The sequence below is a fragment of the Macrosteles quadrilineatus genome, unplaced genomic scaffold (assembly GCF_028750875.1).
Source record: "Macrosteles quadrilineatus isolate MER2022 unplaced genomic scaffold, UCM_ALF_1.0 Scaffold_7__1_contigs__length_78375512, whole genome shotgun sequence".
Classification (NCBI taxonomy): Eukaryota; Metazoa; Arthropoda; class Insecta; order Hemiptera; family Cicadellidae; genus Macrosteles; species Macrosteles quadrilineatus.
This window is the reverse complement of record NW_026542600.1, coordinates 35,459,336-35,571,389: the sequence shown is the minus strand read 5'-3', so window position 1 is coordinate 35,571,389 and position 112,054 is coordinate 35,459,336. Positions and strand designations below refer to the sequence as shown.

Below are 112,054 nucleotides of genomic sequence, written 5' to 3'. Positions count from 1 at the left end.
TTTTAGGGCCATGACTAAAAGACTCTTTTAAATAATTCAAGTAGCCTATACTAAAAATGGCATGTATATTAAAGTTGTCTTAAAATCACTCCAAAAATAATTCCTTTTTTCCAAACAGTTAAACAAAATGTTTAGACTATCTTATAAAAGTAAACTTTTAACATACCGGATGTCCGCCCAAGTAGCACACATTGTTATGGTTGGCCCAACGTTGGGAAATGGTCCATGGGATCATAAGAATTGGTTGGTCGTGTCTCTGTTGGATTGGTTATGGGATCTATAGTAAATTGGATCTATAATAAATTGGATCTATAATAAATGTAGTCAGATGATATGATGGTTGTGATAATAGATACAGTGGGGAACACCTGCTTAATATAGAACAATTATAATAATGCAATTTTTTTTAAATTAATATACTTTAACTTGTTTTAGTTAATTTTTAATATTTGAACAATTTAAGGGAACATATTAATTAATGTTATTATAATAACATTAATCTAAACGTAGTCTATATTAATTAGTCCTAACTTATGTATAACGGTATAACTATCGTTGTTTATACTTGTGTAAACGTAAACCATCTTGCTTTGATGTAAATGGTAGCTGTTTGCTGTTGAAATAGATAAAATAAAGCCTGCCTAACATGTAACTTATATTTAATTATTGTATAAGTTACTGTAGTCAACTCAGGCCTACTGATAATCTCCATTGACTTGTTGGATCCATAAATAAAAACTAATTTTAACATTGAAACCAAGATTTGTCCGATGCAAACTATGACGGTGCTGATTCATAATTAACTAATGGCTAAGTTAGGTTAATAAAATGTACTTAGGCCTTAAGCCCCGTTCTCACGGGGCAAGTTTACAAGGTACACGCCGGTATTTTTACTCGCAGCTAGTAAAATAGCTCAGTGTGAACGACGTACTCGCTCAAAAGCTGCTTGTACAAAAGCTCTGAAAAAAGTTGACGCTACCGCTACTTTACACGCCAACTCGCCAGCTTTTGAACGAGTAGGCGTGTAAAGTAGCCCAGTGTGAACACAGTTGCTTGTGCTTGTGCGCATGTTATTCAAAGATGTCGGAAGATTTCGTTCAAGCTAGCTACTGAGCGAGTGCAAAAAGCATCGTGTGAACGACTACAAGCGCATTCACCGACTCGCCGGCGTCTTTCTACACGTCTGCGAGTTGGCGAGTGGACAAGCTCCGTGTGAACGAATACACGCACACTCGCCAACTCGCTGGCTTCTTACACGCTGGCGAGTAGCTTGTAAACTCGCACCGTGTGAACGAGGCTTAACCCCCAAACAAAAATTTGCCTAAGTTGACTTTACAACGGCTGCACTTTAGTTTACAACAACAAACAGTCTTTGAATTAAGTCAGCAGAACCAGAAGGCACTCCAATCCATTTTCGACTTCCACTACTCCAACAACTCCAGTCTCCAGTCCCTGTTGTCACAGCAAAGCCGTGACCGATAGTCAAATACCGATACGAACTCCAGAACTAAACTAAACTAAACTAAACTCCAGATCGAAACACTAGCTATCGATCATATGAACGATGACGTCATACCTGCTCTGCTCTGTATGATATTTCGCTCACCTATATCTAGTGCGGCCTTTGGCTCTCTCAACTTAGGGTGGCGAGGACTATAGCCATCGTCCTCAGTTTCTAAAAGAAAAATAAACTGAAACTAGTAGTGTAAATAAAAATATATATATCGTAGTCTTCGTACTGTAGGCCTACCCACAATCATAATGTATAAAACGTATCGTGTCTCGTGCTGATAACATAATTTCATCACGATAAAAAACTATAATCACTTATTTTCACTTCTGTAACGTAATACAAAGATACTGCCATTATAATTTACTAGAAAATGTACACTGAAGAAACCTCATACACCGGATCATCTGGAGTAATTCTTCACTGGCTTAAATGTCAATGTCATTAAAAATCCTGAACAGATAGTCGTTTGAGCAATTGATTGAACCCCTTTGTACCATTCGGTTGAACAAGAACACTTGTCAATTTTATCGGTTTTTTCCTTTTGACTCAAGCTATTGATAAGAGGTGATGTATATGTAAAACTTATCAGTATTTGATAACCTGTGGCGGCGGTGGCGGCGGCAGCAGTTTAATAACAATACAAATTTGACACTCCTGCCAAAATGTTTCCTTTGTTTTTTGCAATGTTTATACATTTCTAAACTTTATTAGTAAGTAAATTTAGTAAAGAAATAGCCTTCCACCATAAACTTAATCAGTATAAAGGTTATAGTAATATCTCAAATGCTTTATACTGATAGTGTTATGTAGCAATAGTCCTCCAAGCGTAAGTTCAAGCATAGAATATTTCATCTATGGTTCAAGTCTCAATGGAAAGCTTTACCTATATGCAGACGACACAGCTCTTCTTTCCCAATGAAACAGCTGAATGTGTTCTGCTAATCTTTAAGAGTTGGTTTGATCAGAACAGGCTAACTATTGTTAGAGAGGATAAATTTGTATTCTTGTTATATCGTTAATGCCCCAATCTATAGGCATCAAGCGTCTATGTAACTTGTATAACTTCTTCTTCTTCTTCCAAGAATAAAAGTCTTATCTATCCTATGTCCGGAGTCGGTTGGTATGTAATGTTCTCGTTCTCACTTCTTGTGTGTGTTGTGTCATCTGCCCCCAGTACACTCTCGCCGAGGCAAGGCGAGCGTTGGCGAGTGCGAGAGTGTACTCGGTGCGCTCGTCTTCACTCGCCTTGACTCGGGTCGCCTCGCCTCGCCTAGCCTCGTGCTCGCCGGCGCTCCATCTGGAGTCGGTTTTTTGACACGAGTCAAAGGACCCGAGACTGCACGAGTGGCGAGCGCTACTTCCACATCGAAGTTTGCCTCCAATTCGACTGCGAGACAAAGCGAGTGTGTACACGCAGTACACTCTCGCCGAGACAAGGCGAGCGTTGGCGAGTGCGAGAGTGTACTCGGTGCGCTCGTCTTGTCTTGCCTTGACTCGGGTCGCCTCGCCTCGCCTCGCCTCGTGCTCGCCGACGCTCCATCTGGAGTCGGTTTTTTGACACGAGTCAAAGGACCCGAGACTGAGCGAGTGGCGAGCGCGAGGCACCCCAGTTCACTCTCGCCTTGTCTCGTGGTTAGTTCAGCTGTGCGTTGTTAGTTTGTGGGTGCATCTTGTGTTAAAGTAAACATGGATTGGTCAAATAACACAGTTCTTGACCTTTTAGAAGCCTACCATGGTGAGTCGTTATTGTGGGACCCACCACACCTACACCACAAGGACAAACGTAAACTAACAGATGCTTGGTGCCGTTAGAGCGTAAAACTCAACCGTCCAGTAACCGAATTGAAGAAAAAGTACGCCTAAACATAATTAAAATAAGCATATGCACAAAACAAGGTTAATGTTGCTACTTCCACATAGAAGTTTGCCTCCATTTCGACTGCGAGAGTGTGCACGGTTACTTCGCATAAGCTCTCGCCCGAATTACTCGGCGAGTGCCTCGGCGAGGCGCCTCGGCGAGAGTGTACTGGGGGCAAAGATTAAAAGACAATAAAACGTTTCATATCCACACCATTGCGTGATATTTAATAACCCTAACAACTATTTATTCCAATAAAACTAAATACATGACTATCCCTTTAAAGGACCAGCAGTGATCCATCAAAATGTACAGTTGAGAATGCACACTGTTGTGGTGGTATTGTAGCATGTGTGATGTGTGAGTCGATTGAGTGTGTGACTACTTTTGAATATTTGGGTGCAGTATATTTGATCACCATCTGAAATGGTTTGCTCATGATAACAAAACGTTACCGAAGTTGAGAAAATGTACCTAAGTATTCTTGTTACTGAGTAGAGTTTAAACAGTTAGATTGTTTACACAGTGTTTACTGTACAAACATTCAATCAGTTCTCCAATTCAGCATTAGCTTAGGGAGGTGCATATAGTAAAATTTTACAACCCCTTATTGTTGTTCAATTATCAATATTACAAGTAGCCCTCCTTACTCCACACATATTCCTCAGATATCCTTTTTGATGAATTATTTAATCAATTATTTGTGAGATTACTTATACATTTTCACAAATTAGGCTAATCTTTTCTAACAATAATCATAACTACTTCACCCAATATACTCTCCACACTGGTATTGCCATGCCCAGATTGAATGAAACTATAATCACTACTTCTTGCACTTTTTACATTGCTAATTCCATACATCCAAAATTACCTGATATGCTAAAAATTCCATTCTTGATTAGCTTTTGGCTCTTCTCAAATGACTGGTTTATTATCATTATCCAATACTATTACTGTAATACCCTACTTAATTGCACAGTATTAATCGAAATAAGACATAATTCAATAAGAGAATAACTTTTCTCTTTAATAAAAACACACTCTTTTGGTAGTTTTGTCAAAGGTTAAGTGTTTTGTTATTAAAAAATTGATACTTTTGCAAAATCAATGTGTTTGCGTCGTTTCCCGATATTTTACCTGCATAACATTTAAATTCACCGACAATTTTGCAATATAAATTTGTTGATTGATATAGACAATATCGATACTTAAAATATATAGTGTTAAAACTAAAAATGTTTGTTTTTTATTCAGGAAAATAACAACTAATATTAAAAATTACATTACATTATATTAAAAATATCAAACAAAATTGATTGTATCACTGACAAATGTCGATAGTTCTCCAGCAATATATTTTTGACATCGGTGTTTAGGGCCAATTATATTATCTAACGAGAAGCTTTTTTTATGCATTATTCATATGGCATATATAATTTTTACAATGAATTAATGCATAATAAATGTTATTTAATATGCTATATAGCAGTTTAGATGTGATAAATACACCGTGTCCCAAAAAGAATGGATCAAATCTACAGCTTAATTTACGTGTTACCAAGGGTCCTAGAAAAGTCAAGTATGACTAATTTTAAAGCTGATATCTTAGAGTTTCTTTCGGTTCCCTTCAACAGAAATCAGCTGTTCCATTGTTGTAGGCTGTTTAACATTTTAAAACATTGTAAGTTGTAATAAATAGAGTTGCAGTTGAAAGCACGGTGTATTGGATGATTTATAAAGATAACATCTGTGGTGTGATTTTTTAGGTCTTTGGTTTTGTGAAAGATCAAGTGTGTCTATTGCTCATTTATCTCAATTATAGATCAATTTAAAGCAAAGATAAGGGAAACCTTTGGAAAAATTACGCCACAATGTGCAGTAAGATCTGGAACATGGACTTGATTTCTTTGACTAAATAGCGGAGAACATGTATAGATTAGGCAGTGAAACAATGGTAGGAAAAACTTATGAAGCTAAGGAAAAAAGTGTATATAAAGTTATCTTTTTATCTTTAATAATAAAGTATTTATGCAAGTTTACTTTTGATCCATTCTTTTTGGGACACTCGGTATACTGTCTAAATACAACTAGTGAAATTTCCAAACTGTGTGAAATTTCTAAACACCTTCAATCGAAAAACACACTCGATTGTGTGCAAATGTGGACATGTGTAGTGGCTTTTCATTACCTGTGGACATGGAAGACTCTTGAATTAACTGTGAGAACGTCTACACAATTTTCATGATTTATTTTTACTACATTTAGACCATAACCAAGGAGTGTTCTTTCATTGACTAAGGTTTCCTTGTCTGTGGTTCTTACATTCATCTTCAATTTGAGGTTAGAAAGGTGATGTTTTCAGTCACGTGCCTTGATGTCCATATAGTTTGGTTAAAACCCCACTTCCACACAAGTACAGGTATACATGGTATGTGTGTGTGTGCGTACTCATGTAGCACAGATGGTTGGGCCAACGTTGGTAAATTGTGGAGCCACACAGTTGGCCAACGGTAGAAATGTCACCTCTTTAAACTGTTTTCCAACCAACCATTGTCCAACAATGGCCCAACCATCCAAAAATACTGATGGCCAACTAACCATAACACAACTGATATCCAACAAACCGTTTTATTTCAAACAAAATAATAAAGATTTAGTATGAAAAGCATAATTATTATTTGAGTAAATTGATTAAATAGTTCATAAAAACAAATTTTGAAAAAAAGCTAGAACAAAATTTTTTGGCCCAGGTGGGTTTCGAACCCGGTTCCTTCAACTTATGAGCCTCTTACCTTACCACTGAGCTATCTGTGATTGTTGATATAGAGAGTTTTCAAGTGGTGAAAGAGTAGCCGACTTAAAATGGTCGCAATACTTAAAACATTTTTGATACTACACAGTATAATATGATTCTGTTAATCTGTTAAGGCATCTTAAGTAGTTATTATATATATATATTTTTTTGGGGGGAGGGGAGGAGTTAGAGAGGATACTGGTATTTGAATATAGATTATTTAATTACCGTTAGATTATTAATGCTATTATAATTGACTGTTGTATGATTAATTATTCTTTCCCCTTAAATTGTTGCAAATAAGTTAAAGAATATTAATTAAAAAAAGTTTGCATTATTATAATTATGTTGTGAAAGCTAGATCCAGAGAATGAAAGTCGTGTAAACTCAACTATGGACCATCGTTGGTCCGACAAAAGTATCTTTTGTTGGTCCAACGGAGTGAAAAACGGTTGGCTTGATGTATGATACCCAGCAATGCATGTTAATGTATTTCATTAACAATGAACCAATGTTGGTCCACAGTTGTAAATATTGGTTGGCCTAACTATGAGATATACAGTTGGACAACGGTTGGTTGGTTGTGGAAGCTCCAACCAACCATCGACCAACACTCCCAGTACACTCTCGCCGAGGCAAGGCGAGCGTTGGCGAGTGCGAGAGTGTACTCGGTTCGCTCGTCTTCTCTCGCCTTGACTCGGGTCGCCTCGCCTCGCCTAGCCTCGCGCTCGCCGGCGCTCCGTCTGGAGTCGGTACGAGTCAAAGGACACGAGACTGCACGAGAGCCGAGCACTACTTCCACATCGAAGTTTGCCTCCATTTCGACTGCGAGACAAAGCGAGAGTGTACACGGCTACCTCGCATAAGCTCTCGCCCGAATTTCTCTGCGAGCGTTTCGGCGAGGCGCCTCGGCGAGCGTCTCGGCGAGAGTGTACTGGGGGCATGGCCAACGTTGGCCCAACCATCTGTGCTACATGGGTAGCCTATTTGAGAGCGCCAGACCTTCTGTTGTCATTTTCGATAGCACCAATGAATACAAACCACTATTATGACTAAAGTGGCTTGTATTCATTGATAGCACTCATCTGATTCGGTGCTGTAGCCCGTTGTATATGGCGTTTAGTACCGAATTTTTGTTTCAAATATCTTAAATATTACTGGTGTACCATATTAAGATAATAGGCCTAGTTTGTTTTTGTCGTGAAGTTTTGGTCTACCATTCCTTTTATGGGTAGCTAATAGGCTTATTTATAAGACCTAAAATATGGCAAAATATTTGTTTTAAAGTCTTCAGTCCTATAATTATAGTTTGTAAATTGTTGTTAATGATGAGACTCGGTCCCTCCTTGCACTCAAGTTTTGCTCTGTAGGGACCTGATTTCACAACATTTTTAGTATAGGTACATACATATTTATGCAATATTTATATTTCTGGAATACAGTAAATTGATTTGATTAGTATTACCTCAGAGTAATAAAACAACCTCAGAGTAATAAAACAAAAGTTTTGTTTTATTACTCTGAGGTATTACTAAAGAGCTTATGGCATACAAATGAATAACTCGGAATTTAAAACATAGAAGGTACAACACAAATTATATTTAACTTATTAGAGATCCAGATACACAACTTGAGTAGCAGATATTGCACCACAGAATGCCAGAAAAGCAGCGACAGCAGCAACAGCTGTTGTAGTTCCTGCCCAACTGACCACACTACCCATGCAGATGGACAAAGAGAACTGGGCGAGGAAGACCATGGAACTGACAATAGCGACATCGGTACCAAGCCCTCGAACTTGGCTAGCCACCACTCCGTCCCCACTAGAGTTTACCTCAAACTGTACAAAGAAAACAAATAAAAATAGTACCGGTATATGGACGCTAAAATTGAAAATTCTTATACCACAGTATTGCCTCGTAAGTGCAGAAATTTACAAGATTTTCTTCATTTCCTTAACTATTAGGCAAAGTCTGCCAAGATTAAGAGCGAGATGTTTATGATTGCAAAATAAGCCATAAAAATGGAAATAACATATGCTAACTGTATTAATTAAACTAAATAATTTAAGCTCTAATCTGGAAAAGGATCACAATAATAACTTATCTTACTTATCAATAATTTGTTTGACAACATTAAGATGTAACTCTAAGATAAAGCACTCACAGTGTTTTGTTCGTGGTAGTTTGCTATCAAAAGATAGGGCATGGTAAAGAGAGTCGAGTACATTACTCCAGCCGTCCAGGAAAACACAATAACTCCTATCTTGTGTTTCAATGCTGCCATCAAGAACATGCCAAGAGAATAGAACAGGAGCCCACCGACATACACTTTTTTAGCTCTGTAGAAAACAAGTTCTAAAATGTAAGTTCTGTTTGGTTAGTACTAAAATCTTTCATATTTAAATTCTTATTATCACAACCCCAATCAATTATCTTTAAGAGCGAAATTTTGTTCAGTTTCAAAAGTATTGCGCCATTATTAGTACTGCATATTTTAAGTAGTGCATTGTACTAAAATTATAATACATATTTATGTGAGACTCTGGCGACACACATATTGACTGAAAAATGTTATATTTCCTATTCCTGTTTTATTTTTTCTCTGCATTTTCATCAAGGAGAAAATTCTTTTCGTCTTTTCCATGGAGATTGGTCCTGGGCGTTATCAGGATGAACCCCATCTGGGGCCCTATTTTTGAAATGGTTGACTGTTGAGTTGAGTGTTGAGTCATTCTATTTCCAATCGTTTCGTATTTTTGAAACGATTGACGGTCGACTTATCAAACCAAAACTACTCACCACCTACTGAGCTGTTGAGTGGACGGTTGACTGCACTTTCTTCTTCCTCTTTCGGTAAAAAAATGCTCTTTTTGAGTCGATGCCATATTGTTGTTGCTTTAATTTATTAATTGCGATTTAGAGGTTATGTATTTGTTGTCAATGTCTTAGCACCCAATACTTTATGCGATTGTTTTCTGTAGAATAATTGCATTTTAATTTTATTTACTGTGTCAATACTAGACTATTTAATCAAGGGTTATATCCTTGTTGGTATGTTTGAATTATACTAGGCATACTAATTGAACTTATTGTAAGATAATTATTGTTATTAGACCTATGATTTAAGGCATTAAAGATTGTGGTAGAGAGAACCAATATCATAGTTTGTTTCAATACCATTCACCTAATAAAGGGATCAAATTAATTTAAGTTACGATATGCTTTCAGTGCAATGGCAAATAGCCGCTTTAACCTAAATAAAAACACAATTAAAAATAACATGAAACAAAACGATGAAGGAAAGTAAAATAGGGTGATGTGTTCTGAAATAGAGACGAAGAAAGCAAATAATAATTTATTTAGGATATGCCTAAACTTATAATGAGCTACGACCTAAAACGAACATCCATAGTAAATTTTACTTTTAATACTTAAGTTTATACAAGTTAAGGTACTTTTGCAATCACTAAGATTAAGCAAGACATAACGTCAATCTCTCAAGAACGGAGTTGACAGTTTACCTCAGTGTCTCGAAATATGGTAGATTGAGATTAGCTGATACAGATTTTAGAGTAAGAAGAGGTTAAATTGAAGATCGCAAGAACTCTGCATTGTGATTGGTTCAAAATGACGTCATCTGAATTTCGTGCGGTCGTATGCCCTACATTTCCAAAACGAGGCACTCAACTATATAGTGATTCCCAACTCACTTCCAAACTGTTGGATTTCAAAAATACCAAATCCTGTTGTTGGTTGAGTTGAGTGCTGACGATTGACTCAACTGCCATTTCAAAAATAGGGCCCCAGGATGGGGGGTTTGATGGTCGAAAGTAAAAAAGTTATTCAACTCAGCTGAATTTTAATTTTCTTTTAGGCTCATTTTATTATTTTCTTTGATCTGTACTCAATCATATGTTCTCAAAATTCAACTATTTGTAAACAGTTCATATTTATTTGTTTTGTTCATCTTTACATTTTTCATTCTCTTTGCTTGAAAACGTTTGTATTAAACGAAAATTTGGAATGTTTCATGTTTCATTAATCATAAACTCTATCAAGATCTCCTCAAGAATATATATATAGGTACATATATATAAATAATACTATTTTTTATTTGTTGTATTTTGTATGTTATGTTATGTGTTTTGAGTGGTAAAAAGTGATTTCTGAATCACTCTAACTAAGCTCGTGATCAGGAGCAGGCATATATTTATAGAGCTCCATTACTGTGACTTTAACTTGCACCATTTACTGATCTTGCACCACTTAGGCATTAGTGAGTATGTTTTAGAATTATTAGTAGTTTTTTGGACTGTAATAATGATTTCGTGTAAGCTGGATGAAAAATGCTGTATAATGCTTAATTTTGCATAAACTTACTTGTATTGTCTGATTAGCTTTTCAATTATGGAAGAATAGCATGCACAGGACAAAGAATACATAGACATTCCCCAACATCCAAATCGGACACCTTCCTCATATAATTCCCTCAGCTCTGTGCCCTCTGGTGCCTGTAAAAAAAAAACAACACACACATTGGAAATGTAGATCTTTAAAGGGACCAGAACCAGAACCAACACACAGAAAGTCTTTACCCAAGAAGTTACATCCCACTGTGAATATGATCCATTCTTAACATGTCCATAAGAAATTATAAATAATCCTACCACTGTATCCCTCTACTAACTGTTGTAAAAACACTCTTACTGATAACTTATCAGTAAAAAGCTATTTGGAAAGTATTTGGAAAAGCTTGAATTCTTTATTTTCAAAACAGACTCATGTGTAGACTTGTTATTGTATAATTAATTTAAGAAGTCCACATTGACCATGGCCTCCTCTGATTTTGTCAAATGTACAATATTTATACATCGAGCTTTAACATTATAATATGCAGCTGAGCAACGATGTAAAGAACAACTGGATTGCGCTCTAAATGGCCTGCGGTCGTTGTTTTCGGTCTTGCTCCCCCCACTGGACTGGCAGAAGCCGACGCAGCCCATACACTCGTAAAACGTAAATTTTTAGTTGCTGCTCTGTTCAAATATATAGGGATAAAATATTTCTAACGCATGTCAAACTATTTTTACGATTCAAAACTTTATTTCTGTTAAGTTTATATCTGATAGTTTCTTGCAGAAAATAACCCATTTGAACTCTTTAAAACTGCACATTCACTAAACCCGTTTTTAGACAACTGATATTCCTCGTTCCAAATTGTACATGGTAAAATAATAAGTTTGCAAAGAAATGATAGAAAGTATAATATTTGTAATTTCAAAACCTATGTTATGAAACGAAAACATATTTCATATTAGCGATCCATGAGTTATTTGTATCGTCGTAGCTGACTTGTTAGTGCTTGCCTATAGTTTTGCTGTGTTATAGAAAATATAAAAAAGTAGGTAATGTTTAAATGATATCCACAAATAGTTGTTAACTGAATATTTATTTTAGTTACCTTGGGATCTCCATTGAAGACAGCTTCTCCTACAAAGTCAGTGAAATAAAGAGAGTAGCAGACATGGGCCATCCAGCAGAACAAGTTGGTTAGGCATAGGATTCTCATGGACCATGGCATCACGATTATTGACATTAGGTACTGTCGGAATGAAGGAGTCGCAACCTAGAAACACTCTCAACTTAGCATTCGACAATCATAAAACCTATAAGCTTTTCTTTCATGTTACAAATACATAAAACAATGCGATATTATAGTTTCTCTAAACTATTACATGATAACTAAGTCTACGTTAGCTTTTCCACGACTATAGCTATGGTTGAACTGAAGCATACATGATTAAAAAGGACCCAAAAATTAAACTTTATAAATTTCAAGAATATTCATTCTTACAATCCCTGTGTCTCTCACAGTTCAAACCAGTGTATGAAACTCACTTAGCTTAGAAGAGCAAGATCCGAGCTGGTTTTCAAACTTGTATTCATTTCAAACTTTGTAGGCCTATTTAATGCTAATTATACAAAAAAATACCACATTACTTGGTATAACCAACCATAAGTATTAATTGAGAACTAATATTCACTATTCACTAATCGGAGTTTGATAGTTTCTAATAAAAACAGGTGTTTAGGATAAAATATAAAAAAAAGGTCAAATATAAGTTTGTCAGTCAAACCCTTCTCAATTTGAACTTACCCTAGGCCGCCTTAGCTATGCCAACACCAACTAACTAGCTAAGGGGATAACTACTAACAATCACTTTTCCATTAGTGCGTAGTTGGATATAGTTATTTGTGTAACTAGTGGGCAAAGTGGCACTTTGCTGCACACGAGAGCAATGTTAAAGCACGAGCCGAAGGCGAGTGCGGAATGATCTCGAGTGCAGCAAAGGCCTTTTGCACTCGTGTAACACATTATAATTTTCCTACAGTCACTATAAAGCATATAAATAATTAGTCTTTCAAACACTATACAACACGTTTTTAGGTTCAGCTGGCAACACAAATAGGTGCCCTAGAGAAAGTAGTACCCGATCCGTATCACTCCGCTATTTTTCCTCGGCAAGAAATGTGCTCCGCGTTTTGAGAATATAGTTCCGTATGTTTTTGTAATTTGGAGTGGTTTCCGCGCCTAAAAATAATGCTTTAAAGGTATTTTCTTGTTTATTAAGATCGTAGGAATGTTTTAAAAACGTTTAAAAGAAAAGTTCAGAAAGTTCAGAAATACCTAAACTATAAACACAAAATGACAGGTTAAATCGTAGTTATAATAGTCAATCAGCTGCTCATAGTATTATTATCTTTAAGTGTTGCCAACCTATTTCCAAGCGTACACGGATTACGTGCATAATAGAACCACGCTGTTTTGTGTTGTTTCGTTGGAATCCTGATGTGCGGCAAAGTATAAACCGTACGACAAAGTATAAACCGTACGGCAAAGTATAAATATGCAGCAATTAGCAGCTTTCTGTATTATAAACAGTACAAGGAAGCCAACTTTGTCGGGTGACTGTAGGAAAAAATACATGTTGCACTTAGCAGCGAAATACACATAGGTCACAACATATATGATACACAACTGAGGTACTTGAAAAATTGATTATTAGTGTGTTAGTGGTGTTCTTGAAACTTGGTCCACAAATAATTTATTTCTATGTATATTCTGTTAAAAACCTCTTCTACTCCTAGTGGCTCAAGCGGTTTTATCCCTTCAATGCTGCTGACATGCCCATTAGAAACGTCTTCTTCCTCTTGCTGTTGAATCCCATTAAACTGAGTTTCCTTAAAAGAAAACATACAATGAACATAACAATTGGGGCAGTATTCCCATACTGTGTCATATATGATAAATAATTTACAAATTCAATTTTGATGACATGTTAAGTGTAGTCCTACGATGGAATTACTCTAATCAGTGCCGGATTTACCACTAGGCCCAGCCAAGGGCTGCAAGCAAATGGGGGCCACAGAATTCTTTACGAAAGAATTGTTAAACAAATCGGGTTAAAAAACTTAAATTTTAAAGTTAATAATTTGCCGCATTAAATTTTGATTTTCTAAATTAATAAATTGCCGTGATTATAGGTGACGATAACATAGTCCTCATGATACCGTGAGATGTCCACAATAATTTCGTCGTAGGTTATTTTGCCCTAGGGCCGCCACAAATCAAGCATTGACTCTATTGTTTTCAATCACTATCAGCCTGCAGTTAATTGAAATCAAGCAAATAAGTGCTGCCGACACCGTAAAGCTACGCGCGCACTACGGCGGCACGGCACGGACGGGCGGTACGGCAGCACGGACGGCATTTTTAAGAGGGGGTGCGCGCACTAGGGCGGCACGGCACGGACGGACGGGACGGGACATCCGCAATTTAGGACAGTTGACAGTCTGCGAGCTAAAATTTGTGAGTAAAGATGGATGTAGATAAAGTGGTGATAGTAGGTTTAATTTTAGCAGAGGAAGAGGTGACAAGAAGGTCCAAGCAAAGATTTTAGATACACCACATAAACAGGAAAAGACTAAGTTTTGGAGAGTTCAACACCTTGTTTCCTGATCTTGTAGAAGGATTATGTGTAAAACCATGTATGTTTTATCTATGGTAAAACTTACCTGATTGTTTCATAATAGATCATATTTCTGCCCATATACTGTCACGCCGGACGTTATTAAAATATTCCGGATGTCGCATGTTGTACAGTTTGGGGTTTTTCTCAACGAGAAAAATCAACTTACTAACATCTATGTTTACAACACACGAAAACACTGCTACTTTGACAGAGATCAGTTGAGAATGGTGGATGTCCCGTGCCGCCCGCCCGGTCGGTGTGCAGTGCTCCCGGTCGGTACGGGCGGTACGGGCGTCACGGCAGCTCGGAAATGTCCTGGAGTTCTGTCTCCCGGACTTTTTAACAAACGGCGGAAGCTGCCAAACGTCCGTTGCCGGCCGTACCGCCGTAGTGGGCGCACTCATATGACATTCAATGTTATTAACTTTTAAAAATTGCCGTGCCGCCCGCCCGTCCGTGCCGTGCCGCCGTAGTGCGCGCGCAGCTTAACGGCAGATATTTATCCTGAAATTTTTAAAACGCGTGATTATTAATAATTTAGTACAAAAATGTAGATGATTTGAATGAGAAAATAACAATTTAGGGGTAGAACTATGCTTTTCAAGACTTCTTGAATAAATTATGGAAAAATATTATTAATTAAATTTACAGAAGACTCTAAACTAAAATGAAGAAGAAAACATGGAGGTGGTAAGATGATTGTCAGCCACGTTCTCATTTTTCAGGGATATTTCGGGTGTATGAAAAATCTATAGCTTAGCCACTCCTATAACCTTAATAGGGGATATTGAGTCTCAAAGGCTTCAAAGTTAGGTTTTGTGAAAGAAGTTCCAATGCAGGTCAAATATTTTTTAAATTTATTCCCTGTAACATAAAATTTACAATTAGTGGATAAAAAATGATTCCCTGTAATCATTTTACTATCCACTTTATAACTCATTTTATAACTCTTTGTATTATTAATTTTGTTACTCAATTTATTAACATAGTCAATGATAGTTTGAATAATGATTAAAAGCTATTTTACCTCTCACCAAAGTATTTTTATTATTTAACACGATCCCGGTTACGCCCCCGGTCTCCGAAATCTAATCGTGACAATACCCAGTAACTGTGTACCAAGTTTTAAAGCTCCTATCTTTATTATTTTTTTAAATATTTTACCGTCCCGGGAATTTTTTCGACACTGTATATGAATAAAGATTATAAATGCAAATATAGCCCTGGACATAAGAATCCGATTTTGGACAGAATACAGTGGATTGGGTTCCAAGGAACCCCACTAGCTTATGGTTTTATAACTACTTATTACCTCTTGATTCGGATCTGAAGGGTCTTGAGTCGACCCATATTTTGACTTTTTGCCTTGGAGTGGTTGAGATTCTACGTCCAAAGCATTTACACTCTGCTTTGTTGCTGTCTGAAAAAAGAATGCATAAAAGACTGTGCTGGATCCCTGGAAGTACCGCTTATATTTAAACAGCATCTATTATGTTAACTAAGTGGCTTAATGAAGGCTCGTTTACAAAACATATATTATGATTTTGAGAAGATATTATTTTCATTTTATAATATTTATATATAAATAACTACTTTTTGGATTAGATAGGTACCACTTATGGATCAGTATCGTACGTGTGATTGTGATGAAAAAATCTCAAAACCAGCCATATGAATAGACATTAAGGACCAATTAAAGCATAGAAAAGACTATGTACAATATTATTGAGAAAATTATCTGTAAGAGAATATTCTATACATTTAATACCAGTACTTGTAACTATGCCTAGAACAATATGGGAATTTAAATTTGTATACAATTCAATTAAACTATTTGAAAGTTAAGTTATGTAATTAATCATATTGAGTCAAACTGAACTAATTTTAAGCTCGTAGGAACCTGTTCCATTGGATATACCGTTGATGGAAATGAGTGTTTGTTGAGAGCTGTTACTTTCAAAGTAAAGTCTACTGTAAATATCGTTGTAGGGTTGAAAGAGCAAGTGATAGAATGACTCATTAATTAAGATAATTTAGGAATAATAATATTAATAAATAATTTACCAGAAAGTCTTCATTTTCCACTAGGTCGAGAGGGATCTCCTTGAAAGACGTCACTGTGTAAGCAACGCACACAATGAAAATGTACGTAATTAAAGTAAAAACTGCTCTCACATGCCCCCCAAGCATTTCTCCTGCAAATAAAAATACATTTCATAGATTAAAATAAACTGTACGAATCCATTACTCAAATTTATTTTCAAAAGTTTGCACCTTGAATCATTGAAATTTGATTGTTTCATGGCTTTTACTTTGTCAATTGTTAGTATTATAAATTGAAATAATTATGAGTTAGATACACACAGTACCTAATCTGTAAATTACATATGGATTAAAAATAATGATTTAAAGCCAGTTTTAAATTGTTAACTATAAAATAAAAATGTAGGTGTGGCATTAGATATACATTTATGTTGATTTCAAATTAATAAATACCTTTACGTATATATATATATATATATATATATATATAATATAGTGACACCTATATCATTCAAATGAATATTATGTACAACGTGGTGGGTGGTAAAAAAACTGGTTTCATTAATTCAACAATTAAAACTTTTCATTACTGTAAATGATTTATTACACAACAATTAATTCGTCTACTATAAAATCGGTTATAAAGCTGTAATAAGAAACAAGGTTTTGAATTTTAGTGGCCTTTATGAAAAGTCATTGTTTTCTCATTAATTTATTGTTTTGGTCTAATAATGTTCCAGCCCACCAGGTAATATCAGTTGCGGTCAGGTATTTAGAAACAACAATCCAGTTATCTTCCATTTGTAACCATGGTAACCGAGATGTCACACCTTCAATACTGCCATCTTCAACTTCAACTCATGTTTGTATTTTACTAAATCAGACACGTTAAAGCCTGTACAGTTCACCTTACAATCAAGTTATGGAATATGTGGGGACTGCCTTTTTTTATCAAGTACAATTATGTGTTATCATATAATTATATTTAAAAAATGGATATGATAGGTATAAAATCAATAATCAGTTATATTTAAGTGTAGTTGTCCAGTCTATACCCAAAATAAATTCGTAGATAGGAAACTTTATATTACTGACCTATGAATGTATCATCCCAATTAATGCCACCTAATCCGTATCCCATGAATCCTCCCAAGCCTGCCATGATTGTGAACGTGCTCAATCCTCTAGCATGGTCCTCTGGCAAACAGACAAAATGATGTAATACTGTAGTACCTCAAAATATTGAAAATTAATACACGGATTATATGGTGATTTTTAAAGTGTAACGAATAGCTCGTATGCATAACTAAATTTACTGTGTTCTTCTTATGTTCAATTAATCTTGTTTTAAAGAAGTTTCAAGACAAGTTAAATAATATAGTATTAAATGGTAGACTTCTGAGGAAGTTGGAATTTTTTGGCACGCATTCACGTAAACATTTTACTTATACTTATGTAAAAACTGTCTATTTAAGTAAAAAAACTTCCAATATATTTTCCAAATGTGTTAAAATACATAAAATGTACATTAAATGGGTTGTCTAGCCCAGAAATTTTCTGGGCTAGATAACCTATCCACCAAGTTTAAATTGACAGTAATGCCATGGTTTGAGAAATATTTGTTAATAATATTAATGTAAAACCTTTCAGGTAAACAGGCTCAAAACATAGAATATTTTGTATGATAATTTATCAGGTTTAACGGCTTAAGTAATTGAGCTCTTGAAAATTGTAATAATGTGAACTTTGTAAACATATTTATATTTTAATTAAATTCGAATATTTAATTCATACTCAATATCTTGTAAACATTTTTATTAGGCCCATCTCAAACCTTTCTATTAATACGAAGTAAATTAAAGACAAGGGACTAGTAGAATGTAGTGGTATTCTACCCCCGGAAATTTACCCCCATGAAACAACGCCTACTTCAATTTGACGTCACGAGATGTATAAATGGTCGAGAAACAGCCCGTGACTGGATATTTACCACCAATATATGAATCATCATTTAACTATTTGCTTATAAAGTGATTTGCCACACCACGGAATTTTACCCCCAGAAATCTACCCCCCGTGGTCAAATGAGACAAGCCCGACACCGGAATTCTATCCCCGGAAATCTACTTCTCGTGGTTGGCTACGCTACGTATCGGCCAAGATTCATTGTTGTAGTTGATTTTATTAATTGGTTTATAGTACAGGTAAAATAATACAAAAACACTCCATATAAACAACAAAATTTGTACATTCATGAAATTTCACCTGCGAGTTACTAATAATATGAGAAATCAAGATCCGATGAGTCCCCAAAATTTTGGGCGTCCTAAGGCCCTTTTTGGGGCCCTTTTTGTTCCGAAGGGCCCTTGTTCCTGAATAATTTTGTTTTTACGTTTAAGGTCAAGTGAGGTGTGGTTTTCGATGGTTTTTGTTATTTTGAATCGATTGGGACTAGTGTTAAGTGTATTAAACCACTCCATACAGGGTGTTTTGAAATATTATTACTTTTTACGATATTTAAACATTTATTCATAAAATTAGTTACCTCCATGCTCTATATGAAAGGGCATTATTGAAAATAACTGTAATTCTTTACTATATAAGAGGGAAGGATCACAAGGAGTAAGAGAACATATTAAATACCCCCATCACAGCATACCTGCAGACTAAGCGAATTTTCATTTGCCCGATTTTCAATTAAATCTTAAATAGCATCGAGTTTAATGAATACTTAGGTTTGCTGCTACAAGGAGGCTAATAAAGTGTGTTTATAGTAAAATATTAATATCCTAGTATAAAACAAATAAATTTGTTAAGTTTTATTAAGACATATCTAAAAACAAACAAACAAAATCATTTTACACTATTCTCCTTAAAATAACATGGAATTTTAAATTTACAATTTTTAAACTTTATTCGTAACTAATACACTTACAAAACACGTTAAAATTCAAAAATTATTTGTTTTCCTTAAGCTCTTTAAAATGCTCTAGGGAAAAAATGGGAAACTTTGTCTTTTGAGGGTCAAAGATTACAAATTTTTACCACGTAAAACCCTGTTCCATGGACCGATTATGCCGGTTTGAACCAAAATTACTCTAGTTATCATGTTTACGGACACGTATATAACATGGATATATTATATTATACATATGTATATATTATATAAACACATATATAATATTTTGAGTGGATGGTGCTTTAGGCTTCTGGGGGCATCGAAATGAAAACGTAAATCGGTTTCGGGTCTATGTTCTACCATAAGACCTTCGGTAATAGCTTATCTCCTATATGGGATGTTCGCTAAAAGGGGACGGATTAAGTTTTACACTATAACATAATAACATAGGTTACTAAGCAAAAATTTCAACTTTTAAGGTGGTGGGAATAATCTTTCAACGTGTTTTTTATGCAAATCTATTAAGACCAATTTCAAATTGATATGTATTTTTCTTAGGTAGCTATTTCAGATATTTTTTTCACATTTATTAAAAATTAAAACAATTGTATTTGTATAAAACCTTACATTACATATTAAAATGAAGTACTTAAACTAAAACTATTTTTCTACAATTTCCATAGTATCTCTCTTTACAATTCCATAATCACAATAATTATGCTCAGACGACTCATTAACAATTTTTTATTCTTAGCAACTTGTCCATATTTACTGATTTTGTCCAAGTTGGTGTTCAAGCAGGATTCCCCTTTACAAACCTAAAACCTTGCATATTGCAGAACAGGCAACACCAATCTTAAAACACGAACAATGTGGTGCAAAAACACCTTTCATACATACTGACGTTTGCAACTTGTATATTAAGTTCCTCAAACTTATTTTCAATCAATACAAGTACGGTTATCTTTCGTGGTTATGATGACCAGGACAGCACTAAGACATCAGAGCAGCATTGTCGGTACAAGCATTTTTGTCCTGAACAAAAGAGACGAGGTTTATGGGGTAAAAATTGGATTTTCTTATTTACTTTACCCTCAAAACGAAAAGTTTCCCAATTTTTCTCTAGAACATTTTAAATTGCTTAGAAACAAATAATTTAGTATATTAACGTGTTTTTGTATGGTTATTAGTTACGGATAAAAATACTAAAATTGTAAATTTAAAATTCCCATGTTATTCTTATGTAGAATAGTGTAAAATGATTTTGTTTGTTTGTAATATATATATTTTGATCAAACTTGTCAAATTTATTTGTTTTATACAAGGCTATTAATATTTTACTATAAACACACTTTACTAGCCTCCTTGTAGCAGCAAACCTAGGTCATCGTTAAACGAAATGCTATTTTAGATTTAATTGAAAATCAAGTAAGTAAAACGAAAATTCGCTAGGTCTGCAGGTTTGCTGAGACGGGGGTATTTAATATTTTCTCTTACTCCTTGTGATCCTTTCCCCTTACGTGGTAAAGAATGACAATTATTTTCAATAATCCCCTTTTATATAGAGCATGGAGGTCACTAATTTTATTACTTTATGAATAAATGTTTAAATATCGTAAAAAGTAATAATATTTCGAAACACCCTGTATGGAGTGGTTTAGTACACTTAAAACTAGTCCCAATCGATTTGAAATAACTAAAACCATCGAAAACCACACCTCACTCGTCCTTAAGCGTAAAAACAAAATTATTCAGGAACAAGGGCCCTTCGGAACAAAAAGGGCCCCAAAAAGGGCCTTAGGACGCCCAAAATTTTGGGGACTCATCGGATCTTGATTTCTCATATTATTAGTAACTCACAGGTGAAATTTCATGAATGTACAAATTTTGTTGTTTATAAAACCCTATTTTACCTGTACTATTATATAAATCAAGGGCTCTTCAGTTAATCTTCTAATATGCCGTATTAGGTTAGGTAAGGTAAGGTTACGAAATAATAAAATCAACTACAACAATGAATCTTGGACGATACGTAGGGTAGCCGATCACGGGGGGTAGATTTCCGGGGGTAGAATTCCGGTGTCAGGTTTATTAGGATTTTGATTAATTACAACTGTTAAGCAAACCGTGAAATGTGAGTCGATTGAAATAAATAACAATTTATCCATCCTAAAAGTTCATGGCCGAAAATCTACCCCCAGACCCGTGACGTCAAAATGACGTAGAAGTTTTTCATGGTTCTTGGTATTTTAAACTGCATATGTAAAGAAATTGTGCTCGTAAACGTCTGTCAGTATTATTGTATTATGCTTTTTTAAGCTTGACTTAAGTTGTTATGAAAAACAAGTTATTGTAGTGAAAACCGCTACAAATAAGACGAGTTTGTTGAATGTAATTATTATTTATGTTCATTTTATAAGTTGTTAACTGTATTTTGCTTTGGTTACAAACATCAATTCTGACAGTTTTTATCTGTATACTATATCATATGAGATTAACTGTGATAGGATTAGATTAACCTGCAACACAGACGTCCAAAAGATAAGATCTTGCGGGACTTTGACAAGCGTCAGCATCAAAGTCCAGGAGCACAGTTCCTAGGACGGTGAAGAAGATGCCCCAGGGATGAGGGTAGTCGGCATCAGAAACGTTGGATACAAAGTGCTTCCCGTCGAAGTTAGTTGTCTGGTTGCGAGGAAGATCTATAGAAGGGTAGAAATCTCCAAGGGCATGACCCATACGCTCTCCATTTGGCACCAGGATGAGGCCTGTTATACTTGTAGGATTAATTGTGAAACTTTACTAAAACTAACGTGATATCTATATATACAATTAGTGGATTAACTTAAGAAATTACACTTTATGTTTGATATTTCCAAGTTAAACAGTTATTCAAGTGTAGTATATGTGCGTACGTGGATTTGGTTTCTTTTTTCATGCCCCACCTTCACATTCCAGAATGCTAGGCTCTACCCATTACTTAAGACTAGGCATAAAGGGTTGCGGCGTCATCACATAGACCAAAACCATTGGTAATCGACGGAACTTGAACCCAGCAACGAAACGCCGCACTCTACGACTAGACTAGATCACTCCGCTTCAAACAGCGGGTGCAATTAGGAAGGAAAAATGATCATGAAAGTACAATTAAAATCACTACTGTAAACCTCAGTCACATTCTGAAAGCGGTTAATTACAAGCGGTGTTCTAAGATCAATAATTTGTGCTGCTTTCTATTTACCAGCCAAACAAAGGCTGTAACAAACTGTTTCTTTTGCTTATTTAGTTTATCTTTATATTAGAGTGTTCAATTTAGGTTAAGTTACTTTTAATTGTATATATGGATAACTTTACACGTTGAACAGGCTACAAATTTGAAAATCCACAGGTACAACAAACACATAATGTAAAAAACACCCATAGTCGCACTCTAATCCGACTAATCAGAACAAAAATGTGAAGCATTTATAATAAAGTAGTTTTTGTTAGTTATTTTATTTGCAAAACCATTTAAAACTAACCCTGTTTTTACGTTACTTGAATATATAAAATCTAATAAATTTAGTATATAGAAAAATGGTTAATTAATTATAAATTAAATAAATTGTATTTTTCAGCTCTGAATTTGAACTGATATTCATCAATCACCATGTACTGATGGAAACAAAAGAAAACTAAATAAGGCGTAAGTGATTATTTTTCTGATTAGGTTGTTCCGCCATTTTGTTCTGATTTATTATAATTAAATTACACTCGGAGGTTTTTTACAATATGTATTTTTTATATAACTGTAAGGTTTAAAGTTTAGTACTCGATATGTATGGTAAATTCAAAAATGGCAACCAATTTATCGGACATCCTATATTCCGTACCTATGAGAACTCCTAGAGCCAACAGTACGATAAAGGGTCTCCGTCGACCACAAGGAAGGCGGCAGCGGTCACTCATTGCTCCGAGGATAGGGTTGAGGAAGAAGCCAACAAGTGGGGAGAGTGCCCAGACCATGGTCATCCGTTGGTGATCCACACCGATTTTCAGGAGGGTGGGCGACACAAATGCTGTTTCCGCTGCATATGAGAATTCAATTCCCATAACTGCCGCAGACACACGTACAAGTTCACCCCTTGTCTTGCGCCTAGAACGTAACATTAAGAACCATTATGAACAATATTATTTTCATGTAAGTTTTCGTGAAGATAAAATCGCATTTATCAACTAATCACGTAGTGTTCTAAAGCATCCCCGTCATTTTACCATTGGTTGTCATGGCATTTGCGGTTGTAAATACACTGAATGCTGGATTAAGATTTTAAACAGCTCGTTTTAGGAAATTTAAAAACAGAAAATGAAAACAACACTACCTAACCATTACCACCACCTTTTTGGTTGATTTTTAACTTACCGATTACCACAACTAAAATAATAATCTTAATATACAACAGTTGCCCAAACTTGGTTATACTAATTATGTTGTAAGCAAAATAAAGATCTGATTTCCCAAACACTTTTCTAACTTGTTCAGAATAACTTCATGATGACCATTAACTGATGATCACGTTTGTTGACATCCCAATATTTAATGTCAATTTGTATGCCAACTTTTGGATTTCCAGTATCAATGTTTATGGCAGTGGCTATTTATGACAGTATCAATTTTTGTAGATTGCATATCTAGTCAAATTACCAATATTAATTGCAGCCATTGTGGAAGTGACTATTATATTCTTTAAATTTCAATGTAAATACTTATTTTTATATTTAAATATTTTAAAATTTATATTGTCCGTTTTTAATGTTTGATTCGCGATTTTGTTAAACATTTCTGCTATTTGCATGCGATTTTTTAGGGTTGATCAATATTTTATGTACGTAAGGAGTTAGATTAATATTGTTCTGAACCTTGTATAGGCTAATTGTAAAATGTGGAATGCTGCGAAGATAATAAATTAAATGGAATCACCACCTTGAAAGTTCGTTTGGATGTTTAAAAAAATGTCATATTGCCGTGACATATTGAGAAGAGAAATGTTCCGAATTATATTTCACCCAGCAATGTTTTCCACTACAGTTGCCATATAATTTCATCATGGCGTTCGGGTACAGATGCTCCTCACAAAAGCACCTTAACCACAACCCCAACGTAGCCTAACGAATGAAATAAACTTCATGCACTTGACGATTGTATATGATGTAAAAGGTTGCATCGATTATCGGAAGATGTTATGTTCCAAATAGTTTAAGTAACAATAATTTAATAATTTGTAAATGATGTAGGCCTACTACGCCGTCACTTCCAGGCAAACAATTGTCATTGAATTCAAGTTGACAATGCTCGCAATTATTGCGTTCATTTGAATTAGTTTTACCTCTTCACTTGCCTGATGTGAACACTGAAAGCAGGGAAATCATTACAGTTGGTTACAGCAATCAGACATTTTCATTTTTAGTGTATTTTCTATATAGCCCACAGGCTGATTAAGAAGAATATATTAAAACTTTTTAATAAGGTTGAAATTTTATAAATTTAAATTAAAAATCAAAAGTAGTATACAAGATATAAAATAATACAAATACAATCATAACTATTTACAAAATGCATGTAAATATTTTAGTTTATCTAAACAACAGTATCATTATTTTATTGAGAAAGTGTTCCAACAACCCTAGACTAACTCAATACTAATAAAAAAACTAGTTACAACGCTTTCTTAAGCCAAACATTTCACTAATAAGCTTATCAGTGTACTTAGATTTAATCCATCAGGTACTAACCTCAAATGGATATACATTGTTAAAACAAGAATATTCTGTGTATCTAAACCACTATAAACAACAGAGCTAACACAAAATGGTCTAACATCGCGCAAAAACTAAGCATACGCCGTGGATAATATCTATATATGGAGAACGATTGTGGCCAATGCTAAGTCTACGGTCCAAATAAAAAACAACTACTGTGACTTCCTCTCGCTGCGTAGCAGATAATTGTCCTGGTTGCGACGAGATTTTCTGCACTGGAAAAATAAATATTAAAAGTGCAGTCAGTCGCAACCGTTTGCCGGGGATAGCTCAGCCTACAATGGCTGGGTAAAGTTCCAGGGTCTGCGATAAGGTCAGGGAAACCACTAGGCCAAAAGCCGGGTCTAACCGGTATAGGACTGGCTCATACACGGGCACTGTGAACAAGTCAAAAACAAGTCACCACAACAAACGTGCAATAATCACTACCAGGCCTACGCCGATTCTCCACACTCCTAGGGGGTCGTTGCTGACTACGCAACTCGGGCTTCGTCCTAACTATCCAATAGTTAAGCCCAGAGTGCCTAAAACACGGTGAGTTACACGACGACTTGCCAATAAAAACCACAACGCGTGTTATCACCAGGCGGGGTCTACTAGGCCACTATAATCCAATACGCAACTCTAATGCCCAAGCTAAGAATCAAACAGTTCACTCAATAATCGTACCACATAATAATATACAAGTACACTATAGGTAGAGTGACTACACCACTAGTAGCTGGTCTCAATAAATACCAAGCAAAACTAAATGGCAATTGCACCATTAAAATATTGAGCTACTTAGTAGCAGATAAATAAATATTAACTACGTTCCAAACACTAGATAAATATATTATCTGATAGCCGGTACTCCGCTATCCAAGCTACCGAGATAACGTGTTGGACTACCAAACAAGCTGTTCAGGTTAAATTAAAATAATCAAATGATTAATCAATACCAACCCTACTGCTACTACCACTACTGCTACTATATCAACGTTATATTGCTTAGCCGGGCTTCTGTTAATAGGCTAATAATAATAGCTACTAGCCTACTGGCCTCGTGCTTCCAACTACGCACGCTAAATCGTGCAGCCTAGGTTTGTCGGGCCTCAGAGTTATAAGTAATATAACTAACTCTTGGTACAACGCAAAATAATAACTACTACAGTCAATAAATTATATTATTTGCGCTCTAGCACCTGCCCAGAACCGTCAGGAATATACTTTAATATTATTCCTGACTAATATAAATCCTAACTACCGTCAGGCTTTGGCCAGCACGGTTACAACTCTATCTCTCGCAATCGAATCAGAGATGAATGTTTTAGTAACCACTTTCAACTCTTAAACCAAAAAGTAAGGAACGTCGTCCACTCACCGATAGTGGGTCTGTACCCAACTTACACCAACACTCGGCGCGATCACACCACCAACGTTCTCCGACACCACTGTCCACCAGTCTCACCAGTAACACCAACGTACTCCAGTTCCAGTACACCCGTCGTCTCACCAGACACACACTCGCTCTTCACTGCACGGGATCCACCACTAGAATGTCTGTCCTAGGCTATCCTGAGAAACTAGGATATCCCAGGCTTATCGGCACTGATAAGCCGGGTCAAAGGGCGCTCGCTAGCCTCGCTGCCGCCGCTCGCTCACCTCAACAATCGGTGCGCGGCCAAATAGCAAAAATATACCCCCCTAGGGAAAATAGCTCGTTACACCCCCCACTTACATCGGGATGAAAAAAAAAGAAAACGGCCAAAAGAAAAAAAAAATCTTTGAACTCCGGCCAAAACAAAATACTCCGGCTCTTAACCCAATGATTCCTCTTTTACCACGGGTCTCAAAGCAAAACAACAACAAAACTACTTTATTAAACAAAACATCAAAAGAATAGCAAGCACAGCTATCTAACTAACCACCTCCATGCATAACCAAAAATAACTAAGCATCGGTTCTTTCATGGTAGGTCTTAAGGTCTTTAACATGGACGACATGGGTCTCTCTCCTACCCTCGTCCTTTACCTCATACATATTAGGGGCCACTCGCTTGACTACGGTACAAGGACCCTGAAACTTAGGGGCCAGTTTGCCCACTATAGCTTCAGCCGCTGAGGACAAGACATGTAGTCTTCTCATGACTTGATCACCTCGATGGTATTGCACCTCACGTCGCCTAAGATTATAATATTTAGACTGACGCTGGAAAGCCCTCCTCAAGTTCTGTCGACAACTATCGTACAACCTCTTAAACGCCCGCTCCCGGTCACTATATAGCTCGTCCACGGTTCTCTCACGGTCATCTCCAGGCTCCGGTCCCGTGGTCAGAGACGACCCGATTGCCCTAGGTAGCCTGAGATCCCTCCCAAAACATAGTTTGGCAGGTGAAAACCCAGTGGAGTCGTGAACGGCGGTGTTCATCGCGTACTGGAACTCGGCAATGAGTGCATCCCAAGTACGATGATTATCCTGAACAAACTGGGCTATCATAGTTTTGATAACCCGGTTTGGCCGTTCAACCGGATTGGACTGCGGGCTGTAAGGGGCAGTCTGACGGAACTCGATTCCCCACTCTTTCGTCAGGTCTCGGAACACCTTAGAGACGAACTGGGTTCCATTGTCACTCATAAGAATCACAGGGGCGCCAAAACGCAGCAATAGCCCGTCCTTGAATGCACTAGCTACAGCCTTGGCCGTAGCTGACCGTAGGGGTCTTATTTCAACCCACTTGCTAAACAGGTCCTGGAAAACTGCAAGAAAACGATGCCCACCTTTGGATCTGGGGAATGGACCCATCAAGTCGACCGACACCGAATGCCAAGGCCCTTGAGGGTTTCGAAAATACATTTGTCCCGCCGGTTTCTGCTGCAATACCTTAAACTCCTGGCACGTGGCACAGGACCTAACGTATTCTTTCACGGCACGACGCCAACCCGGCCAGAAATAGTTTTCCCCAACCCGGGCAATTGTTTTCTTAACTCCCAGGTGGCCCGCCATAGGAGAGTCATGGTTCTCTACCAACACATCCTTAACCTTAGATGGTGGTACACAAGTCCTCCATACCACTCCGCCTTCATCATTCTTATCTTTCCCAAGACGCCTGTATAACTCCCCATCCCTAATACAATAACTCGGGACACGTCTGGGATTGGACGACACACACTCTTTAGTGCGCTGGTACCATGTGCCATCTTCTGGCTGCATACCCTCGGTCTCTAATGCAGCCTCTCGTGGGTCTCCTCCCATCACAGCTACGTCAGCCGGGGTATCGTCATCTTCATCACCCACGGGCTGACGGGAGAGAGCATCTGCAACACGATTCAACGTACCCTTACGGTACCGGATCTCGAAATCATGCTGTTGCAACTCCATAACCCAACGAGCAAGCCGACCGGACGGTTCCTGCAGCTTCATCAACCATCTTAATGCCACATGGTCCGTTATGGCCACGAAGCGATAACCCTCCAGATATGGTCGGAACTTCCGCACCGCCCAGACCAGAGCCAAACACTCCTTCTCGGTAGTCGTATATTTCCGCTCTTGGTCTGTTAATAGACGGCTCGCGTATGCAACTACGGCCTCTTTACCGGCCTGGTCTTGCGTCAAAGCCGCACCAAGGCCATCGTTTGAGGCATCTACTTGCAGCACAAACGTCTTCGAAAAATCCGGGCATGCCAAAACTGGTGTTGAGCTCAGGCGGTTCTTCATTGCTTCGAAAGCAATGTCCTGATCTGAGCCCCACTGCCATTTCTCCCCCTTCTTTAATAACTTGGTCAAAGGCCTGACCAACGACGCAAATCCGTCAACAAATCTCCTGTACCAGCTGGCCAGCCCAAGAAAACTTCGAAGATTCCTCACGCTTCGCGGTGTAGGAAAGTCATTGATTGCCCTGACCTTCTCTGGATCGGTCGCGATTCCAGCATCACTGACTACGTGACCCAGGTATTTTAACCGGGTCTTACAAAAATGACACTTGTCAGGATTCAGGCGCAATCCCGCCCCTCTCAATCTGGCGAAGACGGTCCTCAACAATTCCAGATGTTTCTCAAAAGTTTCAGAAACCAAGACCAAGTCATCCAGATACGCAAACGCCGATGGTTCTAGGTCCGGGCCGATCACCTTGTCCAGCAAACGCTGAAACGTGGCCCCCGCCGAATGCAAACCAAAAGGCATCACTTTAAACTGAAATAAGCCAATCCCGGGCACCGTGAAGGCGGTAACCGGGCGACTCCGTTCATTGAGAGGCACCTGCCAATAGCCACGGTACAAATCGAGAGTACTTATGTACCGGGCCCGCCGAAGCTTTTCTAAAATGGCGTTTATCCTCGGCAGGGGGTAAGCGTCCGGCACGCTGGCCTCATTAACCTTTCGCAAATCAAGGCACATCCTAAATTTGCCCGAGGCCTTTTTTACCAGCACGATCGGTGAGCTCCATGGAGACGAAGAAGGTTCTATAATCCCATCCTTCAACATAACATCCACCTCCCCATTAACCACAGCTTGCATAGCTGGATTTCTCGGGTAATGCCTCTGCTTAACCGGAACCACTCCCTCTTTCAGCCTAATAACGTGCTCCAAGAGATGGGTCCTCCCGGGCACATCGTCAAATTTTGACAGCTCTTCCTTCAAGAATATCGCCAACGACTGGCTTTGGGTTTCCGTCAACGGCTTTATCACTCCTTCGCCCTTGACTTCATCACAAGCGGGATCATAATCCACGCCACTACCAGCCAACGAAGTGTCAGATACTTCGGCTTCAGGAATAAGACGGGGATCTCCATCGTCAGGGCCTCTGGGGTCTTGGTCACTAATTTCGACCGTATCTAGGCAGCCCACTTGACCAGACCAGTCCTCACCCACGCCCATTCTTATCACCTCCGTCACGACCGTCACAAGTCCGAGATGTTGTATGACATCCATACCCAAAATCATATCCGTGGTAAGAGTGGGAACGTACAAGGCGTCTCCAACCCACCGTCTGCCCGCAGCCTCCCCTGCCAATCGGAACGAATACTCGGCCTTAGACCGCGACCCATCTGCCATCCTCAGAGGAGAGGGTTTCTTAAAAGGTTCTACCCCCTGGCGTTGAAGATGATCGGCGACTTCTCGCCCAACCAGGTTAACTACGGACCCAGTGTCCAATAACGCCTTAAAAACGCTGCCCATCAGCACAACTTCAACAAAGGGCCTTGTCTCCGAAACCAGCCGGTTCTCGTCTACTCCACCAACCAGGCTGTTTAGTTTTCCGAGCCACTCGGACCACTCTTCTGAGGTCGTTCGTTTTGGGTGGCCTTGCCCAGCTGACCTCCTGATGTCTGAGCTGGCCTGCCGTTTCCCGCCCGACATCCACACTGACTCACCGTCAAACCAGGTTTGCCACACCCATAACAGGAGACGGTCCTTGGTTTACCACATTCTCGGGCAAAGTGACCAGTCTCCTGGCACCTAAAACATTTCACCGTCCCCTTTGGACCCTCAGGCGCTCTAGCTGCTGTCACGGGCCGTTGCCCGTGGACCCGATCCGACTTCAAAGCTACCCGCCCACGCGACTCGGCTTCCGGAGATGGTCTCTCGAAACTCCGCTTCTCGACGGCGGCAGTTTCGGCGCGCTTCTCCACCTTCTTTTTGGGTGTGTAGGCGGTTTCCAAAACCAGCGCTACGTTCGGAGAAGGAGGAGGTCTAAAGGCCGCCTTCTCTCTCAGATAGGCCTCGTAGTCTTCGGCCAACTCAACTATCTCGGCCAGATTGCGGAAGTCCCGCCGTCGCACCATGAGTTTGTACTCAGGTCGCATGTTGTTGTAGATCAAGTCCAATCTACCATGCTCTGACAACGTACCGCTACGCCTAAGCAAGGTACTTATGGCAACAACGTAGTCCCGGAAGTGCTCGCCTTCACCCTGTGTCCTTTTCCGGATCTCCTCATCCAAGTTCCTCCAATATCCTGGTGGGAAGAACTGGATTTCAAACTGACGCCGGAATGCTTCGAATGAATACAGGAGCTCCTTGCAATTCCTGTACCATAGAAGCGCTGAGCCTTGCAACAGCTCCGGCAGCGCTCTGAGCAGGTCCTCTGATGTTATAGAGTACGAGACCATCAGCTCTTCAAGGCGCTCTAGGAACGACACAGGGTCTCGTCGGCCATCAAACCTTAAACCCCACTTCCGTACCGTGTTGCATACTTTGGAGCAATCCTTTGGCTCCACCCTGCTGGCCTCATTTGAGAGCATATCCGAGCCTCGTGGCAGCTCCAAGCTAGAAGGACGGGCTGGTCTCTCAGAACTATCATTGGGCCGCTGCCATCCCTCGGGTCTACTAGGTAACCCAAAGGTAGGCATTGGAGCAGCCACAACATGGGACGTAGGGTTGGCGGGTCTTTCGAACCCATAGCCGACCCCATTACTCGGCGAGCCTCTCGCCTGTCGCACCACCGATGCCAGATGTTCTCTAAGAGTCCGGGTATCAGTCTCCAAAGACAACCCAAGGATCTCTTTAACCACCTCTAACTCCCTGCTAAGTCCCACTATCTCTGCTTGATTCGATTCCGCATTACCCAGTACCTGAGGTACGGTTCTCGGGGGGTCAGGAAGCTCCACAGTTGTAGTAGCCGGCGGTACATATGTCGGTGCAGCAGCCCCAGCCGTACACAGCCTATCATCGCTGTACCGACGGGCATTCCGCTGCTTCCAAAACGACGAGAATCGCTGCCGTAATTCCGCAGAAGTACCAGTGGTCACCAAACCATACTGGTCCATCGTTCTCATGAGCTCACCTTTCGAGAGGTCATAGATCCAACCCACGCGACTGTCCCGGGGCTGCGACCCCAAGGACATAGTCGCTGGCGCGGAATAGGTCAACGAAGTTGTCACCGTCGTAGCCACTACCGAGGAAATTGTCGGCCAAACGGGCGAAGACGCCGGCCACAATGACGATGTCGTCATCACCGACAGTTCGGAGCTAACCCCAGAACTAGTCGTAGCAATAGCAGACGTAATAGGTGTACCGCCCAGCACAGACGTCGTATTCGTAGTCACAACCATATTTAAAATTCAAATCCCACGACAAATCCGCAAAAATAAGAGCGAAACCAATAAAAATATATTTAAAACACCGTTATAATAAATCAAACCAATTATAGGTGTGAAAGTCAAACCACAAAAACACAATAAGGGTTCTCACTCAAATAATATTCAAGACTAAAGCTCAATTAATTAGCAAAATTATATTTACCAACTAATATCTATGGATACAACCACTAAATAAATTAGGGTTCACAACACACCACTCTGTAACAGAAAACAGGTTAGGCCTACCCAACCGACTATAAAATCACAGCAGGTCTGCCTAAAACTCTGCTCAACAGCTCAGGTCCGCAGCCAATCTGCACAAGTCCGCAGCAAATCTGCACAAATAAAATTATTTTGTTCGGGCGCCGTTAATACGTCAGCAACTCAGCACCACTGCCAACCTCAGTCCCTGTTCGCAGGCGCCATCTTGCGACGAGATTTTCTGCACTGGAAAAATAAATATTAAAAGTGCAGTCAGTCGCAACCGTTTGCCGGGGATAGCTCAGCCTACAATGGCTGGGTAAAGTTCCAGGGTCTGCGATAAGGTCAGGGAAACCACTAGGCCAAAAGCCGGGTCTAACCGGTATAGGACTGGCTCATACACGGGCACTGTGAACAAGTCAAAAACAAGTCACCACAACAAACGTGCAATAATCACTACCAGGCCTACGCCGATTCTCCACACTCCTAGGGGGTCGTTGCTGACTACGCAACTCGGGCTTCGTCCTAACTATCCAATAGTTAAGCCCAGAGTGCCTAAAACACGGTGAGTTACACGACGACTTGCCAATAAAAACCACAACGCGTGTTATCACCAGGCGGGGTCTACTAGGCCACTATAATCCAATACGCAACTCTAATGCCCAAGCTAAGAATCAAACAGTTCACTCAATAATCGTACCACATAATAATATACAAGTACACTATAGGTAGAGTGACTACACCACTAGTAGCTGGTCTCAATAAATACCAAGCAAAACTAAATGGCAATTGCACCATTAAAATATTGAGCTACTTAGTAGCAGATAAATAAATATTAACTACGTTCCAAACACTAGATAAATATATTATCTGATAGCCGGTACTCCGCTATCCAAGCTACCGAGATAACGTGTTGGACTACCAAACAAGCTGTTCAGGTTAAATTAAAATAATCAAATGATTAATCAATACCAACCCTACTGCTACTACCACTACTGCTACTATATCAACGTTATATTGCTTAGCCGGGCTTCTGTTAATAGGCTAATAATAATAGCTACTAGCCTACTGGCCTCGTGCTTCCAACTACGCACGCTAAATCGTGCAGCCTAGGTTTGTCGGGCCTCAGAGTTATAAGTAATATAACTAACTCTTGGTACAACGCAAAATAATAACTACTACAGTCAATAAATTATATTATTTGCGCTCTAGCACCTGCCCAGAACCGTCAGGAATATACTTTAATATTATTCCTGACTAATATAAATCCTAACTACCGTCAGGCTTTGGCCAGCACGGTTACAACTCTATCTCTCGCAATCGAATCAGAGATGAATGTTTTAGTAACCACTTTCAACTCTTAAACCAAAAAGTAAGGAACGTCGTCCACTCACCGATAGTGGGTCTGTACCCAACTTACACCAACACTCGGCGCGATCACACCACCAACGTTCTCCGACACCACTGTCCACCAGTCTCACCAGTAACACCAACGTACTCCAGTTCCAGTACACCCGTCGTCTCACCAGACACACACTCGCTCTTCACTGCACGGGATCCACCACTAGAATGTCTGTCCTAGGCTATCCTGAGAAACTAGGATATCCCAGGCTTATCGGCACTGATAAGCCGGGTCAAAGGGCGCTCGCTAGCCTCGCTGCCGCCGCTCGCTCACCTCAACAATCGGTGCGCGGCCAAATAGCAAAAATATACCCCCCTAGGGAAAATAGCTCGTTACATGGTTGTCCGTACCGACCAGTGTTTTACATAAGGGCCATTCTGAAATTAAGTGTAATAATTTTCCCCTCAATGTTTTCCACAAAAAATTGATTTATTTAAACTTGATATTTTGTTATAAATGAGCAAGAGTGTATTTAAGAGATACTAATGTTATTTCATTAAAATAGTTTTACGTTTGAGAAAAGTCTGCAAAGTACCCGAAATGTAATGGACGATGGAATGTCCCCACCCATGTTTTTTACAACACTGACAAGTGATTTATGAAAAAAATGATTGAATTATATAACAAATTCTCAATATTAGTAAAAAATATAACCTAGACTTAACACTATATCAACCATTTTTACAAAAATAACTAGTTTGATTTAAAGACAAAAGTTATCCACGGGGTTGGATGTAACCTTCATGGACCATATATAAAAGTTCTAAAAATTCTAACTGACATAGATTAGAGAAATAATTTTTAAACCAAACACACCAAAATTAAAGGTTAATATTATTACACATATTTCATCTAAGATTTCATATCATATTGATCTAAGTGAAAATGTAATCAATGGACAGTATACCTTGGGGACCAATCTTCTATATCCATGGTCCTTTATTCACTGTTGTTATGCGACTGGTCAGGGACCAGATTGTTAAGTAGTATTATTCCCAACCTGTTTCGTCGCAGTGCATGGATAACGCTATATCAAAACATACGTCCGTGCTAGCTCTGTTGCGAAAACTGGCTCAGACAAACAATTAAATATTTTTGAAAAATTAATGCTTTATTAGTTCGATCAACATATTTCAGGTGAATTCCACAGGGTTTTAAATAAAGTATGCTCACATACAATGGTAATGTAGTGGAACTGAATAAAAATATTTATGGCTTTAAAGAAAACATAAAAAAAGTAATAAATAAAGGGTGTTTTTCTAACGCAGCCCAAATTACATGTACTCACAGATTCACTGTTGAGGAAAAACAAAACCGCTCATATGATGACATCCTTCATTTACTTCATTGCCGATCTTCTGATATGCATTTTAGAATTGTTGTCTACACGATTTATTGTTGGTAAGAATTTGTTATGAAAAAGATGCAATACTTTTTTCCTTAAAACACAACCCATAGTTAAGATTGGTAATGCGTCTATATGGAAAAAATAAGTAGGCCTATTGTAGTAACGATCTTTACAGTTAATGCATATTAGCTGATCGGCAATTAAGCAAAGGAATTAGGGATATTAACATATTAACTTGTTTGGTTTCCAAACAGTGAATCTATGTACTTGAATTTTGGGTTAGTAGATAGATTTGCCCGAAGAAGAAAGTTCCGGAAAAGACTTGCCCGAGGAAGAAAGTAAAAGTCCAATACGCGGCTAAAGCTCGATCTGTTGGGATAGGTCGGCGGCGACCTTGTGCGGTCGAGCCGCAGTGAGTTGTTCATGTCTGAGGGACCGCATTACACGTTTGGAAAGAACAGGAGTAGTGATAAACAGTTAAATTAATGTTTACAAGTATTTATTAATTTAAAGCACATAGAATGATCATCGAGAGAACATTGGTTAATATGTTGTATCTTGAGGAAAAGCGATTGGTGTAAAACTGACTCAACTTGAAGAATCCTTTGTCTGAAACGATATTGGTCCAATAAGCTGGTACACCTCCGATCTTCGTAGTTGGAGAAGTAAAACGTAGTGTCAAGGGGATTTGAAAAGGTGAGTTCCTTTTTGTGAGACATGTTGCAAGAGAGCTGGAAGAGGTCTGCTGATAGTGAATAAGGGATAGTGTATTTAAAGACATGTTTGAGTAAAAACATATATTTTGATCTTAAGCTCTGCACATATTTAATAGATCTTCATGAGTTACTTCTGGAGATATGATGTATCGGCCAGTGACGTCTTGGTCTGCTGGAATATCACTGCGTTCATCCTTTTCTGATCTCTGCTGATCTCGGAAGCGAAGGAATGCACAAAACGGTGAGTTGTAGTTGTGATCGCCGATTGGATCGTCTCCTTCTTCCCACTTGAAAAGTCTTACCCCGCAATAGACACATTTGGTAGTATCCTTCAAACTAACCATCCTAATGAAGCCTCCTTCGGCAAGATGTTTGGCTGAAGGTGATTTGAGTTTCCAGTCAGTAAAAGTTTTCTCCCTCACTGCAGGATCGTTCACGTCTATTAGTTTAGGGTTGTTCATACACCAATCAGCGAGTATGTGAGCGTTGGACTGTGTGCAGTAGAAACCGGGTGCATACAAATGATGAAACAAACACTGATGGGCTTGTTGTTCATCAACGGGTGGGAGTATTAAAATATCACTAGAAAGTGGTGGACATCCCAAAGACTCGAGACTGATCACAGCTCGTTGATGATCCAGTATTTCTTCTAAAACTTTTGCCTTCTCATTTGAAGCAGCGTAAAGTAGTTGTGTACTGCAACAAATGTCCTGCAGTGCAGGAAGTAGAGATTCATACTCGACACTTCCTGTGTCAAATCCGATGCCGTGATAGTGTTTGCTCAGCCACCTATTATGTCCTTCAAACGCTGAGGTGTGCCATACTCCACAGTCAGGTCCAGTATATACTGATGTGCTTGTGTCCTTGGGTAATTTAAATATCCAATGTTGAGAACATCTTGAATCTAAGTCCAAAATTGTAAGCTCTTTGATTATAACCTTCTTGTTGTTCCCGACAAAAGCACTAAAATCTATTATTGCCTTAGCAATCATGATTGTGTTGCCCGCACCAACTGTAGGAAAACGTCTGAGTGAACTAACTGGAAGCTGTGGGATATATAGCCTTTCCCCCTCCACACTTACATTATTTTGCGAACCAAATTAGTGGAAGGATCGTATGTGAACGACTTGTCGTGTATGATTAAACAGTATGCAGTAGTATTGGAGGGAAAAGCTTCACTGGCTTCAAACTCCAAACGAATATCGACCGGAGCAGACCTGAGGGATTCGTTCTGCTTCGAGCAATCAATTACAACTACAGGAGCGTGATTTATGAAACTGCTAACGTTCAAAAGTGGTTGTGAAGGAATATTGTAATATGATTCCTGGAAACGAGTGTACATATCGTACAAGATTGCGTACCGGTTCTTACTGATATTCAGTTTTAAATCATCATAAGGATAATTTATGGAATTAAGATGAAGCTTAAGATTGGATATCTTACAGTGATCAAAACATGCTGCTGACTTCTTGATGTTGTTTTTGCGCCCTTGCTGGAACGCTACCATAACATGCCTAGGTTTTTCCAGTTGAGAAGCAGTCTTTACTGACCATGACTGTTTATCAGACAAAGGTAGGGAGGGATATTCATAGAGTTCCCAGCTTCTAAATTCTACAGGAATGCTTGTACCCCGTTCCAAATGGCGAAGCAAGGCGATCCTTTGTTTGTCACTCAGTGTAACGTATGGGACTCTCCAACACAGTTTTTCAAGTTTAACCTTAACGTCTTCAGGAGTTGTGTCAGTGGCACTGGCAGCAGTCCACAAAACCGCATTCTTATCCCCTGCGGATCTGATCAGAACCAGTTCATGGCGACAGTTGACAATTACTTTTCTGTAATCTTCTGCAAACCCTAAAAGTTTACTCAGTGGTATGCAAAAACTGAAATTTCCTTCGGAATCTACTATATGTGCTTCTAGTGTTGATGACAATCGGTCAACTGTAGATGGCCAGCCTGAATTCCCTAATCCCTTCAACGAAATCTCGTTTAATGAAGCGTAACCTTTAAGTGTAGATGTTATACCAGGATTTTTTACACGATCGATCTCTACACCATTGATTTCATACCGTATTTCATCGAACAAAAAGGCAAAAGCGTTTGTTGTAAATCCAGTGTTCGCAGGCTTAGCGTTGTCTTTAGTAAGAAGCTTTCCCTCGATGTACAAATAGCTCATTGAAGGGAGAACACACAGATCTTGTTGTTGTATAGGTATTCTAATTTCATCGTTGTTCTCAAGTGTGCTAGAAGCATATGGGAAATGAGTGTGGTATTCCATGTGTGATATTGTATCATCAAATGGAACACTTCCCAAAATGTTTAATATATCCATTACTGAAGTACTTGAAATCCCAACGAGCGTAAAAACCGTTGATTAGTACGTGTTAACCGCTTGGGTGGTTGACTAACACTGTTTACCCTTGGCTTGCGGGTGTCTAATAAATAGCCTTTGTTCGCTCTCTGCAGATTAGAAGCACACTTTGAAGGTGTGGGTGGGAAATAAACATAACCCATTATGATGACTATTTCAATCCTGTGACTCTTCTAATATGTAAACAGGTTGTTATACGTTCACCTCTGAAATCCACCAGTCTTTCGTCCTGATCAACAATCTTAAGCGTAATGTTACTAATGACCTTAGTGGTGATCGGCAGGTAAATGACGGAGTTTGGAACTTCAACCAGCTTATATCCGGGAGGTACAGAGGGAAAAAACTGATAGATGGTGTGCGCTTGTCGATTATTTACGTAGGACCCACTCGATATATTACACTCCAGTCTTATTGTGTTTATTTTAAAGATATCTACTACGTTCTTCGAGTAAATTTCATTCCCTGGCTCTGCAACTTCCTTTTGGAAACCCAAAAGAGATCCTACAGAGTTTGGTTGAGAGAAATCCACCTGTACAGTGCTCTTCATGGAGGTCTGTAAAGTATTATTGTTAGTCCCTAGGCGTATCCAATACTTCTTCTCAGACGACTGTGGTAATAGCTTAAACTTCTCCCTTATAAAGCTCTCAATATCCTGTACCTCATAAGTGCCGGTAGGGATTTTAATCACTTTCCCATTGTCAAAATGAAACATATTATTGGTTTCATCAATATTAGGTATCGAGTTGTAAGTCTCAAAGCTGAGAAGGCCAATCTCGTACTCACAATTTGGATCCAACTCAACCGGAGGAAAGTAGTCAACAGAGAGTGTAGAACTCCTACCCGAAAGCACAAACGTCAGAGACATGACTGGACGGGAAGGGACTAAAACATCTTATTTATAACAGGATATTTATTAGGTTGTAGACAAAAAATATAAACACAAATGCCCACAGTTTTCACTCTTATTGTCTACATCCTGATAAGCAGTCTTGTTGTAGGAGACATAATTCCCCTTCAGATATTTGTGAAGTTCCAATGGTGGTGTAAGATCTCCGTAGCTGTCAAAGTACCTTACAAACTCCCCATTCTTCTTGTAGCAGACCCAATGTGTGCCGTGACCAGTGCTGTCGTCCAAGTTTACAATTGCAGACTCGTTTTTCCACGGGCTTTGTGGCAGTCTATCCCGCATAAATACTCCTCTAAAATAGGGAATCTTTAATTTTCTTGCCCAATACACCAAGTCAAAATCGTATAAAGCGCGTTTGGGCAAGAAGTTTACAAGTTTTTTGGTTGCTTCTGGTATGGGGCCATGTAAATTCCGAGTCCCTTTTTGTAAGGTCTAAAAAACAAACCCTTTCCATTGCGTAAAGCGATAGCTTCCATGGTTTCGTTATGCCTCTGCAGCTCTCCCAGGCGTTTCTTTGCATCTTTGGCTTCAGTTATTGCTTTAGCCACACCAGCGGCCCCACCTGCCAAGCTACCCAGTGCACTCAAACCCGCGAAAATCGGCAATAATGGCAACACACCTCCTGACTTGGGTAATGCGAGGATGCGTTCTCTACGACGCAAATGGTCAAACGCAGCACGCTTTCCTCTTCGCATGGACTTGATAGCTTGTAGAGCAGACGTGGCGGCCTTTTTCAATCGACGTCTACCTCCATCTTTACTTTCCTTATAAAATTTCAGTCCTGAGCCCTGTACAGCGTCTCTTGCCCGTCGCAATATGTCGGAAAAGGTAAAAGGTTTGGAGGTTAGTTTCTTAGTAGCACTTCTCTTCTTCTTTCTGCAAACGGTCCTTCTACGTTTAGTGGTTGTACCCATTCCAGACTTGGCTTTGCGAGCTCTTCTCCCTCTCTTCACCATACCCGCACCGAGCTTCAACTTTGCATTCATTGCACTGGCGACGACCCAGGAGGCGAGCTTCTCACCAAACGGTACACCTTTAGAGCTAAAACGTGTCCAAGCTTTGTCAGCAAGAACTCTGTCTGCAGCTTGACGACTAGGAAGATCTTTGTTCTTGCTATAAGCTATGTCGTGTTCTTTACATGCACGATCCAACAAGTTAATTCCTTGATCCCCACGCTCCAGACGCTTCCTCAAATCTGACCCAGGGCCACAGTACTGATACCCGGGCAAGTGAAGTTCGATAGGCAAAGAGTCTATCCCGCGATTAAGTAGTCCTCGACCTCTCGAGATCCTGATCATACTGAGCTAGTGATATATCACTGAATCCTTATATATCACAGCAGCACTTTGTGTGTGACGCTTGTGGTGTAAGGATGAAATTTCAAAAGCAACGTGACACGTTCACTGTGGAAAACTCAGTGGACAAACTGATCACCACTGACAGTGAAGTTGAGAAACATGGCAGCCTCCTTCCTCGGTCCATTAGGTCTATTGTGTGTGGACCGTCAAACTGTGGTAAAACCAACTTAATGTTCAGCCTTCTGACTGAACCGAATGGACTAAAATATGCCAACATATATGTGTTTAGTAAATCACTAATGCAACCAAAGTACAAGCTGTTAGAGCAAATAATTAGTAATCTTCCATATATTGGGTACTTCACATTTAACAACAGTGAAGAGGTACCGGATCCAGGAGAGGCAAAACAGGACTCGATAATGATTTTTGACGACGTGGCTTGTGACAAGCAAGATAACATGAGAGCATACTTTAGTATGGGTAGACATAGAAATGTAGACACATTCTATCTCATACAAACCTACACCCGCTTGCCAAAACATCTAATTAGAGATAATGCAAATCTCATAATTCTGTTTAAACAGGATGAGCTCAACTTACATCATGTCTACAAAGATCACGTAAACACCGATATGACGTTTGAAAAATTTAAAACGCTTTGTAGAGCTTGTTGGCAAAAGCAAAAGTATGGATTTGTAACCATCAATAAGGACTGTGAAATAAACAAAGGTCGTTATAGGTGTGGTATAGACACGTTCATTACTGATATATAAGGTCAACTGCTTGCCTTCACATGTTATAACAGTATCAGATTGGCTAAGAGAATGGACGTATATACTAGTGTCCCGACAAGAAAACGCCCTAGGAAGAAGGTTGGTAAAAAATTCAAGCTTAACTTAAAAACCTACCAACGACCACCGAGTAGAGAGCAGGCAATCAAACGAGAACTGCTGAGGTTGACCGATTCCGTTCGAAAGAAGTACAGACAACTAAGGAACAATGCTGAGCATGTAGAACAATTGTTGGAAGCCCAAGCCAAACCGCTTGTAAAACCCCTACAAGAGACTTTGGAAACACGTCTGAATGACTCTTATAGATACATTAAGAAGGAAGAACCGGAAGATGTAAAAAAAGAAAACATTTTAATAGAAAAGATACAAAATGAAGAATGTGAAGCGGATAAGTCAATGGACATGTCTACACAAACACCTACACCTAGTCAAGTACAAAAATACCTTAAACGACTTTCCGGCCCCTCATATAAGGACAAAATAGACTCCACATATGGAGTTAAACTCGATGGGAGAGGTAATATGACCATTGGCAGTTTAAGGATAAAGTTTACCAACTCGCATGTAATTGTAAAAGATCGTAGCTACGAGGTCACACCAGGACTCCTGGAACTTCTTTTCATGCAGCTTCCCGACAAAGGTTCCATTACACAACAAGACCTACAGTCTTATAAGGAGATACTGCAAGCTTCCAACGCCCATCGTCAAATGTATTCCGCAGAAAAACCTATAAACAGCAACAGAGGTAAAAAGTACTCCACTGTTATTTCAGTGCTGTTTCCACCAAAGTACAGTGTGGCAACATCGGCATCACCCTCTGGGAGTGGAATAACTGTGGAAAACATTGAACCGTATAAAAGCAACGCCAATCTACTGGTAAAACGACTTAAGACCTTAATTCTCTCGAAAGAAGCAGGTCACACAGCTCACAGTGAAGAAATACAATACATAATAGGTTTGTTACAATTAAACGGAATAATAGCTTGACACAATGAGTGACAGACCAACTGAGGAGTCTTTTTCGTCGGCATCCAAGAGAGGAATTGTCAACGAGCTGCATAGACAAGCCAGAAAGAAATTCGTTAGAAGAAAGGTTTTTGTACGCGGTATAGATGATTTGTGGCAAGCCGACCTGATAGAAATGATTCCTTATGCTAGGATAAATGGAGGGAAAAAGTATGTTTTGATGGTGATAGATGCGTTATCAAAATATGCATGGGCAGTGGCGTTAAATAACAAAGCCGGAAAAACGGTTGCATCAGCATTGGAAAGTGTGATTGAAGGAAGCGGTCGGATACCACGCAACATTCAAAGTGATCTCGGCACTGACTTTTACAATAAAGAGGTTAAAATACTAATGAAAAAACATGGTATCAACCACTATAGTACGTATAGTCCATTAAAGGCCTCAATCGTTGAAAGGCTGAACAAAACGATAAAGAACTGGATGTATAAAGAATTTAGCGTACAGGGTAACTACAAGTGGCTAGAATTACTACCTAAATTGATTAAAAAGTACAATTTTAGGGTGCACAGATCGATAGGTATGAAACCAAAAGACGTCACCAAACAAAATGAACAGTTTTTGGTAAAAAAGTTAAATATGTCTAAGACTAGTAGTGTCGCTAAGTTTAAAGTAAACGACAAAGTGAGGATCTCAAAATATAAAACGTTGTTTGAAAAAGGCTACACTCCAAATTGGAGTACCGAGCTTTTTAAAGTAGTTCGTGTACGTCAGTCATCTCCCCCTGTATACTACTTACAAGACGAAGAAGGAAACGATATAAAGGGCGCATTTTACGAGCCTGAACTACAAAAAACTAACTATCCCAACACATTTCTTGTTGAAAAAGTACTCAGACGTAAAGGAAACAAAATATACGTAAAGTGGTTGGGATTTCCATCTCGGTTCAACTCTTGGGTATAGTAAAAACGAGCTACACAAACTAGCTAGGACGTCTGACAGGATCAAGATTTATGTCAAACGCCTTGGTTTTTCCTAAGTGGGTTTAAATAGGCTAATAACATGTTCGTTTCACCATTCTGGTTTGGATATTGTTATGATAAACATATATTGTACAAGCTATGATCAGAAGACACGTTATAGACAAGTTTGGACACGCTTTGTATCAAGAACAGAAGCGTCACTTATCTGATGATGAAGACGACGATGCGTATGTGTTGAGTGATGATGGAACCAAGAGGTTCAGAGCTGCAGTGGACCCTGATGTATCACATCAAAAGGTGTCTAAAGGTTATTTAAATCGTTTCTATGTGAACAAAGACGATTTGAAAGAGGTAGAAGGAAAGTTAAAGACATTTGCTGTTAGCCTCGAAGAGCTCCATCAAGCAGTTAAGGATGTAAAAAAATCAATAGTCTCCATAGAGGAATCTATTAAGACCGACCTAATCGACATAAAGGAAAAACAGGTATCCTATCACGATAGACTAAACAACTTACAAGAATCAGGTAAGAAATCATCTAAATTAATTACAGCGTTGGATGATAAGCTCAAGACGCTACAAGACTCGGATGAAAAAACGTCTACATCTTTAGTATCTTTGGATGATAAGCTCAAGAAGCTGAAAGACTCGGATGAGAAAACGTCTACACATTTGCTATCTTTGGATAAAAAAGTCAAAAAGCTGTATGAATCAGACGAGAAAACTTCTGCATCGTTAGTATCTTTGGATGATAAGCTCAGGAAGCTACAAGACTCGGATGAGAAAACGTCTGCATCTTTAGTATCTTTGGATAAAAAAATCAAAAAGCTACGTGAATCAGATGGGAAAACATCTGAATCGTTGGTATCTTTGGATGACGAGATAAAGAAACTGCAAGAATCAGATGAGAAAACATCAAAATTATTAGAAACCTATGATAGAAGGATAAACACGTTGGATGAATCAGATATTAAAACTTTAAAATTTCTTACATCTATTGATGCAAAGCTTACTGTATTACTTACAACAACAGAATTATCTTCCTCTTAAAATATCCAGCATGTGCGCGCGACCTGTCAAGACTTGTTTTCAGTTCAATGGATTTGTCCTTGACGCTCGCCATCTGCATGACAAGGTCGATGATCGTACATGTCCAGACCTGTATAAGCACTCCGTATAAAACCTAGAACTGGTTTGCTGGTTTAGCCAGTATGGAAGCGACAGTGAAGCGGTCGGCACCAGTTCCGCGTAAAGATCTTTCGCGAGTGAAACGTAGACGTACTAAAGCTCCTCCAGTGCATAATGTACTATACTCTGATGTAAATACTATGGACATTGACCAGCTTCTTGCATCTTTAACTGGTGAGACTCTACAAGACGTATCTGATTCAGTACATACGACATCAGGTGCGGTCCAAACAAATTACTATACTCGCGAGTGCTCAACAGTTCACAGCCAAAATGGTAACACAGTGGAAGAGGACAAGGATTCAAAGGATGTGGAAGAGTACCGGCCAGAACAACCATCAATTCTACATCAGAAAACACCATCCAACTCATCAACAACAAAATCTACCACACGTGCTAGGTCGAGCCAGGTTTTTCGCCAGAAAGATCATCAAGGTAATCTACATACCTCAATTTTGCCACAAATGCCGCCGCCTCCGCCGCCGCCGCCACAACCTCAACATTCGCAACAACTATTACAGAATACATCAACAGCTAAGTTATCTTCATTACCACCCTCAACGTCGTCTTCAGTGTCATATACGTCTTCGTCGTCAACACCGACATCTGTGGTGAGTCACTCTCATAGTATACACCAGCCACACAAATCAGCTGTGCGTTCTGATCAGCAGCCTAACTCATGGGAACCACATCTCTTACTTAGACAGATTTATAAAGTTGCAAACCAGGCTCATGCAGCTGTTGGTCTTGATTCAATTAAAGACTTTTCTCCTTCTATTTGTTTGGTAAACAATCAAACCTCAATTGAATTGACATTTGAAGATCTTTTGAGTCTGCAAAGCTCTTCAGTTCACCACTCTATCAACAAGTTTTACTCCGATGAAATTCCATTTAATGCATTCTATCTACATACAGTCATATTGGAACCTAGACCAAATGGATTAGTATCATTTTGTAACTATCGTCTGAGAAACAAGCCAGTCAATCACAATTTGAATTCTGTTACACTTTCAAGACCTTCAAGTGAATCTGATATCATTCGACAGACTCCCAGGGTGGTTCTTCAAAATGATGGATGGATTTCTTTAAAACGATTGTTCCCATCCCTTGAGAGCTACTTTAATATCCTACTTGAAATAAACCCAACTGTGCAGTTTCTGATCTCTCGTTACACACGGTACTTTACCAAACACTATAAGGTAATGGCCCTACTGTCTTCAAACACTACTAATGACTTGGCTTCAATGTCATTGGACAAACAACTCGTTCGCCACATAACAAGTGATTTGCCACGATTACTTTCTGACTTGAATGAAAGAAGATTGCCTGCAGAGACTCAAGATTTTTGGTATGAACGGACAGCACTCAGAACATCGATGTTGCCGTGGATAGATAGTGAAGTTCGCCGCTTTTGTGTAGCAAACATTATAGAGGCTGTATTGGAGAACATGAAATATTTGTCAAAATGGTAACTGGTGTATTGAATGTCTCTTATTGTAATATATCTTTACTATAAACTTTTGTTTCTTTATTTATCTCCTTTTCTCCTTTTGCCAAGGTGTCAACAACAGAGTTCAATTTTCTTGAAGAGTAAAGAGCACTTTAACAGTGACTACAAGAGATGGGTTATTGCAAAACACTCATTGGTTTTGTGAACAAAGTTCTATTACTTGCATACTGGTGGCACAAAGACCTAATAATTTATGTGTGTATCACACAAGATATAAGTCTGTAAGCTCATCAACTTAGTTGTAGTTTTTCAAGACCAACTAATGAAGGAAGGTGTATTAAAGTACAAGATAATTTTGGTCTGTTAAGATGGTTTATTTGAAATATTATTTAACAAAATATGTGTACAATATAAACCTTTGAAATATAAAGACAATGGCTGAATAAAATTATGGTTTTACAAAACAGTTTAAACAGTTTAAAGTAGAAAAAATACACAATAATAGTTTATTTACAAACACTTACTACCACCGAGAAAGTTTGTTCTACAAAGACATAGAGTTATTTTACATAGTTTAAAGTAAAACATGTACATTTAGTAGAAAACGATTTATTTACAATGTTTACACTTGAAATTACAACGCAAATTTTTACTAAATACAATATTAGTTGCACTAGGATACATACATTGCATAAGAAGTCAAAGTAAAAATATTATACAATACTAGCTTGAAATGTGCAAACACATTGACGATACTTTTGTATGGAACAATACACAAACAGTAGAATTCACAAAAAGGGTGGGTTTTCAAAAAGACATTTGGCAAAACGTTCTTAAGGCTTTACGAGTATATTTGCTACTTACACAGAGTTCATTGTGAAAAATGTTACAGAAACGTAATAAGATTGTTTTGGCGGCCCAGTGCGATAGCTATAGGGATAAGCTTATAGAATGTCTGCAAAGACAAACATGTTTAATGGTGATAAGGACTGTACAACTCTGTGGTATTAAACACTCTTACAAAAGACTCATCACTATTGTTGCTGTCGTCATCATGAAAGTGTGTATTATCAGTGCAACCATCAAAGTTATACAATTGAAATAATGGTGTAAGGATACACCAGTCGCACCAACTTTTTCTTGACTTTAAAATATTACAAACATACCATCTGGGCTCAACTTCATAGTGTCTAACAACATGAAAAAACCGCCAATTCATACTTTTCCAATATTCTTGATGGTCGATGTCGTCGTCATAGGTAGGTGCACATAGCTTCATGAAGCAAGGCCGACAATATAAAAAGGGTTTCTGGAAACCAATGTGGTGTTCATAGTAGTCAGTCGTAAGGTGGGCAACTCCATTGTACGACGGCCAAAAGTCTGGATACAAATTTCTTGGATGTCGCATAAGCATTATAAACTCAAGCTTATCTAGAGAATCAAAATTTAAATCACGGTATTCATATAAGTATGGGTTTTCAGATGGTGTTGAGTTTTTTATCCATATTCTTTTCATTTCTTTTCGGACATCACGCTGAAGTGGAATCGGAAGATCACATAGTACTGGTAGCTCGTCAATGGAATCTACGTTGACCACTGCATCTAAGACACGACAAGTTTCGAAAAGTGCCAAGCTGTATAAATTCATGTTGAGTCGTTACTGCTGTCCTCCTCAGCGATAGTTTCAAGCTTGTAATGACCGTACGGAAGGGTCTTAACATTGCAGTTCAATAGTTGTCTCTTGTCATCTTCCGAGGACAGGGACTTTTTTGATACAGTTTGTGAAGTAAGATTAAAACTTTTACATTTAATTAAATTGTATTCGGCTTTCTCGACTGGTCCGTTTAGAAGAGCATCTTTGTATTTATCAAACGTCAACATTTTTGATACGTACTTATTTTTAATTCCTTTTGCTTTAGCAATGGGATGCACATCATTTGATCCAAACCTATACGAATACATCTTTGGGCGTAGGCCCACATATTCAAAAAGAGCACGACCCTTTGTTTCATTTTTAAATGTTCCAATTTTCCCTTTATTGACGTCAGATCTAAGTGGGTGTCCTATAGGATATACAGATCCATCCATCACTTTTGCAAAGGATTGCTGTTGCATTATTTCAGTAATGTCACGTTCAGTCTTTAATGTCCAAATGCCCCCGTCAGTATCAAGGTAGGCCAGTTCGAGTTCGCATTCAGGCGACTTAAAATGTTCCTTTAGGATTTCATAGTGGAAATAATACATGTGTGTTTTAGACAGATCCAGTACCGTCATTCCTACATAAATCGGTTTATTTAGTAAAACAGAGTTTCTACGCATTTGAACGGCGATTACATTTTCTGAAATAATTCTATACTCCTTAAATCTGGTCTGACGAACCAACTTTTGAAATGCCGCCTCTGTTGTGACAAAACGAACGTCCACACGGTTGCGCACAGACTCCATAGTTTTGCCAAAAACTGCATTGTTGAGAAGCTTGTAAAAAGCTCGAGAAAATTCGTCTGTAGACTGCGCTCTAAGTGTTGCGTTGAGATGTATAAATTTTGACATCCATTGTGACTGAGAAAACCTAAGAGCTCTATGCACTTTTGTCACTTTTAGTCCAAGTCGAATGGCCTGCTGCCACACGCGGTAGTGAGCTACATACTTAGTTTTATTGACAAGAGTCGCAAGAAGCTTTTTGCTGTTGCTCTTTGCTCCAGGTGGTACTTGACTTTCAGGTAACGGTGGCAAATCCTGCAAATAATCATGAACACTTTGGGGGTATTCCACGTCGCATTCCATTATTAGTCCATACGGATTGTCGGCCGGTAGATTCGTCCAATCAGGCATGTTTTCCAAGTCGATCCAGCGAAAGTCCACTGTTGGTAGCGGATGATTTCCCGTGATGTGTCCATATAGGTTTACACAGTCGAAAAATAGTAGATAACTAGACGGTTCATCTGGTCTGTAGTCAGATTGTTCTTCTAACTGTGGATTGTTTGCTTTAAAGTATTTTATATTGCACTGCACCAGACCACCACGCATACCCGATTCAATCATCAAAAACTGGTCAGCATCCGTGATTAATTCCAGGTTTATTTTTGTGCTTAGTAGCATACTGTGGAACGCCAGTCCTGGGGCCGTGTATTCGTGAGCGCAATCGATTCTATATGTATCAATGCATTTCTTTCGAAACGAGGAAAATACATCTGCCAAGAGGCAGGTGTCGAGGCGAAGATAAAAGTCATGATAATCACCTAACGTTTTCATCTCAAGGGTCTCCCAAACTGCTTGTGCATGACTGTAATCTATTGATGAAATATGTTCATCATTTAGCTTATTATAAAATTCATCTTTAGGCGGTAGACTTGTCTCGTTAAATTTTTGTGACGAGGTTATATAGTCATATGGATAGACTCCTTTACGAGTTATCAAGTTCAAGTGCTCGGCTGGAACTAACTTGGAACTTTCAATAAGCTCTGAAAGTGAAAGGTTTTCTGCCAGTCTTCCAAGACTATCCGCCATAAGGCGGTAGCTATCGAGAAATCTAAGCCATATCTTACCAATTTTTATTGAAATTGATATAAGCTTTTCCGAATTAGATGGTATCGCTTTAATTTCACATCCTTTAAGTGTTCCCAGATGTTTTACGATAAACGATTGGTCATAGTTGCTGAAGTTGTGTACATATATAGGAATGAAATTTGGTGTCCGACAAAGAAGATTGCACCGATTACAGAGAGTGTGCCGGTATGCGCCAGTAATATGAGAATGGTCTAATATTTTGCTACTGGTTGTATCATTGAATGATTGCTGACACAAATCGCAGTCGGTTTTCTGATCATGTCTTCTTTTTTCTTCCTCCGTCATCGCTGTTAGCGGTACTTGTCGGATATAGAGTTTTTCTACACACTCCGCGATGTGTTTCATTTGATGAAGAAACTCGTGACCAGCATTGTCCGATCTATGAAGGTTTAATTCAGTTGAAAGTCCATATTCGTTAAGGAGTTCCTCAGGAAGTGTACTCTTGATTAGGGTGCAAAAACTGTTTGCTTCATGAAACTGGTACGTGTTGTTCGTGCTAGCGGCTGGGAGTAATGTAGCCTCAAAATCCGCCAGTATTACAATCGGTACTTTTATTAATGTTTCATATGCTTCAAACTTAACACAATTATTTGTTTCATTTGGCAAACGAATTTGAGTGGGTCCGTATTTTATACACAGTCTTGTGTGCTCTTCAAGCCATGATTTTGCGTCAGGTTTGCAGCGTCGTGTTTCTTTGTATGTACTACAACGCTTGCAGATGACTATCCTATGAGTTCCTTTCGTAATTTGTGGACGAATGAGCTTGGCGAAATCCGTAATAAGAATATAGTGCGATTTGCCAGACGGCTCTCTATATAGCAAAAGGTCTGTATGATCAGCTAGCTCGCGCTCTACAACCTTTAGAGGAAATATATCTCCTTCAGGTCCACTTTCGAAAACATTCACCGAGCAGTTCACATTTTGTTTTTCAAATTTTCTGACGTCGTTTATCGATACAGGAAATTTTATTCCAGTAAAGTCGTAGCATTCCCTATCTATATTATCAAACGATCGCTCGGTTATTATCGTGCCAGTGTGTGTACGGGGCAGATGTTTAATTAACATACAGTACAGGAAGCATTTATCATCGCTATTTAACACATTAATAGTAGCTTTTCGGTTTTCAAGTTTTTTGGGTAAGACTATATGAGCACTTCCAGATGGTTGCTTGTACTTAAAGCGACTTACCCTTAAGGTTAGGGATGTTGGTGCGACCAGACTCCAGCCACTGCCTTTGGTCTGCAACTCTGCCTCCTCTCGAAGTAGTTTGTCCTCGTCTGTTTGCAGTGTGTCTAGCAGCTCATCAGCAGATGACAGCATTCTAGTGGACGTCTTAAAGTTGAACACCTCGGATGACCCCTCAGGATGGTGATACTCCGCCTCGAGGACCAGGTTGTACTTGAATGTTGTGGCAACATCAAGTTCGTCATGTAGAATAGCAGACACCACAAGTAGCGCTTCCTCTAGAAAGGGTCTGAGGTCGATGAACATACCAGGGTTTCGAATTGTATACTCCCTGGCACTCGATAGTGCTTTTCTAAGCTCATAGCTGAGAGTAGTGTTGGCTACTTTGAGTCTTTTTTCTGAAATTTGACTCGATTCTGTTGTTTTCCGTTTGAGCTGTTTCACAGGCTGTGTTGATGGTTGTGAGTTGGGTTGCTCAATAACATGTCCACCTCCAATCTTCTGTAGTATCTTAGCACCTCTGTGAGACGGGATGACAGCAGTAGCAGTCCGTTGACTTAAAACAGCATCGGTCTGGTGACTCGAAGTCGAAGCAATGGCAGTCTGTTGGCTCGAAGCAGCAGCAGTCGGTTGACTCGAAGCAGCAGCAGTCTGTTGACTCAAAGCAACAGCAGTCTGTTGGCTCGAAGCAGCAGCAGTCTGTTGACTCGAAGCAGCAGCAGTCTGTTGACTCGAAGTAGCCACAGTCCGAGGGTTTGAAGCAGCATCAGGGATGGGTCTGGTGACAGCAGCAGCGCCAATAGAGGTCCGTATACTCAAGTCAATCGGAGCTGGAGTTACTTTATCGCAGTCAGGAGGAGTTTCCAGAAAGAAAAAGTTCTTAATGGCAGCACAAATCCGCTTGTGTCTATCTCTGGAGTCAGCAGATAAAAAATAAGCCTCCCTACAGCTACCGCACTGGTAGTACCGCATGGTGTGTGTACCTCTGCAGGTGATGAGTGTGTGTGTCGACTCTGTACACAGGCTGGCTATTTAAAGGACTTGGGCGTAGTTAGTGAAAGGCGGTCGACTGCATGTATATAAACCCGGCTCGTCTAGAGACCTGCATCACTTGCACTCGAACTCCATGTCAGTGAAGTAAGTACCCTTTCACTAAACATCATTGTTTTCAAATTAAACTTAGCTTTTAAAACATTTCTCTTTTTTTACTTTGAGAGATAGTAACATTTCACTCCAGAGTCTTGATATTTTTGCACTTGATATTGTCGGCACTGTAGGCTATCTGTAGATTTTACTAGCACAACAGGAGTAGAATATCGTTATATTTTTGACTTAGACTGTGGTATTCACAGTACAGACATAGTAGTACTTGGAAGAAGTATACAATAAGCTAGACTATGGTATTAGCTATTTACATTGTTATACAGTAGTGCACTCACTATAGAATAGGTTATCACTTAGGCTATAGATTAGACTTAACATTAGAGCAAAAGTATCATAGGTTATCACTTGCGACTAGACTATAGAATGACTATAGCAACGTACAATAGAGCAAAAAGGTATCGCAGGTTATCGCTTACAACTACTTAGACTATGAAATGACTTCACATAGCAATATACAATAGAGCAAAGGTATTATAGGTTATCGCTTACGACTACTTAGACTATGGATTAGATTTAACATAGCACTGTACAGTAGAGCAAAGGTACCATAGGTGTTCGCAACTATATAGATTAAGCATTATTACGCAGTAGTATAGTCAAACAATAGAATAAAATTAGCATAAGTTTTAGATTACTTAGACCACGGCGATATACTCATACAATAGATAGCATAGTCTATCGCAACTAAGCTTAACATTATTACGCAATAGTGTACTCATACAATGATGTAAAAATAACATAAGATATTGCATAAGATTACTTAGACTATGAATTAGACAACACAGTAGTGTACCCATGAAGTAGACATAGCATAGGATGTTGCTTAAATTTGTATAGATTAAACTACTTAAAATATTGGTTAGACATTATGACATAATAGTATGACCATACACTAGAATAGCAGTAGCCCAGGTCTTGGGCTTACAACACATATTGACTGAACCTTATTCCACAGCATACGTTAGAGTAGAAACTATGAATTCAGTTTACGTAGTCTAGATTGGCATCATAATGTGTCAATGGGCTACTTGTGCAATAGCATAAAATCAGCAAAACACTTGGGTTTAGACTGTAAGGTTCTTTGAGGTTCGTCAAAAGGAGATATTACAAACCCAGTAGACATTCGTCCACCACTGGTTTGCAATCGAACAATACTAGCTTTGTATTACATCGCTGGGTTACTGGTATGATATTTAGTACACGTTTGATATATTTCAAAAACGACATTGTACATATCCTATGTGTATTATTGACAGGTATATATTCCAGTTACAAATAGACAGTTTACAATTTGTAATATTCCATTGGGTCCTCATATTACTTTGCTTTTGTACTTTTAACACATATTTTGCAGTTTTTTATCTTCTAACAACATTTTTACGATTTCAGAATGGACCTCTCAAACAAGCTTAACACTCTCATGTCAGCTCCCCACGTCCCTAGAGTGAATCTCGGGACTCTTACCTCCGAGGAGGGGTATCCGATCACGGCCGCAAGACGAATCAACACGAAATTTGGAGAGGCGGTTGCCGTAGAACTTCTAAAGGATGGGGGAGCAGTAATGACGTTCTTACCGAAACGGTTTGCCATAGGGCTAACAAATGAGGAGTTGGCAGATTTAACGCGTCCCCATACTTATCGTCTGAGGTGCCTACGGAAGTCAGGCTCCTCATATGATGTAAAGATTTGGAAGAACGAATAAACCTTCTTTTTCCTGAAAACATTGAATTGTTATTTTTACCTCTAAATACTAACCAACAATACATTATATTAATGACAAGCATTAACTTTTATATCGTCGAAAAATCCTATGACGTCGAATAATCGTCGTAATACTCCAACGTCGTACACAAAATTAATATTTTCACCTTAAAATAATAACCAACAATACATTATATTAATGACAAGCATTAACTATTATATCGTCGAAAAATCCTATGTCGTCGAATAATCGTCGTAATACTCCAACGTCATACACAAGCAGGTTTTGCGTTACATAAGGCACAGACGCAGACATACAATGACCGCATTTTTCGCCGAGTCATGCGCAATTCACTGCAGCTCGACCGCACAAGGTCGCCGCCGACCTATCCCAACAGATCGAGCTTTAGCCGCGTATTGGACTTTTACTTTCTTCCTCGGGCAAGTCTTTTCCGGAACTTTCTTCTTCGGGCAAATCTATCTACTTGGGTTGCGTTAAAAAATCCCTGTATATGCTATTCAAAAAGACAAACGTTTGAAAACGCGGCGATCTTTGGGAAAAATAGAACAAAAATTGAGGGAATATGTGTTTTAATAAAGGCCGAGCCAATCTCTATGTAAAAATTTATTTCTCCAAATGAGTTGTGACAAATTATTGACTGACCTGTAAAAAGTCTAGATTTGACTTCATACAACCTCGTATATTACAAAAAATCATAACATTTCACTTGTACTCATTGGTACTCTGGATTCACATGTTCCGAACAAGGAAGTATGATCTCGTTGCAGGTCTTGCTTCGTGCCTACTCGTTGAAATTGAATATAAATTGGTTATTACAAAGGTGAGTTTAATGACCTTTACAGAATTACCGTCACAAATAAATGCAGTTACATTATGGTTATTCGAAATAGATATACTGATATAGAAAAACTTTTAACAAAATGATTCCAAGAAATCTACAAAAACGATTCGTTACAAAATGTTTACGAGAAAATCTATTTATTGTTTTTCAGGTCAGTTGGGAATATTACAAAACATTTTTTATGTTATAGAATTATTATCCTGAATAAGCAAGACCTTTACTTCTGATTTCAGTAACTCATACTCACTCTTATTATTTAGCCATCTTTGCCCTTTCAAATTTTAAATTAACCCTCTTTACCAATCTTTCTTCAAATAAATAAAAGGTTAAAATACCTGATTGTCGCCTTGTGGTCCAAAGTATTGCCCTAGTGGATTATGTACATTTCGGCGCGAGCGCCATCGTCGGATCCGTACAAGAACTATTAACTAAACTTCCCTGAAGAGGTGCGTAAAAAGTTCACAACACAAAAAACACATGAACACCGGTCGATCGTTAAAGACGGTGACACACTATCGATCTTTTCCCCGAACAAGACCCCGAACCGAGCAGGGAGAAGGGAGAAGGGAGGTCGAAGGGAGGATGTTCGATAGTGTGTCACGGGTCCGTACACCGATCAAGACGCCGAACAAGACATCAGGCCGAGCAGGGAGACGAGCGCTCTGGAGGCGGTTTTTTGGCGAAAGATCAAAGAAAAGATCGGTTCGATGTACGGTCCGATGTACGATAGTGTGTCACGGTACATTTTTGCCCCGTACATCGTCGCGAGCGCCGCACCGAGCGGCCGCCTGCGCTAGCATTGATAGTTCTGATTTAATATGGCAATTAAACTCTTTAATTGGTAAAATAAATAAATGTTGGGTAATATGTTGCCGTTATATATTATAATCATTTAAGATGTAATGTTTGTGGTTTGTTTGGTCAAGGTTGAAAGTGTAGAAACCGTTAAATCAATTATATCAATAATATTAAGGTTGAATTAAGTAATTGATGTTGACTTAAATTCTTTCAAAAATAATATAAACATTAATATTATTAAAGGCAATTAAAATGATCATTCTGTAACGTTATTTCAATGAATAAAACCAATAGAATGCACTGCCTCCGCGCTCTCACTCGCACACACTCTCTATCTCTCTCCAAACTTCCTTTTGCCGCGCTCGGTAGAATTCGTCTGGTCTTGGTCATGTTCGGGGAAATGTTCGGAGTAAAATTTTGCTGATATTTATCTCCCTTCTCCCTTCTCCCTGCTCGGTTCGGGGTCTTGATCGGGGAAAAGATCGATAGTGTGTCACCGCCTTAATTATCATAGTGTTTACTTTTTTTACGTTTTTGTAATGTCCATAATCCACCAGGACAATACTTTGTACCACAAAGCGACAATCAGGTATTTTAACATTTGTCAATAAATTATTGGTCCGGAAACACCACAACAAAATATGCATCTTTCTTCGGTGTTCGGTATAAAAAATTGATTTAAAATGTATAGCTTGGGTACTAAATGCCGAGGCTTTCTAGTATCCAAAACTACAGCTCACTGTTTTGATAAAAGTAATAAGTAGTAACATGTATGTGTTTGTATGAAATTGCGGATAGTAGATACATTCTTGACAAAATGTGTACAACATTGATCTAATTTTTTTCAGAATTTTCTTTGACTTTCTACCAACTTGAATTTGTCTTAACTGTCTTTATTTTATTTTGAGGTCCATAGTGAAGTATCCCTTGGTAAAGGGAGTTTCGGGAGAATAGTGCTCTAATGAGTACAAAGCTAACAAGTGAGAGTTTTTCTTATGGGGGACATTTTGGTTGAATACTGCTCTAACAAGCACCAATTGATTGAAGGCTATCATATACACAGCTGACCTGTATATGTGCGAGTAGTCTGCATGTTGTTGTTGTGCTCTTGTGGCGTCTCCGCGCAGATACCCTCGTATCCTGTCCCCGATACTTTCCCCGCTGTCCTTGTGTTCTTGCCACCGGACTTTGCATTGGTCCCTGAGGGTGTGCAACCTTCCCAGACATCCCTGGTACTCGTGCAGCTTATCCACCATCCTGTAACCAATTCAATGTAAGCAAACACGAATATTGTTTAGTATTTCCAGTTTTAAGAATATCTAGAACATGTGTTTGGTTAGGTTAGGAGTTCTGTAGATGTTTTGAGTTTACAAGTTTTTCCGCCCGTCTAATTTTATGTCTAAGAGAATCATGAATATATTTATTTGTTAGTTTGTTCTGGCTCCTTTATAAAGCCAGAAGACCGCTTATTTGAATATTACAATTATATGTTTGTAAAACTAACGTAATTCCAGTCCTGATCACCTACAATGCTCAATTGGGCACACGCCTTTACCGTGGTTCTTTGCTTTTGTGAATCCCAATTCGGCTGTAAAAACTGTCAGATTATGCGTGATAGCGCGCTCGGCGCTGGGGAGACGTGGCGCTGGGGAGACATGGCGCTGGGGAGACGTGGCGATAGGGAGACTCGGCGCTGGGGAGACTCGGCACTGGGGAGACTCGGCACTGGGGAGACTCGGCACTGGGGGGTCTCGGCGCTGGGGAGACTCGGCCCTGGGGAGACTCGGCACTGGGGAGACTCGGCACTGGGGAGACTCGGCACTGGGGGGTCTCGGCGCTGGGGAGACTCGGCCCTGGGGAGACTCGGCACTGGGGAGACTCGGCACTGGGGAGACTCGGCACTGGGGAGACTCGGCACTGGGGAGACTCGGCCCTGGGGAGACTCGGCACTGGGGAGACTCGGCACTGGGGAGACTCGACCCTGGGGAGACTCGACACTGGGGAGACTCAGCACTGGGGAGACTCGGCCCTGGGGAGACTCGGCACTGGGGAGACTCGGCCCTGGGGAGACTCGGCACTGGGGAGACTCGACCCTGGGGAGACTCGGCCCTGGGGAGACTCGGCCCTGGGGAGACTCGGCACTGGGGAGACTCGACCCTGGGGAGACTCGACACTGGGGAGACTCAGCACTGGGGAGACTCGGCCCTGGGGAGACTCGGTGCTGGGGAGGCTCGGCCCCTAGGGACACGGAATCTTACCACTCACCCTAAGGGTTCCAAAGGGATTAATGCAGGTAGCAAAGGCGAATCTAACTTACCCCATTCTAGTCATAAAATTTGTGGTAGTTAAATATTTGGGGATTCACGATCCCCATTGGCCCTTAAAAAAAAATACTGTCTATGGAAACGTTTACTTTTCAATTTCCCAACTAGAACAATTACAACCGAATGTCCTATTTCAACAGGACGGTGCTCCTCCGCACTGGAGAGACTTTGTTTGAGATTTTCTGGATACGTCATTCCCAAACCATCGGATTGTTGGCCAACATCTTGGCCCCGTATGTCACCAGATATTATTGTGTGGGGCTTCACTTCTATGCCAGTAAAGTGAACACAAATAACAAAGTTCAAAGAAAGAATCAGGAGAGCTTTTGCTGAAATAAATAATAAATCTTATTTTGGGTCTTGTTTGGTCTTAACTGGAATTTAGACTTGATTATTTGCGTACAAATAATGGAAAACCTATTGAAGTTAGGTAAACTCCTTATTATATAGTAAAACATGATTTCCTAGACTCTTAGTAATTTCATAGCTTTAAGTGGAAAAAGGTTGCATATAATCTGTAATCGATGATGATTGTTTGAAAAAAATTTGTATATTAAACATTGTAAATACACATAGAAACAAAGCCGTAAGGCCGCTTATTATGTTTAATGAATTGATTTGTGTTATTAATTGGGACAGCTTGCTTTATATGTGAGCGTTCAATTAAATTCAACGGGATTTGGGCAGTTGTCTGGGTTGTTCGGCCTATTTGGTGAGTGAATTATAAGATATCATATATTTGTATAATGTTTGTAGTGTTAGACTCTTCATGCTATATATATATATATATATATATATATATATATATATAGGTTAGGTTTAAATTAGAACCACATACATTTTACCAACCGTAATAATATAGATACGCAATTTTATAGCATATGAATGGATATTATTAGCATAAACGAATAGCAATACAACCTTTTAAACGGGTTATAGTTCAAGATGTGAGGGTAAAATAGTAAGGAACTTCATTTAATATGCATTGATTTGCATGACAATTTAGCGGAAGTAAGTTGGGAAGAGCTCAAAAATCAAAATCAACCCTACCTCGATACCGGCTTTTACACCAATGGCGGTTACCCATAGGTTTTACAAAGGTTTTAAGGAATATCCTCGACAATAACTTAAAATATATCAAATTAACTAAAGAAATTTGAACATGATAACTCACAACCCTTTTAGATTTGGGTCCTTCAGCAATTCCAATCTTACTTTTGAAATTTCGTGTATTTATTAAAATATTTTAGTCCAAAAACTGTTATTTTTACATTTTTACGGAACAATACGATTTGTAAATTGAACAATTTGACACTACCCTCAACTTAACCACCTGCGCAGACCAACCAATAAGTTAGGGCTTCTTGAATTCTTAGAACAACTTGCGCAATTAAACATCACTTGGCTCAATGGCATCCATCCAAACTACCTTTAATATTTTATTTAAAATCTGTTAACTTGTTTGGTACGCAGCTTTTTACATTTGTGTCGTGGTTATTTGTTACCAGCATGGTAACTCATGTGGCTAATGTCGATGAAACATTCAGTAAATAATATTCTCGCGGCAGCAACCCTACAGCCTGCAGACTAGGCCCTCTGCGGCTCTGTAGGTGCATGCGGTCAAGCAAGCCCGCGGTTCGCATGTGCAGCGCTATGTAGAGATGATTGTGACCCTCTCCCCCTACCTTGTGGGGTAATGTTTCTCTTCCTTGTGCCAACAACAAACCTATAAACTCTAGTAGGTCCATTTATTAAAGCAGCCCTGAACTTTATAGTACGACTAATCCTTTACAACTAGAATAAGGCTTTACCTTTTCTTTGAGAATAACTTCCGAACGGGTCTTATGGCATGTTTAATATTAGTATCTGGGGACTAAACTTTGCTCAGGAAAAATCATTAGTATACTCTCAGAGCATTCTTTGGTAAATGTGATTTATCCTCGTGTTTATTGCAGTATATTTATAATCAGTCAAATGATAGTCGTAGATGAATTGTTAATGTAAGCAGCAGTTATGACTCTTATGTACTGTATACATTGTGTTGGTATTTTTGTAGCCAACACACCCTACTTAGCTAAAATAACTTAGCTATTTTTCTAATATCAGTTTAATGAGATTTTTTTTATTCGGACAAATAATCAATTTATAAAATTAAATATGCCCAGGCCTATATTTTCATGATACGTTTGGACGTTTAAGATAAGAGACGTATTATTGACCACTTAAAGTTTTATCTTTGGCATCAAAAACGTATACGCGAATACTTACACTCAAAGTAAGAAGTAAACATGAAGAAATATCGGAATCAGTGTATAATTAACACCAAATTAGAAATTGGAATAACTTTGATAGACAACCTTATGTTTACCTAATTGTCAAAGCATATATTTTTTCAACCAAGTAACCTTTATATAATGGGCGTTGTCATTGTTTTTCCAAAACTAATTTTAAGTGTTTTCGGTGGACGCCCCTTTATATTTTCCATGCACAAACAGGCCTAATCAGTTGTTCGTTCTCGTTGTAGTCAATATGTACACAGCGATTTTAATGTTAGACATAAACTTCTGGCATGTCAGTCAGCTGATTCAAATGTCCAGAATTAAGGTCGTCTACCATAGAAGACATATTATGTTATGTACCACAAAAAAACGATACATAGGTATACCGGTAATTTATTTTTTTAACTAACCTGTAAATCAAGCTCGTTGTGATTTCGTCGTAAAAAAAATGCTTGTAGTGTTATTTGCAGACGATATCGTTTTATCTTCTCCTAAATTTCACTCCGCCACATAAGCTTATGCCTAAATTTTTGCCAGCCTTATAACTTTTTAACATTCAATAATTAATTATAACCTTTATTAGTGGGTGCATTACAATAGGGAATTTTGTGAAATTCAAGATGTCACTATAGTCAAGTAGAAATAAATTATCTTAAATGTGCTACCTAATAAATCTAAAAACAGGTATGAGTTTAAGTTAGGAGTGTTTCGTTTTATTATCTCATTAATTTCATTACTCGACACATTGACCTAATTTGTTACTAATTTTCTGGTATAATATGCACAATGGTATGATTCTGATTGTTCTTCCCTTGTGGTCTGTATACACATATGTTACAATCATGTTTACGTTCGTGATTCATAAAATAAAATAATAATTTGTCATCCGTAATGGGGGAATGGCATTCCATAAGGCCATGTCAAATTTCTGAAAGTTTGTACGCATATTATGGCGAAAATATATTTTTCCTACAGTCACCCGACAAAGTGGGCTTCCTTGCACATATTATAGTACAAAAAGCCTTACTTAGGCACAACGTTTTTACTTTGGAGCACACCAGTATTCCAACCAAACAGCACGAAACAGCGTGCTTTTAATATGCACGTAATCCGTGTACGCTTGAAAATAAGTTGGCAACACTTAAAGATATTACGACTACGATCACGTATTTTGGTAAAAGTAAGTGAGCGAATGGACAACCACAACTGATTAGCAAGGGAATGAAAATGTATAGCAAGAGAAAATCAGGTGATCGGTCTTCCCTTGCTCTAAATTAGAGCCCGGGAAAAAATTGTTTTCTTCGATTTTAGCTGTAATCGAAAATAGTTCCTTTCTTTACGGAGTGATGTAAAAGAAGTTTTTATTGAATGACGAATAAAACTCCTTAAATTATGATTTCAAAGTTGCTTTAAAATTGTAACGCTTATACATGTTTATTGTATAGGATGGTTGGCGTTCACACTTAGATAGAAAGCGATTGCAAGTTTTTTTTAATTGAGCTTACAAAGTTCTAGTTTTATTTCTCGGTTAAAAGTAAACTAGTCCGTTTCGTGGGATTTATCTGTTTTTGGATTAAATGGACTGACGTAACAATTATAATTTTATTCATAAACATATTACTACATAAAAATATAAATGAGAAGGAAACTTCAATGGGAGCATGCTCTAAATTCTGAAATGGGTAAAAGCGGTATTATGGCATTATCTAAACTAAAGGTTCATTTAAAGTTTTTTTGAGTTTTTTAAAACTATACGAGCAACTAGATTTATCTAGTTGGCTCTGTCTTGTTGTCCTAGATTATTCTGTTTGCAGGACAAGAGGTTGAAAATAAATACTAAGGCAATTGGGGATAGATGTGAACTTTATAAAAAATGCTAGCTAGAAACTACTTTTTTCATTTCGAAAAAGTTCATGAGTTTTTTAGAGATCAAAATAGACCCTTCTCATAGCTTTAGAGGTGCAATGGCAATAATTTACCTCTTGCTGAGAAATAAATCTTGTTTGAAAAAGACGAGAAAAATAATGTTTTGTAAACACTTAATTTTCATTAAATAGTTTGTACAAATGTTAACAGCAATCTGTTACTTGTGACTAAATTGGTTCAATATATTAAAACTACTGAGTTTGTAAACTAACTCCCACTATTATCTCCGGAGGAATATTGTTTAATAAAAGATACCAACAAAGGATAGCAGTTATTTAAATTATTAAATCGCTAGAAAAGTGAAGCAAATCACATTTTTCACCACACCTGAATAGTAAGTAAGCCCATTTCAGTAAGTAAGTAAGTAAGTAAGATGGCTTTCAGTCACACCCTTCTACAGTATTGAAGAATTCTTTGCCTGTGATATTAGCCTAGTTTTTTAACCACATTGATTTTTTTATCTGTGATTTTATATTGTGATTTTATCTTGTGTGAATTTCTAACTTGTACAACTTTCATTTCTAGCTGCTTGCCTAGTGTATTATTTATTCAAGTATGTCGCCCACTGTGATTTGACTTTTTTATATGTACTTAATTACTAGTGCATATATTATTTAGTAAGCCTGTCTGTATTATTTATAATTTATCTTATAGGTACCTATTTTTTGTGCATGTAAACCTTAATTGGTGTAGCTTGATTGCATGTATCTCTCTGATTACCTTGTTTACTATTTATTGACATGATCTATTGCATTTTATGTATAATGTTTGATGATCAAATAAATCTATCTATCTATCTATCTATCTATCATTTAAAAAAAGTTTAAAAATAGCAAATGCTGCATATAAAAGATAAACGATCTTGTAGGGTTGTGAGGTTACGTAAGGAAGCCCGACTGAAAACCCCTTTGTGCCATCACTTTTTGCGTTTCATCTTTCCATGAATCCAATCGTTTAACATTCATGATTTCATCTTGTTTGCGCTGCATTTAATTTAACCTATAAACTGTGTATCTCTAACTATAGAATATTGTGTCCAATGATTCTAAAATCGTAGCCTTGATTGACTATCTGAGTTGGGGGCATTATATAAGTATAACAAATGCAAGGCATAGTCTTTGGCTTTTAATTAAACTAAACGAAAGTAAAAGAGTGGTCTCGGATAAGATTTTTCTATGTCCTACATTCACATCCAAAGACTAGTTAAAGTCCTGAACCTATTTCCGTTATACTCCAGGCTAGGCCTAGAGGGTCGCGGCATCATCACATAGAATAATCTGTGACTGGAGGGATTTGAACTCGGGCCTTCAAAAACCGAAGCCCCTGTTCAAACATTAGACCACCTAGCTCCCCCGAATCTATCACTTCTAATAAAAAGAAAAAAAACTGTTATAGCTTCTTCCCAAATGAAGAAATTCGTTAAAACAAGAGAAAATAGTTTGGTGTGTCGAACTCCAAGGTATCGAGTTTGAACTAACATTTTCCATATTCCGTTACAAAATATAAAACTAATTGATAATATACATACAAATAATAAACAAACTGGTTTCCTTTGATGTCTGCATCCAAATACTGGCACAAGGAAGGATTTGAGTAAATTTGATATGTACAGGTAAGGTCAAAATACTTTTCCTTCTTGGAGCTACTAAGCACCTAAGCTATACTGTCGAGACTGAACTTCTTAGATAATAAGCAACAAAAGGTCCGTGATAAGTAGTAGAGCTGGCAATAATCCAAAATAAAGCTGTGTAACAAATTTTACTAAATCTAAATCACGACAGAATCAGAACAAAATTTGAACAAGCAATAATTTGTGAAGTTATATATTTATTAAAAATATTTCTGGAACTTCTTGTTTATCACTTACACGTTTAGTTTAAGTGATTTAGATTTACAGCTTAATTCATTAAATTTGCAGTAAAACGAACAGAAACTATTTATACTGTAAAAATATCCGGAAAATGTCGCGTTTTGAGTTTGTTGTTGATAGGCCTATTCCGTTGACATGTATAAAACACACACAGTTATACCAAATTCACCTTACAAAGTTATATGGTCATTCCTGCACCAGTAAACAACCATAGTAACGCATGTAAACCTTTGCAAGTAAAAAGCTTTTTAGTTTTTATAATATAGAATTCTTCATTTGACCCGAAAACTAGGAATCATATTTATAAACGCGTTTAATCTTATTTGTCCGTGCACATTGACTTTGATAACACTATTTACTGTGTGTGTTTTCCAATCTGTAGGGCTATTATAATATAACACAGCTCACAATGAAGAATATAATGAAGAATGAAGAGCATCAGATGTGGCGATAATACAATGAAGTCATGCAGTTTGGGAAATAATATGAATAGTGTGTACCAAGAACTTGCAAAAATCTTTTTAACCACTTTATCAACTTAATCACATAATAAACTAAGGTTTAAATTTCTCTTAGAATATGTATAAAAAATGTGCTAATCTTTCACTCCCACACCACATTTCACACGATTTCCCAAACTAGACATAACAGTTCTAAAATAGCTAACATGTCGGATCTGCTCTCAAATACACGCAACAGTTTCATATACATCGGTTTTAATATTGAATATTTTATATTAAATGTTTAAATATATTTAACATTTTAATATGTTGGAGTTTGGCGTTTGTCAGTGTCAAGTTTCAGGGATTATTACTCGACGAACCTCTCCTCTAAGGATTGTCATACTTGAGAAACAAAGAGGCATAAAGAGGTTCCTGCAGTGACGTTTAGGGCCAACTGTTTGAATCTTGATAAATACGTTCAGACTTATGCTTAGATTATTTATATCAAATAAACATTTTCAGACAAATGTGTATGTACCTATTATATAGTTTTGAGCCTAAATCATAACACTATTAAAATAATAATACAAATAACAAACATAATTAACAAAGTACCCTGTTTTTAATATAATTATTTTATTTTGATGAAATGTTTCGGAAATGTATGTAGAAGAAGAGTTAACTATGTATCCACATTATAAAAATGACTCGACGAAGATACTAAATATAGTACTTCCGAAACTAAACCAACCAATATACGGCAAAATAAAACTAGGGAAATAAAGAAAGAAAACATTTAATATAGTATATTGAAGAATCAAATACCAATATATAATTAAGATTTATTTAACATATTTTCTATTTAAATTTTATTTTGTACATATTATTATATAATATTAATTTTGTTAGTTATATTCCTTCCAAGACAGTTCCTTCCAAATTTAAAGGAGTTATGGCAGTGGGCGGATTATATGCCCACTAATACTATAAACGTAAAATTAAGTGGTTTAAGGATTTGGTTAGGCTGCAGGTTTGCTGCAACGAAACATTTAATCATCTTAATGATACTGTTTAAGGTGTATACGAAGAAACTTGTTGGTCCTGTATACATTTGTAAGAACAATTTATAGACAGATCTATGTTAGATCAATCATGTTTTATTATTACAGGAATCGCCCAGACCCACACGTATCAACAGTTTGACATGACAGTGACTGGAGTATTTATTTTATTTATCTGTTTTTACTTCCCGCTTGTTAGGTCAAGCTATATGATTTAAGTTTACTGTTTCAAAAGTCTAAGTGATATGACTCTATTAGAAGTTTAAGTTTTACTGACTAAGATTTTTAACCATAAACTTTATATGAACCTGCCTACTACATCTTTCAGTGTAAACAAGGAGCAGGATTGTAACGATAAGTTTATAGAACTTATATTGTTTAATTTGTTACATTGTAGCTAATTGTTGTATTTACGATGTCTTGTCTTGAGTCTTGAACTTTGCATAAATAATTTTCCAAGCAAAAAGGTCAAAATTAGATTCCTTATATTAAACATAAACTAATTGACCTTGTTAATTGTATTGTATTTATTTAAAAAAATGATTGTTATTAAAATATTAAACTGGGCAATAACTAAACGTATTTTTAAAGAATTATGTTCTTAAAACCCGACTTAAATCAATATGAATTCGTCACAATTTGTCTTAGGAAATAGACCAGTAGTAAATTGCTTGCAATGTATCATAAAAGTTTTAGTTTATTTCAATATTACAATAAACTCAATATCTTAAGTTCAAATTCCAAGCAAAGAAATATCAAATAAATACCTCAATCTGTGAAAACTTCTAACAGGTTTCGGGCCATATGATTCACTCTGATAGTAGTTTCTAAATGCACAAATCTAATGTAAGTTACGTATTAGAGACTTTCATTACGAAAAGGTTTAGGGATTCAATTAAAGGTTCAATGCGGCGTACACCCTACGAGAGTTGGACAAACACTAGTGTAAGAGGGTTGAGTTGGAGGGTTTGTGCTGCACGCTGAACTGTCACAGAGTTCAGTGTAGACGGTGGCGCGGAGTGGCGAATGTCCAAACTACAACCATTGTTGAAACAACAATATGAAGTAAATATCTTGCCTAAGATACCCTTTTATTATCACTATTACAAATGAAGGTAGGAACGCAACTGGAACCCAAATATTGATGAAGAGTAGTATAGAGTGGGATGCCTTGTGTAGCTTTGTTACTGACCAAGAACAGCTGTTTCTTTAGTTAAACAGCTGTTCCGATGATATATTCAAATCCAATGGTCTAAGCAAGCTGGCCTCAGGATCAACCCAGCGACCTTTTGATTATTAGGTGGGCATTACACCCTTATAATAACTAAACATACATTTTTAGAAAACTAATATTCGCATAAGTATATGAAACCTAGATAGTCGACTAAGTATTGAACAAATTACTGTGAGGTTACTTTTGCGACTGTATAAAAACGTTCAATACAATACACTTTTAGTAATGTTTTCAACTGAAACTTTTTAAACTAGTGAATTGGACAAAATCTAAAATTGTTAAGCCTATTAGGTTTATAAGGTAATTTTGGAACATTTCTCTTGATATACATTTTTAGCTTTGTTCAACCGTTCTTAAAATATAGACGACAGAAGTTTTATGATGATAAACAGACACAGTAGATTGGAGACTGGAAACCCCACTGAGACTAGTATCGTGCCTCAAACCCCGATTACAAGGGACAATTTGACAATCTACTTGTCAGTGAATCTTTAAGAAGCATGTAAACCTGGGAGCGAGTCGCTAGTTCTGTAGCGAGGGTGTCGTGAAAATAGCATACTGTGAAGAAAGCCCACAGAAACCCCAAATGTAGTTTCAAAAGGAATCCAGCCAGTCTATATCTTCTTAGAAATAATGAATGTCACGTAGACAAAAATAAAAGTTGAACTAATTAGTTCGTAGTTCCAATCACACACCCAGCATTTGCACTGGCAATGTGTTTGAATACGGAATATGTTTTATCAGAATGTTTAAATTCAGTAGAGTACAGGTTCATCAATGTTAACTATTCATTTAACTTAGCAATATACTTAGGCTTCGTTAATATTATATTCTTTTTCTATTTACATTCTTTTCTTGTATTTCTTCTTGACAGAAGGTCTAACCAAGTTTATATAGGTACTGTATATGAAACTGTCTTTAAATGCTCTTCGATGTTTTATTTTCTACATAATTATTCACATCACTTTTCAGTAACTTATCTAACCTAGAGTTTCGTTTCAGCTGCCATAGCTTGTGAGGAGCTATTTTATTGCATGCTCTACCCATTTTTTTTTACTCACCTCTACCCATCTCCAAGTGTTTATTTCCTGGTAACGTAAACCCAACCCTAAATGTCGCATTGCCACTTGTGCGCTTTTCGGCATACTTATATCAATTTGTAAATTAATCTGGTTGAAAGGTTGGAGACCCGACTTATAGAGTCATTTACAAGTAACTGTCCTCTTGGCGATATTCCTGTGCAGAGGCAACTCGTGGAGTAGTGGTTTGTTCATTGCAGGCTCCGGCCAAGGGGGAGATTAGTCCAGTGGTAGCTCTAGCTGAGTGGTTATCGTGCGTGCCCTATAGTCGAAAAGTTACGGGTTCGATCCTAGAAAAAGTCAGAGGCTCTTTGATGGTTCTAAACTTGGCCCAGCTGTCCTTGATTATTGGGCTTGTTATTCACATTCCTGGCTAAAGGGACAAATTAATTCACTACACGCACTCTTCATTGAAAATCGTGCAATGTTTATATTTTTTAATCCGAAACAAATAAACGTCATAAATATATAGCGTATAGCTTAGTATGAATGTACTAACTAAAAACTACAAGCTTTGACTAAATAATATTAAAATGTTTGAATCAACATCCAAATTCTTTCACTCACCCGCAAGCAGCTAATATGTCTCGAGAAATTTAGCCTACGTTTAGAAATATACAACTTCTACATACTCCAAAAACAAAAATTGTAAGAAAGCTATAAACTGATTATAATTGTCTTAAATTTCATTTTACTATTACTCCATCATGAAAATGCAAAATTCCCAAATTTTGAAGTTAAGTTTACCTAATCTAGAGGTTATAAACACCTTCTTGCCAACGTAATCCTTTGTAGTCTTTGTAGTCTTAATGACTACCGGTTTCGACTCACTTATGGTGTCATTGTCAAACCTAGGCGTCGTTGTGCTCCTATGAGGTCGTCAGAAAGTCTTCAAAACACATAATTCATTCGTAAAAATGTTTGTTTGTGTTCGTTTTCTTTATTTTATTCGTCTCGTTTATGTGTTTAAAGACTTTCTGACGACCTCCTAGGAGCGACAACCACGCTAGGCTTGACAATGACACCAAGTGTGTCGAAACCGGTAGCCGGGTAAAGCGACAACAGGACTGAATCTGACCTGGGCCAGCCTGAATGCTACAGTCATGTAGCATTTTCTGAGGGTGCGACATTAGGACAGAATGGAATCTCCCCGTTCTCCCTGCCTAATTCCCATCACCCCAGCATTGGTAAAGACTACCAAGGATTACGTTGGCAATAACGTATTTAACCTCTAGATTAGTAATTGTTAAGTAATATGGAAGGCAACACACCAGAAATGAAGTTAATTTGACCACTAAGCTAGAAAAGTCTTTTGACTTAATTTTTTGATAACTAAACCACAGCTGAAAATTTGCTCTTTGATTTAACAGTAAAGATATTCTTCTCCACAAGAGATAGTAGGTTGACATGCATCGGCGTTGAAGCCCAAAAAATAACGTTCTCTGTTTTCTAATTTTCCCATTTTTTGTTCAAAAATATTATTTGCCGAGCAATTTACCTTCACAATTTCTATAAATCCTGCTTATAGTTGCTTATGGACTAGCGTGCATCCTTTCGGACAGTATAAATAACATTTACTTTGGAGTCTTGCAAATAGACTTCTCATCTTATTCATTATATTGTTAAATTTAAACCCTGTAAAGCCAATTTAATATTCCTTTGTTTAAGGGTAGATTTTAATATTTGTGTTCTACTCTTTAGCTATAATACTAGGGCCAGGACCTTACAAATAGGTGGCAGTATTCAGTTAAAATAATTTTGAAGTTGATTAAATAACAGAATAAACCCGTAAACGATATGTTCTCTGGATAAATAGGTCAGAACGAACAGTCGATACGTAAGATTGATGAAGCTATGATTCCAATGTGTAAATGTTGGTGTCCATGTATGCAGTAGAACAGTTCGCGTAATTTAAATTATGTATTTACCATTGAGCAAACTACTGTGTTTTTCTACATCTTAAAACCTAAGTTACCGTATCGTTTCTCCAGACCATTCGCGCTTTTAAGTTATTGACAGCTATTTGAGGTAATCACTTAATCCCTTAAGGGAATTGCAGTAAAGGACTATAAAAAGTGACCATGGAACTACGTCAACAACTTCATGGGGTTTGCGCAATAAAATCGCGATAACCTGAAAGCACCATGTGCTATTCCCTGATGAGTTTTTAAAAGTCTATCTTAGATTACAGGTTTTTCTATATTGTTTATTATTGGCGAGATATTTAATTTAATTTAAGAAACTAATGCAGGAACATGACTTTTTCATTGATAATGAAAATAGCCAAAAATATCTTGTATATTTTACCCGTTGCAAAAATGCGATCTCTGTAAATTGACGTTTTTTATCAATAGTTCTGTTGGCGAAGGTATCTGTAAGTATACACAAATGTTATGATATACTAATAATTTTATTTAATCTAAGCTAAGTGACGAAAGTTTGATGTTGATCACTCGTTCATTTACGACAGTAATACTTGACGTTTTTAATTCAAGTTAAGGCTCTTTTGTATTTAACTAAAACAACCTTTTGTGAGTTTATTGCAGTAATCAATAACGTATGTAGTCACTGGGTGTTGATTAAAGTGAACATTGCTCTTGTTATGAACCTGAGTGGATACAAGATAAGTTACAATTGTAAACTCGCTAAGTGATCAGGTTTTCTGTGACAGAATCTAGATCTTAAATCAATACACATATACCATACATAAGATTGAATAGCAAATATATATTTTTCCAAATTTAATATAGGCCTACACCAAGTACGATTTGCACTATTCTTGTTCTACCCTGTTCTAAGTGTCCAATTTAAAGGATCAACTACAGAATATTTAAGCATTAAGACATTTAATTTTGTTGATTGAACAAATTAAGCTTTTATTTATTTGCTTTTGATAAAATTGCCAATCAAATCATGTTTAAACTTGTAAATGTGTATTCGTGGGAAGATTTTCAACTAAGCGTGGGTTTAAGGTATCATAGTTATGATGTTATTTAAGGAACTATGTCAGCTGGGCAAGGAAAACTAACTTTGCATTGAATATATCTCTCATCATTTATAATAACAATTGTTTTACTTTGAAAGTTTTATTAAGTTTATTACAACTAATTTTTAATGTAACTAATCTTGTTTGGATGGAATAGTGCATTCTTTACTTATTAATTAAGAGCTGTCTTAAATTTTAAAATAATTTATCAGTTTGAATTTAGTTTTTTTATTAAAGCCATATTTAAATGAGATCTATGCTAGTTCAGCTTGATACATTAAAAACATTTAAGATAAACGCCTTGGTACCCATAAATCTATACAATTGTCTCATTCTACAAATAGACTTACGTATCTAAACACTACGATTGACATAATCTCCTTGACGTGAAATCCTTTGACGACATTTTCGCCGGCACTTACCTACGTGCTCTTATCCTTGCGGATCGGCAGAGATGTTTGATTGTCATCTTGTGTCCTTATCACTACTGTCAGAGGTCACCACAACGTTTCACATTTCACATGTACATTACGGTACAGTAGCTCGGAAACTGCCGCCGCCGCCACCGCCACAGGTTATCAAATACTGATAAGTTTTACATATACATCACCTCTTATCAATAGCTTGAGTCAAAAGGAAAAAACCGGTAAAATTGACAAGTGTTCTTGTTCAACCGAATGGTACAAAGGGGTTCAATCAATTGCTCGAACGACTATCTGTTCGGGATATCTAATGACATTTGACACTTGAGCCAGTGATGAATTACTTTAGATGATCCGGTGTATGAGGTTTCTTCAGTGTACATTTTCTAGTAAATTCCAATGGCAGTATCTTTGTATGTAATGCATAGATATTGTTAATGTTACAGAAGTGAAAATAAGCGATTACAGTTTTTTATCGTGATGAAATTATGTTATCAGCACAAGACACGATACGTTTTATACATTGTGATTGTGGGTAGGCCTACAGTACGAAGACTTCGATAAGTATTTTTATTTACACTACTAGTTTCAGTTTATTTTTCTTTTAGAAACTGAGGACGATGGCTAATGGCAATAGCAGTCTAAAACCTTCTTAAGTGCCATAATATTTGTCACATGGCAATACTTTCTTTTCTATCTAGATGACATTGATTTTAGACGTATTCTATGTTATACAATGTTATGATAGTAAGGTTAAATTAAATTTTTACTAATAACTGATGTGTATGTGCACTATAACAGTAGCGATGAACACACACTACAGTAAATACTTTCAAAACACCACAAAGACATTCTCGACAGATAGGGTTTAGAGAAAGTAAATACAAAGATAAGACAAATTAGCGAGGTCATAAACCAAGCAGCTACAGTACTGTACTGTACTAAATAGTACAGTACTGTACTGTGCTAGTTGTACACGTTTAATCTTGATTTGCATAGTTGCACAATAACGAATAAAACAGTAGTAGCAAAGAAGATTGTTAGACTTTTAGTAGTTATGGATTTTAACTTTTGACGTTTGTTAATTTATCTGTCGTCAAAACTGTGCTTTTGATCAGGAGTTTAAACTAGATAACCCTGATAAAAATACTGCAGTTCTAAATACATAATTCATAATACAGTATGACGAATGTATATTTGCATACATTTAAAGCCGTGTAAAAGTTGTGGCTATAGAATGAATCCTTATATCCTTGAAGTAGCCGCTAATAGTAACTAAGTTTCTAAATGCTTAGTGGTAAAGCTTAGTACAATAATAAGACTGCAAAATTACATAGACTTAAAATCCGTTTGATTTGTCGGAGTAAACGGATCGGCGAATTAAGCAATATAGGTCAGAAAGTATTGATAAAGCTACAAAACAAATAAGATGGGGATTTGTCGTATATCAAAGATGTCGGAGGGACGAAGGAAAGCAAATTCAATCAGTGTTGAATAAACATAAGCCCGAGTATAAAGAGACTCCGACGTCTTTTCTATTCCGAATGCAAATGCCAACATAAAGTAGGTGTGTTTGTCCGCTGTGAAATCTTCCCTTCGTAAACACTTGAACCGTTCTGGCCGTAACTTACGTCCATGTCAACGTCGGTATTATATTACAACTTCAGTATACCATTCAATCGTCTAAGTTTACAAATTAAAAATGGCATGTACAAATTACTTATGTACTTATTTATAATGTCGACCTCGTTCAGTATGGTAGAACACTGTACAAATTAACTACATAATAAATTAATTACATAATAGTAACTCTAAGTAGTTATTTATTTTCTCTTTGTATTTATTTATTAGCAGCTGTATATTACCTCTTTCGTTGTCTCTGTTCTTAAGTAGCAATTGTATGTTACCTCTTTCGCTGCCTCTGTTCTTAAGTAGCAATTGTATGTTACCTCTTTCGCTGCCTCTGTTCTTGAGTAGCAGTTGTATATTACCTCTTTCGCTGCCTCTGTTCTTGAGTAGCAGTTGTATATTACCTCTTTTGTTGCCTCTGTTCTCGAGTAGCAGTTGTAATGCAAGCCTATGCAACCCTGCTTCTATTTTTTTTTTTTTTTGAACAGAGGCAAACAGACCGGTAAATGTTAGGCATACTCTATAATAATTTTAGTTCTAGTACCTGGGATTACTGAAGATAACCGCCAGGGGAGGGAGACGAGTTAGGATTGGAATTCTAAACACTGCAATATCAACTAAGCTTATTAGCAACATGATTCTAACTTATAATACTGAACTTGTAGGCTACATAGAAGTAGCAGTTGTTTATTTACTTGCTTTTGAGCAAGAGCTAACCAGTAAATGCGAGGTTTTATTTACTCCAACAATAGAACCTTTTGTTATACATGACTATTAAGATAATTTTGGAAAGTGTTTTACCTACGGCCGTCTTTTAAAGTAGCCGTTTCAGTTCAGTTCTTAGAATTGAAAATTTTCTCATAATAGCATTGTTTACTTTCATAACCAACCTTTGAAGAGAGTCTCAATGGCAAAAGACTTGGGAGTGATTTTCTCATCAGACTCCTCCTTAGACGAGCATGTGGATTACTTATGTAAAAGAGCCAACCAGTGGCTGGGCTTCCTATTTCGGACTACTCGTGGACAAACGAATGCCATCTCTCTCAAGACTGTATTGCTCCCTTATCTGACAGCTGTTGGAGTATGCCAGCCCAGTTTGGTCACCCTTCCACCGAGGGCCCATCAACAAACTCGAAGGTATCCAGGAGAAATACATCAGATTTCTCGGTGTCCGCCAAGGCATGCAGTACCGTGAAGTCCCAGTGGCCGTCTTCCAAAACAATGTAAGCCTGCTAGATCTTCACTTGAGACGCTGTGTGGCAAACATTGTTTACCTCCACAAACTTCTCAATGGCCAAATTGACTGTCCCGCTTTACTTGCCCAAGTGGACCTCCGTGTGCCTTCTAGAACACGTTCACAAGATCTGTTCGGCAGGAGGCACTTCAGTTGTAGCCAATACGATTATCACGCTCCTCTTCCAAGATTTCTTCGTCTTGGTAACACTCTGGGGGCCAGTATCTACATCTTCGGAGACACCACGGGGACTTTTCGAAGGAAGGCTACGGCCCGGTTGTCTTAACTGTACCAGCAACAAAATTTACCATAGGGTTTTATATTTGTTATGTAGAATATTTATTTATAAATGTGCATGTAAACTGAGTGGTACTTCTTGTTCTCTTGTCTTGTGAAACTTTTAAAATGTTTACTTATACAGTATATTAATCTGTCATAATTTTTTTCTCAATTACCTTTTTGGTTTTTGTTGCCTTTAAGTTCTTGTAGTTTCTGATGTCTAACATTTTTTCTGTTAAATTAATATCTATTTATTCAATTGTATAACTGCGTATTTATTTATTAGTATAAGATTGCAATAATCATTACCTATCATTTTTTAATGTTCTTTGGCCGTTTGAATGGAAATAACATAAAATAAATAACAGCATAGTTTTTTACGGAGTATGTTTTATCTATGGTTTTACTCATAACAACACTGGTAACGGACCAAAGAGGTTCAAGGATTGAGAGAGAAGAAGTAAAATAATTGAAATGATTCGAAATTTAACTAATCAGCTGTTCGGCCAATTTAATTGTCAAGTGGTGCAATTAGTGTTTAGTACAATGTTTCGTTGCATCACTATCAGTGGCAATGAGAGGTTATAAACGAAAACCTAACCTCTCTTAGAAGTATGAGTAGTGAATTTTAGTAATTAAAACACTGTCGTAGGTAAAGTAGGGTGCGCAACTCGCGTAAATAGTGTTAACGACACTCGTAAACACCATGTACAGCGCACTGTACAGCGGTGACCTCTCAGAATCCGAGGATGAAGCAAGTGAAAAGTGAACATTATAGTCGTCTATAGAGGTACTACTGATTTTATGTCACGTTCTATGGCTTTTCCATACATAATGATCAAAGTTAAACCTTAACGTGTGCCGTGACTACAAGCAGCTGTGGGTTACGGAGGCTCGTAAACATAGAAACCGTTTGAATAATACCAATCTCTGCAGCACATGGGCATCAAAACCCTTTTATATAAACGATCACCTGACTCTCCACTACAAAGTAATCCTCAGCAGAGCCAGGAAGCTGGTGCGTCACAAGAAAATCGCCCGCGCCTGGACCAGAGATGGCAGAGTGTTCGCAAGACAGTCTGAAGACCCCGGATGTCGTACCACACTCCTCAACACGATGGCTGACCTAGACGCACTGTACAGCGGTGACCTCTCAGAATCCGAGGATGAAGCAAGTGAAAAGTGAACATTATAGTCGTCTATAGAGGTACTACTGATTTTATGTCACGTTCTATGGCTTTTCCATACATAATGATCAAAGTTAAACCTTAAACGTTTTTTTTTTGTTTTTTATGTAGTGATTGGGTTTAGTTAGTTTGTAAATTTTGAGAATAATATTAAACACAAAAGCGGGGGTGATGCAATTTGTTTCATTATTTTTTTTGTATACAAGATACTTAGAATATAACTGTAACCATCACTTAAGTATTAGTATCTATCCTCACCATTAAGTTAGTAAATTTTTGTTACGGTATTGATAATAATGCAATTAGTTTGGAATTAATAAAATTAAGTAGTATATTATTTTTCTCTATAACGATCTAGGCTATTTTGTTGTTAGCAGCATAACGGTATAGGAGTATTTCTAATCTTTTTATTTATTCTAATTATTTTCAAACATTCCTAAATAGGTCTGTTAGTCAGATAAAAAAATTTAAAATCAACACAGTAATCTAAGTTCCCTACATTTTTGGATGTTGTGCATTTTTCCCATTTTTTCCATAGAATTCTATATTTGTAGAATATTTAGATATCGCAATCGTCCGCGATTGTGCATATCTCAAATAACCTGATTCCGTATCCGAAATATTTCAAAACTGATGTGACCGATAAGTTTTATCTAAACCATAGAATGTTAAAATAAAATAGAGTAGAGTAGACTTTCTGTTAGATTTCTTTTGTTTTGTTTTTAATATTTTGCTATCAATGTTTATTTCTAGCTTTATTTTAATCCCTTGTGTGTAGTAATGTATAACGGCTTGGCGCGTGTCAGACAGCTAACATGGACGGAGACGATGACATACTTGGTATTGACAGCTACAGGAACAATGATTGTATGGAGTTTGATAATTATAGACAATTTTCGGATTTATTTACCTTAGAACCCTCTGAGGGGTTTTTAAAAGTTATTCATTTCAATATTCGCAGTTATAATAAAAATATAGATAATGTATTAATTCTTCTTGAAGACTTGAAAGTAAAATTTGACTTAATTGTACTTACTGAAGCGTGGTTGGAATGTGGAAACAATTTGACAGATTTGGAGGGATATGATTTGTACTCAACTGAAATACATTGGAACAGAAACGACGGTGTAATTGTGTATTGTAAAACTGAACTTGGAGTAACATCACAACAGATATCAATGGGTGAGGCGACGGGATTACAATTAGACTTTTACACTGATAACAGACACTTTAATGTAGTAGCCATATACCGTAGTCCATCTATGAACTATCATTCATTCGTAACTGATCTAAACAACTACTATAGCAATGTTAATAAACACACTACTTACTTTTATGTTGGTGACATCAATATTGACATTTTACATAGTTGTCAAAATGTTTTTGAAAAAGACTATTACTTAAACATACTTTACAGTGTTGGCTTTACTGATTACATAAACAAACCGACAAGAGTAACTGAACGATTTGAGACCTGTATTGACCATTTATTTGTAAATCACTTTGATTATTCCGCAATAAGTTCATGCATACTTAAAACAGATGTTACTGACCACTATGCTATTGTTGCTAAACTTGAATACTGTTCTTCTAAAAATCTACACACAAAAACAGATGACAACGAAACAATCACTTACATAGACCAGAAATTGCTACAAGAGCTGATTGAGCGTCAGCCATGGGACCATGTTCTGGCTCTGCATGATGTTAATCTCTGCTGTGATGCATTTATTAGTACTTTTGACCATCTTAAATGCCAAGCGACGAAGTCTAAATATAAAACCAGTAGGCATAAGAAACTAAAGCCTTGGATCACAACCAATCTAATTCGTGGGATACGTGAACGTGATAAATTAAGTAAACGTGTAAAAACGCACCCTTTCGACGAAAACTTAAAAGTCAACTACCGTAATTATCGTAATTGGCTAAACCGAGAAATCAAGTCAGCAAAAATTTCCTATTACAAGCACAAAATTCTCGAATCAACTGGACGGCCAAAAGAATTTTGGAATATAGTAAATGAAATAAGTGGTATAAAGAAAATTCGTGAAAAATTTCCATTAAGTCTTTTTTATGAGAAATCCGATAAGGACGGTATAAAAAAAGTAGCAAACTCGTTTAATAACTTTTTTACAAATGTAGGTAGGAATCTTGCCCAACGCATACCGCAACTGGCTGGACCTCCGCTGATTGACGATTCAGCGTTCAGAGTCAGACATGAGTTCCGGCTAGAGCCGGTCACCGACAGCCAACTTGAGTGGTGCATTAGGGATTTGCGTGGTGGATCTGCTCCTGGTATAGATGGAATTTCGGCGATTTTATTACAAAATAATATTCCGGCACTGATACCTCCACTCAAACACCTAGTTAATCTAAGCATTCTCTCAGGACAATTTCCTGACCGTTTTAAGATAGCGAAAGTAGTTCCTTTGTATAAATCTGGCACAAAGCAAGAGTTAAACAATTATCGCCCAATATCCCTGTTGAATGTTATGTCTAATGTTTTAGAAAAATGTGTCAAAATACAATTGCACTGTTATTTGGAAGATAATAATTTGTTATCAGAATGCCAGTATGGTTTTAGGAAGAGTAAAAATACTAGTGATGCTCTCTTCGCTATGAATAAATATATTTCGGAGTGTATTAACGGAAATGAAAAAGCATTGACTGTGTTCATTGACCTTGCAAAGGCATTTGATTCCATTGATAGAAATATTCTTTTAAATAAAATGGAATGCATCGGAATTCGTGGTTTGGCCCTAAAATGGTTTAGTAGTTATTTGAATAAACGAAGCCAGTTAGTTTCTATTAACAACAATTTTAGCGATATACGTGAAATAGACTATGGAGTTGTCCAGGGCAGTACGCTGGGACCATCCCTTTTTTTAATTTACATAAATAATTTAGACAAACTTCCAATCACAGGAAAGCTCTTTTTATTTGCCGACGACACTGCAGTTATATTCAAAGGTAATACTTGGGACCAAACATTCAATGTAGCGCAAACAGATATGTTCCTTATTCAAAAATGGTTCTCCCAAAATGTATTATCAATGAATGTTTTAAAAACAAAATATATGCCAATTTTCCTCAGACAAAGTAGTAAGCCTCCCACCAACCTCAGACTAGTGATGCATGTTTGTGGAGATCCAGGTGTCTCTACCTGTGGTTGTTTACATTTGGAGAGAGTAGATCATTACAAGTACTTGGGAGTGATATTGGATAGTAGGTTAAGATGGGAACCCCATATTGAATATTTAAAGACAAAACTTAGGAAATTAATTTATGTTTTTAGAAACGTTCGCGAAATTCTTAACATCAATGAAATAAAAATGTTATACTATGCATTTGTCCAATCAGTACTTCAATATGGAATTATAGAATGGGGAGGAGCTAGTAGCAATATTTTAAAGCCTCTGTTTGTCATACAAAAACTAATTATTAAAATAGCTTTTCAATTCAACAGGCGTTTCCCTACAAATGTATTATTCAAAAACACTCAATTACTTTCGGTGCGTCAACTTTTTATCAAAACTTTACTTGTATATACCTACTCTAATCAAGATTTGATAGTGACGCCAATCACACATAACTATTCCACCAGAGGAGCTGTAAATGTAGGTATGCAGGTACCCCGAGTTTTCAAGTCTGCAAACCTTACTAATGCTTTTTATATTGCGAATTTTTTGTATAGGAATATACCATCAGAGATTAGAGATCTACAGGTATCTCTTCCAGTTTATAAACGTTCGGTAAGCAGTTGGCTGTCGGAGATTGGGCTCGATCAGTCTGAGACACTTATCGGTTCAGTATACAATACCTAACAATAATTATACACAAGTACAACAAACAATATTTAGCGTACATATATCAGTAACTGCAACTCCATTCACTCGACTACCTTTTATTTAGCATTAACTGTTCCTGTAGCTGTCTCATAGCTTAGTTGTAAATAGTATTTTGATTAATTTAGTTTTAATTTTTTAAGAATATTTCTAATTTGTAATAGAGCTCGTCCCGCGCACAGGTCTTTTACGGCCTATGCGGGACTATTGTTCGTATTTTGTACATGTATATATTGTAAACATTTTTGGAAATAAAGCAGATTTTGATTTGATTTGATTTGATTCGTACAAGTTACAAGGCTCGTACCTTAAATTTTCTACTCGTGTCGTTAACACTATCTTTACGCAATCGTCGCGTAAACTACTATTACGTAAACAAGCTCACGATTAATGTTCAATATAACCCACTCCTGACACTAGAGCGATATCAACCCGATACTAATTCCCCGATCTCAGATGAAAATCGTTTATTTCAAAGGTTGTTTTAGCGATGTCTCAATTTGTTATACTTGTGGAAAAGTCAACCGTCACTTTGCGTATATGGGCATAGCTGGTGTAGACAGTCTACTCCTTTAATCTATGATATAGGGCACTGAGAAATTTTACTAGCCTTATTATTCTTAGACGAGATTATCGTACAAATAAACATATAATAAACCTGTTTGTTGCTCCGCTAATTACATATTGCTTGTGACAAGTTTGTTAATGTTTAATCATCCACAAAATCACAATGATAGGAACAGTTTAATTCTTGTTACGCGTAGTCAGCCGTTACTCTACAATGTTCGCACCTGCTACCCAATTGTAGTAAAAGCATTTTTATTGCAGTTTCAAAGAGTACAGATGGTTCTAGAGCATTCAGTCTAACTTTGATTACTGTTACAATTCCCACTTGTAATTAGTTAGTAGAAATGTGAACATAAAAATCGTGTTTAACAGTTCTAATTCTGATTTATTTATTTATTATTTCCCAACGGATTACACCATTTTACAATGTTTATGTATGCAATATTTAACAGATGACATTTAAAATAATTCAGGATTTGACATGCAAGGTAGTTTTACAAAACTAAAGAAGTAATAAAAATAGTAATAACAAAGTAGTAAACTAAGAAAGTAATAACAATAGTAATAACAAAGTAGTAAACTGAGAAATTAATAACAATAAATTAACACTGGAAGTAACAACGAAAACAATATTTGCAAGTGAGCTGGGGTGTGGTTTCTCAGGTTAGCAATGAGACCTTCCAAACAACATTTTAAATTCCAAACAAAAGTATTCTTGAATTTTCTCATGCTTTTTTTAGTAATTTGAGTTATATATATTAAAACGACCGCCATTTTGAATTTTCAAATAGGGCCAACTTATTTATTTTTCTATCATAGGTCCCTTTAATTTTGATATGCATTCCAAGTTTCATTATGGTTGGTTGCACAACCTCAAAGATAAAAATGTTTATGTGTAAAAAACAAAATGACGGATATCTGGGTAAATATGCATTTTATAGACATACCTTTATATAAACAGTTTTCTTTCTTTCAGTATGAGGATTCATATTCCAGAGTCTCAAAACGTTTTTTATGGACACCCTTGTATATTTTAATCAGCTTTGATTTGTTTTCAATTCATACTAATATATTTACAAATTTTATTAGCTTCCATGTATCAGAAACTCTAATTGTCCTTTAATTTCATTTTTAAATGCAACTATACCGACATTTTTTAGAAAATATTTGAGTAAAAATAAAATCAGACAAATGAAATCTGCAGGTTTGCTGCGGTGGGGTATGATATAGTGTTATGGTGATTACATAATAGAATTCTTGTACGAAGTAAATTATTTGGCAGTAAGGCTAAGTGAATATTACTAGAGTGTTAAAAGTATGTATTCATTCTTTGCCTTCAAGCTTGATGCAATAACTACGATAAATTTATTAAGTGTCTACCTTTTTTGTCGTTGTCAATTTATTGTTAGTGATTGTATATTGTTGGGTTTGGATTATTTTTAACCACACTTTTTAAGGAATAAAAGTTAAATCGTCGAAAATTCAGCATTGTTTAGGAAATGCAATGCGAAGTACTTAGATACATTAAAGATAACAACAATTAATAGTATTCGTTGGCATGATTATTGGACACACAATGTCTGGGCTCTTAGTTTTGTTTGGCTGGGTCCCAAATGTATGATATTTAAATGGTAATTTCCTTCGTAAACGATGTTATGTGTTTTACAGTAATACTATTCCTGACGACTAGCGATAAGTTAATTTTATTAATTAACTAAGATCCGAACCTATCCGGTTTTTTCTTTTTAATCATCAGTGGATTGACTATGCTAATTAAGGAGGTTTTGAAATAACATTTTATATTTAAGAATGTTGTATACGTTGGGGGTTTTAAATAGTCTAATTTTATTCCCTTTGAATTCGGGTTAAACTTGCATTGCATAGCATATTACATTGTACGTTAGATCACAGAAATTGGATGACGTGTCAATGTAGGAATACGGGTAGCTCAAAAGTAATAGGATCAGAAGTGTGGCTTCCCTACGTCAAGCGTCTGCAAAACCTATACTCCTCCCTCTCCCATACAACAACTCTTACACTACACATGCAATACTGATGAATGATGAATGGACAACGCGATTAAAGTAGCAACAACATACCTTACCCTGACAACGTATGTTGTGTGTATACGTAGACACATTCTTTCGCTCTGCAGTAAAACGTGAAACTCAGCGATTTGCAAAGTCCCAGTAGTTCAACGTAGCAGGCAATATTGGAAATGAAATGTGTTTAATGAATGAAGGCAATATACTGATATAACCATTCATGTAGGTTATAGCTAGTTACTTCACTAGCATAACTCTATTCCAACCAGCTGGGGTTTATGTAATATTAGTAATAAAGTATGCTTTTAATTTTTCCTTGTGGAATATTTAGCGTAATTTTTCAAATCTGGTTTGATTCATGGTTATAATTTGAAGTACGTATGAAACTGTTATGTATTCATTATTTGTAATACCTAATGAATTTGTATAATATACATTTGACGAATAAATATTATGTCGTCTCGTCTCAAATGTTACTTGCGTAACGATAATGAAGCAGGCAGCTAATAAAAATGACGAAAATGACATCTCATTCCAATATCAAAACCACGAAACTAGAATTTTGCTTTTAGTTCACAGGTGTGCTGCTTGGAGGGTATCTTTCCGTACGAAGCATGTTTGTTTATTACAGAATTAATGAAGTTACTAGTACTTTGAAATGTTAATATTACTCGTATAAAGACGTTTACTCCCTGTTGGTTTATCAATCTAGATTTCGTCTGTCATCAATCCTCTTAGCCCTAATTGGCCCCAATAGCCAATTTTGTCCTCATTACTTTCGTCCCTCGAAACGTAGGCTGAATTTTTATCTCATTACTGAAAAAATAAACAACATATTTTAATGTGTTGTATTAAACTGTAAGATATTCTTGCAGTTAATTAGTTTAATCTAACATTACTCTTTCCAATATAATGAATTAGGAGATTGCCAAAATAGTTAAAGGTCTTCAGAATCAGAAGTGCCCCAGTCACAGCAATCTTTCATACTAGGCGAATTTCTATTTATGGAGTTTATATTGTAGCCAGGCGATTACCCAAGGGAACCTACATCTTGGCCCATGCTCAATATACACATTGGGCTAGGACCAATGATCACCTGGGTTCTTTTTGTATTAAGTTTTCGAAGATAGAAGTCAAGGATTGTTTTACTATTATGTTCTAGCCATAATTTGTCATAACACGCAATTCTGGATCAATAAAAACGAATTGTGGTTGTATTAATGGATGGTATTAATTAGCCTACGTGAAATGAAATGAAATGAAATGAAAATGAAATGAAAATGAAATGAAAATGAAATGAAATTCCTTCTTTATTGAGGCGAACTTAGGACCACATGGTCCTTTCTTACAGTTAACCTCTAAAAAACTAATAATAACAACAAAATAATAACAAAAAATACAATTAAGTTTGTAACATAGCTAGTAATAAAATAGCATAAATCTATTCATTTTCCCTAACATCCAGTCACACACACATACACCCTCTGCTGCATCTAGGCCTAACGCACGCCATCCCCCCAAGCCACGGCCATCCGGTCAAGGTAATATTCTTTCAGCGCCACCATCAGTCGGGATCGGTTTTCTATAGATTTGATGGGCAGAGGTATGGAGTTCCATAGGCGGCAGGCTGTTACTAAAAATGATTTATTATAAACAGTTGTTCTATGATGAGGAATGCGAAGCGTGGACGAGCCAGAGCGAGTATCCCTTGCGCCTCTTCCATTCAAAAATTTAAAATTCTTTGCAAGATAAATTGGAATTCCAAGATTGATGACTGAATGAGTAATGGAAAGTATTCGTATTTTTAGTATACGTGCTAGTAGTGGTGCTTAGATTCAGAACTTGTGCCGAAGAAGACCACTAGTGTACAGCGCACACTCACTATAATTATAACCAACTTATAACTTATACTTGGTTAATGATAACCAAGTGACAAAAGTGACGGGACAAACCGTCTCTTCGATGCATAAGAACTTTAGCAGGTGTTAATAAATTCACCGTTATTAGTTCTATCCAACCTAAGGTGGTTGTTGTTTCTTGTGTGATTGTATCATTGTACTGTACAACGTAAAAAAAAAAATAATGTCGTAAAAATACGGTAAAATATCCTCTTGGCTTTCACTTTACGTGATGGCGTCGTTGCAGACAAAATACGTTAAGAAACAACATTTTATTAAAAAATTCCAAAATTCGTATTGTCTAGTTAGAAATGTAATAATAATAATAAGGATTTTAATGTAACTGGAAATCAAAACATTTTTTTCTAATATGAAAACTCGCAAGTGGAGTTTTTTGTATTTCAGTGACCTGGACCTCAGTATCCTCTCTAAACAGGAGCAAGAGGGTTCCCGCAACAATGAGGGGTAGACTTGGGACCCTCTCACCGCCTTGGCTTGAATATTTCAGCCAACTCATCGGAAATTATGACTTTTATTAGTTTTTAAATAAATTCCTTGTTTTTAAATAACTACTTTACTCCTTTGCAATTGCTCGATTTCGAACAACATGTACACTAGTTTTAGTATTAATTTGCGTTCTTTTTCAATCTTATTTTAACCAAAATAACAAATCTTTAGTAATGAAAAGACGAGGCATGACGACAGGGGTACTGATTACTGATTAAACTCTGTTGATTAGAATCCCTCCCCCACAGTCCCTTGTCAATAAGTAAGATAAGCGCGAGAAGAAAATTGTTATACATGATAGGTCATCGAGACTGTTCTTATCAGTTTTGTACAAACATAGAATAAATAAATGTTTGCATTTTAAGTGTCGGTAAATGTGAACAGAAAACATATTTTATAGGGCTAATTCTTTTGAAAATTGTTTGATTATAAAGAATTTTGAGTACTTGCACATGTTTGTGTACATTATGGATAAATCTTGTAAACCGTTTTCGATTTTGGTAACATTTGAATTGTTCATGTAATCCAACATATATATGGATGCAATTGGCAACTAGCCTTATCGACGAGAAGCGATTTCTTGGCAGAGGTTTTCCCCATATAAATAAGTACTGTATTTACTATTTTCTCAATGTTATAATAAAATCAAAATAAATGTTCCCCCAATTGAAATTTGAAGAAAAGACAATCAATATATTACATTTAATTTTGATTGGTTACTCAGATATTAAATTGTGTACAATTTAACGCACAGTTTTCATTTACAGTACGATGTTTCCTATATATATATATTCCTTAAGTAGAGTAAATAAATTATTGCTTGAATATAGACATCTGTATGAAAATCTTTGAATGTTAATTTCACATAGTCACTGTAGACTAGGGATTCACATAGTCTACAGTTTTTGCTGGCATACTCGGATATGCTTAAATACTTTCTATTACACAAACAATTAAATTCCGTGTCACACCAACAACAAGATTGCCCATGGGCTTCATCGTGCCCATGGCCTCAGGTTTAAGGTATGCAATGGTTAAAGGTAGCTAGATTTGCTCATTGGCTTTGGGCACTGCAAGTAGACATACAATAGAGAGGTCAAATCTATAAGCGAGTATGTTCCGTCATCAGGGAGCATGGTTAATACCATACTACCTGTAAAAATGTGTTATCCGTATGGATCACCTGAAAAAATTTTAAGATATGTTTCTATCCACCATATGTGCAGAGGTGTCCATTCCACCCAAGGTCAGACGTGCAAAGCCCCTCAATTTCGTACTGCCCCTTATTTTACCCCCCCCCCCCCCCAAATAGCCACGCGCCACCTTCCCAGACACAAACCAAAATTTCAAGGATTATCCAAAGTAAAAAGACAACAAATTATATAAACGCCAGGTAACTGTTAATACAGAATTTGTATAAGTAACATTGGTTTTCCAATAAAAGAAATTATGAGGACGATGTAATAGTCACAAAGATGGTTGGCTAATTTTTAATTCGCCCGCGGTTGCAAGGACATAATCTTCCACTCCCGTGAACTCAGCAATATATTGAAGACCCCAAACTATCACGAATACATCATCACCATCCTCTCCAATGATTGCGGTTTATTATCTTAACATTCACCCGAGAACGCGATGATCTGCTTGACATCCCTCCATTCCTCCACGGTCATATAAAGACATCATAACCACCTTCCGTGATCACGACAATCCTCTAGCAGTTGTGAAGGACCTTTTGTGATCATGGCAATCTTGACATCCCTCTGCAGCTGCGAATACATCATCATTCTTTCCCGTGGTATCAGCAATATTTCATTCCCCCGAAAATGCAAAGATCTTGACTCACCCTTTCCTGCGCGATCGCAAAGACTTCATCACCCACCTCCTACGATCACGACGGCAATATTTTGACATTCCTCCACGGTTGCAAATACATCACCATCGCCTCCCGTAATCTCGGCAATCATATTAACACACCTCCGTGGTCGCAAAGACATCCATCATCGTCTCATATGATCACGCCAATATCATAACATTACTCAACGGTTGCAAATACATCACCATCGCCTCCCGTAATCTCGGCAATCATATTAACACACCTCCGTGGTCGCAAAGACATCCATCATCGTCTCATGTGATCACGCCAATATCATAACATTGCTCAACGGTTGCAAATACATCATCATCGACTCCCGTGACCTCGGCAATCTTTATATTTCAGCAAATATCGTAACTCCACAAAGGTGTACCTCACCTCCCGTGACCACGGCACTATCTTGTCATCTCTCAACGGCCACGAAGACATCACCATCGTCTCTGGGGATTGCAGTAATATTTTGACATCCCTCCGTGGTCACAAAAACATCACTATATTGTCTCTCGTATTCGCGACAATATCTTCTTTCGGTGGTAGCGAAATATATCGATCACCGCCTCCATTAACGCGGCAATATCTCTAGGTTTTACGTTCCCATGCGGTCCCGAGGATATTGGGTTGTTGTGGGAAACAGATTTTAATGACGAATAGCCAAAATTATGCTGAAAATGTTAATAAAGGCGTATGAATTAGCAACACTACTTTAGGGCTACGATACTCATAGAAACTTAATAAATTGTTAATTCAAAATTCAAAAATTCAAAATTCTTTATTAAGTGCTCTTATACAGTTTGACAGCCAATTACATAAGGCACTAATACACAATAACATAAATTACATGCACGACAACTACCCTACAGCAAACAGCATACAACTTTGATACATACACATAAAAAATATTAATAATAGAAATAGTTTGAAACTGGTTTTAAATAACTATATTACTTATAGATAAATGAATAAATAAATTACTGATGAATAAATAAATCTATATGCACTAACAAAGAACCATAAATAAACAATAATATGCAACATGCAACCAGCAAACATGACTAATTGGTACTTTTCATTAAAAATTATTTATATTACTATTTAATTTAAATTTAAACATACTTAAAGAATCATTAAAGATATCCACTTCTCGGCAAGACAAATGATATAACCTACACATGTTGTTTAGAGGTGAATAGAAGCCCAAATTAGTTTTCGAAAATGGTATAAAATGACAGTAAAGGGTGACTGATCGCATAGAAAACATAATACTATGTTTCTTAGTTGTAACACGCTGTGTCTCCTAACGAGTAGTTTTAGAGTAAAATATTCAAAAAATAAAAACGTTTATAAATTGCATTTACCTTATAAGAAATCATAAAATATAGGGACTTCTCTTCTATACGAAAAATCAAAATTGGCGGCCATATTGGAAAAATGTTGGTTAACATTATTTTTTCCAACTTGACCAAATTTTTTTTTAAATAAAAAATCCAAGGCAGTTACAATTTAACAGGTAATTATGTCGACCTCCAGTCAATGCTCTCTAAAAATTATTTTTTTTTATCTGTTCGTTTTCTAGCGCTGATTCCAAAAATGATAACGGAAATAGTTATTTGTGTAACTTGTGGTGAAAGTGGCACTTTGCTGCACACGAGAGCGGCTCGTGCGGAATGATCTCGAGTGCAGCAAAGGCCTTTTTCACTCGAGTTACACATTATATTTTTCCTACAGTCACTATAGAACATAAATAATTAGTCTTTCAAACACTATACAACACGTTTTTAGGTTCAGCTAGCAACACAATTACACAAATGGTGCCCTGAAGAAAGTAGTACCCGTGGTCCGTATCACTCCGCTATTTTTCCTCGGCAAGAAATGTGCTCCGTCTTTTGAGAATATAGTTCCGTATGTTTTTGTAATTTGAAGTGGTTTCCGCGCCTAAAAAAAATGCTTTAAAGGTATTTTCTTGTTTATTAAGACCGCAGGAATGTTTTAAAAACGTTTAAAAGAAAAGTCCAGAAAGTTCAGAAATACCAAAACTATAAACACGAAATGACAGGTTAAATCGTAGTTATAATAGTCAATCAGCTGTTCATAGTATTATTATCTTTAAGTGTTGCCAACCTATTTCCAAGCGTACACGGATTACGTGCATAATAAAACCACGCTGTTTTGTGTTGTTTGGTTGGAATCCTGATGTGCGGCAAAGTATAAACCGTGCGGCAAAGTATAAACCGTACGGCAAAGTATAAATATGCAGCAATTAGCAGCTTTCTGTACTATAAACAGTACAGGGAAGCCAACTTTGTCGGGTGACTGTAGGAAAAATACTTCTTGCCCAAAATACATGTTGTGGGTACTCAAATTGTGTGGAATTTCACCCTGAACAAGAATATGTAATTTGTATTACGATCGCTATTAAGTAAAAGTAAAATATCCCCGAAAAAGCAGGCCGGCCGCTGGCTACTCATAGGCCTATACTGTAGCATAGCGCTAGCATTGCGGGTGACTCTCCGTTGTGGAATGCGGGCTTTATTTTAGGTTAGGATTGGTTAGGTTAGGTTAAGTTAAGTTAGTTTTGGTTAGGTTAGGTTAAGTTAGGTTAGGTTAAGTTAGGTTAGGTTAGGTTAGGTCAGATTAAGTTAGGTTAGATCATGTTAAGTTAGGTTAGGTTAGGATAAGATAGGTTAGGTTAGGTTAAGTTAGGTTAGTTTACTTACAATACTCATGTTATTGATGAACTAACCTAACCTAAACTAAACTAAACCAACCTATCTTAACTTAACCTAACCTAACCTAACTTAACCAAACCTAACCAATCTAAACCTAAAATAAAGCCCGCATTCCACAACGGCTAAGAGTCACCTGCAATGCTAGCTAGCACCATGCGGCAGTATATGAGTACGCATTTCCGGGGATATTTTGTACAATTTTACAATTTGAGTACCCACAACATGAATTTTGGGCAAAAAGTATACAAAAAGTATAGCTTTTCCGCAAAAAATGACTATCATTTTTAGAATCAGCGCTAAAAAACAAACAGATAAAAAATAATTTTTAGAGCGTTGACTGGAGGTCGACATAATTACCTTTATCTCTTATAACTTTCGAATAAAACAGCTGGCAAAATCATATCAATCACTCTGTATAAAAAATAAAATCCCCTACCTAAATTACCCCTCCCCCAGCTAAAAATCTCAGTGGCACCCTCCCGCTTAATGTGCGTTTTTGATTTATTTATTATTGAATGTTTAAATAACCACCAAATGTTTAAAACTTCAGTATCGAAAGTCAATTATTAAATACGCTCCTTATCATTTACAGGAAAATTGATTTTATTTTTGGCCTACTATTCACTGATACAATTCAAAATAAGAATTTATTATAATATATACCAAATTTTATATTTATTATATACCCAACCGGTGCGTAGTTTTAAAGGACTATGATAATCCATTTTAGCAGTCTTCACTCAACGAGAACGAACCAACGAACATATGTTTTTCTTCAATTCTTCAATGTTTTCCAATGTCAAAACTAAAAACAAAACTCTTCTTTTCTTTATGTCAGTCATGTCATTTCCATTTTAATCAGATTTTGGTAGTCATAAACCCCTAATTATATATCGACAAATTAATCAATATTTTACCACAAATCATCGATATTTATTTAACTAATTTCCAGAGTTTAATTAGTTCTCTAAAATACTAAATCACTAGGATTTTACATTCTTCAAGGGCGTGATGGCTATTTTAGGAAAAATTTTGAGGTTAGTAGTTTGAAAACATTTATATTTTTGATCAAAATAAATTACTATTTATTAATTTTACTACTATTAAAGACAATTATGTTAGTCAGAAATAATTAGGTCATGTATAACATATATTACTTGACATATCATTATTATTAGGCCTAAGGGTTAAATCATCCTCAACCTTTAATAGGGCCAATTTTGAACATTATTTCACTAAAGGTAACCTAGTCACCATTATACATTGGTGAGATATTTACTTATAATTAATTGTAATAGGATAATCTAAACAGTTAAGGGTTTACGTCATGAGTTTTAAATGTTCAGGTCTAGCCTACTATCCACTTTGCATTTTTTTTTTCTCCCATACGTTGCTACCATAATTTAAAACTAGGTCTACATAAATAACAGCTTGATCACTCAGAGTTTCAGTTGAAAAAGGGTTTTATCATAAGCTATCCAATCATATAACTTATTTTTAATATCCGTAACCGATTTATAAACATCCTTCTTAACCCGTCAAAAGATTTAAGTTAAACTAACGCAGATATATATAAAATATATAAAATGTAAACTAACGCAAGAACTGCCTTCGGTGCGGGGAGGTCGGTCACATTCCTTTGAGTCGAGTCCTGTTTCCTTTGAAAAGAAAATGGGCTCGCTGACAAACACTGAAGCAAAAAGCTGGGTCTGGACTGTCTAGTGTATTTAAATATGCACTATAGCAAGCAAAAGCCCTCCCACGAAAGTAAGAATCCTTCATTGCAATCTTGAGCGATCCAGGACGGCTGACACACTTCTATATCAGCTTGCCCTAGAACACGATGTCGACGCGCTCTTAGTCAGCGAACAGTAGCAGTACCGTGATAGGGACCCATCTTTTTGGTTCCCTGATAGTCTTGTTACTGTTGTATTCTGGGCGCGTAATGCAGCTAAAGTACAAGTACGAGGTCACGCGACGGGCCGAGGTTTCGTTTGGGTTCGGTGCCGGGATGTCACTTACTTTAGTGTCTACCTCACTCCCAACGAGGCCATCCGTGACTTTCGTGAAAAGATAGACCTCCTGGAAGAGAGCGTGTGCAATACCACAAGACACGTCGTCGTGGGTGGGGATTTTAATGCTAGGGCTGTCGAGTAGGAATGATCCTCACAAATTCCCAGGGCAAGTACATTCTGGACTTTGCTGCCAGAGCCGGACTTGTTGTCGTCAACGAGGGCAACACGACAACTTTCTGGCGCCCTGGGATGCGGGGAACGATCCCAGACATTACCCTTGCATCTGAGTCTCTTTTGCCAAGGATCAGAGCCTGGAGAGTCCTGGAGGATTACACGGCCAGTGACCACTAGTACATATTTTTTGATGTCCTGGATGGTCACACAGGGGCGGTAGTTACATCCATGATGGGACTGATCGTCTCGGCTTGCGATGAGTCTATGCCTCTCAGGAGATCCCGGTGCAATAAGCGACCTGTGTACTGTTGGACTGCCGAGATTGCGGAATTGCGTCGGTCAGAATTGAGAGCTAGATGACTTGCTACCAGAACCAGAGAACCAGTAGACAGACATCGTAAGTTGGATGCTTACAGAGTGGCTATGAGGTCTCTTCGTTGAGCCATCAACCGGAGTAAACGCAGTTGCTGGGAGACATTAAGGGATGATGTCGATTCCAATCCGTGGGGCCTGGGTTATAAACTTGTAACCAACAAAATTGGCACCCGCTCTCCACCTTCCGTCATGGATGGGGTCACTATGGAGAAGATAGTCGAGTCTCTTTTCCCAGCTCACACGTTGTGCCCACTGCGGGATTTCGGAAAGGTGGGTGACGTACCACTTTTCAGTCTTGGAGAGATGGAGGCGGCCGTCCTATCCCTGAAGAACAATAAGGCTCCTGGACCCGATGGGGTACCCGGCGAAGTCCTCAAGAAGGTTTCGACTACTAACCCCTTAATTCTTTTGCGCTTGTACAACGCCTGCCTAGTCGAAGGAGTTTTCCCCTCGTCCTGGAAAACAGCTAGGCATGGTGTTTTTTGGGAAGGGGAAGGGAGACCCAGACCTGCCATCTTCTTACAGACTTCTGTGTATGTTGGATACAACTGGCAAAGTCCTCGAGAAGTTGTTCCGTTCCCGACTGAATTTAGCGGTGGTCGCTGCGGGGGACCTTTCCCCTCGCCAGTATGGTAGGGTTGTGCTGCTCGTAACACTCGATGTGCGAAACGCATTTAATTCCGTGAGGTGATGCGATATACTGGATGCTCTGGAGAACACCTTCCACGTTCCGGCATACCTCATGCGTATCATAGAGAATTATCTCCTGTTCCGCCTCCTCATCACACTACAGAAGGCCCACGGACGATGAGTGTCACTTCCGGTGCTGCCCAAGGTTCCATACTTGGCCCAGACCTCTGGAATGTTGCCTATGACAGTCTCCTGAGGTCTGAAATGCCTGAGGGAACTGTTTTGGTTGGGTACGAAGACGACGTTGCAGTTTTGATAGCTGCACATAGCGTTGTGCTAGCCTGAACCGAGTTATGCGTACCATAAACGCATGGATGGCAGACCACGGTCTCTCGCTTGTTTTGAGCAAATCTGAGATCCTGATATCAACAAATAAACGGATTGACACCATCGTGCGTTGAGGGTAGGGGCCGTCGAAGTCCAGACCGTTCGTTCTGCTAAGTACCTTGGGGTTATGGTGGACAGGAAGCTTAGCTGGCGGGATCAGATTTTCCGTACGGCGGACAAGGCCGCTAGGGTGGTGTCCTCTCTTAGCTGGTTGATAGCCAATGACGGAGGGCCTAGGTCCACATTACATCCAGGGTATTCTCCGCGCCAAGAAGCTGGACCTTGACCGGGATGCGGTGTAGGTCATAAAGTATCTAAATGCCAAAAACGGTGAGAGCCCTGAGGGCTTAGGTCACATGTTGGCCTGACTTGATGTAATGTGACAACTATGTCTAACATAGTAGAGGGGGTTTTTCAGTGAGTAGTCTGTTAGATTCAGGAGTCTCACACTACAGGCTGGCTACCTGTGTGCGTAAAAGCATTTTCCCTCCTCTCCCTTAAAAAAAAAAATCTTATAGGGATTTAATATTACCACACCTTTTTCACATTTATTTCAGAAGTTATTAATTGTAATTAAGAGTCATTATGACAATGCCATTTATTGGTTATTTATTGAATTATTTATTGCATGTTGATATTTATATATTTATTTATTCACCAAGTTATTAGTAAAACTAATTTACCACCCTCTGTTTTTCTCATGTAATTGTATTTTAAAAATGTATTTATTTGATGTACCCCTTGAGGGAAAAATCAATAATGAATGATGTTGGTGATGATGATACTCCCTGTAGGCCGTTCCCTATATGTAACATCTGATCACCATGTACACAGAAAAGTAGTTTATTATTAGGCCTACTAGTAATATTGTGCCAAATTTGTTTAGTGATATATATTTTTGTTTTAAAGTCATAAAGTCGTCCTAAGACTTAATTGTCACCCTGTATATTAATATTTTAAGTAAGCGAAGGGTTGTCGGCCCTAGGGCCGTAAAAACCTGAACGCTCCAATAATGACGACGGCAGCTCGCATTTTGGCCCTGGACAGCAATGCGTAGCTTTCAGCCTCCAATTAACGTTTTTAAAACATCGTAGTGTAATGAAAAATATTTGTCAATCCTACTTAATTGACTCGGAACACAGGTTCTGATTTAATTAAGGGTATTATTGAATTACTCGTGCCGTAACCAATTAAACAGGGTAACGAATTGAAGGATAGATACAACTAGACTATATGGACGCCAAATACTCGTAGGTACAACTAGTCGTAGGTACTACTAGTCGTAGGTATAGAGATGTAGGGACCACTAGACGTAGGGACAACTGGTCGCATCCGTACAAGCTAGGTGACACTACTTGTCGGTGGCATACACGTCTAGTTGTACCCACGTCCAGAGTTGTACCTCTTAAATATCTGCAGGTACAACTTGTCGGGTATGCCACCGTCTACTTGTATCTACGTCTAGTTGTGCTTACAACTAGTTGTCCCTAGTTATATGAATATGAGGTACAACTAGACGTAGGTGCAACTAGACTGTAGTACGGGACGCGGTCCCATTGAAGAACCTTATCAAAAACTCAACCGACGTTCTCATTGTTTTTTGTTGTCCTTTGTCCGCTGGAATTTATTTTGTTACTGTTTGCCACGGATCCGTTGCCCCTGAATTTCCTTAACAATAGTAAAATGGTTTTCTTGGTCGGTGCTGGTGGATTTAAATGTTCTTCAAACCTTTCCCGTTCCCTGACCGTTTAAGCTGCTTATGACAGCCCATAATTTTGATACGTTCCATAGCTTCTGAAATATTTTTCAACACGCCAAACACAATTTTTAATACTAGCTATCGTATTCCTAGCCTTCTTGAAACCCCCCCCCCCACTTAAAGTGTTCCATTGGGTTTTTCCTCTGCACTTTACTGTGATTAAGTACTTATACCTCAATGGTTTGAAAACATAAGATAGGGTATGGTAACACATAATAGAAAAATTCTCTCCTATGAATTCTCGCACTAAATTGTAAACCAGTAAGGATAAGCTTTCAATAGAAACTGAGTCTACCATTACTGACCAATCCGACTGTCCATACCAATCCATAGTCCCCTCTTACCCTGCCTAAAAATATTATTTACTTAAAAGTAGACTAAGAAAAGTGTAAATGTGTGTTTTTTTTAGTGTTTTTGTTGTGTGTTAACTACTATCATGGATAAAAGGAGTCCTCCTTTTATCTATGCTACTATTACAAACAAGTTGACCAACTACACAGCCAGTGAGAACTCTTAAGGCTAGTACTCACTAGGACACCCGGTCGCTTATCAACCGGTGATCTGGTTGACGAGCGACCAAATTGCACAAATATCGCCGTGTGTGTACGTGTCTGTCAATTTGGTTGACGGCGATTTGTAGGTTGCCAGGCAACTTTTTGGTTTTCGGACATGTATCGAAAACCTGGGGGTTTCCGATCAACCATTTTATCGCCGGGCAATCAGATTTCTCAAAAAACTAGAGTGTGTACGCTTCAGCAACCAAGTTGATCAACTAAAGACGGCTAGCGCATGCGCAGTACACTGTTTGTGTCAACTGTCAAAACTAAACAGTGCTAGTGCTAAACGTGGTCTCTTTCAAGCTAGAGGGGTTTTTCGATTGTTTGAGTTTATTGTAGACTGCTCCAGTCGCTAGATATCGAAGTGTTGCTACGAGTCTTTCTTCGGCGGGGATTGCCTGTCTCAATCGGGTGTCCTTTTTCCAATATGAGGCGTCACCAATTGCAAAATGTGACGGAAATTGTCGTCTGACATCCTCAAATAATTCTTGTAATCCTGAGGATTATCATCTCGCAAAGTTTGTAAAAGTGCCATGTGGCTGTAACTGTGTCTGCGTTGAAGCCACTCTTTAGCACCAAAATCTTTTAAACAATGTCTTCCTTCTTCTATGGTTACTACAATTAATTAGAATTATAACTGCGGCAGCAATCTCTTCTTCGTAGGTGGACATGTTGTCACAACACACAAGTCAGTGAAACTAGAGCTCGAACCAGATTCCAGAACCAAACACAGTCCATCCCCACCAAATTTTGATTTCCTGCTCGGTTGAAAGTGCTAGGTATCCTAGTGTGTACCCCCCGGCAATAAAACGTTCAATCATCAACTTAGTCGCTCGTCAACCAGGTCGCCGGTTGATAAGTGACCGGGTGTCCTAGTGAGTACTAGCCTTTATCACGATCAGGCAACAGTCCATTAGATAATCTTTTCTATTCATAAAACATTGCATTGCTGCTTTTACTATTGTAACAATAAATATTGATTTGATGTGATTTGCAAAACAAACCTTAAACATAATAACCATAGCATAACAAAGGTAAACAGACATTATTAAATCAAATAAATAGCTTTTTAACCCGATTCCTCTGTCAGTGCTGTTGAAAGAGTTTGGTGCTACATTTTGTCTCAGTAGTCTTGGAATGATTTTACATGAACAATCCAGAATTGATCAATCCAAATTGATCAAGATTCTATTGTATCAAGGTTTGCTTGTATTAAATAAACTTGTTAATGGTTTGAAATTTTGTGTAACAGTTAGTGTTTTACAGGTCAGGAACAAAATTTGGCATTGTTGGAGGGGCGTGCTACTACTCAGTTCAGAGCGGTCTATGGGCCGATACTACACAGACAGAACAACTTTATAAGGAGTTGTACAAGAGTGCTGCACCATACATGAAACACACAGTAATAGAAGTAAGTTAGTAGGAAAATTGGCAATGAAAAAAAAAATTAATTTGGGTTGTTTAAACTTTTAAAGTAGCCTAGGTGTCTTAATTTGAAATATTTGATTTCTGGAACATTTATAAAATCTACCACAGTTGGTCGAACTATCCAAACTCATCAGTTCCGTTAGATCAGTGACAATAAATACAGTCAATGCGTTTGGTGTTTTTAAACCAATTTTTTATTTTATTTGAATGAATTTTTAGTTCATTTTTCATATTTCATAAAAGAACATTTTTGTACAGAGTGGGCCAGATAAAACCGGTCCCGAGAGGCGTATTCTTCATACGAGACGCGCCGATGTACAGCATGACGGGACATTGACCTTTCCCCTTCCACTACTGTCTGCCGTCCGTCCTGTCCTGTCTATCTGTCCACGTCAGTGTAGCTTGAGTGTTTGACCGAGCAGTGTGGATCATGCCGTATTCAATAGAACAGCGTGTTTTCATAGTGGAGGAATATGTTCGTACAGCTTCAATAATGTCGGTCCGTGAAAAGTTTCTTGAGAAGTATCCTGAAGGTGGAGTTCCTGCTAAATCAACCATTCAGGATTTAATTAAAAAGTGGCGTACAACAGGCAATGTGTCCAATATGAAGAGAGACAAACAACCAACTGTACGAACACCAGAAGCTGTGGCCAATGTACAGACCATTATTGGAAGGAGTCCTTCAAAGTCAACACGACGATTATCGCAACAAGTCGGAATTTCTCGAACATCTTGTCGGCGTATACTGCATGGATTAAAAATGCGTGCCTATCGTGTGAGTGTTGTTCAGGAATTGAAAGAGGTTGATTTGGCTAGACGTGTACGTTACTGTCAATGGGTTCTTCAAGAAATTGCAGAAGGTAACGTGGATCCATTTTTATTCATTTCTACAGACGAAGCATGGTTCCACTTATCAGGGTATGTAAATTCTCAAAATACGCGGTATTGGGCAACACACAATCCTCATGTAACCCATGAGAAACCACTGCATGACTTAAAAATTGGTGTTTGGTGCGCAATGTCTGGTCGCCGGATCATTGGACCAATATTCTTCGAGGAGACAGTTAATACAGACGTTTATCTACGGATCTATGAAGAATTTGTTACACAACTGAATCCAGAAGAAGTGTCATATGCGTACTTCCAACAAGATGGGGCAACCTGTCACACTTCTGATCGATCTCTCGCTCGAATCCACAGTGATTTTACTAAAGAGAGAACCATCAGTAAAGGCTTGTGGCCAGCCAGATCGCCCGACCTATCGCCTTGCGATTTTTATCTCTGGGGCCGTCTCAAAGGTAATGTCTATCACAACAACCCACGGACTTTAGAAGAATTGAAGCAAAACATACGACAAGAAATTGCCAACATTCCAGTAGAAGAATTGCAGACTGTTTTCCTGAACATGATTCGCCGTGCTGAAATTTGCATACAAGTTGGTGGCTCCCATTTTGAACAGAGACTGTAAATCCTTAAATGTACATGTTGTAAAATAGACAAAATAAAATTTCATTTTACTTAATATTATGTATTTTTTTTATTTCGCCTAGTCACTTTTTCAGTTTCCTGTACGCATTGTATGAGTATTACGTAAACTCGCTCGGGACCGGTTTTATCTGGCCCACCCTGTATAACTTGGTGCTTTCTTGTGGGTTGAAACCCTAATTTAGTTGATGTAGGCCTATCAACTGTGGATATGGTTCATGTTCCTTCTAAAGACACGAATAGGTCTACATAGGCGAACTACTAAAACTTCAAAATTCCATTTTGTAGTGTACAATCACCATAGTAAAAACAGTTGCTTGGTGGTGCACGTCGAGGTTTTAGGGATCCCTGCATGTACCGCTGGTGGTACAAACCTTAGTTCATTTTAAAATTGTGTGTTTGCATAATTTAGGCTAAAATATATACTTCCTTATTGTGCATAGATATTTGTTTACTAAATACGGCTACTCTGCAACTCTAAACTCTTGCTGTGTTTTCGACTAACATTTTGTAATTAATTGTGACCTTATATAACTGGCTTGTACTTTCTTGTAGGTTCCAGAATTGCCAAAATTTTCTGACTTTACTAAAGTAATTTGTAAAAAGTGGAACGACAGTGTGATAGCTTCTACAGACTTCCTTATGCACCTACCTTCTCATCTCTCCAACTTTGCATCAACAAGCTTTGAAAAGGTCAATGAGTTGGTTAGTGATCCAAAACCACCAACAGCTCAGTAGTTTTTAATTTTTGTTGTTGTATAGTGTCTGTTAATATATTAAATTAAATTAAATCAATTGCAAGACAAAAGGTTGTGTTTCTTACCAGTGCAATTATTTTTTTTACATATAAATATATATATTATAATTTTTTAAATTCAAAATCACAAGCAAAATATATATAAACGTAGCCCGACAGGAAATTAAGGTCAGTCTCCATCAAGCTTCTGTTACGGTCAAGCAAGCTTGTTCAGATCTGAGACAATGAGTACAAATCTTATAAGAGGCAAAATGCTTGTGGAGTGAAAAACAGTCATACTAGATTTTACTGCGTAAATTAGCTTTGCGCAGCCGCCGCTAAAGAGCGCCAGCCGAAAATTTCTATCCCGCCGTGCGACTTTGTGGCCTGTAGTGACCCCACGGCGCAATACTCGGGCCAAAAAGAGATATGTGGGTTTCACTGACACCACTGTCCGCCGGCGATAGTAGCACCTGTGCTACCTAGTGGTCGTTGCAGGAATTTGGCCATTAACAAAATTAAAATAATCACTGAATTTTTACCATATGCATTTCACTTCTAATAAGGCTTGTATTCATTATCTTAACCCAAAACTGTGTTCTTTATATATCCACTACCAGCCAGTTTTCCTCACTAATCAACGATCAGTGTTGTCTTAGTAGCCGAAAACAATATGAAAGTGAAAAGACAATCCCACAAGTATGAACCATATTCTGTGGTTAGGTTTCTCTCGGAAAGGGGTCATCCCCTATTGAAATCCAATGCCAGTTGACAGATGTCTGTGGTGCAAAGTGTTTAGCTGTAAAAACAATACATGGGGAGTTCCCGGAAGGCAATCCACATTCTCACGTCAAGGCAAGCACCAGGGGTTCATGAATTGTATCAGGCAGTGATTAAAGTTGTGGAAACTTTGCTTGTTTAAAATACTACGGCATATTTAAAAATATCATTGTCTTTGGAAGTCTTATAGAGATATTCCCAATCAGTTCGGCAACCTCTCGTTAAGTCACACCATTATCAGCATGCAAAACTCAGGCTAACTTTAGTCATCCCCGCAAATTAGACAGACGAATGGCCGCATCCATACTACACGGTACAAAACACTGTTAACATTGTGAAAGTGTATATCCATACCTTAACACATATTTTTTTACGTCAAAACACTTTGCTCTTTTCACTGCCAACTGGAGAGGGACTTCTCTAGGTTGACCCCTTATACAACAGAAATATTTTTATTGAACGTGATTTATACTTGGTCAAAGTCCTCCACATAGTTTTTGCTATGACAACACTAAACTTCACATAGGGATGGAAACCAGCTACAACATTAGTGGAAGGAGCACAGCGTTGGACTGAACTAGCTTGCTTGGCCATGACAGAAGATCTATGGAGACCTTAATTTAGGGTCAGTCCTTGTAGATAAATTTAGTTCTTATTATAGTTCTTCTTGTGAAGGAATTATTTTCCTCCTTATTTTATTTTGCTCAGTTATTGTAATGGATGAATGTGCCTCAGTTATGGACAATACCTATGATATTGTTCATTTTATTGCATGCATTCATCACTTTAATAGTCAGGGCCAAATTTCCCAAGAGGCCATGGGCTTATAGACAAACAATTTTGTAATGTCTAAAATAATAATAAATAGCCAAAACTTAACATATTTGCTGAATTGATCTTGAAAAAATCTGGCTAATAAAGCAATCTAATTTGAAGTTTACTTGAAGAAATATTTGTTGGTCAAGTTAAACATAACGCATCAACTTTGTTAGAACATTGGTCTTAAATACAAGAGAAGGCTGTAGGGATGTTGTCAACCAGTACGTATCGTCTTTCCTGCCACTATGCTGGCTTGGCGCTACTGCTCGGAGTGAATAGGGGCGCATGCGTGTGCCAATGTTGTTGTCGAGACACTGTTACCACCCTGCTCACCTTGCAAAACAAAAGTTGTTAACCAAACTTTTGATTTGCTTACAACAACCTTTAGGACCAATTTAAAATATATCAATAAACTATGACTTTTCTTAAAATTAACAACAAAAGTATTAATCAGAGTTTGCAATAGGTTTAAAAAAATGCAATACCCTCCAAGGCACCATTTATATTGCTTTGTTTTTCTCTTGCAAAATATAATTTAGATGCAGTATCATCATTGAGTCTAACCAACACAAATAGTCGTCTCATCACATTGTAAAATTAAATACTTGTTTTTCATGTATATTTCATGGTAGGGAGTTTGTTTAATCTATGGTCATGTTCTGTACAGAGTTCATTTTTTTAGAGCCTAAAATGTAAAGACACTTCGGCAGCAACATAAAGGTCATGCTTTGTTATAGTTCCGTTGGTTAGATCATTTTGAGTCATTCCCACAAACGTGAGATCTCTATTTAATACATAAAATTGCTAAAAGTGTTAAAGACGGCATTTTGTTAAGGCCAGAACCAAGTAAATTCTTCAAAAAACTTGAAATCATACAACTGCATTGTGGAGTGGTGTTTAAGCAAAATTATGATATCCTCCTGATATAGTTTTTATCAAAGGTAGTGGTAAGAAAGTAACTTTAACCAGACTAGGGGGCGGCAAAATGCTAAATCCGGCCCTGTTAATAGTATATTACCACAGACAATCTAATACACTGTAATATGTTTACATTGTCTGTGATATTACGCTGTAAGGTCGGGAAGTAGGTGTTTACAGTACAAGCATGACAGTTTCAAACAAGTACCATAAACACCTTCCTGGATGAGTTATGTACAATACTTAGTCAATAACAGTTGTGTTCCACGGTACCAGCAACAAATTAACAGGGCAAGTAAAACACAACCCATTCATACGGGTTAGTAAAAAGTCAAGAGCCCCCCCTCTAATATTTTTCCAAGTAAATATACAGAGATATCCTTTTGGTGGTTGTGCAATCTTAGCAGGAAGTTTCATTTTATGATTTTGAAATTTTTGAGTGTTCCCCCAAAACCTCTTTTCGGGGGACACTCAAAATTTTCCAAATCTTTTGAAAAAATCGTAGTTGCCCCCCAAATCCCCTCTTTTTGGGGGGACACTCAAAAATTTTAAATGTAAACCCCCATTTAGTGACACTTCGTTTTGAAGCGTTTACAAAAACTTAAAGAATGATGAAAACCAGAGTTCGTTATCTCTTCTCTATCCAAAATGGTAGCCAATATTACCATTACGAACCAATTTTACCATTGCTTTTCCACAAACATTTGACCGGCTACCATTTTGGATAGAGAAGAGATAGCGACCTCTAGTTTTCACCATTCTTTAGGTTTTTGTAAACACTTCAAAATGAGGTTTCACTTAAAGGGGGTTTACATTTCAAATATTTGAGTTGCCCCCCAAATCCCCTATTTTGGGGGACACTCAAAAATTTCAAAATCATAAAATGAAACTTCCTGTTATGATTGCACAACCACCAAAAGGATATCTCTGTATATTTACTTGGGAAAATATTAGAGGGGGGGGGGTCTTGACTTTTTATTCACCCTTTATAATCACAACAATGTGTAGCTCAACAAAGAGCTACTAAAAAACTCTGTGCTAAAAAAAGAGCTACTGTGCTTGTGAAAATGGTCGGTAAATTCACCCTTTACCGGTCCCTTTCTGTAAACAACCAATCTGGGGTTTACAAAAAGTAAACCATTTTACAAGCTAAATCTTTGTAGTGTGGTGAAAATAATTTTTAATTATGTGTGCTCTAATGTCTTACCACATCCAAAGCAAAATTAATTATGTGTAGGAATAAATATGAAAACCAGTTTTAAGTAAAAAGATTTGTATTCATGCAAAATGTTCAACAAATATTTGAAGAACTAATTTCAGTAGTCAAATTAAAAACAATTTAAAGCTTTATACACTGATTTTATCAAGTGGTCCTATTTTTGGTTTGAATTAAAATAAATAAAACAATTCACATAGCTGCTAAATATGATCATATTGATTAACACTTAGGCATACCTAGAACCTGATTTATAAGTTAAATAAGCTCAGCTAAGATACAACCCTTCACTCCATTGAGGCTTAATAAAAAATGATGTTGAACACATTCCAAAATATTGTTAACCTACATGCAAGTATTTAAAAAGATTAATTTTTTGTTTTATCAATCTATATAATCAATTCTTTTATTGGCCTAGGCTATTAGTACACAGTGCTTTAAACATCACTTGAATGTTTAATGAAAAGTTTACAATCATTTATGATTGTCAGTCTGTTCATGCATGGACAAGCTGAAAGCTTGTTAAACTGACAGCTCCCAATGAATAATTTAACTATTATTTTGTTAGGGGCTGCTAAATTTACATTAATAAATACTATCCAGTATTATCAGTGTTACTATTCAGTTTTTGATATTGGTTTTCTAGCTCTGATTGGGTTCAGGCGCAAATCACTCTGATAGCAAAAACGTTTGGGAAGAGGACTGTGAACAATAACCGTGTTATCAGCCTCCCTGTTTGGACTTCTTGACCGTTTTGATCTATTTCCGTTGTATGATCCTCTCCACAAAGGAAATGTCTGAACAGCTGAAAAAATCATGTTTGTCACACAACTAAAAAGACCAACATTCATTGACGCTAATGAGTCCTCATTGTATTTCTGCATATTTAAATAATTTTCATTGCATGCGTCACTACTTTGCACACTACTGTTTATCCTAGAGGTCACTTCGAAAACATAGTTGTTTTCGTCCAAACCCCCTGCAGAAACCTTTCTTTTTCTCATACTCTGAACTGAAGACATAGACGTGATAACCTCTTTTTCTTCATCTTGAATTTCCTCATGGATTTCAATTTCCTGGACTGATTCCAAAGGGCTGCTGTTGGTGCTAGAAACTCTGCTGCTGGAGAAAGAAAATGTGACTCTACGACCTTTAGAGTTGTTGAAACTAGGACTGGGGCCCATTTCACTGTCCAGTAAGTACTTGGTACTTTTAGCCATTATACTTCGGAGAGGAGTGACTGATGTTTTGTTTGTCTGAGGCCATAGTGAAGGTCTTCCTTCTGACTTGAAGTCCACAGACATGTGAGGAGTCCCATAGGAAGATATCGTAGATGCAGGGGATATGTAATCCCACTTAGAAGTTGATGTTTTATCTTTCGAAAAGCTTTCTATAATAGGAGTACTGGTTTTGACTACATTACCTAAATAAGGAGACCTATCAAGCGAACCATCAAGTGTTTTTGTTTTGTAGTTTTGTATTTTTTGCTTGGTTACAGTTAAGTGGCAATTTTCAGAAATTCTATGAACTGGAACCAAAATCTTTCTTGTCTCTGACAATGCAACAGATTTTGATGCAAAGTTCTTGTAGATTTCCCGATATACACGTTTTCTTGGGTTTTTAGAGGGTAATTTGTTGTAATGCTTCTCATTTGTGTTATTATCATCTTTACTTTCACTTACCAGTACTTGCTTCACAGTGTTATGGTTTTGAGTTTTGATGAAAATATTTTCACCTCTTCGTCTGAACATTTTAGCCAAAAAATCTTCCTTTAACTTGGGATATATTTCTGGATGATTTTTGAGTTCGTGGTCAGATCGATGTGAAGAACAACAGAAGTGCTTGTTGCAGACTGGACATTTGTTCTGAAACAGTTGATAGACCATTATAAATCAAATTACTGATTGGAGTCTTGGTCAAACTCATCTTCACTCTATAAATCTGTTATATTGAATAAGGAATGGCAAGCGATTAACTGTCTTTCCCAAGATGTATTAAGATCAAATGCAATGGCGCACTTTGAATAAATAAATGCGTTATGTCAAAACTTACACTAGCCACAGAGAAGTAATATAAACAGGTTTGACAAGACTATGGGAAGGCTGTTGCGGGCGTCCCCTAGTTTACATTTTTCTTGCAGTGTAGCGCGCACATGTCAATTGCTCTTCCTGTTTGTCAAATTCCACTCCAAGCTGGTAGAGAACGATATCACTTGGTGTTTATTATAGGCCAAGAAATATAAGTTGCCTGACGGCGTTTAAATTTGATCATTTGTGTGAATCTAGGTCTTTTAACTTTTCCTTATTTACATAAAATAATCATGAATTAACATTCTAGATCATTATTAGCAAATTTCCCTAAAGGGAAGTAGCTATTACCGTAGGTGGCACACTAAGACCTAGGCCCGGGACCGATTTACTTTTTCATTTTGATGTCCCCAGAGGCCAAAAACACCATTCGTTAAAATTTATATATATATATACATCCATGAACGTAATAACTTGAGTAATTTTTGTCCGATTTTTATGAAATTTGGTTGAAAGGTTTAAGGCGGGATAAACTTGAATGAGTTCGCGACCATTGGAACAGGGTTTTACGGGGTTTATGGGGTAAAAAATGGTTTTTCTCATTTTTTATCCTCAAAACACAAAATATCCCAATTTATATCTCGATCTTTTTAAAGAGCTTAAAAAAAACAAATAATTTAGTACTGTATATCAAAGTGTTTTTGTACGGTTATTGGTAACGGAGAAAATTCAAAAAATTTTAAATTTAAAATTCCCATGTTATTCTCATGGAGAATATTGTAGAATGTTGTAGTTTGCTTGTTTATGGATATATTTTGATGAAAATTTATTTATTTTATACAGGGTGACACAGAGGAACCGGACGTTTTTTAAACAGCTGTTCCATTGTTGTTGCACGTGGTAGGAAGATTGAAGTTATGTCATTACCTTCAGTGAGGCTTGCCATTTTTGTTGAAATGGCTCAGTGGACCCTAGACCATCACGTTTTCGCATACGATACTTCGGTTCGAAATGGTGTATCCGTCGTCAAATCCAGCGAGAATTTAGTCGACATTTTAATATTGAACGCCATGGAACGGTTCCAAGCCGAAATACGCTTTTAAGATGGGTTTCAGGGTTCCGAAAAACTGGGAATATAGGCTAATAAGAAGAAACCACCAGGCCATGTTAGAACTTCAAGAGCACCCGAAAACATCGCCAGAGTGAGAGCAGTATTGAATGCAACAACAACAACCTAACAAGGTGATTTCTCGCTTTGGTGACATGCCGTGGCCGCCAAGATCGCCCGGCTTGTCCACTAGTGATTATTTCCTTTGGGGGTTTCTTAAGGAGCGTGTTCCTGCTCACAAACCACGCACTCTAGAGGATTTGAAGTTGACAATCACAGAAGATATCAATGACATTGAACCTCCTGACCCGAGTTTCAGATGATTTTCAGACCAGAATGAACATTTGTAGATAAGTACATGGCCACCATATGCATGACGTCATTTAAAAAAAAAATGACGGTTTTTTAACAAATGGCAAATGTTTACCTCACTATGTACAGTATTAAAACCAGTTTATTCCTTTTAACTACTGTGTACTACTTATTAAAAAAACGTCCGGTTCCTTTGTGTCACCCTGTACTAAGGTATTAATATTTTACTAAAAACCCCACTTTAACAGTTTCCTTGTAACAGCAAACCTAGGGACTCGTTAAACCTAATGTTATTTAAATAGATTTAATTGAAAATTAATTCTGACAAATGGAAATTCGCTTAGTCGGCAGGTTTGCTGCGGCGGGGGTATTAACGTTATAATTACATTTTGTAATTTCGTATCTCTAACCACTTTTTAGAAAAATATTAACAAGTGGAAAAACAAACTAGCATCTGTATGAGTTACTAAGGACTTCCGCACATTTTAAATGTGATATTTTTTACTCAGGAACAATGCCCTAAAATATTGGTAGAGAGTTCTGGTACACCCCATATAATGAACAGGATATGATAGGCTATATATTATAATGAAATATAGCAGTTAACAAATTTAAGCAGTACAATCTCAAATAATACCATTAATAAGACCTTAATTAGACACAACACAACTTTGGTCTATTTTAGAGGGGGGCAAAGTTTCTGCACTGAAATATTGGCGGGTCTCTTATCAGCAATATGTGGTTTATTGGCCCAAGTTTAGTAAAGATTAGAATAATTCTCTATCAGTGGCAAATCAATTTGTTAATTAACTTAAATTTGTTTGTCGTAATTAAAAATGTATACTTAAAAAAATGTTGCGAAGAATTATTATCAGTGGATTCCTTCTGGTCTGGCTTAGTGGCTTAGTTCAAGCCGTGACATGGTAAGGCGGCAGTCAACAAAATGTTTACTGTACCTCAGTTCATTTAAACAGAATATTGTGTTTTTAAACAGAAATAGCTGTCATAACACAAATAATGGAGAAAGTTTGAATTTTTATAAAGTTAATACCTGCTAATTTATTGAATTTGTAAAATCTTTTAGTTTTAACTTCAGAAAACTTTTATTTTCTCCATTATTTGTGTTATGGCCCTATAAAAATTGTACATTTCTGTAAAGTGAATTAAATTTTCATCCTTTAAGCGAATTACCCATATAGGGAATAAGCTATTACCGTAGGTCTCATGGTAAGACCTAGACCCAGACCCGATTTACTTATATGTTTTGAGGTCCCCAGAGGCCAATATATATATATCTGAAAATCGATCTGATATCTGAAGCGATTTACATGAAATTCGGCATGGTTATGGTAACCAACTATGGGAAGGTGTAAATCTGAAATGGTACAAACCAGACTTCAAGGCTACAGCCCTTTAAAGCTAAGTAACCATATTATATTGAAAGGAGGAAATTTTTTTTAATTTCGTAGTATCTATACTGCCTAGACTATACAGCTACCTATTAATTATGTCTACCTGCAGACTGTCATCACAGCTGTATGTGTCCGTTAGCTCGATGACTCGGCAAAAATATGGCAGGGCGTATCACCTAAAGATGCTAAAGATCGTGCGTTGCCTAAGATTATCACCTCCTTTGCGCAACCGAGTTTACTTAAGAAAAACACATACATTTTTTACAATTACCTATTTAAAAGTACAAACAAATAAACTCTAAAAAGGAAAAATATGAATTTATTACGGTATTTATAAACAGCTGTGATGACAGTCTGCAGGTAGACATAATCAACAGCTGTATAGTCTAGACAGTATAGATACTATGAAATTTAAAAAATCTCGCCTCCTTGAAAATATGGTTACTTAGTTTTAAAGGGCTGTAGCCTTGGAAGTCTGGTTAGTACCATTTCAGATTTACACCTTCCCATAACCATGCCGAATTTCATGTAAATCGCTTCAGTGGTTGGGAAAGAGTATTTGTGAAAAGCCAGAGTGTAGTATAAAAGCTTTGCTCGCTCCGCTCAATAATCATAAATGTTTAAAACTGCAAATTAATCATCCCACTTACAAGGTAAAATATAATTTACCTGTCCAAAGTTAACTATGATTTTAATTGTGTTAAAATTAATTCCCTTTTAACAATTTATCGGGAGGCAGTTTGCGTATGTTGGAAAAACTACATTATAATTTTAAAACTCTAATAGCTTCCAAAGTGTGCAAGGTTGTTCCCTGACATTGTACAGGGTGATTCAAAAAGGACTTTACAACTTTGAAAATTCATATAAATCTTATTAAACAAGGTACAGAGCTGATTTTGGTGTTGTTTTAAAGGAAAACACTTCAGGTTTTTTTACCTTAAACTAAAGATGTTCTATGCGACTTCCGTTGGATTTGGGGAAAATAATTATTTAGGTATGAAAAAATAGTGAAAACCGTTAAAAATTTGAGAGAGATTTACAAAATTTTGAAAGTAGGGCGTTTTATGACGGTGAAGGAGTGCGATACACCCACTCTTAGATGTGCTAGGGAGTTGAAATTTCGCACACCTGTAGTTCTTGGTTCCAAACCACCCATAAAATTCCAAAAAGTCGCATTTTCAAATTTTAAACCCCCCAAAAATCCAAAATGGCGGACCTCTGAAAACGACAAAACACGTTTTTTTCAAACGGCTATAGCTCGAAAACGGTAAGAGCTAGAAAAGATTTGAGGAAAAAACGTAGGTTCGGAATTAAATTTCCTACAAGACACTATTATGCGTTTTTCGAAAATAACACTCCTTCACCGTCAAAAAACGCCCTACTTTCAAAATTTTGTAAATTTCTCTCAAATTTTTAACGGTTTTCACTATTTTTTCATACCTAAATAATTATTTTCCCCAAATCCAACGGAAGTCACGTAGAACATCTATAGGTTAAGGTAAAAAACTTGAAGTGTTTTTCTTTAAAACAACACCAAAACCAGCTCTGTACCTTGTTTAATAAGATTTATATGGATTTTCAAAGTTGTAAAGTACTTTTTAAATCACCCTGTATTTGTTCTAGTTTTTTATGTTGTGTGAAAAAAGAGAATTTTCTATTTTGCTTCAAAAGTCATAGTCATAGTCATAGTCACTTTGTACAATTCTTAATTTTAACTCTTTACCATTGTCTTGTTTTGGCAAACTTGAATCATTAACTCAATGAGTGTCAAAAGATGCATTTGAATTGCAAAAAAAAAAAAAACACGGCTTTGTTTAGGAATGCAGTCACAGTATACCCCAGCGAACGTATACCCTCACAGATTTTCACTACCTTGGGAGTGGAACTGAGTTTTTCAAAACTAAATTTGCAGTAATACAATTAAATCAAAGAAGAGTACTGTAGCTAAGATGACCAACATTAACACCACTCACTGTCCTAGAGCCTAGAATGTTCCAGTGTTAAGGGCCTCACCAAAATGGTGGATGTTATCGGTATGCACTAATCAGCTGCAAACCTGGGAGAACATTTCAATTTTGTTTTTAATCTTTAAAAAGAGTTCCCTAATCTTTACAGTGTTCAAGAATTTTAGGGTACAGTTTGATATACCTACACCTAAAATAAGTAGTAACGTTACCAAACCACCAGGTTAGAAATTTTGTTTCATATTCTCGATACTTGGTGGAATTTTGTGTTTGATTTATTACACAGTGTTTATTGTGCATATGTACAATCTGTTCTCCAATTCCACACATCCTGTTCCTCACCTCTGGAGGCTGGGGCGGCATACCGAACAAGTTTACACCTCTAATTGTTAAAAAGACAATTATAAAAGCAGCCTTTTGGAAACCACTTACATATCCCTTAGAAATATATTTTTTTATATGATGGGGTATTGCCATTCCCAGATTGAATAAAACTACTACCAACTGTACTTGCGCCTTTCATATCGCCCATTTCATATTTCTGGAATTATCTGATAGGCTTATGTTTCCATTTCTGATGAGCAATTAATAAGCAAAACTCTTATAAACAATCTAAATGACTGGTTGGTTAAATGATCAGAATTGATGTCAGTTAGGTTGTATGATTGTAGGAGAAATAAATGTGGTGTGACTAGGTTTGTTTGCGGGCGAGTGATTCAAAAGTATGCATGTTTGTGCACACACGCATACCGTGCCAGATTTCTCTTGTCAATCTGTCAATCGTATTAGCATTGATTTTATATACTTTGCCGTAGCCCGTTGTGGTGCCCAATTTTGGTTTCAAGTATCGGACTTATTAGTGTTTAAGATAAGTATCGCGTAGTTTGTTTTTGTCATGAAGGGCTTAGGACATACCCTCTCTTCACATTGGCATCCTTTTAAGAACTTTGATAGTGTAATTTATAGTGTCAAGTCTGTCTAATAATGTGTGTAATATTCTTTTAATGTTGAGACTCTGTCTCTGCACACAAGCCTTGCTTTACAGGGAACTAATTTCAGAGTATTTTTAATATACAAAGTATTATGTACCAGTGGCGGATCCAGAGGGGGGGTGACTGCCCCCCCCCCTCAGGCATACATATATATGTATATATTTTTACTGCATATAATACAATAGTGCATATAAATTGTGTAAAATAATTTGTCACACTAACTTTGGACAAAGAAATGGTACCTATAAAACTGCCATTTTGGAGACTTAGTTTACACCAGTTTTTCAGGGGGGTAGCCCCAAACCCCCCAGACCCCCTGGATCGCCCCCTCCCCCTTTGACTGTTCTAGATCCGCCACTGTTATGTATTGTCAAAATTTCTGAAATAAAATTATTTTATTTCATTTATTATAAATAAAACCTCAACAAAACAAAACAAATCCCATAGAACAACGAGAAATTCACCTCCCTAGCAGGTGTGCTGAGTGAAAGAGGGGGAGGGTTGTATTGTTTCTTTTGACTAGATTATTTGTGAAAATAAACAATAATGTAAACAATGAAATGTTAAGTTTCAGCAGCAAAAGGGATTTCCTTACTGAGAATAGTTATGAGCATGACACAAATATCTTGGCAATGGGTAATTCATTGGCATATTCATTATATAGCACCTGGGGTTATCTTTCTAATCCATCTTACCTCATACACCTAATATTATTTATTGTTTCTTTGATTATTCCACTCAAAACGTGATATGTAACAGGATAATAATAACTGAGTAATTAGTACACTGTTCTTGAAATTTCTGTTATTTTTAACGATCTGAAATATTCTTTCTAACATAAACAATCAGGTAAATAGCACACAGCATTTATCACATAACGATATTGTGAGCTATCACAGCAAGGATGTGATATAGTTGTAGAAAGTGCATTGCAAAGTAATAACCTTCTATATTATGAAAGCCCAAAAAATGTTTATATCTGAGTGATATATTCATAGAGGGCTTATTTTATTCCTTAACCATTTCAACATTCAACGTGTTATAAATTAAATTAGTATGGTTGTAAATCAGTTAAGTTACTTCAATTTACATAATATTACATAACTTACTTTCAGATAATCCATTTCTTGTTAGTATGACTGACACAGTATGTAAATCGATTATTTAAGATACAATGATAAAACCTATATTGATATTTATTATTATATTGATATCAAAGGGTAAAACTTAGCAGAAAGTGATAAGGTTATGTCTTCACTCCATAACCATTCAGGACTGACTAAAGTACCTTATCTGCTCAAGCAATGATGATACTGTTCTGTCTAATCATGATCATCTTGGAGTTCATTTGTGTTCAACAGACATTCCATGTAAAAGAAGAAGGCATAGTTCAAGATATTAGTGACCTGATGTACTGTATATTATTTAAACATTTCAAAAGAATATGATGTGTTAAAAATCAGTGTTTGACGTGAAATAAACTATATTATTTATTGTATCTTTATTTTGTATCAAGTTCTGTTACAATGTTTATGAATTTATCATAGCACAAAAAATATTTTAAATTGAAAACTAAAAGTTTGTAGGATTAAGTTTACAGTAAAAGTAAACATTGAAAATTCTATTAAAAATTCATGTCTTTTGACTATTACAAATAATAAAATAGACGAATAATATTTTTACTCACCATCATACCTGCTGTGTTCTTATAATTAATATATAACAATCTTAGGAAGAAACTCGTTACTAAGTAATTTCCTTTCAGTTTTCATATTAATTAACCAACCAAATAATCTAATTGATGTATGCACTAAGTGATTGCAAGATGTAAGACTAATACAAGAAGTGGATTTGGACTATTTATTGATAATGTGAGATATATCATGGAATAATGAAACAGGCAAAAGTTCTCTCTATTCATTTCTGTGGTTACAAAATATGTTAAATTAGTGTAGTAAATAAGTACAACTGAGCACCCTGAATATTATATATTTTTATTTTTTTAAATATAATATTCAGGGTGCTCAGTTGTACCCTACTTATTTACTACAATTTAATATATCAGCAGCCCTATTACGTAAACACCGAAATTAAAATACAAAATATGTATAATACTGAATGTATGTTGTGTATAACTTGTCTTTACAACAATATAAATACCCCTGCTACAGCAAACCTGAAGACCAAGTGAATTTCCATTTACCTGGCTGGATTTCCACTAAAATATTTCCTTTAAATTGTCAGATTTTTTTTCTTATTTAAATAATTTTAATTTTAAATTACTAAAATTTTAATGAATACTTTGGTTTGCTGCTACAAGTTAGATAATGAGGTTTTTTTATTGAAATTTTGATAGCTTAGTATGAAACACAATTGCTAAATTTGATCAAAATATATCCATAAGCAAACTACAAGAGTTTATTTATTATACATAAAAAACATGGGAATTTTAAATTTACAATTTTTTAACCTTTAGGCATACAAACGCTTTAATTAAAGTTATTTCTTTTTTTAAGCTCTACAGAGTGGTTCCCAAACTTTTTTGTCTGGTGACCCACCACCACCTTGGAGTTTTTCTTGCGACCCACTTATAAAATAATTATATTATTAGGCTATAATTATTTATTATTATAAATTTATTAATACAGGTAATCAT

The 112,054-nt window shown here is 37.3% G+C and overlaps 3 protein-coding genes across 4 annotated transcripts; 1 reads left to right on the top strand and 2 right to left on the bottom strand.

Moving 5' to 3' along the window:
- Nucleotides 1–7,757: 7,757 nt before the first annotated feature.
- On the bottom strand, nt 7,758–70,650 carry LOC128998448 (proton-associated sugar transporter A). 2 transcript variants are annotated; one of them, XM_054424576.1, is made up of 12 exons: nt 70,512–70,650; nt 55,956–56,144; nt 23,018–23,280; nt 21,665–21,913; nt 17,342–17,443; nt 16,268–16,398; nt 15,516–15,623; nt 13,305–13,412; nt 11,632–11,796; nt 10,551–10,681; nt 8,335–8,509; nt 7,758–8,008 (listed from the first exon to the last, which is right to left on the bottom strand). In XM_054424576.1, exons 1-12 carry the CDS (start codon nt 70,556–70,558, stop codon nt 7,778–7,780), a joined length of 1,899 nt encoding a protein of 632 aa, XP_054280551.1. In that variant the 5' UTR covers nt 70,559–70,650; the 3' UTR covers nt 7,758–7,777. The 2 variants fall into 2 exon arrangements, with proteins under 2 accessions (XP_054280551.1, XP_054280552.1); XM_054424577.1 differs by lacking the exon at nt 70,512–70,650 and adding an exon at nt 65,558–65,717.
- An 18,472-nt stretch (nt 70,651–89,122) lies between these two features.
- On the top strand, nt 89,123–97,922 carry LOC128998495 (MICOS complex subunit MIC13 homolog QIL1). Its single transcript, XM_054424650.1, has 3 exons — nt 89,123–89,341; nt 95,468–95,612; nt 97,670–97,922. The coding sequence occupies exons 1-3, from the start codon at nt 89,316–89,318 to the stop codon at nt 97,850–97,852; spliced, it is 354 nt and encodes a 117-aa protein (XP_054280625.1). The 5' UTR covers nt 89,123–89,315; the 3' UTR covers nt 97,853–97,922.
- A 4,043-nt stretch (nt 97,923–101,965) lies between these two features.
- Nucleotides 101,966–110,659, bottom strand: LOC128998465 (uncharacterized). The gene is made up of 2 exons (XM_054424599.1): nt 110,508–110,659; nt 101,966–103,448 (listed from the first exon to the last, which is right to left on the bottom strand). The coding sequence occupies exons 1-2, from the start codon at nt 110,520–110,522 to the stop codon at nt 102,201–102,203; spliced, it is 1,263 nt and encodes a 420-aa protein (XP_054280574.1). The 5' UTR covers nt 110,523–110,659; the 3' UTR covers nt 101,966–102,200.
- Nucleotides 110,660–112,054: the final 1,395 nt, after the last annotated feature.

Excerpts from the sequence above, each read along its gene's own strand:
- LOC128998495 (XM_054424650.1), top strand. The coding sequence starts at position 89,316 with ATGGCTATTTTAGGAAAAATTTTGAG. Across the intron at positions 89,342-95,467 it reads ATTTTAGGAAAAATTTTGAG|GTCAGGAACAAAATTTGGCA; the intron begins GTTAGTAGTTTG and ends AGTGTTTTACAG. Across the intron at positions 95,613-97,669 it reads TGAAACACACAGTAATAGAA|GTTCCAGAATTGCCAAAATT; the intron begins GTAAGTTAGTAG and ends ACTTTCTTGTAG.
- LOC128998448 (XM_054424576.1), bottom strand. The coding sequence starts at position 70,558 with ATGACAATCAAACATCTCTGCCGATCCGCAAGGATAAGAGCACGTAG. Across the intron at positions 17,444-21,664 it reads TTTGGACGTCTGTGTTGCAG|AGGACCATGCTAGAGGATTG; the intron begins GTTAATCTAATC and ends TCTGTTTGCCAG. Across the intron at positions 11,797-13,304 it reads AGCCACTAGGAGTAGAAGAG|GTTGCGACTCCTTCATTCCG; the intron begins GTTTTTAACAGA and ends GAGTGTTTCTAG.